Consider the following 131367-nt stretch of genomic DNA (forward strand, 5'->3'; position numbering starts at 1 on the left):
CTAATGTACTGACTTATAGCTATAGGCCAGTACATTGAAGTTTAAAAATAAAGTAAAAACAAAGTAATGTTAAATTAAAAAAATACACATTCACCTTTTTTAGAATAAACATTAAAATAAGTCTCAATACATAAAACATGCACATAATCGGTATTGGCACGGCCATAATAACCTGCACAACTATTTTTTTGCATCATTTATGATGTGTACTCTGTAAAAAAATAAAATAAAAATTGCTTTCTATCACTTAGGCCCCATTCACGCGACCGTGCCCGCAATCACGGCCTGCGATTGCGGGCACGGCCGGCCGCCGACTGCCACCCGCATTTTCGGGCCGTGCTCCCATACAAAGTATGGGAGCACGGCCCGCAAAATGCAAATGGACGGATATGTTCCATAATTTTCGGAACATTTCTACGGCACGGTCACCCATCCGTAGCGCTACGGAAATGTGTCCGCGCTCAATGAAAGTGAATGGGTCAATTTTTGCAGACCGCAATTGCGGTCCGCAAAAACGGAGGTTATCTACGGTCGTGTGCATGGGGCCTAATTGTGAGACGCGAGGTGCGATGATGAATTTAACCTCCATGTGCCTCACATTAATAGTAATTAACCCCATCATGTACCTTACACATTAACCCATTATGACTGAGAAACATGATGGGGTTCATTACTATTAATGTGAGACATTCAAAATTCATCATCGCACCTCGTGCCTAACATTAGAAAACGAAAGAACTTTTTTTTTTTTTTATTACTGTTGGCAAAGTAAACGAAGTATCGGTATCGAAGTCCAAATTTTGGTATCGGGACATCCCTACACGGGCACGTTTTCACTGCAAAATTGCACTGCACTAATCGGCAGCCCTTCTCTCTATCAGTGCAGGATAGAGAGAAGGGACAGCCCTTTCCGCAGTAAAAGAAATTCATACTTATCCGGCCGTTGTCTTGGTGACGCATACCTCTCTTGACATCCAGTCCAACCTCCCTGGATGACGCGGCAGTCCATGTGACCGATGCAGCCTGTGATTGGCTGCAGCGGTCACATGGGATGAAATGTCATCCCGGGAGACCAGACTGGAGGAAGAAGAAGAAGAAGAGTCCTGGGTATGAGAGTTACTGCCGATCAGTTAACTCTTTCAGCACCCTGGACAGTGACTATCCCCTGACGTCGCCTAGCAACGCTCCCGTAATTACGGGTGCACATACGTAGCCACCCGTAATTACGGGAGCCCCATAGACTAAGGTACCCATGGCCAATAGAAGACTATGGGCCCGTAATTACGGCTCGTAATTACGGGCGTTTTTACGTTTGTGTGCATGAGGCCTTACTGCCTTTTTTTCCACATCATGTGAATATAGACTTATAGCCCTCTTCACTCTCCCCTCACAGCGATCCATGATGGAGAGAGAAGAGTTATTATTACAGAGCTTCAACAGTGTAATATATATATATATATATATATATATATATATATATATATATATATATATATATAGATAGATAGATAGATAGATAGATAGATAGAAAACGATAAAAAAGTGTTATATATATAGATAGATAGATAGATAGATAGATAGAAAACGATAAAAAAGTGTTTACTTTCACATTTTTTGTGATTTGTCTGCGCATAATAAAAAATAAAAACATGGAATTAAACTAATCTAGAAAATAAAAGTCTTATTAACCCCTTCCCGACATCCGCCGTATATATACGGCACGGTCGGGAAGGTGTTCCCGCAAACAGCAGTACAGTTACGTCACAGTGATGGTGCAGGCTCAGAAGCAGAGCTGGCACCATCACCGCGGGGTGACAGCTGTATTATACAGCTGGCACCCTCCTGTAACTGCCAGGACCGGAGCTATTCTCCGATCCGGCTGATTAACGCCTCAGATGCTGCGCTCAATAGAGCGCAGCATTTGATGGGTTTTAACCCGACCGGCAACCCAGCGACGCAATTGCTGGGTTGCTATGGCAATCGGAGGCCAAATAATGGAGTCCGAGTCTGATTTGTACGGGAGCCGATAAGGACCCACCTGCGGCGGGTCCTCACAGGCTTGCTGTCAGTGAATAACTGACAGCGCTAATACACTGCACTACGTATGTAGTGCAGTGTATTAGAGTAGCGATCGGGGCATCAGGCCCTCAAGTGCCCTAGTGGGACAAGTTAAAAAAGTTAATAAAAATGTCGTAAAACAATAAAAACACAAGTTTCAAGTAAAAAAAAAAAGAAGCTAAACTGCCTTTTTTCCCATAGTAAGTCTTTTGGTCTTGGTATCGCCGCGTCCGTAACGACCCAAACGACAAAACTATTATGTAAATTATCCCGCACAGTGAACGCAGTAAAAAACACCCATGAAAAACAATGCCAGAATCTTTGTTTTTAGGTCACATCTGGAATTGCAATTTTCACTTTGCACCATCCACTGCGTATTAATTTCTGCAAAACACCTGTGGAGTATAAATTCTCACTACACCCCTTGATAAATGCCGTTAGGGGTGTAGTTGCTAAAACGGGGTCACTTTCGTTTGGTACATCAGGGGTTTTGCAAATGCAACATGGCGTCCGCAAACCATTCCAGCAAAATCTACGCTCCAAAGGATAAATACTGCTCCTTTTCTTCTGAATGCTCCCATATATGTAAACAGCCGATTCTAACCACATATGGGATGTTACCGTACTCGGGAGAAATTTCTTTACAAATGTTGGGGTGCTTTTTCTTCTCTATTCCTTGTAAAAATGAAAAATGTTGATCTAAAACTACATCTTAATGGGAAAAAAAATATTTTTCATTTTCATGGCTTAGTTATAATTAATTCAGCAAAAAACCTTTGGGATCAAAATTTTCACTATACCCCTAGATGATTCCTCAGGGGGTGCAGTTTCCCAAATCGAGTCACTTTTGGGGTGTTTCCACTGTACTAGTACTACAGGGGCTCAGCAAATGTAACATGGCGCCCAGAAACCATTCCAAAATCCAAATGGTGCTCCTTGAATTCTGAGCCCTACCGTATGTCCAAACAGATGTTTATGACCACATGTGGGGTATTGTTTTACGCGGGAGAAATTGCTTTACAAATGTTGCAGTGCTTTTTCTCTTTCAGTCCTTGTGGAAATGAAAAAAAAAATTTGCTAAACCTACATTTTATTTGAAAAAATTCAGATTTTCATTTTCGCAGCCTACTTCCAAAAATTTCTGCAAAAAACCTGTGGTGTCAAAATGTTCACTCTTCCCCTAGATAATTTCCTCAAGGGGTATAGTTTCCAAAATGGGGTCACTTGTTGGGGTTTCCACTGTCTTGTCCCCTCAGGGGCTTTGAGAATGCGACATGGCCACCGCAAACCATTCCTGCTAAATTTGAGCTCCAAGAGCCAAATAGCGCTCTTTCCCTTCTCAGCCTCGCTGTGTGTCCAAACAGCCGTTCATGACCACATGTGGGGTATTGTTTTACTCGGGAGAAATTGCCCTACAAATGTTGTGGTGCTTTTTCTACTTTAGTTCTTTTGGAAATGAAAAAAAATTAGCTAAACCTACATTTTATTTGAAAAAATGTAGATTTTCATTTTCATGGCCTAGTTCCAAAAATTTTTGCAAAAAAACTGGCGGGTCAAAATGCTTGCTACACCCCTAAATAAATTCCTTGAGGGGTGTAGTTTCCAAAATGGTGTCACGTGTGGGGGGTTTCCACTGTTTTAGTACCACAAGACCTCTTCAAAGCTGACATGGTGCCTAAAATATATTCTAATAAAAAGGAGGCCCAAAATCCACTAGGTGCTCCTTTAATTCTGAGGCCGGTGTTTCAATCCATTAGCACACTAGAGCCACATGTGGGATATTTCCTAAAACTGCAGAATCTGGGCAATAAATATTGAGTTGCATTTCTCTGGTAAAACCTTCTGTGGTACAAAAAAATGGATTCAAAATTAATTTCAGGAAAAAAATAATGAACTTTGTAGATTTCACCTCTACTTTGCCTTAATTCCTGCGAAATGTCTAAAGGGGTAAGAAACTTTCTAAATGCTGTTTTGAATACTTTGAGGGGTGCATTTTTTAAAATGGGGTGACTTATTGGGGGTTTCTGATATCTAAGGACCTCAAAGCCACTTCGGAACTGAACTGGCCCCCGTAAAAATAGCCTTTTGAAATTTTCTTTAAAATGTGAGGAATTTTGCTAAAGTTCTAAGCCTTGTAACTTCCTAGAAAAATAAAAGGATGTTCAAAAAACGATGCCAAACTAAAGTAGACATATGGGGGATGTTAATTAGCAACATTTTTGTGTCTTATACCTGCCTGTCTTACAAGCAGATACATTTAAATTGAGAAAAATGCAAATTTTTGCAATTTTTCGCTACATTTTGGTGTTTTTCACAATTAAATACTGAATGTATCGGGCAAATTTTGCCACTAACATAAAGTCCAATGTGTTACGAGAAAAAAATCTCAGAATCGCTTGGATAAGTACAAGCATTCCGGAGTTATTACCACATAAAGTGAAACATGTCAGATTTGAAAAATGAGGCTCTATCAGGAAGGTCAAAAGTGGCCGAAAAGGGAAGGGGTTAAAAAAAAAACCAGTAAAATAATTGTGATATTCATAGCAGTATTATCGTTTAAAGAAGTGCATGTCAAAAGTGGAAAATTTGACCTGGACACAGGGGCATCAATGACCCTTGGCCATGAAAGGGTTAATTACCCTGCAGCACCACCACAGTGGAAACAAAGCATTACACAGTTCCCCTTGAAGTCAACAGGCATCGCCCACAAGTCATGGTAAATTAGTGTCATTACCGTAACTTGAACCTCGACCTAAATGATTCCCTAAGGTAAAAAAAAGCATGAGCCACCTTATAATCATCTGAAACATATGACCATGTAGCTCCTAGCTGGCGTAGATTTCACTCTGTGGGGTGCAGCAAGGCCCAGGAACCTTGCCCCCCCCCCCCCTATCTCTTCCCTTCGGACAATTAAATAAACAATAAATAATTATTATGAGATGAATCCTTTTACCTGCTCATACATGTGCATTACATTACTATGTAATAGGCACTGCTGCACAAACCTTGTCTCACTTTAATTTTTTTGCATATCCTCCTCCATTATTTAGATATCGGTGCCGTTATATTTGGCACCCGATATGTAAATAACCCCGTCAATGGGGCATGTAAATGGCATAGGGGCGATTACTTATCGCCATGACACTGTCCAATCAGCTACGGACAGTGTCACAGCGGTTTGTGCTGTGTGATCTATCTCGCGAGTTCAAACAGTCTTTCCTTCACTGTCTGACGAGAGCTGGAGAGAGGAGAGCTTGCACAACAGAAGAGCAGAGGAAGAATGCGAATTCTTATTCTTCTGTTCCACGGCGGCAAAAGTATTGTCAGCAGCGACGTCGGAGCTCTGCGCGCACACACGCTCTCACTCTTCAGCACTCGGCAGACAAGGACGACAAGACTGTGTGATCTCGCGAGAGAGATCACACAGCACAAGCCACTGTGTCACTGTCTGTAGCTGATTGGACAGTGTCACAGCGATAATAACAGGCCCCCATGCCATTTACACGCCCCATTGACAGTTCAGGGGGTTATTTACATATCGGGTACCATATATAATGGGACTGATATCTAAATAACAGAGGAGGATAGGAAAAAAAGTTGAAGTGAGACAAGGTTTGTGCAGCATGGCTATTACATGGTGCACTCAGGTGAACATGTATGGGCTGGTGTAAAGGGAAGTGTTTTCTATGTACATGTGAGTGTAGATATTCCCCCCAAGATAGGTGTGTATCTCTGCCCTCCGGGGGAGAAGACAGTGGACAAATCCTATGCATTCCCACTGCCTGCCCCCCCCCCCCCCCCAGGTAATGAGATTCCAATGGGGAGGAGCCATGAACAGTCCCATGGCCTACTTGCACATGCATGAGCATGTGATGTCAGACAGACGTGCATGGACAAGGTATAAGAGGGGCCTCTCTTGCTCCCGCAACCCCCACCAGACACCAACTCTTGCTCCTGCCTCCCTCACCAGACACCTACAGCTCTCACTTCCTGCTCACCAGACACCAACAGACCTCTTTAACCCATGCACCGCTAAGTATCTTCCCTCTCTCTCTCTCCCCCTCCTCTCCGTAACCCTACTTTCCCTGGTAACACTTTTCCGTCCCTGGTCTACAGATTTCCCCTGGTATTTAACCCCTTTTGTGTATAGGGAAAGTTGGGGGTGGGTCACAGAAGCAAGCATGAGTGAGTGCACTGTAACTTGTATGTATGTTAGTTAAGTGGGTGGGTTTTAGTATAGTATTGTAATATATTGTATTGGTACTGTGGCACGTGTAGTTATTATATGCATTAAGGTATGCTGATGCTATATCGTGAATTATGTTAGGGAAGTGGGTGGTGGTATAGATTAGTGTTTGTAATACCTTGTTTATGCTGTACCACGTGTAGGGTCAGTGTATTCAATACATATTAAGTTATGTGTATCGGTATGCACTGATACTATACTGTGATTATTTACTGTGTTTGGTGTATTTTATATCTAAGTGTGATTACTGTTTGCATTAATAAATAAACCTTTATTTACTATGCAGTCGTATACACTTAGTATCAAAGCAATTAGATTAAAGTTAATATAAGGCCTCATGCACACGACCGTAGTGTTTTTCTGGTCCGCAAATTCCAGGACCGTGTTCCGTGAAATGTCCTCCGCAGTTCATCCGTATGTAATCCGCAGTTCATCCGTATGTAATCCGCAAAATGCGGATAAAAAAAAAAAGCCTAGGTAAAACAGGATGACGACAGAACTCATTCTCGGTCGTCGCCTAGCAACACTTCTGCAAACTGCGGTTGACACACGGAGGTGTACCCGCATTTTCCACGGGCCCATTGACTTTTATGGGCATGTCCGCATCAAATTTGCGGCCCGTAATAAGACATGTCCTGAGTTTGTGCGGCACGGATTTGCGAACATGCGGGGACCCGTGAAAACACGGATAGTGTGTATGGGCCCATAGAAATGAATGGGTCCGAAATTCTCCCGTGGATTTTCGGGGGAATTGCAGACGCAAAAACACGTTCGTGTGCATGGGGCCTAAGAGAAAGGTAGGGGACACTAGGCATAACCCTAGTGACCCTGATATAAAAGAGGTAGTAAGAGAGCGACACTAGCCAGTGAACCCGGTTATTACTACGCCCCCTTTAACTACTGGTGAAAGGTTCTCTTTAATAAATCTGTGCATCTTAGCATTGCCCGTGTGGTGCCACGACCGCGGCTCTGTCCACCCATCCCCACCAGACATACAATAAAAAATATGTACTCACCTCACCGCTTCCCTTTTACCCACCGGATCCCCTCCGCATGCTGTAGCTCATACAACGTACCGGCCGCACGGTGAGAGAAGCTGAGGGGACATGCAGGGGAGAAGAGGAGCGATAAGGTGAGTATACACATTTTTTCTTTTACATCCGGTGGGGACGGGTGTCTCACAGTTTTGGTCCTTGCACAGGCCAGTGCCTCGATAAATATGTTGCATTTTGCTTCTGCGGAGAAGATAGCTAAGACTGACGTATGAAACGGCAGTCTTAGTAAATCTGCCCCCTAGTGTTCCTGAGAATGAGAAATTGGCTGCTTTAGGCTAGAGACTTATCGCTTCTACAGAAAAAAAAAATCGCTGATACCGCTGCACATAGAAACGTATTGAATAGCTTGAAAATCTCATCAAAATCACTGCAATCATGCGAGTCACTAACGATTACATATTTTAATGGCTACATAATGGGATTTCTGAGCGATTTCAAAAAGTAGCAGCTTCTTTTTTTACTCCATAGAGTAATATAAAAATTGTTCGGAAATTTCTTAAAAATCCAGTTTTGCTTACGCTATAGAAATAAAGTTGTACTACAAAATGTCTATGTGTAGCCCAAGCCTAAGCACGTCAAGGGTTACTGTCCCATCATACGTGACATGTAAGCAATGCGGGTAGTCTTAGCTGTGGCAGGTATTTATGAGCAATCTGTGGAGGGCAGTTATTGTGGCATCCGTGATGTGAAGACATTTGTGGCCGGCATACGGTTATGGGTGAACCTCTGGGTGACCCGCTGTTACGGGGACATCAGCGACTATCATACTATTATGAGGTATCCCTAGGTGGAGCACCGTTATGGTGGCACTTCCGGGTGACATATTGTTGGGGGCATCTGTGGCTTAGTCTGTCACTTTGGAACCAGTTAGTTACAGACATGTGAGAAAACTGCTGTGGTGCTCTACCCCGGACTGCAAAGCAAACAATCTCAATTATCTAACAACACGACACCTTCCACGTGCTACTTTTCTGCTTTCTTCCGCAGCTTAGCCTTAGGAAGCCATCTTGGTACACCCACTTTCTTTACCTAACTCGCTTCCTGTACCTAGCCATGTGCTACGGAGATCCTGCCTAGACCCATCCCTCCAGGCCGGTCACATGACAGTGACGTCATACCTCCCGTAACTCGGTTCTAGCAGCGTCATAGCGGAGTAGAGCAGCCTTCAGGCAGAATGCTGGTAAGAACGATGGAGAACTATCATATGTATGTATATGTATGTATGTATGTATGTATGTATGTATGTATGTATGTATGTGTATGTATATATGTATGTATGTGTGGGGGGTGGGGTGTGTTCAGATATACGCAGGACTGGCTACCTCACTATGTGGCTGCTATACAGTGTAGTGGGATACAGTACTAATGTTGTCATGTGTGACATCACCAGCTGTAGTGCTGATATGATATAGCTGTGTTATTATCAGTCATCTAAAGGCACATTTAGATCTTGAATTTTTTTTTGATGTGAAGTCATTGTTATGACTGTAGAATATGTCAGATATTGTGGCCCCTGCTTTTTTGGGAATGGAGATTGGGCACCTCCATTCTCCTAAATGGGGGCTCCAGCAATCGGATGCCCACCGATCTGACTTTCATGGCGTAGCGAAGTCTGGTGGGAAAGTAGAGTAAAACATAGGGAGTTTATCTTTTCTTTTCTTAGACTGTGAGGAGTAGAAGTGATGATATTCTCTTATTCTGGTGTATATGTCACTATAACATGTGTCCCACCTGAATATACTGCTGTCATGTTGTCTGTAGAAGAACTCCATGGCAACAGACTACAAACTGCCCAAAGCGTGGTACTGCGGTTCAGATCCTCTCTATGAACTGTATTTTAGACACAACAGACGGTTCCACCGAACCAAAAAGTTCCATAGTGATCTACGTGTAAGTTTATTAGCACCGTGTGTGGTCCGGGTGTTTCGCCCATAAGACCAGCTACAGGTGACACTTTATTGCTGGGGAATGGAAATAATTCATTAATTATAATTGTACTCCCTGTCAGGCCCCTTCATGTCTCATTATTGCACTACGTTAAGCGTGTATGTTGGGACGCATCCATAAGGCCCCATTAGACAACGGAGGAGAGAAGAGGGTCCTTTTGGCCTTTTGTCAGGCTGTTATATGCGAGTATACTTTTTTTTTTTTTTTGAGGAATGGAATAGCATAGTAGACTACGCAATTCCATACAATGAAATCCAGAAAAAAAATGCACAGTATACGTTTTTCTAATAAGGGATCCTATGGGTAACGTATAGCTTACATCATAGGCATCCGTTTCACATATATGTAATGCGCTTTTTAATAGCTTTTTGTGATGTAAATGTTAAATGGATACCATTAGAGTCAATTTGCGGCTGACACATAAAACAAATGCCTATGGTGGTATACATCCACACAATAGGTGATCATTTTCTGATCGCTGGGGCCCCCCCCCGATCGTGAGATCCCGAATTCCCCCCCCCCCCCCCATTTCTCGACCAAGAGGAGGACATTAAATGGAGCGGCGGTCGACGCTCCATTTAAAGTCTATGGGAATGGTGGAAATGGTGAAATACAGTGCTCGGCCGTTTCGGTCTTTCTCACGGACGCATGCTTGACGCATTTACATTCAAGGTTCTCCTTACTACAGGGAGTGCAGTGAGGAGGATATGGGGGTTTGGCACCCCAATTTCAGCCGTATTTAGGAGCGTAAAACACTCGTAATGATGGGTCCACCATTCCACTACTGATCTAGTTCTCTTCTGATGGTGGCATTTACTCTTATTGAGTTCCAGCCAGTTCAGTTGAAAGTTCAAGGCATCAGAGCTTGATGCCATATGCAGCAGCTTCAGCACCATGTATTAGACCAGGGGTCTCAAACTCGGCCAGGTAAGTGTGCCACATATAGAAAAAATGGGAAGTTGACGGGCCGCATTACTTTCAAATTTGATACAATATAAAATTATTGTTAATCAATTAGTTATTTGAACTACTACAACACTATAATCATAATACTACATTACTATAATAATACCGCTAGGTTTAAAATTTGAGAGAATTCTCCACGTGCTTATTTCAACAATCCAGTTTTCCAGTTTAATTGTCACTAAATGCAGTCTGGCCGCTCAGTTGGCAGTGTTTGGCAGACACACGTCACGATTGGGCAGCCCCTTTTTAGATAGTGCCACAGTGCCCTCCGCAGACGCTGCCACAGTGCCCTCCGCAGACGCTGCCACAGTGCCCTCCACAGAAGCACTAGTATAGGCTCTGCCCCGGAACTCTGGGAAAGCCACTGACATCAGTGTCCATATATGGACAGTGATGTCAGGGTCTTGCCCAGAGCTGGAGTCCCGGAGCAGAGCCGCTTCTAGCACTCTACCTGGGATTCCAGCTCTGCTCCCGACATCACTGTCCATATATGGACATGGATGTCAAGGGCAACCCCAGAGCTGGAGTCCCGGTCAGAGCGCTAGTAGTCTCTTCCTGGGACTACAGCTGTGCTCCTGACATCACTGGGACTCCTGCTCTTGGGAAGCCCCTGACATCACTGTCGATGTATGGACAGCGATCTCCGAGACTTCCCCAGAGTCCCGGAGCAGAGCCTATACTAGCGCTCTGCCCGGGACTCCAGCTTTGGGGAAGCCCCAGACATCGCTGTCCATATGTGGACAGCGATGTTAGGGAATTCCACAGAGTCCCGGAGCAGAGCCTGTACTAGCGGCTCTGTGTCCCGCGGGCCGAGGATGACAGACCCAGGGGCCGCATGCGGGCCGCGTGCTTGAGACCCCTGTATCAGACCAAAGTCGATGGTAAACAAGTGTGCACAGAGGCAAAAGGAAGCGTTTTACCATTACTGATTGAGGTTTCCCTGTTCCATCTTCATTTGTGCCGGTGATTAGAGGTTGTGACCAGGAGCTGATGCATGAGTGATCAGTGGCGGTAAGACCAATGGGTTGATAAAATGAAGGAGTTGCAATTCTTTTCTATTTTCATTTCAGCCACGTTTGGCCTAATGTAATGGGCCAAAACTTCTCTCTCCCAAATGAAGATGTTGGTTCACAATTTTCCCAGACTGTATTTTGTGGGATCCTCAGCAGTCTGATCTCTGTTGATCCAACATGCAGCATAAGTGTATCCAGTGTACCCCTTTGGAGAGCTGCTACGTTTTCCCACCCCGTGCCGGCATTTAAAATTCTGCCGCTTGCTTCTTAGGACTGCTGCTTTATTGGTAGTATACTACATGATGATAAAATGGCAGATTGTAGTACGTAGCCAAAAAGAAGCTGACATCTAAAGGCTATAACACTCTTTGAATATTTTTTTTTTAACCCCATTGAACTCTATAGGGAAGTTCTGCAGCAAATGTGCTGCCTATTCAGAGCATAAATTCACCTGCTGCGGATTTATAGTCCGTGTCGCAGGTCAATTTATACACGTTTTCTGTGCTACATTTTTCTGCAGCGAATGAGATTTGTTCAAATCTGATCCACTTTGCTGCTACATACGCTGCGGATATCCCGCACACAACACCGATGGAAAGTCCGCTGGGTATTCGCCCTGACCTGTCATACACATACCCTGTAAGATGTTAGGTATTTCGTACACTGTGGGACACCTGAAAGCTCATGAGAATACTGTGAAATGCTCATTTATTGGAAAGAAAAACATATTTATTTACTTGAAAGGTGAAGAGGACAAATAATATTAAAGTTGTAAAAAGTCCCATTGATTTAATCCAGCTTCTTATCTTACTCCTACACGGGCATGAAACAACTGGTGATAACTATAAATGGCAGGCATCTTTCCATAGACCCTGAATGGCAAATAAATTGTCTTTGTTCTGCGGAGTAACATCAACCCCCCCCCCCCCTCCAGTTTTCCTCTTGTTCCAGTAAGAAAAAGAAGACAAGCGGCGCCCACAAGTGCAATAGCATAGGACAAAAATGGAGCAGTAGATAGAAGTATTATGCTCACCTTTGTCAGGTTGTGTACACATAGGCAACACTATTATATGCGTGGTGTGAAACCCGGCAGTGCTGCAGTCTGACCACTAATCACTGTGGTCCTTGAACCCTTAGGGCCACTTTCACACGGCAGTATTTTGGTCCATATTTGTAAGCCAAGGCCAGGAGCGGAACCTACCCAGAGAAAAAATATAATATAATGGAAAGGGTTTTACCTCTTCTATGTTTTGAACCTACTCCTTGTTTTGGCTTCCATATACTGACCAAAATACTGCCGTGGGAAAGTGTCCTTAGGCCTCATTGAGACGAGCGTGTTTAAATACGAAAGTGAAACGGAGCACTATATGGACAACCGGTACGCCACTGTGTGTCTGTATGTCCGTATTTGCCAGTGTTTAAAATTGTATCCATATTTGGTTCAGTATTTATTCAGTATTTTCATCCGTTTATTACTTTCTGGTTTATAAAACTCCTCCCTGACATTATTTTACAAAGAAATACGGCAAAAAACACGACCAAATATGCATGAAATACTGTCCAAGTCATAACTTTATATACACATAGGTAACATTCATTAGACCTCAGTTTTTCACAATTCCTGACATTTAATCCTAATCCCTCTTTTAGGTCGGTTAGGATCACTACTATAGTTCATGAATGTAAAATATCAGATTAACAATGAGACAATGATTTCAGCTTTTCTTTCATCACGTTCCCAGTGGCTCAGAAGTTTACGTACACATGGTTTAGTTTTTGGTAGTATTGCTTCTAAATTGTCTGACTTGGGTGAAACATTTTGGGTCGCCATCCAATAGCTTCTCAATAAGTTGCTGGAATGTTGGCCCTTTCTTCTTGACAGAACAAGTGTAACGGAGTCAGGTTTGTAGGCCTCCTGTTCTGCCCATAAATTTCTATGGGATTGAGGTCAGGGCTTTGTAATGATCACTGCATTACCTTCACTTTGTTGTCCTTAACTAGTTGCGGATCGCCGATAGACTATAAGGCTGGGTTCACACGACCTATTTTCAGACGTAAACGAGGCGTATTATGCCTCGTTTTACGTCTGAAAATAGGGCTACAATTCGTCGGCAAACATCTGCCCATTCATTTGAATGGGTTTGCCGACGTACTGTGCAGACGACCAGTCATTTACGCATCGTCGTTTGACAGCTGTCAAACGACGACGCGTAAATTGACTGCCTCGGCAAAGAAGTGCAGGACACTTCTTTGCAACGTAATTTGAGCCGTTCTTCATTGAAGTCGAGGAGGAGCTTTTATGTCTGAAACGACGCAACTGTTTTCTCCTGAAAACAGTCTGTCTTTTCAGACGTAAAAGACAGTTCTCGTGTGCACGTACCCTAAATGTCCGGGCGGTCCGCACCTATCTGTACAAGGTAGTTTCAGAACGTCCTGCAGATTTACATTGTTTGCTGCTCCCTGGCAGCATTTAGCTCCGGTATACAGCTGTCTCTAGAGAGCTGTATTCCGGTGCTTTACCTGAAGACCAACCAGCGTGGTCTCCGAGCATGTGATCGCTGTGACAGCCTGTATCAACGATCACAAAAAAGTTTGTAAGAAGTTTGTAAGAAAATAACAAACTTTCATATTGTTGTATATTCTTCCCTCTCTGGCAGGCTTTTAGAGAGGGAGAAGAATAACGTAAAAAAAACACGGAAATTATTATTTTTTTTCTATCCATCTATCTTTTTTTATCCATTATAGATAAAGATATCATTATTTAAAAGCTGATTTTTTTTGCCATACAAAAAAAGATTATCTCATCGCAAGTATTGAAGTCCATGTGGTCGCGTCGCTTTTATTTTCGATGTAGGCTACGGGACTAAGCGGTTTTTGACTATGCGACCTGTGGTGGCCAAAGTCGCTGTGTAGCCTTAGCCTAAAACTATACTAGATATCAATATATATATGATAGATTAGATTACAATCTTTATTTGTATGACAAAAAAATCTGCGTTTAGAGAGATAACATAAGTATATCTTTATATATCTATCTGAATACAGATTTTTTTGTGTCATACAAATAAAGATTATTATTATTTCTATCTGATATCATATATATTGAAGTATTGTACAGTTTTAGGCCTTATGCACACGACCGTAGTATTTATATTTACGGAGCCGTAATTGCGGATAAAATACTGAAGCGTTAATTTCTATCGGCCACTGCCACATTCCCGTATATTTACAGGTGAGTGTCCGGCCCGTAGAAATGAGCTGCAAAAAATAGGACATCCTATATTTCGCATTTACAGACCGTTCTCCTATTCTTATTACTGTGAGCACGGTCCGCAAATGCGGCTGACATTCTGCGACCCGTCCGTGCAGCATTTACTGTCCGTAAATACTGCACGGACGTGTGCAAGTGGCCTTAAGCTGGGGCTACACAGTGACTTTGGGCGCGACAGAGCTCAAACGCCCAAAGATCGCTATGTCCCATAGCTTACATTATAAGTAATGAAAGTCAATGTGGTCGCGTCACGAAGTGCAAGTTGCCGTGGCATGACCGTCGCAAGAAATCCAAACTGTCGTGTCACGATGACTTGCAGGTGGCAACCCGACCACATTAACTTTCATTACTTGCGATGTAGGCTATGAGACATAGCGATCTTTGTCTTTGCGACCTGTGTCGCGGCCAAAGTTGTAGCCTTAGTGTGATTTTTACATGTGGTGGATTCACTGCAGACTTTACCTGTGGATTTGTGCAGATAAAGTCTGAAGTGGATTACAGTACAAGGCAAGTAGATGAGATTTTACCAATCTCATCCACATACTGCAGATTTTATTTATGTTGTTAAGGGGGTTTCCATAGGTGATTTTGGGGGTGTACTTCACAACATCTGTAACGGTCAATGTAATTTCAGCAAACCAGCTTTGGAAAATTTGCATTCGAAAAGCCAGTTTGTGCACCTCTCTATGTAAGCTCTACTTTGCGCCAAATGTGTAAGAAATGCACACACTTGGTATAGCTGAAGTCGGCAGAAGTTGCCAAATATGTGTTCGGGTGTCACTGGCATGCACTAGATGTAAAAAATACAAAAAAAACACCTAAATTCACTAGTTCACATTTTGATTTAAATTTTTTTTTTCATTCTATACTTTTAAAAAAGTAAAATATATCACTTATTTTTTTTTTACACGTTATGGAAGCCCAATATGTTCTGAGAAAAAAATAGAGCAAATACATGTAGGTTGGAAGAGCTATAGAACAACAATTTAGCTTTAAAATTGGCATACGGCTAAAATTTGATAATGTGCCTGGTCAGGAAGTGGTAACAGGCTATGTACAACTTTGAACAAAACTAATTTTTTTTTTAAATAAATATTTTTGTGATTTCAAACAACTTTAAAATTGACTTCAATGACTTTTTCTTTAAACTTTTTAAGATACCGCGTCTATGTATCCTGTATACATAGAAGCTGTATCGTTCCATCCAAGCAGATTCCGTCAGATGCGCTGTACTGATGGCTCAGCTGAAAGCTGATCACGCAGAATCCAGCTAATAACTATCACATATAAATTGATTAACTTAGATGTGATTGTTATTAGCTGGATCCGACCAGCTTTCAGCCGAGCTGTCAGTTCAGTTGACCTGACGGAATCTGCTTTGACGGATCAATACAGCTTCTATGTATACAGAGAACATAGAAGTTGTATCTTAAAAAGTAAAAAAAAAACTCAAAGTAAATTTTAAAAGTTGTTTGAAATCACTAAAAATATTTTATTTAAAAACAAAAAAATTAGTTCAAAGGTAAACATGGCATTTTAAGCCATTTTTTCACAACTTTGGAAGTATTCTTGGGGTTGTTGTCCATTTGGAAGACCAACTAGCTCCCTAGCTTTAAAGGGGTTCTCTGGGCATTTTATATTAATGGCCTAACCTTAGAATAGGTTATCAATATCAGATCGGCAGGGTTTTGACTCCCGGCATTCCACCGATCAGCGGACTGGGCCGTGTCGAGAAAATTCCGCAGCCTCTTCAGTGTTTACCAGGCGCAGCGCCATACACATCTATAACGGCTGTGCCTGGGATTGCAGCTCGGTCCTATTCACTGGGACTAGAACTACAATCCCAGGCACAGCCGCTACGGATGTGTACGGCGCTGCGCCTGGTAAGCTATAAAGAGGCCACTGTGTCATGCTTATCACCAGGGGTGCCAGCAGTCGGTCCCACACCTATCTGATATTGATGATCTATCAGGAAATGCTATCAATATTAAATGTCCAGAGAACCCCTTAAACTTCCAGGCTGACGTCTTGAGATGCGGCTTCAATAGCTCCACATAATTTTCCTTTCTCATAATGCCATCTATTTTGTGAAGTGCACCAAGTCCCTACTACAGCAAAGCACCCCCACAACATGATACTGCCACCCCGGTGCTTAACGGTTGGCATAATGTTCATTGGCTTGCAAGCCTCCCCCTTTTTCCTCCATACATAATGAAGTCAAAATGGTAAAACGGTTCCATTTTTTTCATCAGACCAGAAGACATTTTTTTTTGTCCCCACGTGCAGTTGCAAACTGTAACCTAGCTTTTTTTATGGTGGTTTTGGAGTAGTGGCTTTCTTGCTGAGTGACCATTCAGGTCATGTCGATATAGGACACGTTTTACTTTTAATATAGATACTTTTGTACTTTTTTACTGTTCTTGGATTGATTTTGTATTTTTAGCACCAACTTATGTTCATCTCTAGGAGACAGAACGCGTCTCCTTCCTGAATGGTATGATGGCTGCGTGGTCCCATGATGTTTAAACTTCCATGTTATCGTTTGAACAGATGAACGTGGTACCTTCAGGCGTTTGGACATTTCTCTCAAGGATGTGCCGTAATTCCTTTTCTGATGTCTTGGGCTAATTTCTTTTGATTTTCCCATGATGTCAAGCAAAGAGGCAAGTAGGCTTTAAAAGGGCTGTCCACGCACGAACCACTGATTACCTATCCTGAGGATAGGTCATTAGTATATGATTGGTGGGGGTCCGACACCCGGTCGCTGCACCGATCCGCTGCTCCGGCTGCCTCCGGGCACCGGATGTCCATGCCGGAAGCAGATGGCTCCGGTCACAGAATAGCAGTTGAGCTGCAGTACTGCTCCTATTCAAGTGAATAGGAGCAGAGTTGCTGTTTCGTGTTACGGAGCCATCTGCTTCCAGCTCCGAATACTGCAAACCCTGCATAACATTCGCGCCTGGAGGCAGCTGATTGCTGCGGGGTCCAAGTGTGACCGATCATATACTGATAACCTATCCCTGTTGTCCGTGTGTGGACAACCCCTTTAAAATACTGCCACAGCTATACCTGCGATGAAATCAAACTATGTCTAAAAGCCTATAGCTTTTAAAGCCATGACATAATTTTCTGGAATTTTCCAAGCTATTTAAAAACACAGTCAACTTGGTGTATGTAAACTTCTGAGCCACTGGGAATGTGAAGAAAGAAATAAAAGCTGAAATAAATCGGTCTCTAGTATTATTCTGACATTTCACATTCTTGAAATATAGCAGTGATCCTAACTGACCTAAGAGAGATAATGTGTACTAGTATTAATTTCAGGAATTGTAAAAAATCTGGCTAAGGTGCATGTAAACGTATGACTTTACGTGCTAATTTCAATAAAATACGCGACTGGTGTATTTTACTCACATCCCATTTACTTTAATGGGGTATAAAGTTCTGTAATAAGCCATGCGATAAGGCATGTTGTGATTTTAAAAATGCAGTCACGTATGGAAAAACAAGCGTATTCCAAAAAGCTTAATGGCGCTTGCTGTTTTTACACATGGTATTATGGATTTGACTAAACGCGGTGAAAATATGGATGTTAGGCTTCGTTCACATCTGCGCTAGTGTCTCATTCCGTCTGAGCTTTCCGTTGGAACGGGACCCTGACTGACACAAATGGAAACCAAAGGTTTAGACTACGCTATTGATTTAGTCATAACGACGGAACCCTTGCACAACGGAGACAAACGGAAACCATTGGCACCGGATCAGTCACCATTGAAATTCATGGTGATGGAAACGGAAACCTTTTGGTTTCTGTTTGTGTCAGTCGGTCCCGTTCCGTCAGAACGGGACCCTAGCGCAGATGTGAACGAAGCCTAAGTTACGCTCTTCTGAATGAGGCCTTAGACCAGGGGTCTCAAACTCAGCCGGGTAAGTGGGCCACATATAGAAAAATGTTTGATGGGCTGTATTACTTGCAAATTTTATACAATACGAAATCATTATTAATCAATTATGCATTTTAACTACTCTAAGCCCCTTTTCACACTGAGTTTTTTTTGGCACTTTTCTGACGTAGATACTGCGTCGGAAAACGTGCCAAAAAACGTCTGAAAATGCCTCCCATTGATTTCAATGGGAGGCGGACACGTTTTTTTTTTACCGCGAGCGGTAAAAAGAAGGGGCATGCCCTATCTTCGGGCGTTTACGAATTTTGAGGCTGAATTTTCTGCCTGCAAAAAAACTCCATTTGCGAGTTTTCTCCACGTGCTTATTTTAACAATCCAGTTTAAGTGTCGATAAATGCAGTCCGGCGGCTCAGTTGACAGCGTTTGGCAGACACACTAATGTCAAGGTTGGGCAGCCCCTCTGTAGATAGTGCCACCGTGCGCTCTGTAGATAGTGCCACCGTGCGCTCTGTAGATAGTGCCACCGTGCGCTCTGTAGATAGTGCCACCGTGCGCTCTGTAGATAGTGCCACCGTGCGCTCTGTAGATAATGCTAGCCCCCTAGATACTGCCACACACCCACCCGTAGATACTGCCACACACACACCTTGTAGATGGTGCCACCCCCCCCCCCCTCCAGTAGATGGCTCTATTGAGGCTCCCTCTAGGAGTGGAATCCCCAGCCAGAGCGTTGCCGATGCTTTAGCCTGAGATTCCTCTGCTGGAGGAGCTCCTGACGTCACTGTCCAAAGACAGTGACATCCGGGGATCCTCCTGGACTGGAATTTGATGGCAAGGGCAACCCCAGAGCCGGTGTCATAGAGCAGAGCACTAGTATAGGCTTTGCTCCGGAACTCTGGGGAAGCCACTGACATCAGTGTTCATATATGGACAGTGATGTCAGGGGCTTGCCCAGAGCTAGAGTACCGGAGCAGAGCCACTTCTAGCGCTCTGCCTGGGATTCCAGCTCTGCTCGTGACATCACTGTCCATATATGGACAGAGATGTCAGGGGCAACCCCAGAGCCTATACTAGCGCTCTGCCCGGGACTCCGGCTTTGGGGAAGCCCCTGACATCACTGTCTATATATGGACAGTGATGTCGGGATTCCATAGGGTCCCGGAGCAAAGCCTATACTAGCGATCTGCCCGGAACTCCGGCTCTGGGGAAACCCTTGACATCACTGTCCATATTTGGACAGCGATGTCAGGGGATTCCACAAAGTCCCGTAGCAGAGCCTATACTAGCAGCTCTGTGCCTCGTGGACCTCAGATAACCGCCTCAGGGTCCGCCCGCGGGTTTGAGACCCTTGCCTTAGAGTGATATGTATCAAAGAGAAAAAATTAGGATTTTCTTTCAGCGCTGTCATCTGTTCAGGTCAATCAGTCGATCATAAATATTAGATCCAACTCCGTAGATCACATCAAATACAATAAGTTGTTTATTTGAGATCAGTCCAATGCGTTTTGACGCTGGGCCAGTATCTTTCTCAAGTACCAAATCACCTAGTGCCTAACAAAACTGTCTAAGGCCTGATTTACACGAGCGTGTGTGTTTTGCGCACGCAAAAAACGCAGCGTTTTGCGTGCGCAAAAGGCACTTAACAGCTACGTGTGTCATCAGTGTATGATATGCGGCTGCGTGATTTTCGCGCAGCCGCCATCACTATGACACTCCGTTTGGATGTTTGTAAACAGAAAAGCACGTGGTGCTTTTCTGTTTACATTCAGAGTTTGACAGCTGTTGCGCGAATCACGCAGTTCGCACGGAAGTGCTTCCGTGCGGCATGCGTGGTTTTCACGCACCCATTGACTTCAATGGGTGCGTGATGCGCGAAAAACGGCAAAATATAGAACGTCGTGAGTTTTACGCAGCGGACTCACGCTGCGCAAAACTCACGGACTGCCTGCATTGCCCCACGCTCGTGTAAATGAGGCCTAACAGTAGCATTGTCCTTGTTGCCCATAGCAACCAATCAGCTAAGCTTTAATTTTTTAAGGTGCCCTGGCAAAATGAAAGTTGTGCTGTGATTGGTTGGTATGGGCAAGAAGGAAAGTTTTACTGTTAGACAGTGTTTATAGATCTGCCCCTATATTCAACGAGGTAGATCAACTGTTCAATAGGTTGTGTCAAGGTGGAGGCTTTGCTATAACCATCTTGGGAAGGGGGGGGGGCCTTCAGTGAAATGCTATGACTACTGGAAAAAACTGGGGATCCCGTTGTGACTACTGAGGGGAGTATTCAGATAAGTCAATGCTCTCTCTACTTGTAAGAGATGGGTGACACTGCTGTGATTTACTGGGGGAGGAGGGCACTAATCTTCCTACCTGAGGGACATTGTTCTCGCTACTGGTGGAGAGGGAGTGGGCAAGGCCTAGGGAATAGGGGGGTACTGTTGTGACTACTACTGGTGGAAGGAGGAGTGCTGTGAACACTGGATGAAAATTAGACTGATGTAAAGGAGGTACTGCTGTGACTACTGGGGGTAAAGATAGAGGACGCTGCTGTGACATTTGTGAAAGGGGTCTCAATTGAATCTGCATACATTCTGTAAATGTCAGTGAATGTTTTTGTAGTTCCATTAATGTAGCAGACATTATATTCTATATGGGATTTTTTTGTGTGGAAGGGCCACAGATTTCACCCCTTGTTATTTAATAGTTGAAATATGTAGCAAAATCCATTGATCTTGCTGGGTTTCACCGCTCTTTGCCTATATCCCTCCCACTAGTATTGGGGGAGAACTGTGCATGGAAATCAAATACCCCACAGCTTCTTTACCTAGTGCTGTTGTACATAAACTAGGAGACAAATTAACCAGTCCTTGGCTTTTAAAGGACACTATGGGCCACATTTATTGAATTGTCTTCAAGAAAAATTGGCTGCAGAATAAGGCTCCATTCGCATTAGGGCTGATTCAGACGACCGTGAACTGCGTCCGTGCAGGTCGCGTGGTTTTCACGCGGCAAGCATGGACCAATAGAAGTCTATGGGCCAGTACAGACAGTCCGTGCTTTTTGCGCAGCATTTGTCCGCTGCGTAAAAAGCGCGGCACGTTCAATATCTCCGCGTATTTCGCGCATCACGCACCCATTGAAGTCAATGGGTGCGTGACAACCACGCAGGTCGCACGGAAGCACTTCCGTGCGAACTGCCTGTTTCGCGCAACAGCTGTCAAAAGGATGAATGTAAACGGAAAAGCACCACGTGCTTTTCTGTTTACAAACATCCAAATGGCGTGTCATAATGATGGCGGCTGCGCGAAAAGCACGCAGCCGCTTATCATATGATGCTGCCTCACGGAGCAGGTAAGTGGCTTTTGCGCAGGCCTTAGCGTCATGGCTTCCATTTTAATGTTGGATCCATTCTCAAACATATAGCACTGAATCCCAATGGACCCCGTTGACTTTAATGGGGTACTGGTATTTTTTTTTTTTTTTTTTACAGCAAGACTGAACTATTCTTGCTCTGAGAAATACTGGAAAGAGAGAAATCTTGAGGGAGGCTCAAAGCACCAGTGTGAACAAAGTCTTTATATGTTACTCTTTCCACGTAGTAATAACATTATTAAAAATTCATAGTTCTTGACAAATGTTTGTTAGTCCTTATCCAAAATGCTTGACTATATTTTCTTTCCAAAAAATATCTGTCCCAGAAATTAGAGTACACAAAGTAGTTGAAAATTATTCTCCATTACACGAACATACAGAAATCTTGGTCTGGTCTTAAAAACTTTCTTATGGCAAGAGGAAACTTATTACACAAGTAAAAGCAATACTCCTCTAATAGATGTGATAATGACACAGTCGCAGTATTATGGTGTGGGTTTTGTCGCCCCACGCCTGCTCTTGGATGTCCTTTATTACAATGTAAAATTAATATAAGGTAACACTATGTAAACCATGAAGTATAGCTGTGTAATATAAAATATTCTTGTCCTCATTGTAGTAACTTCATACGAATAACTGGTCGTATATAAAATGGCATGACTTGTGATGTCTAACCTCTGATGCCCCCCAAGCTGCGTTTCAACATATCACTGGCTGCAGATGGGCCTGATTCATACAAACTTGGACATGAAAAAAGGTCGACTTGTTTTCATGGATCCCTTATAGGCTTGTGTCTATTGAGGGATCCGTAAAAACTGCCAAAAACAGGACATGTCCTATTTTTTTAATACAACGGCTGTGTAAACGGACCCATTGAACTATATGCGTCCGTGTGACGGCCGTTAAAGCAACGACCATCACACAGATGAGATACACTCTTGTGTGAATCTGGCCTAAAGGATAGTGATTCTGGAGACTAAGTGTATTGCTGTGTATTATTTTATTTCAGACTTTATATATAATGTCATTTTTAAAATGTGGAATTATTATTCTCAGAGTTACAGTATAGCCCAGAGCTGCAATCGCAATTCTTCATGCCTTTTCGTCTATTCCAGTCACAGTTTTATTAAAGAAAATTTTTGGGGAAAGTGTTCCTAAAACGGTTTCTTTTGGACAACTGCATGACCGGATACTGATCACATCAAAAACTCCACTGTGTGAACGTAGCCAAAAAATGTGACTTACTTGTCATGATTAGTTCTGCAAGGTAGGTGTACGTATTTAGTAACCAACTCTTTCAGCAGGAGCTCATCAAAATATATATTTTAGACTAGTTCATTGATATACTGCACACACAGTGCTACTTTTCAGTTTATTAATCCAGGCAATCACAGTTGTTTACATAAGTCTGTGCGCCTGTTACATATTTCATCTAGTTGTATCTGACTGTCATATGTTCTAGTGGGGAGAGAACACCTCAATTCGCTTATACAAACTGATCGTGTCCATTGAATCTTAGTAATCTTAGAAAGTTAGTCTGTGTATACAGTATGCTCCCAAAGGATATATAACAATGACCATATTAGAGCAACAGGAGACAGATGAACTCTGAAAGGTGACATAAGGACTGAATAGCGCGGTCTCCATTCCTGATTCCAGTGCTGTTTGCCTTTTTCTTTTTTTCCTGAACCCCATCCCAGAGATATGGCCCAATGTTTTGTTGTCTCCTTAGGCCCCATGCACACGACCGTGTTTTTGCGTCCGCAATTCCCCCGCAAATCCACGGGAGAATTGCGGACCCATTCATTTCTATGGGCCCATACACACTATCCGTGTTTTCACGGGTCTCCGCATGTCCGCACATCCGTGCCGCAGAAACTCAGGACATGTCTTATTACGGGCCGCAAATTCGATGCGGACATGCCAATAGAAGTCAATGGGCCCGTGGAAATTGCGGATACACCTCCGTGTGTCATCCGCAGTTTTGCGGATTTGCGGAAGTGTTGCTAGGCGACGACCGGGAATGAGTTCTGTCGTCATCCTGTTTTACCTAGGCTTTTGTTTTTTCATCCGCATTTTGCGGATTACATACGGATGAACTGCGGATGACATTTCACGGAACACGGTCCTGGAATTTGCGGACCAGAAAAACACTACGGTCGTGTGCATGAGGCCTTATATGCTAGTTTGCTTCCTTGCTTTTGATGCTGACCAATCAGCGCAAGGCATCTTGAGGGTGGTTCACTCCCTGTTGGCTAACTACATCGAATTAGCTTTTAGGGAGTCAATACAACGGTGGGCAATATGTTATATAACCTAATGACAGGTCCTCTTTAAAGGGATCGTCTACTTTAGACAACCCTTTTAGGACATATAGGCGTAATAGTTGAAGTACCAAGCGAGGGACCCATTTCCACTGAGTTCGGAACTGCTACAAAGCAATCTGAAGGATCACGTACATCCATGCTTTACATGGAAGTCCCATAGATTTTAATGGGTGCCCTGTGATGCAGGGGAAATGAATGCTTAGGGGCTGCTTCTACAATAATTGCTGAGTTTCTCAGGGACCACTCCCTCATTGTTGAGGGAAGTGGACTTAAAGAGCCTCTGTCACCAGATTATCAAATCCCTTTCTCCTATTGAATGTGATCGGCGCTGCAATGTAGATAACAGCAACTTTTTTTTTTTCCAAAAACGATAATTTTTGCCCAAGTTATGAGCAATTTTATATTTATGCAAATGAGCTTTTCAATGGACAACTGGGCGTGTTTTCTCGTTTTACCAACTGGGCGTTGTGAATAGAAGTGTATGACGCTGACGAATCAGCGCCATGCACTTCTCATCGTTCCCACCCAGCTTATTTCACTGCAGACACACAGCGTGATGTCACCCACAGGTCCTTCAACCTTGGCGTCGGACAGAGCAGATACATGGGCTCCAGCCGTCCGAGAAGGTAATATGCTCTTCTCTAGTGAGTTTACTATGCTTACCTGCACACGGTGATGCTGCTGCAGATTCAACTGTACTCTCGATGTATCTTCTCTCTTCCGACGCCAAGGTTGAACGACCTGTGGGTGACGTTATCATTCCCAGCCAGCTTCTTTCACTGCAGACACACAGCGTGACGTCACCCACAGGTCCTTCAACCTTGGCGTCGGAAGAGAGAAGACACATCAAGCACCTAGCGCCAATCTGTGGGAGGGGCATAAAATCCAGATTGAAAGCAAAGATTTTTAGCCACATGAAACCTCAAAAATGGGATCAAGTGTTGTGGGATGATAGTGCGATGTCTCCTGTTCATCTACGTGGCAGTTATCGCCACTTGTCGCAAACTGAGAGGGACAGAATCCTTGAACTGAGAGACCTTGGTTTACCACTCCGGCAGATCGCTACGCACCTAGGCCAAAATGTCAGCACTGTTCAACGTTGCGTGTCGTGGACGTTGGGAGAACAACAACGAAATGACAGTAAGAGGCGTGCAGAGGGGAACCTCTGCACGGACAGATCGTCTGATTGGAAGAATGTCGCATAGTGATCCATTCTGTACTGCAAGTGAAATTGGACATCACATCCCAAGCCTAAGGCGGCAACCAGGGTCGACACAAACCATCAGAAGGCGTTTGCACCACATTGGGCTACGAGCCAGACGTCCATCAACAAGTATTCCATTGACCACACACCACCGCTCTCAAAGGCTATCATGCAGCACAGCAAGATGACATTGTAGGTTGGAATAGAGGGCTATCCTCTTCAGCTATGAGTCCCGCTTTTGTCTCGGACGCAATGATAGCCAGAGATTGGTCTGGAGACCACGTAGGCAACGCCATAAAGAGGCTTTTACAAGGGAACGTCACACCGGTCCTACTCCTGGGATTATGGTGTAATGTGTGATAATGTATGGTAGCCAGACCCGTCTAGTCTTCATTTCAGGTACACTAATAGCTGGGCGTTACATTGATTTGGACGTGGACCCAGTGGTACGGCCATTTATCCAAAGTGTCCCAGAAGCCGTTTTTCAATGGAACAACGACAGGCCGCATGTTGCTCGTGCTACTGTGAGCAGCCTGTTTGGCCTAAACGTGCTACCACGGCCAGCATAGTCTCCGGACTTGTCTCCCATCAAGCACATATGGGACGTCATTGGTCGGCAATTGCAAAGGAAGCTGCCAGCAACCAATCTTGATGATTTGTGTGCCCAAGTGCATTCAGCGTGGCATAACATTCCTCAGACAACCATTAATAACCTCATTGAGAGCATGCCAAGGTGTGTAAGCCTGTATTTCTGCTCGTGGCGCTCATACTTGATACTGATTAAATCAAGATATTTGGAATATTTTGTTTCCATTTTTTTTATTCATTTGCATATCATTAACATGTCTCGATCCCGTGATTTACACAATTCCAAAACCTTTCCTGCTCGGTGTTGCAATTTCAATGTTGAGGAGTGTATATTTGGGGAAGCCCATTGAATCGCAGCTCTGTTTTCATATGACAGTTTACATTGTTTTGGTTGCTCCTCCGCATATGCCTAATGCCCCCTTCACAACACCTTATTGCCCTCCGGTTATCGTGTACGCCGGGAAAGCTCCCATAGAGTGTTGTAGACTGTGAGAGACTGCATGGTTTGTTTTTTAAGGGGACTCAATGGCAGACATATCAGCGGCACTGTTCATACATACATACATATCGAACGTAAAGCCCAAATGTGATGTGAACAGAGCATTACTACGCACCTCTTGTTTTGATTGGCTTGTTGTGTTTTTTATTAGAAGATACATGCTTATTTGGGTGACCGATCTGTTGAATCAATAAGAGGGGTTGACTGTCAAAGGGGAATTGTTCCAAATATCCCAATCTTAGAAAACTTGCATGTCGTTTGCCGCGATTTTCGCTCGCGCCCATTGAGTGCTACGGGCGGAAAAAACTCTGTCTCCCATTGATGTCAATAGGAGGTCAGAGGCGTAAACGCGCGATGATAGGGCATGTCCCTTCTTTCTCCCGAAAGGTGGTTTTACAGCTCTGGGAGGCATTTTCGGACGGTTTTTGACGAGTTTTGCAGAGCGGTTTCCGCTACAAAAAGCTCGTCAAAATACTCTTTGTGAACAGGGCCTAATAAGTTTTGTGGGTTTTCTGTTATGGTGTCCATTTAGCACGACATACTGCACTATTTTGTTTGGCAGTTTTCACCGGATCCACGACATGAACAGAGCCTAAGGCCTTGCTTACATCTGCGTTCGAGGGGAAATTACCGAAAACAATAGTGCAGCGTGCCGCGCTATTGTTTTTGGTAAAGCCATGGACAACTTGACAGAACCCAATAAAGACTATGGGTTTCGTTGGTCGCCAGTGGTGACTGTGGTGCAACGGAGCCGGTGTGTCCGGTGTTTTCGTTGCTCTCCTATGACGGAGCAGAGCAATGGAAATACCGAGCAGAGGTTCCTACTCTGGTGGACCCTCTCTATTCATTAGAAAGGCCCCCATGTAATGCTACATTTCATTTCACCTCTTTACCAGATGGTTCACTGTTCTTATTGGACCTGTACTTTGCAGAAGTCAGTTTTTGGGGCTGCTTGCCATAGATAAAGCCTTGTACAGGGCCAGGCCAGTACGTGTTAGGTGGATAGTCCACTCACCACTGTTGATGGGGCGGCGATGGTGAGGTCAGATGCGTGCTCGATGTAGCGCTGCACGTGGGGTATGCCGGTATTGCCTGATGCTGGGTATTGTTCTGGGGAGCTGTTTGCTGCGCAGGCTCAACACAAGTAGTGTGTGCTGTTTCCATAGCGTTGAGTTGTCTGGCAAGTCTGATTGGCTTTCATATTTCTGTTCAGCCACGCCCACAACCGGACGTAATCGATGTTTTATATAGCCACGCCCCCTGTATTCCGGGTCGTTTTCATGACGTTGGTCTCTATTTTCATTCGTTCGTAACAGAGGAAAGGCGGGCACCCAGAGCGGAAGTCTAGGATTCCGTATTGTGGTTGCTGACTGGCTGGTTACAGAATAGGGAGGGACTTCCGGCTGACAGTCCGGGCAGTCCCAGGGGGTTCTCTGCGCCTGCCGCCGAAAGACAGGTGAGGGATGGGGGGGGAACATGGCGACGTACGGGGGTTAAGGGTCGGGGGTGGGATTTGATCTCTGTGTGGCGGATGTATGCGGTCTAGAGCGGTAGTAAGTACCGTAGTATGGTCACCGGCCCTGTTACGATGTATTCCTAAACCGGTGATGTCACACGATCCATTACATGACTGCTGTGGTGGTCTACGCTGTGAGCATCTCGTTGCCGTTGTTCATAATTGCGTTTTCTGTTTGTTTTCCGTGTCACTTGGATATGACAGTCCATATCACACATAGGCGCTTGTTCGCTGTCTGGAGCTGGTGCTTCCGGATTTCATCAAATATGTTGCAAAATGTGTCAATTGGACTGTCATTCTATGCCTGGTCTTACCACGTTAGTGTTCACCCTTGTTATTGACGGGTTGGTAAAGTCTAGTCCTGTTTCATTTAGATTCAGGGGCTCTCTTCATGCCAATGGGTTACCAGGTTAGATATGACACTTACCTTGGGTAATCGGCCAGACATGAGGTTTTCTGTCCGGGGTATTTCACCTGATTTATAGGGAATTTGTCACTGGACCTAACTCATTAAATGAGAGTATCTAATAACTAGTGGGTGCTTCCGCCTGCTGAATCTCGCCCCAAATTCCTGCTGCGAGGCCTGTGACCGTGGTCTTATTTAAAAGTGCAAACCTTTCAGTTGATGGGTCACATGTTTCAGCTTAGCCAATCATATAGGTGAACTCACAGCCCCCCCCCCCCATTGTGAGTTTAGGTGCTGCTCAAATATTGGGTACAGTAGTACCCCTAAGTAGGGCATCTATTATAACGATTCCCTTTAGAACATACATCTTTACCATAGTGTACAGGGTAAATAGTGATAACAGAGAAGACCCCTGTTTTAGGAATAGCGTGCTCTGTGTTTCTATATAGAGATCTGTTACTGTAATGCTGGTTCAGATAATATCCTTGTTAATCCAGAACACGTTCCCAATAATCTGACACCAGGCAGAGTTCAGGAAATTAGGGAATATGTGAGATGGCCTAGTAACCGTACATCAGCGGGGGTTCAGCACGTCCAGGGAGGCTCTAATTGGTCTGATTGGCAGCGAAATGATTTGGGGTATAAACAGAGTTTATAAGGAAAAGTTATGTCGATTTCCAGGGTGCTTCGTGTCTCCGTTTCTCACATTTTGCCAAATCTCTGCTTGATATAATTTTTTGCTGCCAGAGGATGAGACTATGTTCTGGTCGTGTGATTGTCACACGCTGTAATGTGACATATTAGAACACACAAAAACATAACTTTGTGATGGGATAAAATAGAGGTCAGTATGTTAACACACCCACGTTATTGTGTCATCTCTATAAAGCACAGCCTATAAATGCTAAGAGTACACATACCTTTGTGACATCACAACAGTCTATAACTAGAAAAGGCTTAGTACTGAAACGTAGCAATAGTATGTAGACAATATTGTGGCATCATCACAGAAAAACATAGCAAATAGGTACACACACACACACACACACACACACACACACACACACACACACACACTACATTGTTACGTTATGATAGAACACAATGCAAATAAACCTATAATATTGTGACATTACAGTAGAGGGCAAAATATAAATATACAACCCCTGTAAATAACAATATTTTGATATCACACACAGCCGATAAACACACTGTATTGTGACATCATCTGGATAGAACAGAGTATATATATATATTTTAGGGTTCTTCCAAAACCAGAATTTGGACTTCGATACCGATACTTTGTTTAGTATTGCGATTTCGATACCAAAGCGATACTTTGCCAACAGTAATAAAAAAAATATATATTTTTTATATTTTGTTATGAGGCACGAGGTGTGATGAATTTTGAATGTGCCTCACATTAATAGTAATTAACCCCATCATGTTTCTCAGTCACGCGTTAATGTGTAAGGTACATGATGGGGTTAATTACTATTAATGTGAGGAACATGGAGGGTAAATTCATCGCACCTCGTGCCTCACAATAAGTGATAGAAAGCCGTTTTTATTTTATTTTTTTACAGCGTACACATCATAAATGACGCAAAAATAGTGTTGTGCAGGTTATTACGGCCGTGCCTATACCGAATGTGTGTATATTTTATGTATTGAGACTTATTTTAATGTTTTATTGTAAAAAAAGGTGTACGTGTATTTTTTTTAAATGTAACATTACTTTGTTTTTACTTTTATTTTTAAACTTTAATGTACTGACATATATCAGATATATGCCAGTACATTAGTCTGTGCACTGATTGTACACAGGCAGTTGTTAGGACATACCTAAGTATGCCCTAACAGGAAATATGGTAGGACAGCCCTGGGGTCCTCCAATGGACCCTGAGCTGTCTGCCCATATATGGTATGTCCCTCAATCGCATCACAGGAATTCCCTGTGACGCAATCCAAAGGGCATCCCCCTTCTCATTTTCCTCTTGAATGCTGCAGTCCGCTTTGATCGCAGGATTCAGGGGAATAACTGCATTGACGAGAGGTTTCTCTGATCTTCGCCGTTATAGAGCGGGGCTGCGGCTGTGTAATACAGTCATTGCCCCGCTCCTGACAGGAAGTGCGCGCGCGGTCAGCATGAGGTGATGCGGCCGGCGCTGCACTAATGAGCGGCGGTTCAGGCATTGAAGACAGAACATGGGGGTGTTTTGCAGTTCGCCCGCCATGTTTGGTCTTCAGTGCCGCCGCTCATTAGTGTGCAAGATATAGACTAGCACTTTTGTGACATTGTCACACGATAACGCACATTGTATGGTGACATAATAATAGAGCACAATATAAATAAATCTAATATTGTAGCATTATAGTGGAAGGCAAAATAAAATAATACACACACTATTGGGACATCATTGCTACAGACAGTACAGTTATCCGAGCTCTCTCGTGAGTAGCCATTCACCAGTGTCATTGTTGCCTGACCATGGAATATTCTCATCCTCTGGAAGTAATCAATGGAGGTATCTATTCAATCGTTGCAAGCAGAGATCTCACTGGAGCATACTAAAAAATGGCATAACTTCCCCAACAACAGATTTAGCTAAGGAACATCTGGAAAGAATTCACAAGTTTACAGAAGTGAGAGACACCAGTATTTACAGGGTAGTTTTTTTATTTGTGGCAGTGGTTCACGTGGTATGCGTGGCAATAATGGACATGCTACAGATTTTAAAATGCAGTGTGTTCAATATTCCGTGCAGATACTTTCCTCAGTGTGAGAATGGGGTATAAAATACCCCATTCAAATGCATTGCCAGGGTATGTTAGTGGATTCTGACAGGATTTAGGTGCAGGGTGACTGTGTGAACCTGGGATATGTAAAAACGAAGATAGATTTTATATTCCATACTTCTGTATTATATTGGGGCATTATACTTTGTGGGGACGCACTATGGGTGTATTATACTGTGGGGGGCAGTATGGCGTGTTATACTGTGGGGGGGGGGCAGTTATGGTGGCATACTGTGTGGGTAGCACTATGGGGGCATTATACTGTGTGGGGACAGTGTAAGGGGGTATATTATATACAGTAGTATAAAGCAGACTCGGCATGTATATTTTAATGGCGTAACATGCAAATATGGGGTGTGGTATGCTAAAATGGGTGTCGCCTAAAGAGTCGTTAGTTAATCGTAATAGAGGTTACATGTTCAATTGTGATTTAGGTCACAATCGCTCAGCCCTATCCCTATTAACCTTCATAGAAAGTGAATGGAGTGGTGGCCGAGCATGCATTGTACCGCTTCATTCACATAGGGATCAGTGTGGGTCCCAGGAGTCTGATTACCACCGATCACACCTTTTATTACCGATCCTGTGAATAGGTGATAAATAATTATTATGAGAGAACCCCTCTAATACCACAGTTTGTAACTGATGCATTTTGTATCTTCTCTCCTTCAAAGAAAACGAAGGCCAAAAGTGCAGAAACTTCTAATCTTCAGGAGACTTTACTTTTATTGTTCTTTAATGGGGCCAAATAACACAATTGCCCAGTTGCACCATACCTGACGTGTGCTTTCTGTTATCGCTGGGGTTTTCAGTGGTCAGGCTGCCAACGACCACATATCCATATCCTGGGGATATGCCAGTAGTGTCAAAGGGGTTGCACAGGGTTAGAAAAACATGACCAAGAACCACGCAGGCACCATGTTCGGTGCGACTGTCAATCAGCCTGTTAGTGGCCGCACGTTAATGCGGGTAAACCGTCCCTTTATCTGCAAAATCGTTCGGCCATGAATTAATACACCCTTTATGGCTGCACGATTTTGCAAGTTACCCCCCATTCATTCTCTATGGCCGCTCCGGAAAATGCTGAACACTGCACTCTGCTACCTCCGGCGCTCCCATAGAGAATGAATGAAGCGGCAATGCGCGTGAGCATGTAACCGGAATACCCCATAACAAGTTATTTGACAGCCATGTGGCCTTACCCTTAGAGGACAGCGGTAAAATCACTGCATGTTTGTAGTGTCCCTCCAGTTATAAAAGGACTGGATAAAATCTGGTTGTCATGGTGACTATGAAATCTGACCTGGCAACCTGGATTTGCTCCCTGCCCTTCATGCATTTGGTGGCCAATTGCACAGAGCTAGATGCCATCACTGGGGTAGTGAGAGGCCTCTGGTCTATCCCCGGTTACAGTGCGTGGCAGGGACGCTGGCTAGTTCATTTTGCAATATTGTAAAACATGGAAAAGTTGAATTTGTTAAGATTACAATGTTGCTGTGAATGTAAACAATAGAGATGACTGTAGTTCAGCCCTGAGTATTTATGGCTCATTGTGTCTTGTGCACTCCCACATGGTAATATGAATCCCCCATCCAGTTAACCAAATTAGCCTTTTTTATTTTTTTTTATTTAAACAGTGTCCCTCTTATCCATGGACCGTGTCTAGTAAAGCTGCAATACCACTTACAGCCAATGGGCAAGAGTGGTACTTTTTTTTTTTTTTTTTTAATCTTGGGCAATCACTTTAAAGGGTAATTTAAAGTTTTTAGAAAACTTCTGACATGTCCGAGCATTAAGACCCCCACCGATCACTAGAATGAAGCGGCTGAGCCACTTGGTTTCTGATTGGCTTTTCTCGAAAAGCCGATGTAACGGTGTAAGGACTCAATTGAAAGCCTATGGGCCTGTATACGGTTACATCAGCTTTCGGCTGATCGGAAACCAAGCGTCTCAGCGCTCACCTGAGCGCTTCTGCTGCTTCGTTTTAGCGATTGTGGTGGTCTCCGTGCTCGGACCCCCACCGATCAAAACTTCTGACGTGTGACGGTGACATGTCAGAAGTTTTCTGAAAGTTTAGTTATCCTAAACGCTTCAGAATTTCCGTCTAGTTTTTTTCCACAGCGTTTTCACAAGGGAAATTGACATGCTGCAGATTCAGAATCCGCACCGCAGGTCAATTGCCACGCTTGTGGGTTTTTCCCTCAGCGCGATATTCACACAAATTCTGCATTGTTTAAGCTGTGTGTGAATGTGAGTAGTAAGGGATTCAACATGTGAGTAAAGTTTGTTTTTTATTTTATAACATTTTCTGCAACTAGTTTAATCTCTTGGACAATCACTTAATCTAGTCTAAATAACAGCACATTTGGTGCTGTTTGATCTCAGAAAACCTATATGTATTGTTCATGCGACGGATTCCGCATACTGAAAATTCGCAGCAATTTACAGTACCGTAAATGGGGATCGGTTTTACCCCTTCCCACAAATGGCTGTACCATTACGTCCAGTAGATGGCACGAGCACAGGAGCTGTGCCCGCACAATAACCAGTGGGTGCTGGCTGTAATATACAGCTGTGATTGGACATTACTCTTATCCCAGAAGTTTAACACCTTAGATGCCACGGTCAATGGCAACCACAGCATCTAAGTGGCCGTCCCCCAAGAAAAACTTAAAGTTAATCAATTTGTATGTACCCCAAAATGGTTCTATGGAAAAACATATGACTTGTCCCAGAAAAGATGTGGCTCTTGGAGTGCAGTGACATAAAACCATTTTTTTTTTTGCACGCTTTGGTGACGTGAGGTAGGAAAGTGGTGAATTTCAAAATACTCTGTAGGAGTGTGTAAAAAATAAATATATATATGTGTGTGTATGTATGTGTGTGTGTGTGTATATATATATATATATATATATATATATATATATATATATATACACACCTGCCCAATATTCTGTGGGTCTCCCTTGTGCAACCAAAACAGCTCTGACCTGTTGAGACACGAACTCCACAAGACCTCTGAAGGTGTCCTGTGGTGTCTGGCCCCAAGACATTTCGCAGCAGAATCTTTTAGGTCCTGTAAGTTTCGAGGTGGGGCCAATCCAGGGAATTTGGAGGCCAAGTCAATACCTTGAACTCTTTGTCATGTCCCTTTAAAGGGGTTGTCTGAGATTTAATGACTTTGTGTTAATGCTTGTAATACATTTTCCAAAGTGGCCCCGTTTCCAGATCCTGCCATGGTGTACGTGACGGGTGACGTCACTCTCTGCTCTGGCCGCTTTGTTGATCTTGAATTATACCCGGCAAAGAATTCAAGATCAGCAAAGCATTAACACAGTCATTAAATCTCGGACAACTCCTTTAAACTATTGCTAAATAAGTTTTGCAGTGTGGCAGGGTGAATTATCTTGCTGTAAGAAGCCACTGCCATTAGGGAATATCGTTGCTATGAAGGGGTGTACTTGGTCTGCAATAATGTTTAGGTAGGTGTCAAAGTAACTTCCATATGAATGGCAGAACGCAAGGTTTCTCAGCAGAACGTTGCCCAGAGCATTACACCGCCTCCGCTGGCTTGCCCTCTTCCTATAGTACATCCTGGTGCCATCTTTTGCCCAGGTGAACAATGCAGTAACAAGACTTTCGTACTGTTTTGGAGATGCTGTGACTCAGTCGCCATCACAGTTTGGCTCTTGCCAAAGTCGCTCAGATCCGTACACTTGCCCATTTTCCCTGCTCTCAGCGCATAAACTTCAAGAACTGACTGTTTACTTGATGCCTAATGTATCCCACTCCTTGACCGGTGCCATTGTTACCAGGCAATTAATGTTCTTCACTTCACATGTCAGTGGTTTTACCGTTTTATCTGAACGGTGTATATTTTTAAAACTTTTTTATTTTTTCCCTTAGGCTTTGTGCACACTATGTTTTGGCCCTACGTTTAGCATGTACGTCAGGAAAGCTCTACTCTAGAGCACAATTTTTAAGCCAGTTTCACTCAAGCATAATATGGGTACGTTTTTGTGTCTGTATTTCTGCATCAAATTCCGACCTGACCACGGTCTAATGGCACGAACTAATAGGAACTCTTAACCCCCACGAATAAGCGTCAATGAAGTGTCTGTTGTGGAAAATGTCATAAATCAGTCTTTAAAGTGTAGCTAAACGTTCGACAAACTTCTGACGTGTCATAGTGACATGTCATAAGTTTGGATTGGTGGGGGTCCGAGCACTGAGACCCCCACCAATCGCTAGAACAAAACAGCTGATCGCTCGTGTGAGCGCTCAGCCGCTTCGTGTCCGGCTTTTTCTGGAAATAAATGTATCGGTGTACGGACTCAATAGAAAGTCTATGAGCCTGTACTCCGATACATCGGTTTTCCGAAAAAAGCTGAACAGACACGAAGCGGCTGAGCGCTCACACGAGCACTTCAGCTGCTTTGTTCTAGAGATTGGTGGGGGTCTCAGTGCTTGGACCACCAGCAATCCAAACTTCTGACATCTCACTATGACATGTCAGAAGTTTGTCGAACGTTTAGCTACACTTTAGATAATTGCCGTTAGAAGACTTGGTCATCAGGGGCATAAAATATTTCTGGATGTGATCAAGTACCGTGCTCATGTTTGTTGGAGCTGCCAGTCCCGCTCCGTTTTCCCACTTTGATGTAGAAGCGTTTCACTCATTGTAGTCTTTACCTGGCATATTACGGGATTGTGCTGACTGGTTTGTATTTTATTTTTGGGACGATTATTTGACGTTTTAAGTTGCCATAGATGACATTAAAGTTGTCCTTGTATGTAATATTAGTCAGATGAAGCTGGCGGGAGGCTCATTATATAGAATAATGGATTGGTATATCACCATATGAAGGCTTGGGTATTCCATGTGGAGTGATCATGAAAGGTCTCGAGCCAAGCTGGATGCGTCTTTGATGTTTAACATGTCAGCGTGCAACCCGTTTCTATCTTCCCGACTATTAACAGGTTTACAGTGCTGGTCACCGTCCTGTTATCTGCAAAATTAAAATGTAGTGACGTTTTAAAGGGGTGTTCCGAATTCAGGTGATTTAATGTTAGTTTTTGTATCATTAAGGCTGGATTCACAGGAGCACATTACGTCTGTAAGGGACGGAATGTATTTCGGCCGCAAGTCCCTGACCGAACACAGTGCAGGGAGCCGGGCTCCTAACATCAGTTATGTACGATGCTAGGAGTCCCTGCCTCTCCGTGGAACTGCTGTCCCGTACTGAAAACATGATTACAGTACGGGACAGTTGTCCTGCAGCGAGGCAGGGACTCCTAGCGTCGTTCATAACTATGATGCTAGGAGCCCGGCTCCCTGCGTTCGGTCCGGGACTTGCGGCCGAAATACGTTCTGTCCATTATGGACGTTAATGTGGTCGTGTGAACCCAGCCTTAAAGTTATAAAATTTTCCGATATACTCTCTATATTCCTTCCTCACAGTATTCAAGATCTCGCTGTTATGTTATTCAGTAGGAAGCTTTATTGTTTACTACTAGTGGATACAATTCTGGCCATGTGATGGACACACAGGTGCTGGGATGGGGATATTTACAGTATGTGTATCAGAGCTGTGGCCATGGACAGAAGTTTATCCACTAGGAGTAAACCATGAATGTTCCTACTGAATAACAACAGAGAGATCTTAAACTGTGAGGAATCGAAGTAGAAAGTGTATTGGAAAATTGTTATAACTTTTAATGATACAAAAAGTAACATTTGCTGAAATCGGTCAACACCTTTTGAACACAGATTTTATAAAACCCGTCCCGTACCTCATAGTTGGGAGATCTCATTGCTTGGTGTTCCTCTACTGCACAGAATACATTTGTTGTGTAATAGTGTTGAAGTTGGAGCAATGTGATGCTTTTTGTCATGTTGCTCTTAGGGTATGTTCACACGGACTATTTTCGGTCTGTAAACGCCCAAAAAACAGCCGAAAAATCTGAAGCAGAACGCCTCCAAACATCTGCCCATTGATTTCAATGGGAAACCAGTGTTCTGTTTCGACGGAGCGTTTTTCGCGGCGTTTTTTTACGCGTAAAAAAAAAGCGGGCGAGAAAAAGTGCAGGACACTTCTTGGGACGTTTTTGGAGCCATTTTCCATAGACTCTATTGAAGAAAGCTCCAAAAACGGCCGTGAAAATCGCGAGTGTCACAAAAAATGACTGAAAATCAGGAGCTGTTTTCTCTTGGAAACCGCTCCGTATTTTGAGACGTTTTCGACTCTGCCTGTGAACATACCCTGAGGCCGGATTCACACGAGCGTGTGCGTTTTGCGCTCGCGGAAAACGCAACATTTTGCGCGCGCAAAAGGTACATAACAGCTCGCACAGCCGCCATCATTATGACACTCTGTTTGTAAACAGAAAAGCACGTGGTGCTTTTCTGTTTACATTTATAGTTTTTACTGCTGTTGCACGAATCGCGCGCTTCACATGGAAGTGCTTCCGTGTGGTGCGCGTGATTTTCACACACCCATTGACTTTAATGGGTGTGTGATGCGCGATATACGCACAAATATAGGACGTGTCGAGAGTTTTACGCAGCGGACACATGCTGTGTGAAAATCACGGACTGTCTGCACGGCCCCATAGACTAATATAGGTCCGTGCGAGGTGCATGAAAACCACGCGCGTTGCACGGACGTATATCACGTTCGTCTGAATAAGCCCTAACAGTGTAACGTTGATCACGGGTGACGGGTTAAATAAATAATTCCTAATTGCTCTACCACGGGGACCCCTTGCACACTTTTTATTTCCCCTACTAGGGAACCCCTACAGCTATCCCTTACCTGCTGTATAATTGACAGTTGCTCTTCTAGGACCAATTGTACTTCATCCCCCTAACTAGGTTACAAGGAAACCCGGGGATCCACAGAGCCCTGATTGTGAAACGATGGTCTAAACCTCTGAAAGCCACTTAGCGTTATATGAATTTTGTTGCTATGGTTATGTTCACGCAGCATTTTTTTTTTTCAAGTGTCATTTGGCGCGTAAAATTACATGCCAAATAGCCTCATAGAACTCGTACTATGCGTCATAATACAGTTGAAAATATACCCCTGTAAAACGCCATCCTATTGATTTAAATAGGAAAAATTCTGTGGTGTTCATACGAGGCATATTTTTTTTATTGAAAAACGAAGCATAAAAAAATGCTTTGTAAAGCCGAAGTGGCGTGTCGCTTCTTGAAGCGTTTTTAAGAGCTCATTATTCCCATTTGAATTCCTTCCAATTGAAAAAAAGTAAACGAAATGTGTCAAAATATGCTTAAAATACACTTGAAAAACGCTTTGAAAATACATTAGTATATCAGGGACTGTTTTCTTTAAATCGGCCTTGTAATTTTCAGCCTGTAACATACTCTGTGCGAACATGGTCTTCGAGGGTTTTGCACTTAGAAATCATAGTAACACTCCCATTAACAGGTTAATTTTTTTTATGTAAAAATAAGTACCTTCATGTGTTTAATCCCTTCCCGCAAATAAGCGTTACTGTACGCCTTTTTTAGCAGTGCGTTCCCGCGAATGGGTGTACAGTAATGCCCTGAGGATGAAGCAAGCACAGGAGCTGTGCGCGCTTTATCTTCAGCGGGTGTCGACTTTAATATACAGCCAACATCCCACTGCAACGGCAGCGATCAGTTCCCTCCGATCGCCGCCGTCTAACCCCTTAAATGGCGCTGTCAATAGCGACCGCTGCATTCAAGTGCTTTACACAGACGGAGGGGGCTCCCTCTGTACCCTGTTGGCCCCCCATGAAAAATTGCGAGGTGTTGATGGTTGCTACGGCAACCAGGAAGCCTAGCAATGGCTTCCTGGTTGCCAGGTACGTGAGCCTATTAGGTCCTGCCCAAGGCAGGACATAATAGGCTTAACTGTCAGTTGTAAAATGACATAAGTAAGGCAGTGGGTTGTACAGGGGATCAGTCCCCTAGTATGTGTAAAAAAAAAAAAAAATATTTTAAATAAATCGCATTCGTATCGGCCTGACCTATAAAAATATATTATTTATCCCGCACGGTGAACACCATAAAAAAATAAAAACAAAACAATGGGCAAGTTTCCTTTTTTGGTCACGTTGTTTCCAAAATTTTTTAATAAAAAGTGATCAAAAAGTCGCACGTACCCCAACATGGTACCAATAAAAACTACAGTTTGTCATGCAACTCACGCAGCTCCGTCGACAAAAAAATTAAAAAGTTATGGCTCTCGGGATATGGTGACACTAAAACATTATTTTATTTAGAAAAAAGTGTTTTTATTGTGTAAAGTAGTATAACATAAAAACGATATAAATTTGGTATTGCCGTAATCGTATCAAAACGCAGAATAAAGTAAACATGTTTATACTGCACAGAGAACGCCGTTAAAAATGTATAAAAAACAGTGAGAATTTCTGTTTTTTGTTCTCACCTCCCAAAATTTTTTATAAAAACTGATCAAAACTACAGCTCGTCCCATGAAAATCAAGCAGTTCGTCAACTGAAAAATAAAAAGTTATGACTCTCGCAAGGCAATAATGCAAAACGACGGCCCAGACTAATTTATAATTGCAGCAGTTTTTCACCTAAAACCCCACGTCATCATTTGCAGCCCCCACTGATAGACCCTGTAAATGCAGTCGAAACTAACATTTTGGGGTCTGTTCTACATATGGGCCTAGTGAAGAAGTCAAAGATTAGGCAATGCTGGAGTGCGGATATTTTGTACAATACCACAGACACCCTTTAGAAGTGTGACTCCTGCCCCCAATAATCTGGTCTGTGCATAAAGGATTGGTTCAAAACCTACGTCACTATCCATGGATAATAATTTTTGTGCATTTACCCCATTATTACATCATCCTACTATGCCGTGATGTACTCCACCTAGTTTACATTTACTCTGATGTACTCCGCACAGATTACATTTACCCTGATGTACTCCGCCCAGTTTACATATACCCTGATGTACTCCGCCCAGCTTACATATGCCCTGATGTACTCCGCCCAGCATACATATACCCTGATGTACTCCGCCCAGCATACATATACCCTGATGTACTCCGCACAGCTTACATATACCCTGATGTACTCCGCCCAGCATACATATACCCTGATGTACTCCGCACAGCTTACATATGCCCTGATGTACTCCGCCCAGCATACATATACCCTGATGTACTCCGCCCAGCATACATATACCCTGATGTACTCCGCCCAGCTTACATATGCCCTGATGTACTCCGCCCAGCATACATATGCCCTGATGTACTCTGCCCAGATTACATTTGCCCTGATGTACTCTGCCCAGATTACATTTACCCTGATGTACTCTGCACAGATTACATTTGCCCTGATGTACTCTGCACAGATTACATTTGCCCTGATGTACTCCGCCCAGCTTACATATGCCCTGATGTACTCCGCCCAGCATACATATGCCCTGATGTACTCCGCTCAGATTACATTTGCCCTGATGTACTCTGCCCAGATTACATTTACCCTGATGTACTCTGCACAGATTACATTTGCCCTGATGTACTCTGCACAGATTACATTTGCCCTGATGTACTCTGCACAGATTACATTTGCCCTGATGTACTCTGCACAGATTACATTTGCCCTGATGTACTCTGCACAGATTACATTTGCCCTGATGTACTCTGCACAGATTACATTTGCCCTGATGTACTCTGCACAGATTACATATGCCCTGATGTACTCTGCACAGATTACATATGCCCTGATGTACTCTGCACAGATTACATATGCCCTGATGTACTCTGCACAGATTACATATGCCCTGATGTACTCTGCACAGATTACATATGCCCTGATGTACTCTGCACAGATTACATATGCCCTGATGTACTCTGCACAGATTACATATGCCCTGATGTACTCTGCACAGATTACATATGCCCTGATGTACTCTGCACAGATTACATATGCCCTGATGTACTCTGCACAGATTACATATGCCCTGATGTACTCTGCACAGATTACATATGCCCTGATGTACTCTGCACAGATTACATATGCCCTGATGTACTCTGCACAGATTACATATGCCCTGATGTACTCTGCACAGATTACATATGCCCTGATGTACTCTGCACAGATTACATATGCCCTGATGTACTCTGCACAGATTACATATGCCCTGATGTACTCTGCACAGATTACATATGCCCTGATGTACTCTGCACAGATTACATATGCCCTGATGTACTCTGCACAGATTACATATGCCCTGATGTACTCTGCACAGATTACATATGCCCTGATGTACTCTGCACAGATTACATATGCCCTGATGTACTCTGCACAGATTACATATGCCCTGATGTACTCTGCACAGATTACATATGCCCTGATGTACTCTGCACAGATTACATATGCCCTGATGTACTCTGCACAGATTACATATGCCCTGATGTACTCTGCACAGATTACATATGCCCTGATGTACTCTGCACAGATTACATATGCCCTGATGTACTCTGCACAGATTACATATGCCCTGATGTACTCTGCACAGATTACATATGCCCTGATGTACTCTGCACAGATTACATATGCCCTGATGTACTCTGCACAGATTACATATGCCCTGATGTACTCTGCACAGATTACATATGCCCTGATGTACTCTGCACAGATTACATATGCCCTGATGTACTCTGCACAGATTACATATGCCCTGATGTACTCTGCACAGATTACATATGCCCTGATGTACTCTGCACAGATTACATATGCCCTGATGTACTCTGCACAGATTACATATGCCCTGATGTACTCTGCACAGATTACATATGCCCTGATGTACTCTGCACAGATTACATATGCCCTGATGTACTCTGCACAGATTACATATGCCCTGATGTACTCTGCACAGATTACATATGCCCTGATGTACTCTGCACAGATTACATATGCCCTGATGTACTCTGCACAGATTACATATGCCCTGATGTACTCTGCACAGATTACATATGCCCTGATGTACTCTGCACAGATTACATATGCCCTGATGTACTCTGCACAGATTACATATGCCCTGATGTACTCTGCACAGATTACATATGCCCTGATGTACTCTGCACAGATTACATATGCCCTGATGTACTCTGCACAGATTACATATGCCCTGATGTACTCTGCACAGATTACATATGCCCTGATGTACTCTGCACAGATTACATATGCCCTGATGTACTCTGCACAGATTACATATGCCCTGATGTACTCTGCACAGATTACATATGCCCTGATGTACTCTGCACAGATTACATATGCCCTGATGTACTCTGCACAGATTACATATGCCCTGATGTACTCTGCACAGATTACATATGCCCTGATGTACTCTGCACAGATTACATATGCCCTGATGTACTCGGCACAGATTACATATGCCCTGATGTACTCGGCACAGATTACATATGCCCTGATGTACTCGGCACAGATTACATATGCCCTGATGTACTCGGCACAGATTACATATGCCCTGATGTACTCGGCACAGATTACATATGCCCTGATGTACTCGGCACAGATTACATATGCCCTGATGTACTCGGCACAGATTACATATGCCCTGATGTACTCGGCACAGATTACATATGCCCTGATGTACTCGGCACAGATTACATATGCCCTGATGTACTCGGCACAGATTACATATGCCCTGATGTACTCGGCACAGATTACATATGCCCTGATGTACTCGGCACAGATTACATATGCCCTGATGTACTCGGCACAGATTACATATGCCCTGATGTACTCGGCACAGATTACATATGCCCTGATGTACTCGGCACAGATTACATATGCCCTGATGTACTCGGCACAGATTACATATGCCCTGATGTACTCGGCACAGATTACATATGCCCTGATGTACTCGGCACAGATTACATATGCCCTGATGTACTCGGCACAGATTACGTATGCCCTGATGTACTCTGCACAGATTACGTATGCCCTGATGTACTCTGCACAGATTACGTATGCCCTGATGTACTCTGCACAGATTACGTATGCCCTGATGTACTCTGCACAGATTACGTATGCCCTGATGTACTCTGCACAGATTACGTATGCCCTGATGTACTCTGCACAGATTACGTATGCCCTGATGTACTCTGCACAGATTACGTATGCCCTGATGTACTCTGCACAGATTACGTATGCCCTGATGTACTCTGCACAGATTACGTATGCCCTGATGTACTCTGCACAGATTACGTATGCCCTGATGTACTCTGCACAGATTACGTATGCCCTGATGTACTCTGCACAGATTACGTATGCCCTGATGTACTCTGCACAGATTACGTATGCCCTGATGTACTCTGCACAGATTACGTATGCCCTGATGTACTCTGCACAGATTACGTATGCCCTGATGTACTCTGCACAGATTACGTATGCCCTGATGTACTCTGCACAGATTACGTATGCCCTGATGTACTCTGCACAGATTACGTATGCCCTGATGTACTCTGCACAGATTACGTATGCCCTGATGTACTCTGCACAGATTACGTATGCCCTGATGTACTCTGCACAGATTACGTATGCCCTGATGTACTCTGCACAGATTACGTATGCCCTGATGTACTCTGCACAGATTACGTATGCCCTGATGTACTCTGCACAGATTACGTATGCCCTGATGTACTCTGCACAGATTACGTATGCCCTGATGTACTCTGCACAGATTACGTATGCCCTGATGTACTCTGCACAGATTACGTATGCCCTGATGTACTCTGCACAGATTACGTATGCCCTGATGTACTCTGCACAGATTACGTATGCCCTGATGTACTCTGCACAGATTACGTATGCCCTGATGTACTCTGCACAGATTACGTATGCCCTGATGTACTCTGCACAGATTACGTATGCCCTGATGTACTCTGCACAGATTACGTATGCCCTGATGTACTCTGCACAGATTACGTATGCCCTGATGTACTCTGCACAGATTACGTATGCCCTGATGTACTCTGCACAGATTACGTATGCCCTGATGTACTCTGCACAGATTACGTATGCCCTGATGTACTCTGCACAGATTACGTATGCCCTGATGTACTCTGCACAGATTACGTATGCCCTGATGTACTCTGCACAGATTACGTATGCCCTGATGTACTCTGCACAGATTACGTATGCCCTGATGTACTCTGCACAGATTACGTATGCCCTGATGTACTCTGCACAGATTACGTATGCCCTGATGTACTCTGCACAGATTACGTATGCCCTGATGTACTCTGCACAGATTACGTATGCCCTGATGTACTCTGCACAGATTACGTATGCCCTGATGTACTCTGCACAGATTACGTATGCCCTGATGTACTCTGCACAGATTACGTATGCCCTGATGTACTCTGCACAGATTACGTATGCCCTGATGTACTCTGCACAGATTACGTATGCCCTGATGTACTCTGCACAGATTACGTATGCCCTGATGTACTCTGCACAGATTACGTATGCCCTGATGTACTCTGCACAGATTACGTATGCCCTGATGTACTCTGCACAGATTACGTATGCCCTGATGTACTCTGCACAGATTACGTATGCCCTGATGTACTCTGCACAGATTACGTATGCCCTGATGTACTCTGCACAGATTACGTATGCCCTGATGTACTCTGCACAGATTACGTATGCCCTGATGTACTCTGCACAGATTACGTATGCCCTGATGTACTCTGCACAGATTACGTATGCCCTGATGTACTCTGCACAGATTACGTATGCCCTGATGTACTCTGCACAGATTACGTATGCCCTGATGTACTCTGCACAGATTACGTATGCCCTGATGTACTCTGCACAGATTACGTATGCCCTGATGTACTCTGCACAGATTACGTATGCCCTGATGTACTCTGCACAGATTACGTATGCCCTGATGTACTCCGCACAGATTACGTATGCCCTGATGTACTCTGCACAGATTACGTATGCCCTGATGTACTCTGCACAGATTACGTATGCCCTGATGTACTCTGCACAGATTACGTATGCCCTGATGTACTCCGCACAGATTACGTATGCCCTGATGTACTCCGCACAGATTACGTATGCCCTGATGTACTCCGCACAGATTACGTATGCCCTGATGTACTCCGCACAGATTACGTATGCCCTGATGTACTCCGCACAGATTACGTATGCCCTGATGTACTCCGCACAGATTACGTATGCCCTGATGTACTCCGCACAGATTACGTATGCCCTGATGTACTCCGCACAGATTACGTATGCCCTGATGTACTCCGCACAGATTACGTATGCCCTGATGTACTCCGCACAGATTACGTATGCCCTGATGTACTCCGCACAGATTACGTATGCCCTGATGTACTCCGCACAGATTACATATATATATATAGGCAGCATTTCTCTTCCTCCAAACACGGCGAGTTGAGTTAATGCCAAAGAGCTCAATTTTAGTCTCATCTGACCACAGCACCTTCTCCCAATCACTCTCAGAATCATCCAGATGTTCATTTGCAAACTTCAGACGGGCCTGTACATGTGCCTTCTTGAGCAGGGGGACCTTGCGGGCACTGCAGGATTTTAATCCATTACGGCGTAATGTGTTACCAATGGTTTTCTTGGTGACTGTGGTCCCAGCTGCCTTGAGATCATTAACAAGTTCCCCCCGTGTAGTTTTCGGCTGAGCTCTCACCTTCCTCAGGATCAAGGATACCCCACGAGGTGAGATTTTGCATGGAGCCCCAGATCGATGTCGATTGACAGTCATTTTGTATGTCTTCCATTTTCTTACTATTGCACCAACAGTTGTCTCCTTCTCACCCAGCGTCTTACTTATGGTTTTGTAGCCCATTCCAGCCTTGTGCAGGTCTATGATCTTGTCCCTGACATCCTTAGAAAGCTCTTTGGTCTTGCCCATGTTGTAGAGGTTAGACTCAGACTGATTAATTGAGTCTGTGGACAGGAGTCTTTTATACAGGTGACCATGTAAGACAGCTGTCTTTAATGCAGGCACCAAGTTGATTTGGAGCGTGTAACTGGTCTGGAGGAGGCTGAACTCTTAATGGTTGGTAGGGGATCAAATACTTATTTCTCTGTGCACAATGCAAATATATATAATTTTGACAATGTGATTTTCTGTTTTTTTTTATATAATCTATCTCTCACTGGTAAAATTAACCTATCCTAAAAATTCTAGACTGTTCATGTCTATGACAGTGGGCAAACTTACAAAATCAGCAAGGGATCAAATACTTATTTCCTTCACTGTACCCTGATGTACTCCTCACAGCTTACATATACCCTGATGTACTCCTCACAGATTACATATACCCTGAAGTGCTGCGCACCGCTTGCATATACCCTGAAGTGCTGCGCACCGCTTGCATATGTCCCCACATTATAAACAAACGCCAGTAAAACACTAAACAATACTACTACCGAGCAAAATCTGCGCTCCAAAAGCCAAATGGCGATCCTTATGGGCCTGGGAGTCTGCCTAAACAGCAGTTTATGACCACATATGTGGTATTACTGTACTCTAGAGAACCGCTTAACAATTTATGGGGTGTCTCCCCAGTGGTACAAGCTGGGCACAACACATTGAGCACCGAAATAGCATATCTGGATAATGGCAATTTTCAATCGGCAACATCTACGGTGTACTAATTTCTGCAAATGGTTTGTGGTCAAAATGCTCACTACACTTCTACATAAATTCCTTGATGGGTGTAGTTTCCTAAATGGGGGTCACTTCTCAGAGGTTTTCACTGTACTGGTACCTCAATGCAATGCAACATGGCACTAAAAATCAATTTTGTAAAATCTCCACTCCAAAAACTAAATTCCGCTTTTTCCCTTTTAGACCGTTGCCGTGTGCCCAAATAGCAGTTTACAACCACATATGGGGCACTTCCCTACTCAGGAGAAATTGTGTAACATTTTGGGGGTGCCTTTTCTCCTGTATTCCTTGTGGAAATGAAAATTTAGGAGCTAAATCTAGATGTTGTTGTAAAAAAAAATTTTTTTTTTTTCATTTTGACGGCCCAATTCTAATAAAATCTATAAAACACCTGAGGGATCAAAATGCTCACTACACCTCTAATTTAATTCTTTGAGGGGTATAGTCTTCAAATGCAATATGGCCCCCAGAAACCAATTCAGCAAAATCTGAGCTGCAAAATCCAAATGGCACTCCTTCCCTTCTGAGCCCGGCCGTGTGCCCAAACAGCAGTTTATTACCACATATGGGGTATTGCCATAATCAGGAGAAATTGCTTTACAAATGTTGAGGTCCTTTTTCACCTCTATTCCTTAAAAAAATTAGAAAATTCTATGTTTTGGTTGTTTTTATAAAATAAAGTAGATTTTAATCTTCACAGACTAACTCCAATAAGTTCACCAAAAAACCTGTGCGGTCAAAATGCTACTTTCTCAGGTAAAACCTTCTGTGTTACAGAAAAAAATGTATTACAAACGAATTTTGGCAAAAAAAATTAAATTTGTACATTTACTCTCTACTTTGCTTCAATTCCTGTAAAACGCCTAAAGGGTTAAAATGCTTTCTGAATGCTGTTTTGAATACTTTGAGGTGTGCAGTTTTCAAAATGGGGTGTTTTTTTTTTTTTTTTTAAACATTTTATTGGTTTTCAAAATAAAAGGAAATTTAAGTGAAGCAATACATTCCGTCAGTAAAATGAAACACATAAATGGCAGTATAAAATCTCGTATATCATACAGAAGATGTTATGAGTCCATCGGCCAAATTAGCCGATGCGTTGTATCAAATTTAACAGAGTTAACAAAGTGTAACAGTTCTAAGCCTTGTAACGTCCTAGAAAAATAAAAGGATGTTCAAAAAACAATACAAACATAAAGTAGACATATGGTAAATGTTAACTAGTAACTATTTTGTGTGGTATTACTATCTGTTTTGCAAGCAGATACATTTAAAATTAGAAAAATCATAATTTCTTCACATTTTCTCTACATTTTGGTGTTGTTCACAAATAAGCAATGAATTTATCGACCATTTTTCCACCAACAAAGTACAATATGTCACAAGAAAACAATCATAATCGCTTGGGTAGGTAAAAGCATTCCAAAGTTATTACCACCTAAAGTGACACGTCAGATTTGAAAAAATGAGCTTGGTCCTGAAGGGGTTAAGGGTTCAGCTGTCTTTTCACCTCCAGTGCTTTTTAAAGTGTTCATCTTATACAAAGGCACAAGGTAGTTTTTTTTTTTTTTTTGGGGGGGGGGTTTTTTTCTGGTAGATGTTCATTTATAAGGACCCCTCAAACTTTGTTAGAGGATCTGTCACTAGTTTATTAATTCCCCATCTCCTAACTAATCTAATGTACACTAAGATGCTGATAACTACAGTGTGATTTATTTTCAAAAATGTTTATTTCCAACGTTGAGCATTTTCTAAATATGCTAATGTGGCTCTAATAGCCTAATAGGAGGTGACACTTTCTTTTCACTCTGGACGGTGTAATATTTTCTGTATGACATTGTCCAATCAGCTTCTCCCCCTTCCCTGCCCAGCAACACATCCCGATCATATAGTGCACTGCTTCCATTCCCGACTGTGTATTCAACTGGCGGTATTTCCGGTTGTGTCATAGCTAGCGATCCTTGTGTCATATGAAAGATTAGATTCTCATCCCATCGTTCTAGGTGGTCCACAGCCCGAGATATGGCTGTTTGAAGTGATCCCCCTTCCCTCCAGTCTCTCATACTGTGTGAAGCAGCTTGATGCTGATAGGACAGGTCAGAGGCTGTGACACCCACTTGTCTAACAAAGGTTTATTGACATATTTAGAATAAAGCTTATAACTTTTAAAATAAACGTTTTTGACCCAGTTTTCACTAGCATTATTAATGGGACATCGCCTATTAGATTAGCTAGGAGATGGGGCATTACTAAACTAGTGACAGCACCTCTTTAGGCTATGTTCACACGGGGTCTTTTGCCGAGTTTTTTGACGCGGAAACCGCGTCGCAAAACTCGGCAGAAACGGCCCGAGAACGCCTCCCATTGATTTCAATGGGAGGCGTCGGCGTCTTTTTCCCGCGAGCAGTAAAACTGCCTCGCGGAAAAAGAAGCGACATGCCCTATCTTCGGGCGCTTCCGCCTCTGACCTCCCATTGACTTCAATGGGAGGCAGGAGAAAGCGTATATCTCGCTGTTTTATGCCCGCGGCGCTCAATGGCCGCGGGCGAAAAACGGCGCGATAATTGCTGCGAAAATCGGCGTGCAGGGAGAGGAATATCTGCCTCAAAGTTCCAAACGGAATTTTGAGGCAGATATTCCTCCCCCAAAATACTCCGTGTGAACATAGCCTTATACTGGGTTCACACTGAGTTTTTTGCAGGTGGAAAATCTGCCTCAAAATCCTGTTTGGAATTTTGAGGCAGACTTTCCTTTTGCCTGCACGCCGATTTTCGCGGCGTTTTTCGCCTGCGACCATTGAGCGCCGCGGGCATTATACGCAGCGAAATACGCTTTCTCTGCCTCCATTGATGTCAATGGGAGGTCAGAGGCCTAAATGCCCAAAGATAGGACATGTCCCTTTTTCCTGCGAGCCGGTTTTTCCGCTCGCGTGAAAAAAAACTCCTCCGCCTCCCATTGAAATCAATGGGAGGCATTTTCGGCCATTTTTTTACACGGGGTTTCAGCGTCAAAAAACTTGTAAAAAAACTCAGTGTGAACTCCCCCTTAAAGTTAAAGAGGACCTGTCTGCTTCTGATTCTGTTTTAGTAAATACTTGTATTTCTTATGAAGTTACCATGCCGGAGCATCCTCTCATTACTTTGTTACTCTTTCTGGAAATGTATGTATATTTCAAAAACTCTGTTAGCATTCCCTGACACAATTTGACACTCCTATGGCTGATGATCCGGTTGTGGTGTGCACATGTATCGCTCCGATGAAAGATTCGCCATCATTTTCTCAATTGTGTCAAAATGCGGCATTAAAACTGCAATGTCTGGTCCCTCCTCTATTATTCTAGAAAGGACACACCTTATTGACATGAGGAATGGTAACACCCAGTTATCAATATATTCATACATTTCCAGGAGTAATAACAGAGGAACAGCATGTACTAAGAAGGTTATTTGGTTGACAGAAGATAAATATCAATTGAGTTGTATTAAGTTAATTTAGTCGTATTCAAGAGGACCTCTCATAGGTTTTTTTTTTTTTTTAAACCACATTCCTCCTCTTATTCCCCACCTCCTCTCGATTCCAGCGCTGTAAAAAAAAGTTTTATATTTTTTTTTTTATAGTTTGGCACCAAATATGATAATTTTGAGTAAAGTGACAGCAGGAGACCTCACCTCTACTCAGTAGGCGTTGCATCCTGCATCGATGTGACGCTGTCCAATCAGACTGGGTTTCCTGCGTCGCTGTGAGGTTGTCTGCTCTGATTGGACAGCGTTACAGCACTGCAAAAAATTATTATTAGGTGCCAAATGGAGCGGGGGCTGTAGCGGGATATGGGGGGGGGGTGGGTGTTGGAGATAAAAATATATATTTTTTTACAGTGCTGGAATCGTGAGGAGGCTCCCCATGGAAGAATGTATGGGAAAGAATTCCCCAACTTCAGTCTTGTTGTTCGTGTGTTCTGACGTCATACAATATAGGTTTTTGACAAACATCGCTGCAACCACAAATGTCTAATCTTTCCTCTTTGTGTCGTTTTCAGGTTTTCTGACAGAGACCATTTGTAACCCCAAGGTATCTTCTAATAGTTTGGAATGTGCCATCATTTTGACATCTTATGGAGGATTAATTAGTTCACATTAAGACGTTTTTGCACTAAAGGACTTTAAACTGGGCACGACACAAAAAAACAAAAGGTGAAAATGTCATCCAACAGAAGTCAAAATCCTCATGGACTTAAACAGATTGGCTTGGACCAGATCTGGGATGACCTGCGGGCCGGCATCCAACAAGTTTACACTCGACAGAGTATGGCAAAATCCAGATACATGGAACTCTACACGTATCCTTACACCGATCCTAATGTTTAACCTGAATGTATTGTCCTGTATCTCAAGAGATGGACGGAACGCCAAACTTTCCAGCTTTATGAAGGCTTGTAATTTATGGAGCATACAGTCGTCTGGGTAAACTTCTTTTCAGTGTTTTCACAGGAGTTATAAAGAGGATATTCATACTTAAACCATATGGTAAGGCAACGTTGCTGGAAAATTCTTGCTGCATCATTATACAGCAGAACAGGAGTTGATACAATCTGAGGCAATGTCCATGGATATTAAAGAAAACCTTTCACCTGCCCATACATATGCAGCTGAGCGCACCATGTGATAGGCAGGGCTGAACCAATCCTGGGGCACTTTACATTTTTTTCCTATCCTCCTCCGTTATTTAGATATCGGTGCCGTTTTATATTTGGTGCCTGATATTTAAATCATGAACTGTCAATGGGCTGTGTAATTAGCAAGTGGGCGTGTAGCATTGCTGTGACACTGTCCAATCCGCTACGGACAGTGTCACAGCAAGAGCTGGAGAGAGGAGAGCGTGTGCGCACGCGCGCAGCTCCACCGCCACCACGGAACAGAAGAGAAGAAGATTGTGAATTCTTCTGTACCGTGGCGGCAGGAGTATAGTCAGCAGTGGCGTCGGGGCCATGCGCGCGCGCGCTCTCGCTTTTCAGCTCTCAGCAGACAATGTCGACAAGACCGTGTGAGCTCTTGCGAGAGATCAGTCTTGCCGTCCTTGTCTTCCGAGAGCTGGTGAGTGAGAGTGCGTGCCTGCATGCGGCGCGCACAGGTCAGACGCCGCTGCTGACGATACGCCCGCCACCATGGAACAGAAGAATTCACCTTCTCCTCTTCTGGTGGTGACGGAGTTGCGCGCGCTCTCCTCTATTCATCCCGCCAAATATAACGGCACCGATATCTAAAGAACGGGGGAGGGTAGAAAAAAAGTAAAGTGACCCAAGGTTTGTGCAGCCCTGCCTATCACATGGTGCACTCAGCTGCACATGTATGGGCAGGTGAAAGGTTCTCTTTAAAGATGTGTGCGCCAATTCTCATGTTCTCTGAGTTTCACATGTGCATATATGCTTTGTTTTGGCCTTGCATTATATTGGTGAAGGAGTGTTGTACATGTAGGAAATATTTGTTATTTTATGCTATGGGGTTATGAAAGGTGGTCTAAAATGACTAAGGCTTTGTTCACATCTTGGTCGGTGGCTCAATTCAGAGCGTTTGTCACAGATTCCATCATATTTGATGAGGATAATAGCGCTGCATAAGTAAATGAGGTTTATTGGGTGCGGGTGATATCAGTCATGCGATGGATCCTGCTCTGCGTCCTGGTTTTTATTATAAACTGAAACACAGAGCCTAAGGGTATGTTGACACGACAGCGCAAAATACGTCTGAAATTACGGAGCTGTTTTCAGGCGAAAACAACTCCTGAATTTCAGACGTAATTGCTCGTACTCGTGTTTTTAGCGGCGTCCATTACGGACGTAATTGGAGCTGTTTTTTCAATGGCGTCAATGAAAAACTGCTCTAATTACGTCCCAAGAAGTGTCCTGCACTTCTTTTGGCGAGCCGTCTTTTTTACGTGCAGTCTTTTGACAGCGACGCATAAAATGACAGGTCGTTGACACAGTAATCATAAAACCCATTGAAAGTAATGGGCAGATGTTTGTCGGCGTAATGGAGCTGTTTTTTCAGACAGAATTCGGGGCGTAAAATTACATAATTACGTCTGAAACTTGGTCTTGTGAACATACCCTAAGAGTTGTTTTGTAAAATTACATAATGTGTACTATTGTTTTATCAAATTATTGTTTTATCTATTGTTTGCGAAGTTGCCTTGTTTTGTTACATACGTTTTAAGCTTGGTTTCCAGACGTTTTACAAATCTGTTCATATTATGGCAATCATCTCTGCTTGTTATTTAGCCGGTACATTCATTGTTTCCGAACGCTGCATAAAATTCTGTCCATGGTCATGTGATGGACAGCACAGGTGAGCACAGTCCATTACAAGACAGCTCTAATACATATACTGTAAGGCTCTGTTCACATCTGCGTTGGACGATACGGCGGAGATTACAAGAAACAATAGCGCAGCATGCTGCGCTATTTGTTTCCAGTAAAACCACGCACATACTGATATCAAATGGGTTCCGTCGGCCGCCAGTGGTTTCTGTGGTGCAAAGGAATCTTTGCTTCTGGTTTTCTCCTTTTCTGCTCCTCTGATGGAACAGAAAGCCCCAACCCAGGTGTGAACATAGCCTAACTATAACAATCCGTGCATCTGTGTGTCCATCATATGAACATGGACAGAATTGTATCCACTAAGACGGATTGTCGAATTTGAAATCGCGGTTTTATTTATTTTTTATACAATGGGGGTCTAATGCAGACAGTGTTAGTTGCCCATTTAAGAATCCGGTTCCAGTTCTCACTTGTGTAGTACACGTTTGAAAATGAAACAACTGGTCTAGTTGGTTACTTAGGCGACTCTTAACTCCTTAACGCCGAAGGACGGATATATCCGCCTATGATCGCGCGGGTACTGCCAGTGTACCCACGCGATCAGCGGCAGGAGCACGGCTGTTATACACAGCCTGGCTCCTGCTGCAACTGCCGGAATCGAAGCGCGCTCCGATTCCGGCAGTTTAACCCATTAAATGCCGCTGTCAATAGTGACAGCGGCATTTAATGTGTTTGACAGAGGGGGGAGCTCCCTCTGTCACCCGATCGGCGCCCCCGCAAACAAATCGCGGGTCGCCGTCGGGTTTCCATGACAGCTGGGGGTCTAACAAAGACCCCCAGGTCTGTCTTCAGCATCTGCCTGTTAGGCGATGCCAGAGGCATGACCTAATAGGTTGCCTGTCAGTTTTACACTGACAGGCAATAATGCTTCGGTATACTAAGTATACCAAAGCATTATATATGCGGATGGGACTTTAAAGTTCGTGAAAAAAAAAAAAAAATATTAGTCGAAGTCAAATAAAACTACTTTTTTGACCCAAAAAGTGGTTTTATTTAGTAAAACTGTCAAAACAAATCACACATACACATATATGGTATCCCAGCGATCGTAACAACTTGACCAATAAAATGAACACAATTAAACCGCCGGATGAACGGCGTCCAAAGAAAACGCAAAAAACAACGGCAAAATTCTCTCTCCTCCCATTCCCCCCATAAAAAATAAAATAAAAGTTAATCTAGAAGTCCTATGTACCCCAAAATAGTACTAATGAAAACTACACATTGTCCCGCAAATATCAAGCCCACGTACGGCCACATCGACGGAAAAATAAAAACGTTACGGCTCTTGGAACGCGGCGATGCGAAAACAAGTAATTTCTTTCTAAAAGGGTTTTTATTGTGCAAACGTAGAAAAAACATATAAAACCTCTACATATTTGGTATCCCCATAATCGTACCAACCCATAGAATAAAGTTAACATGTTATTTACGCTGCATAGTAAACGGCGTAAATTTATAACGTGAAAATTAATGCTGGAATAGCTGCTTATTTTCAATACTCTCCTAAAATAAAGTTAATAAAAGTTAATCAATATGTTATAAGCATCTAAAAATTGTACAATTACAAAATACAACTCGTCCCACAAAAAACAATCCCTTATACGGCTATGTCGACGGGATAAAAAAAGAGTTCAGACTCTTGGAATGCGAGTGTGAAAAAACAAAAAATAATCCTTGGTCATTAACGCGCAAAATGGCCCGGTCATTAAGGGGTTAAGCTAGGGCTACACGACACCTTGTGGCCACGCGACCTAAGATCGCAATGTTGTGCTGCTAAAATCGCAACTAATGAAAGTGAACGTGGTCGTGCTAAAATCCAGCACGGTCGTGTAAAAATACAAAGTTGCACAGAACACTAATATAGTTTAGTAAAAAAAAAAAATCTTCAAAGGTGTTCATATCATTTTTTTCTTTTGCAGATTAAATGTGTGTTCGTTAAAAGAAAGGTAGAAAGGGTCTTCTAAGGTTATCTTGGTACAATTGTAAGCACTTATGAACACTATTGGTTTTTCCAGCTAAGTCACCATTCCAATGCAGATTTTCCAGTTTTTTTACTTTGAAATGCATAAAATAAGTTTGTCACTTCACTTCTTACACTTGCATATTGAAGATTGATCCCCATACTCTGCCAGAGCACATATTTCTAATGTCCCCATTCACACATGGAGAGATGGGCATTCGTGTTCGGACAGGTTTCCATGAAATTCCGTGCTGAGATTTTCCCATTCTTATCGTGTGGATTCTGGTCATAGAACTTTATTACAAAATAATAATGGGATATTTAGGTTATATGTGAAGATGTAAGAATTTCAACATATTGCATAATCTAGAATACCGAAGAGCATTTAATCCAGAAAACGTCCATACATTTTCCCAATTTAAAACAAGGCTGGATCAATTTTAAGAAGCCTGGTAGTCGGGGTATCTCAAAATGTGTTGTTGGTGACTTTAATGGGGGTGTCTAATGACAACCACTGTCCATAGTATTAGGGCATATGGCCGTCATAGAGGGAGGGGTTAAAAATCGGAACCTTGGCGATCAGCTGATTGCCAGGTTGGATTTTATTTATAGGGGATGTCTACATGTTTTTTATTCAGGTCTATGAAAGTTCATATTGTTGGGTCACTAACGGTCAAATGGTCTCATGGCGTAGAATACATGGCTCTTGATTATCTAAAATATTTAGTTTCCTTGAGTTAGGCAATGTTCACAGATTTTCGGTGTGGCTTCACGCACATGGGAAAATATCTGCATGGATTTCAGAGTCGAGGATGTGTTTTGGATTTGCCCCAGATTTCACCTACTCTATTGTGAGTTGACACTGGTGTATTACGGCTGTGTACAACCTCTGAATTTTATGGATAATATGTAATATGTCACCCATAGCAGTCTATGGTACTCTACTATACCTCTCTGTGTGTAAAATAACTCCCGCAAAAAAGAAGTGCATGTCACTTCTTGAGCCGTTTTTGGAGCAGTTTTTCATTGACTCTTTAGAAAAAACGCTGCGAAAACTGCGAGCTGCTAAAAAAAAGTCTGAAAACAGGAGCTGTTGTGTGTGTCTGAATCAGTTAAAAGCTGCCTCTCCCTCTCCTATTGTATGTTCAGCTCTCCCTGATATGTTGGTACCAGACTTCGTGGCACAATGTTCATGCAGCCTCATTTCTAGTATGGTAATTGTAGTACCAGTCTTAGGCCTCATACACACGACCATAGCCTTGTGCACAGCCGTGATTTTCAGGTCGGACAGCCACGGAGTGTCGCCCGCAAATCGCGGGCCGTGCACATGGCCGCATGCATTCATTTCTTATTTTTTTCCAAAAACGTTTAGAAAAATGCACATAACTTTGCAAATAATAAATATGCTAATTTGGCTATACTTGCCAAATGGGAGGTGACCCTTTTCTTCTTACTCTGGGCGGTGTAATGTTTTTTGTATGACATTGTCCAATCAGCCTCATACAGTTCTCCTCTTCCCAGCCCAGCAACACAGTGTGATCATATAGTATACAGCTTCCATCCCTGACTGTGTTTTCAAGTGGGGATCCCGCTGGTTGTTTCACAGCTAGAACTGCGATCCTGGTGCAATATGAAAGATGAGAATCTCATCTTTCATATGCTGCTAGGTGGTCCACAGCCCGAGATATGGCTGTTTTGAAGTGATCCCCTTCTCTCCAGCCATGGTCTCACATTGTGTGTGAAGCAGCTTCATTCTGATAGGACAGGTCAGAGGCTGTGAGGTCGCTCCACCTTAGCAGAATCGCTGGTGTTGACACCCACTTGTCTAGTATAGATTCATTTGCATATTTAGAAAATATCTCATAACTTTTCAAATAAAATTTTCACTGGCATTATTAGTGTGACAGCGCCTATTACATTAGCTAGGAGATAGGGCATTACTAAACTAGTGACAGATCCTCTTTAAAGAGGCTCTGTCACCAGATTTTGCAACCCCTATCTGCTATTGCAGCAGATCGGCGCTGCAATGTAGATAAGAGTAACGTTTTTATTTTTTGTTTTTTTTTAAATGAGCATTTTTGGTCAAGTTATGACCATTTTTATATTTATGTAAATGAGGCTTTCTGAAGTACAACTGGGCGTGTTTAAAGTTAAAGTACAAGTGGGCGTGTATTGTGTTAGTTACATCTGGGCGTTTTTACTTCTTTTACTAGCTGGGCGTTGTGTATAGAAGTATCATCCACTTCTCTTCAGAACGCCCAGCTTCTGGCAGTGCAGACACACAGCGTGTTCTCGAGAGATCACGCTGTGACGTCACTCACTTCCTGCCCCAGGTCCTGCATCGTGTCGGACGAGCGAGGACGCATCGGCACCAGAGGCTACATTTGATTCTGCAGCAGCATCGACGTTTGCAGGTAAGTCGATGTAGCTACTTACCTGCAAACGCTGATGCTGCTGCAGAATCAAATGTAGCCTCTGGTGCCGATGTGTCCTCGCTCGTACGACACGGTGCAGGACCTGGGGCAGGAAGTGACGTCACAGCGTGATCTCTCGAGAACACGCTGTGTGTCTGTGCACTGCCAGAAGCTGGGTGTTAACGAAGAGAAGTGGATGATACTTCTATACACAACGCCCAGCTAGTAAAAGAAGTAAAAACGCCCAGATGTACATACACAATACATGCCCAGTTGTACTTTTACTTTAAACACGCCCAGTTGTACTTTAGAAAGCCTCATTTCCATAAATATAAAAATGTTCATAACTTGGCCAAAAATGCTCGTTTTAAAAAAAAAACAAAAAAAAAAACGTTACTCTTATCTCCATTGCAGCGCCGATCTGCTGCAATAGGAGATAGGGGTTGCAAAATCTGGTGACAGAGCCTCTTTAAGACCTTCCCCACCAAAAGTCATCATTGATTATTATGTAGTTTATATAAATGAAGCTCTCATAATGGCACTTCAAGAGCACCAACATCCTGAACCACTAAGTTTGACAGAAAAGAGCCTCTAAATGTTCCAGTTTGATTACATTGGTTTCCTAATGTGTTGAATTTCACTACGTCTGTAGTGTTCCCTTTTATTATTGTCAGCTTGTTCCCTGTTTCTAGTGCAAGGTTCTTATATATGTGACAAGGTTTTAAAAAAAGATACGGTTCCATCGGGTCCAATTTATAATCCTACTGTGTTGATCCAGAGGAAGGTGAAGCCCCCATGTGGGTGATGCCAATTGCCTCAAAAGGGGAAAAATTCCTCCCTGACTCAAATATGGCAATCAGAATAAATCCCTGGATCAACATCCCATCTCCAGAATTCTTAATTTATAATTTGTTTTTCTTTATATTATATTTATTCCTTGTTCAGAGAATCAACCATCACGACAGCCTGTGGCAGAACCTTACATATTCTGACTGCTCTCACAGTAAAGAATCTCCGTCTGTGATGGTGGTGAAATGTTTTTTTTCCTCTAGACGTAGAGCATGCCCACTTGTCCCTAACACCTCTGCTGTGTCGCTTCAGTTTTACATAAGGCTTCACAGATGGGCTGTTTGACTTGACGTAGACTTCCACATCATACAGTTGTTAAAATGTTTACACGCTTGTTTTATGTTAGTGCAAGTTTACTCACATATCTTTAGGCCCCATTCAGACGACGGGGATAATCGGCCTGCATTAAAATCAATGCACGTCTGTGGGGCTGTTTACATGGCCGTTTTTTTTTTTTTTAACAAACTGTGTGAACGTACAGGGAAAAATAAGACGTCCTATTTTTGCCTGTTTTCCAAGATCCCTCAATAGACTGAAATCTATGAGGGACCCATGAAAACGGGTCCTGCACGGGTGCAGATCGACCGTGGAAAACTGCAAATTTGACACCCGGTCGTCTAAATAAAGGCGAACGCCTCATGCACACGACCGTGTGCGCTGTCAGAGTCCTGTCAGTGATCTGAGGAAAGATAGAACATGAAACAAGGGGAGGAAACGTCCAGCTCACCGGTCCAACACCTGGCACTCAAGCTTCGCTCGGATCCCCGCAACGGTCCACGGTAGATAGTGAATGGAAGTGAAAGTTGTATTGCAGAATTAAAGTATAAAAATTATTATTTTTTTTTTAATCCGCTGAATTTTTCCACCTTTAAGGTCACCTATAATCTGTACAAATGTATTGAAAAACAAACTGAAATCTTTTAGGCCTCATGCACACCATAGTGGTGTGCATGGCCCGTGATTTGCGGCTCGGACAGTCGCGGACCGTGTACGTTTTTTTTCAATGAGCCCGGACTGCAAAATGCAGCCCATATAAGACATGTCCTATCTTTTTGCGGTCCAGGCTCCCGAGCAGTGCACGGAGCGTGGAAACCACGGTCGTGTGCGTGGTGCCATAGAAATGAATGGGACCGCAATTCACCCGCAGATTTGGTGCATGAGGCCTTAGGGTGGAAAAATAAAGCACAAAAATAATGTGGTTGCATAAAGATGCACACCCTTAACCCCTATCCGCACGAGGACGTAACTGTGCGTCGTTGCGGGAGGTTACTTCCCGCACGAGGACGTATAGTTACTGAGTTTTTCCCGGTGCACACTGTCGGAACCGGGAGGTCAGCTGTCGCCGACAGCTGATACTCGCCTCTTGCCGTCCAGCGTTCCTTTGCCGCTGATTTCGGCAAATTAACTCCTTAAATCCTGCGATTGGTTGCAATCGCCGAATTTTAGGGGTTTCTAGCATATCGGCAGACCCCCGTCCGAAATCGCGCGGTCTGCCGATAGTATGGCAAACGGAAGCCAAACAATGGCTTCCGGGTCTGCCATGGACGGAACCCATCAGGACCAACCATCGGCTGGTCCCGATAGGCTTCCTGTCAGAGTGACAGGAAGTCACTGTCGTTCCCGATGCACACTGTCGGCGACAGGGAGTGCATCGGGAACTTGGAGATCAGCTGTCCCCGACAGCTGACACTCCAGTGTTGCCGATCAGCGGCTCATCGCCGCTGATTTCGGCAATTAACCCGTTACATGCGGGGCTCGATTGCGATCTCCGCATGTAGCGGGTTTGTAGCGCATCAGCAGCCCCCATGCAATCGTGGGGGCTTGTGAAGGCACCCGGAGGCCAGACAACGGCCCCCGGGTCTGCCATGTATGTCAGCCTATGAGGATCAGCCTCTGCTGATCCTCGTAGACCAACTGTCAGAGTGACTGTTACGTCACACTGACAGTTGGAATACATTACACTACCTAGGTAGTGTAATGTATTCTAGCAGCGATCAGAGCTGCAGGTCAAAAAAAAAAAAAGTGTAAAAAGTTAATAAAAATGTTTTATAAAAGTGTAAATACGTGTTTTTTTTTCCTATAATAAGGCATTTATTATAGGGAAAAAATGAAACCGTTAAAAAAAAAAAAAAGTACACATTTGGTACCACCGTGTTCAGAATGACCCAAACTATGAAACTATAATGTTCATTTTTCCGCACGGTGAACGCCGCAAACAAAATAAACGGAAAGCTGTCAGCATTTGCTATTTTTGGGTCACCACCCCTCCCAAGATATAGAATAAAAAGTGATCAAAAAGTCACATTTACTCCTAAATGGTACCAATAAAAACTACAACCCGTCCCGCAAAAAACAAGGCCTCCCACAGCTTTTTTGACGAAAAAATAAAGTTACGTCTCAGAATAGCGTGTCTCAGAAAATAAATTATTTTATAGAAACTTAATTTTATTGTGCAAACGCTGCAAAACGTAAAAAAAACTATACAGATATGGTATCGGCGTAATCGTACCGACCGGCAGAATAAATTAAAACGTAATTTATTGCGCACGGTGAACGCTGTAATAAAGAATTTAAAGCGCCAAAATCGCTGTTTTTTTGGTCACCTTAGCTCTAAAAAAGATCCTGAGGGGCCAAAATCCTCACTATACCCCTAGAAAAATTCCTTGAGGGGTGTAGCTTCCAAAATAGGGTGACTTTTGGGGGGTTTCCACTGTTTTGGTCCCTCCGGGGCGTTGCAAACCTGACATGGAACTGAAAACCAATCCAGCAAAATCTGCGCTCCAAAAGGCGCTCCTTCCCTCCTGAGCCTTGTTGTGGGTCCAAACATCAGTTTACGACCACATATGGGTATTGCTGTAATCGGGAGAAATTGCTTTACAAATGTTGGGTGGCTTTTTCTCCTTTTATTCCTTGTAAAAATGAAAAAATTCTATGTTACCACAGAAAAATAGGTGATTTTCATCTTCACAGACTAATTCCACTAAATTCTGCAAAAAAACTCTGGGGTCAAAATTTTATTACAAATGAATTTCGGCAAAAAAAATGAAATTTGTGAATTTCACCTCTACTTTGCCTTAATTCCTGTGAAACGCCTAAAGGGTTAAAATACTTTCTGAATGTGGTTTTGAATACCTTGAGGGGTGCAGTTTTCAAAATGGTGTGATTTATGGGGACTTTCTAATATATAAGGCCCTCAAAGCCACTTCAGAACTGAACTGGTCCGTGAACAAATGGCCTATTGAAATTTTATTGAAAATATGAGAAATTGCTGCTAAAGTTCTAAGCCTCGTAACGTCATAGAAAAATAAAAGTACGTGAAAAAAAATGATGCAAACATAAAGTAGACCTATGGGGGATGTTAACTAGTAACTATTTTGTGTGGTATTCCTATCTGTTTTACAAGCAAATACATTTAAATTTAGAAAAATGCTAATTTTTGCTAAAATTTGAAGTTTTTCACAAATAAATATTGAATTTATCTACCAAATTTTTTCACTAACCTAAAGTACAACATGTCACGAGAAAACAATCTCGGAATCGCTTGGATAGGTAAAAGCATTCTGGAGTTATTACCACATAAAGTGACACATGTCAGATTTGAAAAAAATCATCTGTGTCCACAAGGCCAAAACAGGCTGTGTCCTAAAGGGGTTAAGCTAATAATTTGTTGAATTACCCTTCGACAGCATTCAGTCTTTTTGGGTAGAAGTCTATCAGCATGGCACATCTTGACTTGGCAGTTGTTGCCCACTCTTCACTGCAAAAGCACTAAAAATCTGTCAGATTGCGAGTGAATCTCCTGTGTAAAGCCCTTTTCATGTCACCCGACAGATTTTCAATGGGATTCCAGTCTGGGCTCTGGCTGGGCCATTCCAAAACTCTGATCTTCTTCTGGTGAAGCCATTCTTTTGTTAATTTGGAGGTATTCTTTGGGTCGTTGTCATGCTGAAAGGTGAAATTCCTCTTCATCTTCAGCTTTTTAGCAGTAGCCTACAGGTCTTGTGCCAATATTTCCTGATATTTGGAACTGTTCATCATTCCCTCCACCTTGAATTAAGCCCCAGTTCCAGCTGCAGAAAAACCACCCAAAGCATAATGCTGCCTCCACCACGTTTCACTGTGGGTATGGTGTTCTTTTGGTTAACCTATACCTGCCAGAAAGTCCTGCAGCTCCTTTAATGTTGCTTTAGGCCTCTTGGTAGCTTCCCAGACCAATTTTCATCAAGTTGAGGGACGTCCCGTTCGTAATGTCCTATGCCCTCTAGCTGCCGTATTCCATCTGTGTATGTGTTAAGGCTTCGTTTTCATCTGCGTTGGGGTCCCGTTCTGACGTTCTGTCTGAGATTTCCGTCAGAACGGGACCCTGAACAGACACAAACGGACAGGAACAGAAACCAGAGGTCTCCGTTTCCATCACCATTGATTTCACTGGTGACGGATCCGGTGCCCGTGGTTTGTTTGTCTCGTTCACCGGACCCGTCGTTTTGCCGGAAGCAATAGCGTAGTCGACTTTTCCCCCTCTAAATGATTTATTTGGTTTTCAATGGAATTGCACAGATTATGGGTCACATTAATGGGAAAAGTTCTGAAATGATTAATCTTGTACTGATTTTGACATGACAAAAACCTGGCAGTTTAACAGGGGTGTGTAGACTTTTTGTGTGTGTGTGTGTGTGTGTGTGTGTGTGTGTGTGTGTGTGTGTGTGTATTATGGAGATATCAGACACAAACTGTTACAATGTAGAAACTTCCGTATGGACTACACAGTGACTGAATACGCGGGCACATGATGCCTTCACAAAGTGCTGACAAGATGCAACCTCTATGTGATGGCCAATTGTTCATTTTTTTTTTTTGACTGGTGTTTTCCCTTAAACAGAAGCTGTCTCCACGTTTCCCCTATGAAATATAGTTGGATATACTGGTTCTTTAGACAATGCTATGGCTTTGAAGGGAAGGGGAAGATCAGAGCCCCAAAATCTTTCCTTATTTCAATCTAAGTTAGGGTCAGTTCCCACATTCTTTTCGTGCTAATTTTCACTAAAAAACCCCCATTAAATTCAATAGGAGGCCTAAGCGTGTTTATTTATTTTTTTTTATTTTTTTTCCCAGACTGCATTTGCCTGCTGCCGGGAAAATATTTTTGTTTTGCCCGCAGTCCTTACATTCTATTTGATGCCCGTGGGCAAGAACGTTGGAAAGAAGCGTTAAATTAATGCAAACGGTTCAAAATTTGCTTCAAAATTCCTGAAGGAACTAGGCCTTTGAATAAACATTTGCCACCTTCCCAGTTTTCATTCTTTCATGTTTATTTTTCTAAACAAATGATCATTTTCTTTATTGAAGGTGAAATTTATTTATTTTTTTTAAATTTTTTAATATACGGATGACCTATTCACAGGATAGATCATCAGTATATGATCGGTGGGAGTCCAACACCCAGACCCTACACCAATCAGCTGCTCCAACCACTGTATAGTGGCCATGCTGGGTTACTGCGGTGCTACTCCTATTCACTTGAATAGAAGCCAAGCTCCAGTACTGCAGCACGGCCGCTATACAGTGGTTGGAGCCTTCTGCTTCTGGAATGGACCCATGCATAGCTTCCTGTGCCTGGAGGCAGCTGGTCATTGCTGGGTCTGGGTTCACTTGAACAGGAGCAGTGCTGCAGCACGGCTGCTATACAGTGGTTGGAGCCTTCTGCTTCTGACACGGACCCATGCATAGCTTCCTGTGCCTGGAGGCAGCTGGTCATTGCTGGGTCTGGGTTCACTTGAATAGGAGCAGTGCTGCAGCACGGCTGCTATACAGTGGTTGGAGCCTTCTGCTTCCGTCACCAACCCCGAAATAGCTTCTGAGTGATGGAACGGCTGACTGGTGCGGGGTCCTGGTGGCGGACCCCCACCGATCATATACTGATGTCCTATCCTGTGGATAGTTTAGAAGTATAAAAAACAGCCCCAAATCTGGACAACCACTTTAATTTAACAGTAACAACCGCAGCCAAATACTTCATATAACTAGAGACCACTCTTTCGAATTATAGTGAAGAAAATTTGTCCCAAGGCATAGAGAAAGTGGCAGTATTGGTCATACGATCCTTTTTATTCGACAAATCCCTCGACAAAGAAGTATAACATTGGCTAAATATAATTTCATAACAAGTCCGGACATTTCCTTTATTCCTATCCCACTATAATGCTCCCTCTTCTGCAGCAGGAGCTATTTCCGGGCTCACATCTCTCCTATGGAGCATTTTCTGACATATGTTAGTAACCCCTAGCACGTATATGCTGAACTGGTTTTTCTATGGTTACATCAGTCTTTGGTTTAGTAACATTACGGACTCCTTTTGTGCTTATTCTAATGTTCTTCTGGATTCGGGAGGCAAATGTTAAGAGAAATATAGTTACTTTTTTGAACTTTTGGCATGGGCTATGACCAATGATGAGGCCCAGACCTCACCATGTTCTGGCTGGTGATGTCCAAGTAGAAAAGGTTGCGATACTGTGGTCTAAAGCAGTGTTTCTAAGCCAAGTACACCCTACATGACCATATAGTTTGCTGTATGTTAAAAGCACAGCATTAGGGCAATACAAGTATCCCCTAGAAACATGGCATGTACCCCCTTGGGTACACATACCATTGGTGGAGAACCTAGGGTTTAGAAAACCTGTACAAACTACTATGATTATTTTATAGGGGAAATATAGACACTTTTTTTTTTTTTTTTAAGTAATTGAAATCATCCAATTTGAGCTGAACAATTTGATTTCCTCTGATATATTGTTCGTGATGTTGGAGTGTGACTGAAGACGCAGATTAAAAGGGTAGGCCCCAGATTGAAACTAATCACCCATCCAATGGATAGATAAGTGTCCGATGGGTGGGGGTCTGACAATTGGGACCCTCCCACCGTTTAGGAAAACCGAGGTTGTGTCCCCCCGTCGTCCCCCGTTTGAATGGACCGGAGACTGATGAAGAAATCTGCCGCTCTGTTCAACATTATAGGACTGACCAATATCTCCAAATATCTATATCTCCAGCTGTCCTATGGATTCGAATGGAGCGTCAGCGCGCATGACTTCACCTTCCACCCCACTCAAACGGGGGACATAGGGGAGCCCCTTTCTCGTAATTGGAAGGGACCCCAGCTGTCGCCTCCCCCTCGCAATCAGACACTTATCACCTATCCTGGATAGGTGATCAGTTTCAATCCTGGGCCAACCCTTTTAATACTGGTCATATATACTCTGCTTCTTTGTAAATTTACCAACTAAACCAGGCAGAGCCTTTACCCATGGTTACTGTATCTCGCCACGATGCAGACAAGAAATGTAATATACCCTTTGGACACATCCAACGCAATATTGTCTGATTTTTGTGTGTTTTGTCATTTCTTTTTTTCTTGTAATGTATTTGACCTCATCTGTTCCTTAACCTCTGCTGTCAGTCATGTTTATAACTACTGTACTAGTGTACACCAGTCTAACCAGGCACGGGGTGCTGGAGTACCACAATCAAAATCCAAAAAAGGCCAGACCCCTGGAGGGGCCCAATTTGTGGGACTTGAACTGTACAAAAGGCTAAAAGAATTTTTGAAAAGTTATTTGACAAACCTCCTGAAGGTAAGTTTTTTTTAATTTTAACGTCTAAATAATAAGTAGGTTAAAATATTTCTGCTCTTAAAAAGTGGTCAAATAATTATTTTTTTTTCGAATTTTGAATAGTTCAAGTTAATATTGAATGTGTGTTGACCTGTAAATACCTAATTCTCTATTTAGGATGGTGAAGATTTAATGGACGAGAGTGTTCTTAAGTTTTACACACAGCAGTGGGAAGATTATCGGTTTTCTAGCAAAGTTTTGAATGGGATCTGTGCATATCTCAACCGACATTGGGTTCGACGTGAATGTGATGAAGGACGTAAAGGAATATATGAAATTTACTCAGTAAGGGTCTCGATTTTGTAAAAATTAGTTTTACATAATGTCAATTGTTGGGCTAGTTGTTCTCTGTTCTGACACTTGCTTATTATCCTAAATGTATTTCTTGTTTGTCATTACAGCATATGCTGTTCATTGTCTCATTGTAGTAGTAAGGCGCCATGCACCTGACCGGGCCCGTGATTACGGGCACGGACAGTAGCATGCATTTATGGCCTGTGCTCCCATATAAAGTATGTGAGTACAGTCCGTAAAAAGCTTTTGCGGAGCCTTCCTACAGCACGGGCACCTTCCCGTAAATATACGCGGAGTTGTCTGTGGGCAATAGAAGTGAATGGGTCTGTGATTACGGATGAATTCTACAGTCGTGATCATGGGGTATAACTGATTTTCTTTTGTCTTTCCAGCTTGCCTTAGTTACCTGGAGGGATTGCCTCTTCCGTCCTTTGAACAAACAGGTAATGACCGCAGACTTTCATTCTGGCTAATGTTTTGCTGAGAGATCAACTTTGATTTGTGCCATGCGCCCTTTTAAAATGATAGAAAAATAAGGTTAATTTCACCATTGAGCATAAATTGTTTTACACAAACGTTTCTTTTTAAAATGAAACAGTCCGTATTCAATCACCGTGCAAGACCAGCAAATGTTAGAGCGACATTTTTTTTTAATTCAAGAGTTGGGGTCAGTTTACACAGTATTTGATGCTTATTTTGACGCAGATGCCGCGTCGGAATAAGTGAAAAAAACCAGCCCAATTCACGCCCAACAAAAAAAATTAACGCCTTTGCCTCCCATTGCAATCAATGGGGGAGGCAGAGGCGTTTTTTATTTATTTTTTCTTCCCAGAGGCTTTTGGCTGCGAAAAAAATAAAATCTGAATGCTCTATCTTCGAGCGGTTTCTGCCTCTAATCTCCCATGGAAATCAATGGGAGGCAGAAAGAACCTGCGGCGCTTGTTTGGAGTTTTTTGGGGTTTTTTTGTGGCGGTTTGTGCCTGCCACTTTTTTATATTCGCCTTTAAAGGCTTAAAAAAAACAAAAAAAGAAACTGCAGTGAAAATTTTTTATCTGACAATGCTGTTTTTTTTTTCTTCGGCCTGCCCACTTTATTGGCGCACAAACGAGGAGTAATCAGTGACCTTTCCAGACAGATAAATACATATTTAAATCTCCCACCAGGGTTCCCGAGGGGCAGAGGCTAATCAAATGGCACTACCTGGCTGTTGTGTTACATAAAACATACCTTTTACTGTTTGTTTTTTTTTCTTGCATACATGTGAGTGATATGCAAGATTAAAGTGATTTTATTTTTCCGCATAATGAGTAGGAGCAGCAGCAGGGGGGCGGAGGGGGAGAGACCTCTGATTGGCTTAGGGCACACAGCACTTCTCTTACATCTCACCAGAAAGAGCATACCCGCCCAGCAAGCATGGCCAGAGAAAATGTGCTCTAACCAGCAGAGGATGGGAAAAGCCCCAAAATATGCAGGTTGTATCTGTGGCTACACTACATTAGAAACACAAAACTGCAGCTACATAAGGAGTGACACTGATCTTTTAGTATACTTTATAAATTCTGAATACTACAGCTGTAGTAGAGTAATGAAACGCTGATATGGTAATTACGTATTTCTGCCTACGATGATTCAGCCACTTAGATTGTTTTACTAGAAAGCTATGTGCGAAGGCAGCAATTAAGTAATCGCATCAGTCCATTCCCTTCAATGTGTAACCAGGATACGGACCTCTGAATCACTGCTGGAGAATGTCATCCCGAATTGAGGATCTTCATTTCAGAGTCGTTAGGAAATGGACAAATCTGCTTTATTTCATACATCAACTTTATTTTTCTAATAAAATGGTCAGATATGTGTCCTGACAATGTAATGTTTGTTTGACTATTTAGGTGACAAATGCAGTACTGAAATTAATTGAAAAGGAGCGGAATGGAGAAACTATCAATACCAGGCTCATAAGCGGAGTTGTACAGTCTTATGGTAAGGATGTTTATGCGCTCTTGTTGGTCTACTTGTCAGTTGCGATTTAGCAACAAACTACAAAGTGTCACTTTTATAGTAACAGTACATGCTAATATCCTAAGGCTTACTTCACACGGTGTTCAGGAATTCCACTGCCTCCTTGAAAAAACAACTAGGGAGCATGGAACTTCTTAACTATTCCCTTAACCCCTAGCCGAACCACTCAGTAACTATACATCGTCGCGGGAGGTTACTTCCCGCACGAGGACCGAGGACTTATAGTTACGGAGTCGTTCCCGGTGCACAGTATCGGCGACAGTGTGCAGCGGGAACCAGGAGGCCAGCTGTCTCAGACAGCTGACTCTCCACTCTTGCCGGACAGCGGTCCTTTGCCGCTGATTTTGGCAATTAACCCCTTAAATGCGGCGATTGATTGTGATCGCCACATTTAGGGGGTTTCTCGCACATCGGCAGCCCCCATCCAATTGGCTGGTCCTTATAGGCTTCCTGTCAGTGACACTGACGCCACACTGACAGTTGGAATACATTCCAATGTAATGTATTCTAGCAGCGATCAGTGCTGCAAGTCAAAAAAAGTGTAAAAAGTTAATAATGTTTTATGAAAGTGTAATAAGTCTCTTATTAATGGAAAACAAATGAAACCGTTCGTAACGACCCAAACGGTTACTTTTCTCGCACGGTAAACACCGCAAAAAAAAGACATGAAAAACTATGCCAGGATCGCTATTTATTTGGTCACTAGCTCTCCAAAGATATAGACTAAAAAGTGATAAATCATGTACCCCAAAATAGTACCAATAAAAACGAACACCCTCACTGCAAGAAACAAGCCCTTACACAGCTTTTTTGACTGAAATATAAAGATATGGCTCTCAGAATGTGCTGATACAAATATTTTTTTTTTTTTTTAACAAAGTCTTTTCTTTGTAAAAGTAGTAAAAAATATAAAAACCTATATAAATTTGGTATCACCGTAACGCAGAATAAAGTTAAGTTGCCGTTTTTACCGCACGGGTTAAAAACAAAACCCCAAAAACAATAGAGGAATTTCAGCCTGCAAATATTTTTGTTTGTTTCCCAGTACATTATATGGTACTTTAAGTGGTGTCAATAGAAACTACAATTCCTCCTGCAAAAAATAAGCCCTCACACTGCTAAATCGCCAAAAAATGAAAAAGTTATGGCTCTTGGAAGGCAGGGAGTGAAAAATGAAAAAGCAAAAAAGTATCAGTCCTGGAAGGGTTAATTAATTTCTGATAAAAAAAAACCCATTTATGACCACATATGGGGGGGGGGGGGGGGTATTGCCATCCTTGGGAGAAATTACTTTACAAATGTTGGGGTGCTTTTTCTCCTTCCTTTTAAAAATGAAAAAATTCAATGTTTTAGCAGAAAAAAAAGTTGATTTTCATCTTCACAGACTAATTCCACTAAATTCTGCAAAACATCTATGGGGTAAAAATGCTAACTATACCACTAGAAAAACGACTTGAAGGGTGTAGTTTCCAAAATGGGGACACTTTTGGGGGATTTCGACTGTTTAGGCACCACAAGACATCTTCGAACCTGACATGGTGCCTAAAATATATTCCTAAAAAAAGGAGGCCCCAAAATCCACTAGGTGGACCTTTGCTTCTGAGACCTGTGCTTCATTACATTACCACACTAGGGCCACAAGTGGGATATTTCTAAAAACTGAAAAAAAAAGTATTAGAAATTAATTTCGGCAAAAATAAAGTAATTTGTACATTTCACCTCTACTTTGCTTTCATTCCTGTGAAACGCTTAAAGAGTTAAAGAGACTGTCACCACATTAGTGGCCTATATTGTACATGATGTGATTGGCGCTGTAATGTAGATTACAGCAGTGTTTTTTTATTTAGAAATAGTTTCTCAATGGCCAACTGGGTATTTTTTACTATATGACCAAGTGGGCGTTGTACAGAGGAGTGTATGACGCTGACCAATCAGCGTCATACACTTCTCTCCATTCATTTACTCTGCACATAGCGATATAGTTATATCGCTATGTGCAGCCACATACACTAACATTACTGCAGTGTCCTGACCATGAATATACATTACCTCCAGCCAGAACGTGATGTGTATTCAGAATCCTGACACTTCTGTATCGATTGTGTGACTTACAGCACAGCGCGATCTCGCTGTGAATGACAATTTACGGAGTAATCTCACACGAGACTACGCCTGCTATGCTGTAAATCACAGACGCTACAGAAGTGGTCAGGATTCTGAAAACACCTCACGTGTATCGCTATCTGCAGAGTAAATGAATGGGGAGAAGTGTATGACGCTGATTGGTCAGCGTCATACACTTCTCTCCACAACGCCCACTTGGCCATATAGTAAAACACGCCAAGTTGTCCATTGAGAAAGTCATTAGCATAAAGCTAATATAGGTCATAACTCCGTAAAAAATGATCGTTTTTCTAAATAAAAACCACTGCTGTTACCTACATTACAGCGCCGATCACATCATGTACAGGATAAGCCACTTATAATGTGGTGACAGCCTCTTTAAAATACTTTCTGAGTGCTGTTTTGAATACTTTGAGTGCAGTTTTTTTTAAATTGGGTAATTTATGGGGACTTTCTAATATATAAGGCCCTCAAAGCCACCTCACAACTGAACTGGTCCTTGAAAATATAGCCTTTTGAAATTTTCTTGAAAATGTGAGACATTGTTGCTAAAGTTCTAAGCCCTATAAAAATAAAAGGAAGTGAAAAAAAACGATGCAAGCATAAAGTAGACCTATGGGAAATTTTAACTAGTAACTATTTTGTGCGGTATTACTATCTGTTTTACAAGTAGATCGCTTACATTTAAATTTAGAAAAATGCTAATTTAAGTTTTTCACAAATATTGAATTTATCGAGCACATATTTTTTACTAACATAAAGTACAATATGTCACGAGAAAACCATCTCAGAATCGCTTGGATAGGTAAAAGCATTCCAAAGTTATTACCACATAAAGCGACACGTCAGATCTGAAAAAAATCATCTGTATCCACAATGTCAAAACATGCTGCGTCCTAAAGGCTTTATAAACCTTAAAAGCTAATTTTTCTATGTTTTTATTTCATGTGTGGTTTTATTTATTTTAAACATGCCTTTAATATACATTTATTAAAAAATCGTATTTCGTTTTTGCATGGCAGCTCCCCCCCCCCCCCCCAAGCTGGACTGACCGCTCGGCTGAAAGATTCCTGTGTGCCACTACCACACAACCTAGGGCTAGATTCACATGAACGTGGGGAGACTCTGATGTGAAAAAGTGAAATTTTCACTGAACAGCGTAGATTTGAGCCTATGGAGAGAATTGTGAAACGGAAGATAATAGGACTGGTTCTAGTTTTCAAAGGAGCGTTCACATTGTATGTTGAAACAACGGCCGTGTGACTGGCCCCATTGAAAAAGATGCGGCTTTTGTTTTAACGGATATCACCCGGACGTATTCAACGCTCGTGTGACTAAGGCCACATGGAGCGCGGCACTGACCCGTCCTTGTTGTGGCCAACAACTGAATCGGGACCATGTTCGGCGCAGCTGTCAAATAGTCTGTAAATGGCCGCTTGTTGTTGCAGGTAAAACGGCCCTTTACTTGCAAATATCGTGCGCCTATTAACCCCTTTAGGACACAGCCTGTTTTGGCCTTGTGGACACAGCCTATTTTTTCAAATCTGACATGTGTCACTTTATGTGGTAATAACTCCGGAATGCTTTTACCTATCCAAGCGATTCTGAGATTGTTTTCTCGTGACATATTGTACTTTATGTTAGTGAAAAAATTTGGTCGATAAATTCAATATTTATTTGTGAAAAACTTCAAATTTTAGCAAAAATTTGCAAAAATTAGCATTTTTCTAAATTTAAATGTATTTGCTGGTGAAACAGATAGTAATACCACACAAAATAGTTACTAGTTAACATCCCCCATATGTCTACTTTATGTTTGCATCATTTTTTTTCAAGTACTTTTATTTTTCTAGGACGTTACGAGGCTTAGAACTTTAGCAGCAATTTCTCATATTTTCAATAAAATTTCAAAAGGCTATTTTTTCAGGGACCAGTTCAGTTCTGAAGTGGCTTTGAGGGCCTTCTATATTAGAAAGTCCCCATAAATCACCCCATTTTGAAAACTGCGCCCCTCAAGGTATTCAAAACCACATTCAGAAAATATTTTAACCCTTTAGGCGTTTCACAGGAATTAAGGCAAAGTAGAGGTGAAATTTACAAATGTCATTTTTTTTGCCGAAATTCATTTGTAATAAAAAAAAAATCTGTAACACTGAAGGTTTTACCAGAGAAACGCAACTCAATATTTATTGCCCAGATTCTGCAGATTTTAGAAATATCCAACATGTGGCCCTAGTGTCCTAATGGACTGAAACACAGGCCTCAGAAGCAAAGGAGCAGCTAGTGGATTTCGGGGCCTCCTTTTTTTAGGAATATATTTTAGGCACCATGTCAGGTTTGAGGCGGTCTTGTGGTACCTAAACAGCCGAAACCCCTCCAAAGTGACCCCATTTTGGAAACTACACCCCTCAAGGCATTTTTCTAGGGGTATAGATAGCATATTGACCCCACAGTTTTTTTTGCAGAATTTAGTGGAATTAGTCTGTGAAGATGAAAATCACCTATTTTTCTGTGGAAACATAGAATTTTTTCATTTTTACAAGGAATAAAGGAGAAAAAGCACCCCAAAATTTGTAAACCAATTTCTCCCGATTACGGCAATACCCCATATGTGGTCGTAAACTGATGTTTGGACCCACAGCAGGGCTCAGAAGGAAGGGAGCGCCTTTTGGATTTTGGAGTGCAGATTTTGCTGGATTGGTTTTCAGTGCCATGTCGGGTTTGCAACGCCCCGGAGGGACCAAAACAGTGGAAACCCGCCAAAAGTGACCCCATTTTTGAATCTACACCCCTTAAGGAATTTTTCTAGTGGTATAGTGAGCATTTTGGCCCCTCAGGATCTTTTTTTAGAGCTAGGGTGACCAAAAAACAGCGATTTTGGCGCTTTAAATTCTTTATTTATTACAGCGTTCACCGTGCGAAATAAATTACGTTTTAATTTATTCTGCCGGTCGGTACCATTACGCCGATACCATATGTGTATAGTTTTGCAGCGTTTGCACAATAAAATTAAGTTTCTATAAAATAATATATTTTCTGGGACACGCTATTCTGAGCCGTAACTTTTTTATTTTTTCGTCAGGGAGGTCTTGTTTTTTGCGGGACGGGTTGTAGTTTTTATTGGTACCATTTTGGGGTAAATGCGACTTTTTGATCACTTTTTATTCTATATCTTGGGAGGGGTGGTGACCAAAAAATAGCGATGCTGACAGTTTTCCGTTTATTTTGTTTGCGGCGTTCACCGTGCGGAAAAATTAACATTATAGTTTCATAGATTGGGTCGTTACGAACGCGGCGATACAAAATATGTGTACTTTTTTTTTTAACGGTTTCATTTTTTCCCTATAATAAATGACTTATTATAGGAAAACAAAACCTTTTATTTTTACACTTTTATAAAACATTTTTATTAACTTTTTTTTACTATTTACACTTTCTTTTTTTGACCTGCAGCTCTGATCGCTGCTAGAATACATTATGCTACCTAGGTAGTGTAACGTATTCCAACTGTCAGTGTGACGTCACAGTCACTCTGACAGTTGGTCTACGAGGATCAGCAGAGGCTGATCCTCATAGGCTGACATACATGGCAGACCTGGGGGCCGTTGTCTGGCCCCCGGGTGCCATCACAAGCATCAGAAGCCCCCACGATTGCATGGGGGCTGCTGATGCGCTACAAACCCGCTACATGCGGAGATCGCAATCGAGCCCCGCATGTAACGGGTTAATTGCCGAAATCAGCGGCGATGAGCCGCTGATCGGCAACACTGGAGAGGACAGCTGATCTCCAAGTTCCCGATGCACACTGTCGCCGACAGTGTGCATCGGGAACGGCACAGTGACTTTCTGTCACTCTGACAGGAAGCCTATCAGGACCAGCCGAAGGTTGGTCCTGATGGGCTTCTGTCCATGGCAGACCCGGAAGCCATTGTTTGGCTTCCGTTTGCCATACTAACTATCGGCAGACCCCGCGATTTCGGACGGGGTCTGCCGATATGTTAGAAACCCCTAAAATTCGGCGATTGCACCCGATCGCCGAATTTAAGGGGTTAATGCGCCGAAATCAGCGGCAAAGGACCGCTGGCCGGCAAGAGGGGAGTGTCAGCTGTCGGCGACAGCTGACCTCCTGGTTCCCGGTGCACACTGTCGCCGACAGTGTGCACCGGGATTAACTCAGTAACTGTACGTCCTCGTGCGGGAAGTAACTTCCCGCAACGACGGACAGTTACGTCCTGGTGCGGGTAGGGGTTAATTAATACACCCTTTATGGTCGCATGATTTTGCAGGTAAAGGGACGCTTTACTCACAACAACGTGCTGCCTTTAGCAGGCTATTTGACAGCAGTGACTGTGCCAGAGCGGTAGTTGGCCGCATTGCCACTACGTGTGTTCTTATCCTAATACCAGTCAAATCTATGTTAAAGGGAAGGTGTCACGAAATGTATATTTTTTTATATAATATTGCTTTTTATTTTGATATTAAAATACATTTTATTTATTTGTGTTATTGTGTTGTACTTTTTACTTTATTCTTACTTTTACTTTACTATGGGGGCTGCCATTTTTTTTTTCATCTCTGTATGTGTCGATTAACGACACATACAGAGATGGAATACGGCACATACAACCCCATAGAGAATGCGAACGGGAGCCGTTCCATTCACTGCAGCGTACGCCGTCTGTGTGGGAACGGCGCATGCGCTGCTTCCACACAGACCAAAAGGAAGGTCTTCGGCAGAGCGAAATCCGGCGCCATTTTCATGTGGACTGGAAGCTGCGGCCGGACAGTAGATGACAACTTCCGGTCGCGCCTTCCGGCCATATGTTCAAGGCAGCGAACACGCAAGGAATAGGAGCGGAGGCCGCGGCAGGAGCAGGTAAGTTATGTTTGTGTATGTGATGTGTGTATTATGTTTGTGTATGTTCGTGTTATACGGTCTGATTACCACTGTATCTAATCCTCCTACACTGTGCATTCGCTCAGAAAATGGCGGCACACAGTGTAGGAGGTTTGAAGATTCAACCCCCGCCTTCTCCTGGCAATAGCCAGGATAAGGGAGGGGGCATTGTGTGAGGACACTAGAGCGAGTATGTCTACCCCAAATTTGCAGCATAAAGCAATGAGGTTGCTTTATCACATTGCCAATGCTGCAATTTTGGAAATTGCTCCCTCTAGTGACCAGCACATGGAAATGTTATAAATTAGAATCTAATTTATAATATTTCCTGACTTGTGAAAAAATTAGAACAATGTGTAATCACTTATATACTAACTGTTTAACTGAAAAAAATAAACGAAATAAATTCTAGCGACACATTCCCTTTAATCAACTTGGATTTGATCGTTAGTCTGGATTTACACGGGATGGAAATGATGGGGATTTCCTGCAGCGTTTCTGCAGCCAAATACGCACACCACACTTGTGGATTTTGCTGCGGATTTCTCCCCTACTAAATTGAAATGGGTGAAATCCAGGACAAAATGAGCATGCGGCAACTTTGAAAAGCCGCAGCATCCTCTGATTTCCGCCCGGAAAATGTTCAGCAGCATGTGGATAAGTTTTGTTAAAATCTCATCCACATGGCAGGAGCTATAATCCGCTGTGGATTTTAATCACAGAAAATCTGCAGCATTTCTGTCCTATGTGCATCTGTGTCAGAGGCAAACAGGAGCCGCTGTCAGCCGATGCATCAGTCTAGCTGATTAACGGACTCAAGCTTACAGCGGTGGTGCGCGCGCATATATGTGGATTCATAGAAGCTGAAGTGGAAAAACTAAATTACATTTTTAATGTATAGTAAAAATACGTTCAAAATTACTAAACACACAAACTAAATAATTATAAAAAAAAAAAAAGGCTTCAATTGTTTACATAGCCTTTAACAAATGTTTCCCTTCTCCCTGAGGTGCTGAGATACATTCTCATTTTAATGAAACAATAACCGACATGAGAATGTTCTACAGCATAAATTGGCAATCTTGCTAAGGAGCAACTTAACTGGAAGAATATTTAATAAGCATGCAGCAAATTTCAGGGAAACTGAATAATCATTGTAAGACCCTGTTCACATAATGCTTGCCCATCCTCCCTTTGTGTCTGGATCATTAGATTTCAGTACAGTTATCAGGGCTGTCTTATGATAGACTATTTATTACATGACCAGGACACATTTTTATCCACAGAACGTAAACAATGCAGGTTCCTCTTGAGTGACTGCAAGCAGAGATCTTAAAACGTATACCGAAAATAAATTGGGAAATTGGATCACTTCATTACTCCAAGAATAACCTTTATTTGCTGAAACGGTCATTGCCCTTTTGTCTCTTAATTATTCTATAATTACTTATGGGGTAACCGCTTACAAAATCACTTTGATTTTTGCTTCTTGATAATATGTGGATTTGAGACATTAATTATTAGTTACGATTTAGGAAAACTTTAGTCTGATCGGTTATAGAATTGTCAGATGTAATCTGATGAGAATAACTTGCACTATTGTTTCAATAAAACTAGATTTTAGAAATCTCCCCATCAATCTCTAGATTACATTGGGACAGATGTATTTAAACTAACCTACATAGTTTGTAAGGCCGAAAAAATACATACGTCCAACTAGTTCAGCCTATTACTCTGCAATGTTGATCCAGAGGAAAGCCAAATCCAATTTTGCTCATGTTAGGGAAAAATTCCTTACGACAATCAGAGTAAATAACTGGATCAACGACCCATCTACAGTAATCTAGTAACCGTACAAAGAAAAAGTGTAGTGGTTTGCGAATTGCAACCAATCGGGTTGCCGCTTTCATTTTCCAAAGGGCCTCTGAAAAAGGAGAGGTGTAATCTGATTGGTTGCCATGGGCCACTGCTCCAATTTTCCTTTGTACCAGTCTTGATACATCTCCCCATTGGGTTTTCTAAACCATATCAACTACTCATACTGCAGCTTATATTTTTCCAGAGCAAATTAAGGGCTGAAAGCTGAGCATGGATTGGTTGCTATGGGCAACAAAGCCTGGTTTTCCTCTTCGTTATGATAAATGAATAGTCCCTGGCAAATTCTCCTGCAATAAATTACAATAATCTCCCTTTTTGGGAATATGTAAAGAATATCATATTTGGTAATGGCATAGATAGTAACCAGCAGGATTCAGTCTGTATATTTTCCATGTATTGCAGACACATGCTGTAGCACTATATGCAGTGGATGAGTGTATTTAGTAGAGGGTGTGTTGACAAATGAAAAAAATAAATTCTTGTGTTTTAGGGTACCCACACTTGTGGTGGATTTGCATATTTCACACTTTCTGTATTGAAAAGGATTGAAATCTGCTGTGAACATGCGTAACGGAGCATATTGCGGATCTGAAAATATGCTGCGTTCTCTGATATCCGTGTCGAGGATGGTCCACAGCATGTGGAAGAGATTTGTTCAAATCTCATCCACGTGGCCAGTACTGTAATCCACTGGTTATCCCAGAATCGTTCATTTTTACTGAAAGCCCAGAACCCACCTAATTACTAAATACATATTGTTACCTGCCCTAAGGCGCTTACTTTGTATTTTTGGCCTCTGGTACCCCTGTTCGGTATACTCTCTGTAGCCTAGGCGGTCCATTTAGAGTGGCATACGTGACCACCGCTTTAGAGTTAGAAAGTACAATGCCCGCAATCCGCTTCCTTCCAAGTACTTTCTTTTGCGTCCTTGATGTAGACTGGCATGCTCGGCCTGTGCGGTAAAACTTTGCATGCGCAGTCACAGAGCACAGAGAGAGCGGGAGCACTGCTCAAGTAAATAGTGGTGCTGTACTGTGCATGCTCAACCTGCTAAGAAAAGCACTACCGTGGACGTAACTAAGGGCAACCAGGTAGTTTCAAACAAGACATCTGGTATTTTAGGGGGTAATTAAATGGGAACCGTTGCTTTTTGATTGGCTAAAACTTCTAATATTTATTATTTTACAACGAGGCTTGAGTATGATTATAGGAAAACCCTTCTAATCCAGAAGATTAAAATTAAGGATCAAAACCGGTGTCATTTTGTTGTAAGGAACACTGGTGCTTGATGTCAAAGTGATATGTGCACATGATACTTGGTGTTACCTGCGTAGAAAGTGATGATCAAAGTTTACACCCTGCTTAATAGTTATGGGTGAATGTGTACATTGTGTCTGAGGTTTACTTGGTACAGAACTTACTTGGAACCATGGACTGACCGTGCACTTTATAATTTGCAGTTGAGCTGGGCTTGAATGAAGATGATGCGTTTGCCAAAGGCCCAACGTTGACCGTGTACAAAGAATCTTTTGAGTCTCAGTTTTTGGCTGACACAGAGCGGTTCTACACAAGAGAGAGCACAGAATTTTTACAGCAGAACCCAGTCACAGAATACATGAAGAAGGTGAGTTCAGTGTTTGGGCGGCTGCTTTTCTCATGTTCAGGATGGAGCACTCTCAAGCAGACCATGTCCATTCTTCCCTTTCTAGACCTCTAGGAATTTCTGATTGATATTGTCTAATTTGCAATTTTTATCTCTGTTAGAATGAGTATTTATAGAGTAGCCAATTAAAAAAAGAAAAGTTTTTACGTGTTTTGCTTCTGAAATCGAAGATTGAAGCGGCAATAATGTGGGAGCTTTTACTTATTCCGCCCTACATTCAACCGCTAAGTAAACGGCAGCTACTAAACCTAAAGTAGAAAGCTCATACGATCTTCTAATGTCTTTCACTGCAATGTATATGGCACTTTCTGGAGGTTACCAGTTCTTTAGATAGATGAGGTAAACAAGTGATTATGGCGGCCGTACATTTTCTAAGCTTCTTATTTGTAATCAACAGAAAAGAGACAGTATAGCCCAAATCGGCTCCTTTAAGGGAAAAATAGAATGCTTTTAATCTGAAGAGGAGATAAACTTTGGTTTAGTGTCGCTTTAACATAACCTGTTAACACTACTCACTTTGAACGTGCCACAATGTTAGCATTCGGCTTGTGTCTGTGTGGTTTTGACACCGATATCGAAAAGGGTTAATTATTTACTTTGTGTAATTGATGGTTATACAGCAAAATTATCTGTTTGAAAAAGTTGGGGTTATCCCGGAGTCTGGACATTTTTAACTGGTTGCGGACTCAAACTGCGTCACTCAAAGGGAAAATAAGAAGGGAGGACCCCCCCTTCGATCGTGTCACAGGGAATCCCTGTGATGTGTTTGTGGGACATACCTTATATGGGCCCCCAGGGCTGTCTGACCATATTTCCTGTCAGGGCATACTTGGGTACTGCCTGTGTACTATAAGTACTGCTTTTTTTTCCCAGAATTTTTGCCAAAATAAAAATTTATATAAATTAAACACTTATGTAAATGTACCAAAAATGGTGCCTACATAAAGTACAACTCATCCCGCATAAAACAGTCTCATATAGCTACGATGAACAAAGAATAAAAAAAGTTGAGTGCCAAGATGCATAGAGGAAAAGCATAAAAAAAAAAAATGTTCGGTCCTCAAGGAAAATTTGTCAGTGTTCTTAATTAAACTAGAAAGTACTCCTAGCTTTTAATTAAAAACACGGTTCCCCTATCCACCCTGTCTGTATTTAAACTGTACATCTGTGGCGACATGTTGTCCATGGTCATACGTTTGGTCAGGTTGTCAGCCCTAAGGGTATGTGCACACGATAACTGCAATTACGTCTGAAATTACGGAGCTGTTTTCAGGAGAAAACCGATCCTGAATTTCAGACGTAAATGCATGTACTGGCATTTTTGCCGCGTCTTTTACGGACGTAATTTGTAGCTGTTCATTGAAGTCAATGAAAAACGGCTCCAAAAACGTCCCAAGGAGTGTCCTGCACTTCTTTTGACGAGGCTGTAATTTTACGCGCCGTCTTTTGACAGCGACGCGTAAAAGGACAGGTCGTCGGCACAGTACATCATAAGACCCATTGAAAGTAATGGGCAGATGTTTGCCGACCTATTGGAGGCGTTTTTTCAGACGTAATTCGAGGCGTAAAACGCCTCCAATACGTCTGAAAATAGGTCGTGTGAACCCAGCCTAGTATGTCTGGAATCCCAAATAAACGGTTTAACTACATGTTGTTTGTAAGGTATGTGCTTGTTAACTAAACTAGGCATCTAAAACACTATTGCAATGTAATAATTGACTGTAATTGTCCTGTTGCTTGGCTAGATGACTTTGACAATGGAATTTGCCCATACTTATCGGTGTCACTTAGTTTGAAATCCCCACTTATCAATGTTGGTCTGTTTTACAATCCCTACTTTTTTACTGACTCCATAGGCCGAAGCCCGGCTTCTGGAGGAGCAGAGACGGGTACAGGTGTATCTTCATGAGAGCACACAGGATGAGCTAGCACGGAAATGTGAACAAGTTCTGATTGAAAAACACCTGGAGATTTTCCATACAGAATTTCAGAATTTGCTAGATGCGGATAAAAATGAAGGTAATTTTCAATGTAAGGCTGGTGATTACGGGCACAGGCGCGGACAGCCACCCGCATTTGCGGCCCCTTCTCCCATTATAAAGTAGAAGAGCACGGTCCTATCTTTTGCGGAGCCTTTCTACGGCACGGACACCTTCCCGTAAATATAAGGTGTCCGTGGGCAATAGAAATGAATGGGTTCGTAATTACGGACGAACTCTATGGTCGTGTGCATGGGGCCTAAGGTGTTTATTCACCAGGATATTTGCCACCTTTCAACCTACATTAGGTCTTTATCGAGCTTGATAAAGATCTCATGGAAGTTGAAATGTTGACCTGATCAATAAGTATTGGGCTAAGGGGATGCCAGGAGCACACATGAGCCGCTGTCAGCCGAACTGAGACCAGCTCACTGGCAGATTCCGGCTAACAGTGGCGTTCTGCAGCTTCTATGTACAGTGATACATTGTAGTGAAATGGAGCAACATTTTTGATAAGTATCACGCAAGTAATTTTTATGCTAAAACACATATATTTTTTTTTAATAATATAAATAAAAGCCACCATAGGTTTTAGTAGGTTTAATTGCTGAATAAATTGAGAATTTTGGCGAACAGTTACAAATGGCTAATCTGAGCAAGAAAATGTACAGGTGGTAAATTCAAATGTAAAACAATTACAGTAAAAACAAAACGTCTGTATTAAAGAGGCTCTGTCACCAGATTATAAGTGCCCTATCTCCTACATAATCTGATCGGCGCTGTAATGTAGATAACAGTGGTTTTTATTTTGAAAACCGATCATTTTTGAGCAAGTTATGAGCAATTTTAGATTTATGCTAATGAGTTCCAGATATACCCTCGTCTGTCACATTAACTATTTTTGTCCCCTGATACTTTTATAAGATGGAGCTCTTAGACCATTTGTTTACCCCCTATTCTGAATCTGGCGCATATTGCTTATGAAGCCTTTGTATTTCAGATTTGGGGCGAATGTACAATCTTGTATCAAGAATTCAAGATGGCTTGGGAGAGCTGAAAAAGCTTTTAGAAACACATATTCACAATCAGGGACTTGCTGCCATTGAGAAATGTGGCGAAGCAGCACAAAATGCAAGTATTCCACTGTCATCTATTATTTTATTGGAGTTTAACCCCGCCCTGCGCCATAATAGTGCGTCTGTCACGGGTTGTTCCCGTGAATAGTCATACTATAACTTTTATGCTAACAAGAAGAGACACACATCCAGAGAAATGCACACACCCTATCTTTTTGAATAGTATTATAATTTTTATTGCACAGATGCATAATTCCACAGACAATTAAAATCATTTCAATATAATCTCTATAACAAATCGGAATGGAGCGTTGCAGTATAAATCCATAATAATAGGGTACACAATGTATAGGGGTCAAAAGATCGCAAAAATATGCTTCCTATAGTCAATAAGCAATATACGAACTATGCCCAATTGTATATAGTGAGAATATAGCATATGTGCAATCAATGCGATGACAAAATATTCTACCAAAGTGTGGACAAGACACACCAGGCTATTATATCTTTGAGAAAACTGGCACGCTCCATGTCTGCTACTTTGTACATTCGACGAGCTTTGTGGTTGTAAACCTGGTCGGTTAATAAAGCTTATAAGTGATTCCTCTCGGCTTTCCTTGCTGGCTCCTGCCTTTCCTTGCTATCTGTCTGGTCTAGACAAGGTCTTTTCAGCAGCTTTTGGGGGGAAGATTTTCATTTTCCTCAGATTAGGCCTCGACACACTGCTTCTCCCAAGTAGTCTGGTCCACGCTATCATATAGTGGCCAGCCTCTGTTTTTCGAGGAAGCAAGTTAACCAATGGATGAAGAGGAATCCATGCTTCTAGTCCAATTCTGACATCCCTGAACAGAAGCCTCTAAAAAGGACTATTTCCTGAAAGTCCGCCCCAATCGGACCTGCTGGCGGGCTGGATTTCTCCTGTTTTAGGTATTCTGGCTCAAGAATATCCCCGATGCTTGGTTTTTGAGGGGGTCCTGCAGCGTGTTCCTCCACCTCTCCCATAGAACAATTCCAGGAAAGGATGGGACTGTTTGGCCTACCCTGGATCTCAAGCGCCTTAACCACTAGTTCAGCTTTTTTCGGATACAATCTGAGGGTAGTGATTATTGCATGCCACATAGCGAGTTTCTCTCTTCTGTGGAAATAAAGGATGCACATTTCAACATTCCTGTCCTGCCAACGTTATCTCAGGTTTGCCGTCCAGTCCCATCACTATAAATCGTAGCTCTTGTCCTGGTGGCCATACCTCGTGATTTCATACAAACTACTAGCCATGGTCATGACCATTCGCTGGGCCAGCGGGTGTTTTTGGTAATTCTCTACATGAACGTCCTCTTGGGTCAATGTTCCTTCCAGGGCAGACAACTTTGAACAGCTCTTTGCTTTTACAGGCGGATGCTCCATTAACCTCTATCCTGTGGATAGGTGATATATGCCCTTAGTGTGAAAACCCCTTTAAAGCGGACTAATAGAAAAATAATACACCCTAGATATGTGTCCAATTTGAATTCTGCATCTACTTCTTGTGGAGGTTGAGTCTCTTGTCACTTGGTTGTCTGATCCTGCCCAGAAATGAGGATGTGCTAGAGGTGACAACCTTTATTGCACACTAGAGACATTCCTTTTTTTTTGTTTTCTCAAAGTCTCCTCTTTTTTCCCCATCCAATCATATGAGAAGTGCTGTAAAGAGTGGCTCTCACTCTGGCAGAATCGTTGTGACCACGTATTACCTGGGCGCTGTGTACGGTAACATTGCCCATTCAGTAAAATGTGGTTAACCTCTGATAGTGGCAGTAGATTCTGATAGCTGAAACTTTCAAGCAAGTGGTCTTAAGAAATGGGGTTGACTTAGACGATACCTTTTAATGTTAGTTATATTAAATTGCATAACAACTTGCACAATAACTTCTACAAAGTGTGATAATTTTATTTTTTTCCCCCCCTTTGTTCAGGATCCCAAAATGTATGTACAGACAGTTTTGGATGTCCATAAGAAATATAATGCACTAGTTATGTCTGCTTTTAACAATGATGCTGGATTTGTGGCTGCACTAGATAAGGTAAGTATAATATACACTAGATGTATCTGTATGGTTGAAGGGTTATTCCCATCTTATGTAGTAATGTCAAGGACCCCCACCGATCCTCAGAAATAAAGTGGTGGCATATCCCTAGGATATGGGATTTAGGTCCCTCCTAAGATGGGAATAACCCCTGAAGCTTGCCTAGAGTGTGGATAGTTTCTCATATGCAGTTATTCATATTTCATTTCAGGCTTGTGGCCGATTTATAAATAACAACGCAGTAACAAAAATGGCCCAGTCTTCCAGCAAATCTCCAGAGCTGCTTGCCCGTTATTGTGATTCACTACTGAAGAAGAGGCGAGTATAGAGATTGTAGAGTGATGTCATGGAAATATTAGTGCTGACTAGATGGACCATGTGGTCTGTTTCTATGTTCTCATATGCAAGGGTGTTCTCTTGCCAACTTGTGTGACTGTATATTCATACAGTATTTCTTTCTTTTATCATAGCTCTAAGAACCCAGAGGAGGCAGAATTGGAAGATACACTCAATCAAGTTGTAAGAATCTGTTTTCTCATTGTGCTATGTTTACAAGGCCATTAAATATAAAGTTTAGATTTTGGATATGTGTATTATGATCTTTCAATGATGCAAGTTCACTTTTACGTGTCTCTTCCCACAAATTCCATTTATCATCTGTCCACTGAATCTGGGTACCCCACCGATCACTAGCTTTTGGTTTTCTCTGTCCGTACCATAGACTTTACATGGAGCGCCACTCCATTCAAACTCCTCACCACGGTCGGAATCAGACTTTGCACCAGCGGTGGGGCGCTCAGCGGTTATACACATATCACCTATCCGGTGGATGGGTAATAAATGTCATTTGTGGAATGAACCATTAATTTAGTGATTGTATTGAATGTGCAAGAAAGATTTTCCATATAAAATCAGCAGTGCTGTCATTATTCTGCACAGATTCTTTCCTGGACCATGTGGATCGGGCACTAATGTGTGTGTGTGTGTGTGTGTGTATGTGTATGTATGTGTATATATATATATATATATATATATATATATATATATATATATATATATATATATATATATATATATGAGTGCCTGTTGCCGCATATCAGTGGGATAAATGTCTGATCTGTGGGAATATCCTGTGTTCTTAGTGCCCGCGGCCCTCCTAGGTTTACAAAATCTTATACCCTTTCACAATTAACCCATTGCAGAGCAAGTTTTTGTATCTTTCTCTTCTAAAAGTTGAAGATGCATGAAAATGAAAATCTTTTTCTTCAGATGGTGGTTTTTAAATATATTGAAGATAAGGACGTATTTCAGAAGTTCTATGCAAAGATGCTAGCGAAGCGACTTGTTCATCAAAACAGTGCGAGCGATGATGCAGAAGCGAGCATGATATCTAAACTTAAGGTAAGAGACCAAGTTCAGTTTAAGGCTTCGTTCACCTCTGCGCCAGGGTCCCGGTCCAACGTTCCGTCTGAACTTTTCGTCGGAACGGGACCCTGACTGACCCATTTTTCCATCACAATTGTTTTGAATGGTGACGGATCCGGTGCTAACGGTTTCCTTTGTCTCAGTTGTGCATGGGTTCCGTCGTTTTGACTGAATCAATAGCGTAGTATTACTCTATTGATTCCCTAAAAACGACAGATACCTTGCACAACTGAGACAAACGGAAACCATTAGCACTGGATCCGTCACCATTGAAAACAATGGGGATGGAAACGGAAACTTAAAGTTTCTGTTTGTGTCAGTGAAAGCTCTATTTAGACGCAAAGCTCCGACGTTCCAACGGAACGGAGCCCTGGCGCAGATCTGAAAGAGAGCCTTAATCTGACTAGTGGCTCCAGCTCAAACTTTTAATGTAAAAATGTCAACTAAAGTGTGCTGACCTATAACTCCTCATTCTGAAGCAGGAAGCCTGACATAACATTAAAGGGGATATAAGTACATTATTTATGGTACATCTCATGGTCAGAAATTTATAATACCCTTTTTTTTAAAATGATTTAATACAAGAAAAATGTATGGAAGTCAGTTGCTTTTCCTCCCTTGGCAACGGACTGGATACACTCTGTGCACACAGTGAATGCTGACAAAGTGACCGTTTGTAGTCTGTTGCCAAGGACACAGTGAAGAGCAATTGACATTATTGTAAACGGCATGCATAAAATATAATTAAAATAATGAGTACTTAAAGGGAACCTGTCACCAGCATTTCACCTATTGAACTTTACTTATCCCTCATTGGCCGCTGCTATCAAAAGTTCATTACCGTTATCCCCTCTCCTAAACTCCTCCACCGACTGTAAATAACGGTCTGCAAACATTTTGCGCCTTTTATCGTAATAATCTGGTGTCCCTTTGTGCGCTCACACAAGAGGAGGACACCAATGCACAAGTGTGGGATTTAGTGTTCTGGGTAAAGACTAGGAGCTGTCAATCAAAAGTAAGGAGGCGGGGTAAACTCAAAGACCTAAACGATGAAGACATGACAAAGATGTGACTTTTTTCAAATGAAGATTTGACTCCATTATGCTCATTAGCATACAGTGCAGGAACACTAAAAAACTGAGGACAAGCTACAGAGCCGACTAAGAAGACAATTATAGGTTATATAGAAATGATTTTTCACCCACTACCACCAGGTATTACCGGTTTAATAGGTGAAATGCTGGTGACAGGTTCCCTTTAAGGATGATCATGTTTTCATCTGGTTATATTTAACTTTACATCCCTTTATGTTCTATCTTTGCAGCAAGCATGTGGCTTTGAATATACCTCAAAACTGCAGAGAATGTTTCAAGACATCGGTGTCAGCAAAGACTTAAATGAACAGTTTAAAAAGCATCTGACTAATTCGGAACCCCTCGACTGTAAGTACGCCCAAGTTACTGATGTATGCAGCCAGTTATCATTTTTGCTATTATATATATATATATATATAGATATATATATATATATATAGATATGTTTGGGCTAATGTGATCAGTAGAAAGATATAGGCACTGAATATGCACATGGGGTGGTGATAGTGTGCCAGATTTTTGGTCATAAACTAAAAGAAAGACATCACACTTCTTAATCTCCGTATTGTATTTTGACTTTATTGACCTTATTGGGAAGTAAGAAAACCCTTACAGAGCAGCATATAAACCTATCTGAGGCTTCACATTGCCTTTGTCCATAGGTCGATGGAAACCAAATGAGGTTTTTTTGGCCTCTGTAGGGCTGGTATACGTTGGTAAAGCTTTTTTTTTTAACTTTAAAAAAAATAATAATTGAGAATGGTATGATATGTTAAAGGGGATTTGCAGGTTTGAGATCTCAAAATTGCTGACGAGCAATATAGGGGAGGGCGTTGTAAACCTACCTTTTGTCTCGGTCATGCAAGTTGCAAGACCAAGAAACAGACGTGCCACTCTCTGCTCTGAGTGACGGCTCTAGCATCCAATAAGGTGACCGCTAGAGTGGTCACTTCAGGGGGACTGGGGCTGGCAATGTGCAATGCGTAGTGTCTAGAAGCACTTCCACATCAAATACCCGCCTTAGTTGGCACTTGTAACTGCGGTGCCGGGGGAATTAAACATCTATATCTTGGCCATGCAACTTGCATAACCGAGACAAAAGGTCTATTTACACAAACCTCCCCTATATAGCGTTGTCCGCAGTCAAAACTGCTGAGAGATTCTCTTTAAACATCTATGTCGGGAAACTCAAGTGACAGAACGGTCCATATATGGACAGTTATGTCGCTGGAGCTTCCTGAACAGCTGGTCTGCACGGGGACTCTGGCTTTGTGGACCCCCTTAATTCACCGTCCATATATGGACAGTGACTTTTGGAGCTTCACCAGGCCCTGAGTGTCGGGCGACTTATCCCACTGTTTGCCATTCAGTGGGATAAGTTGCAGCCTTCTATTCGAGGTACATGTCGGGAGTCCTCATGGATACCTGCAACAGATGGCCAAAACGCAAGGTGAAGAGGGCCTGAATGTAGCACATTTTTTTTAGCTAATGTGTACATGGCGTATTGAAATCCCCATGCACACGTGATTGCATTGTGAACCCTGCCTTTTGGTTCCTCACAATCTAGTGGACCATGTACACCTACCCTTGCAGGTTAGAACAAGCACCATAGCAAAGGAAGGGGCTTTTGAGAACTAGTAGAGGTCTTGAAACCAATTTTGTTTTCTAATAGGCATGTGCAGTATATAATGTTTTGTCCTCCAGTGCATGACTGATCTGAAAGAACTAATGAGCCGGCTTTAAGACCTGTTTGTTTCTCTTCCTTCACAGTGGATTTCAGCATACAGGTTCTCAGCTCCGGATCGTGGCCTTTTCAGCAATTCTGCACATTTGCTTTACCTTCTGAGGTATAGTAATTCTCTAAACATTCTGCTTTATGATGGTAATCTTCTGTGGCTGGTAATATCATTTGTAACTGGCTCCTTTATGTTTAACCAGGTCTGTTCAGGCAACAATGTTTTATTTTCACATAAAGAATTGTATGAACTTGTTTCTTGCAGAAACGTATAGTCATTTCAGGACAAGAATTGGCACGATATATTTATATAACTGCATAATTTACAAGTTTCTTTGCTTCGCTGTAAGCTGAAAGCCAGGCTTAATATTTTATGGCTTGAGCCTTTCTTTAGTTTGTCAAACTTTTTTCTATTTTTTAAACTATAGTCTGTGTGAAGATTTTCTGGCAATACACACGACATTAAACATCTAACTTTTGCTTCCCTCTCTTCAGATGTCCATATCTAAAGTGAACATGTTATTTAATGTGAATATAAATGATAGACAGATCCAGACTTAGGAATCCAGATTTTTTTTTTTCACATTTTTAGATCATGGAACTTTGGATAGCCCTTTTTGTGTGATCAGATCTGAGCACATGGGGACCTCTCTGCGGAGGACTGACTGGCAAAACACACCACCCATTGAAAGTCAGTGTGCTGTCCATGTAATGCATGTACTTACCAGGTGCTCCAAAGCGAGAGACTTTGTGGTAGATCTTCTCTGTTACCTCCATATGTAACGGGGATCTAAGGACAATCTCGAGTCTTTGCCAGGTAGGGACTATTGTAGATTCCTTTCTCTAGACAGTCTTTGGTTCATGTTCTTAATCCAATAATTCCCCAGAGCATATGGATGGGCCAGACTGTCTGCTGATCAATGTTGTCTCTGGACTCTAACTAGAGGATAACTCATAGACTTGTATTTCAAGGTCACTTTATACAGAAGTGTAAATGCTCTTGTAGACAAAGCTTAAGGGTCCGATGAAACGGCCCGACATGGGCTCATTGATCGGCACTCGCTTGCTCCTTTCACACGTAGCAATTATTGCTTATGTATAGGGAGGAACGATCATTACTCCGGTCGCTCATCCCCATACATTTTACACAGGGAGATGTGCTGCCGACAACGATTATTTTTAATGCTGCATAAAAGAGCAGATCAGCCGATGAACGAGCGTTTGCTTTTTCATCGGCGCATCGTTGCCCTGATTTCACAGGCCAATGATCAGGAACAAGCTTTCATATAAACGCTCGTTTGCCCAATCATTGGCCCATGTAATAGGGCCTTAAGTCTCCTTTTACAAAGCTAAATTGCTAAAACAGGCCTTGGTCCCCAATATTAACAAGTTGTTAAAGGTTCCCAAAACTTGCATTTATATGTTAAGACAATCGGGTGTTTTTTTTTGTTCGTTTTTTTTTTTTGTATCTTCGATCGTTTGTGTGAACGCTTGTCTTTCCTCCTCTTATGCTGTTTCCATTACAAATGACCGGCAGATGCCGGTGTACATAAGTGGATGTACTGTCGACAAACTAGAGTTTTTAAGTCCGCATAATAAATGTAATGAATGACAAGCCACTGAATTATCGCTGATCGTTTGTTCGTTGCACATGTTTACACCGGACAATCATTGGGAACATTTGTTCATTCTGAGGATCATTCTGGCAACTAGTGTAAAAGGCCCTTACATAATGACGTTTTCCTCAGTATTTAATGAAGGGCTATGGTATGTGTATAGGTAGAACTACAAATATAAAATAGGTTGCTGACTTCTGCTCCCTTTATGATAACATTTTTCTCAAAATTATTGTATGTTTTTCTTACAGCTGGAAAGAAGTTATCAGAGGTTTACAGCTTTTTATGCCAGTCGGCACAGTGGGAGAAAACTGACTTGGTTATATCAATTATCCAAAGGAGAGTTGGTTACCAACTGTTTTAAAAATAGATACACCTTGCAGGTAGATATACACGCCTTGTGGCTTTTCAGTGACTGCTCTGTTTTTTATTTGTGGAAGTTTTACATTTCCTCTATTTGGGTTCTAGGCCTCCACGTTCCAGATGGCCATCCTCCTTCAGTATAATACAGAAGATGCCTACACCGTACAGCAGCTGACCGACAGCACGCAGATAAAAATGGTAGAAGTGACACTTAGTCATATCTTTTTCTATGTAGAGCGCTCATGTGATCTGTACTCATAACCTCTTTATTCCGTGCATGGAAACCCTACTCACCTGTCTCAGGGTATATGCAGCCTGAGGGGTTAATGCATATGGCAAATCCCTGTGCACATAGCATGTACGGCAGAGCATGAAGGCTGCACGGCTCCGTCAGACTATGCATATACGGAGATATTGCCCCCCAGATGCCGTGGTTTCAGGGTAGCATACTTTGATACATACAGAGTCCAATGGAGCACGACATGTTTTTTTTCTGTCAGATTCATATGGAGTCAGACAAAAAAACAAAAAACCTGAAAAACTGTCTATGAAATGGACCTCCGTGGCTCTGTACAAAACGGAACTGTAAGAGTAATTGCATGCAGGAAAACTGGCGCACGGACAATCTGCAGCGGAATACAGCAGTAAACAAGTGGGGGACATTATTTTAGGTCCAATCTACACACGGCTACATTTTTCTGCGCAGAAATACACCTGGGGTGCAGATTTTTAAATCCGCAGGATGTAAATTTTTGGGCGATTTTTCAGTAAAGTTTAATGTGGGTGTATGTGACAGCACAGCGTGATCTCGCGAGATCACGCTGTGCTGAGTACAAATGGACATGAATGGAGAGAAGTGTATGACGCGGATTAGTCAGCGTCATACACTTCTCTGTAGATAGCCCACTTGGTCAAAAGTAAAAAAACGCCCAGTTGTGTATTAAGAAACTAATTGGCATAAATCTAAAATTGCTCATAACTTAACAATGATAGTTTTTCAGAATAAAAACCACTGTTCTCTTCATTACAGCGCCGATCACATTATGTAGGGAATTTATAATCTGGTGACAGAGCCTCTTTAATACAGATTATGTGCAATCTGATCACTACTTGTCCCCATTGAAGCTCCTAATCATAATCTCATAATTTTCTTCATATGAGTCCCATGTGGATTCCTACTGTACTTGTTATGCCATAGTAGATAATCACATGAAGAAGTAAACCACAGGGAGACCTGTGATCACAATTTATGTGATCTAGGAGTAATCGATGCCCGAGAATCTTCTAGTGTCACCAGAACCTAATAGAAGTGCAGCCTCGGACATTCTTCATATTTTTTGTGTATTCTACAATTGCTTCGGGAGGATTTTTATTAGAGAGAGAAATAATGCTAATAAAACTAATTGTGTTGCTCCTAGTGTCCAATCTGATCTTGGCATTCATTTTGCTTGGGCTGTTTATTTGCTTTTTCCTTTGCACCAGTCTTTATAAATCTGTGTCTGTAAAGTCCATGCCCATCATTCAAAGAGGACCTGTCACCTTTCCTGACATGTCTATTACTAAATACGTGTGTTCCCTGTGAAATAACAATTTTGGAGCATCTTTTCTTAGATCTTTGCATTGTGCTGTTGTGTTATTCCTTCTAGAACTTTAGGAACAAATTGACAACTGGGTGTTGCTATTCCCCTTGTCAAAGTCTCTGTCTGTCAGCACTGATTGGACAGTCTCAGTCTATGTAGGGACACACCCCCAACTAGTAACACCCAGTTGACCATTTATTCATAAATTTGTCTACGGAATAATAAAGGAACGGTACGACGCAGAGTTCTAAGAAAAGATGCGCCAGAATTGATATTTCATGGGGAATACAATAGTTTACTAAAACAGACCTGTCAGGGTAGTCGACAGGCTCTTTTTTTTTTTTTATTGTTTTTTAAGGTTCAACTTTCTGTGCTTATTCATTTCTTAATACATCTGTATATCTCTATAGCTTCATTTTTCTGATACAACTGCAAATAGATATGGATTTAAAAGATATCGTTTTGGCTGACTGTGACAACCACTAGAGGGAGCTTAGGAGCTAACTGTATACCGTTACTTTGAACTCCATGATAAGACCGTATACAGTAAACTCCCACTAGTGGCTGCATATAGCCAGAGCGTTCTCTGTGTCTATGCAGAGGATTTTGAGCTCTGTATCAGAAAAAACAGATCAAGATAAAAGAATAAACCTAAAAATTTGATAAAGTTGACAATTCCATTTAAAGTACATGAATAAAGAGATTTAATGTTCTTTATGTAATCACTGCAAAAGTGTCTGTACATTTTCTGTGTTCATGACATGGTGGTAGTTTAGTGCAATAAGTTTGGATGACTACACATATATATCACTTAATAAATATCCCTTTCACAGGACATTTTGGTGCAAGTTCTACAGATATTATTGAAGTCCAAATTATTGGTGAGTCATTTAGTTGTTTGTGTTAAAACAGTTGAATTGAAAATTTGTTTTTTAATAGTTTTTTATTACAATAAAAAAAATTCTACAGTGACGAAATTTTAAAATTTCGCATCTTTGTAACTTCAGTTTTTCGTTTTTGTTTTTTTATCCTGTTTTACTAAATTTTCAACTGCTTTGCTCAGTACGGTGTGGAATAAAAATCTGATGCTTTTACGGAAAAATTTCAAGAAGCATTAGAATAGCCCATCAGTCAACAGCAGTTTTTTTTTTTATGGTTTCCGTGTAGCAAAAGGGGAAAATATTTCTATGGCAATATAGGAAACAAGTTAAAGTGTATCAAGGATTAGGGGGAAAAAAAAGGCTCTGACACCCCTCCCAACATCCATTGCTTGTGTCGGGCATTTCAGTACAGCCTGATTCACGTGAATGGGAACGAACTGTAATACCAGATACAATTCATGGAAAGACGTGGCAACTGGTTTTTCTATTTATTGCAAATCATTGATAGCTCTTTTAACCCCTTCCCCTTCTTGTATAGTTTTTCCATCGTTACATTCGAAGAGCTATAACTTTTTTATTTTCACGTTGACATGGCTGTATGAGGACTTGTTTTTTGCGAGATGAGTTGTATTTTTCAATTGCACCGTTTTGGGGTATGTAAAAAATTCTTTAACTTTTTTATTAACTTTTTTTTGGGGGGTTATATAAAAAAAACAGCAATTTAGCCATTGTTCTATGCGTTTTACATTTATGCCGATTACTGTGCAGCGTAAATAACATGCTACCTTCATTCTATGGGTCGGTACGATTACGACGATACCAAATATGTAGAGGTTTTTTATGTTTTACTACTTCTGCAGAATAAAAACACTTTTGAACTAAAATAATGTTATTTTGCATCGTCGCTTTCCAAGAGTCCTAACTTTTTTTTTTTTTTTCTGTCCATGTCGCCATATGAGGGCTTGTTTTTTGCGGGACTTCATTACTACCACTTTGGGGTACATGGGACTTATTGATTGAGCTTTTATTATTATTTTGGGGGAAAATGGGAAAAAGTAGCAATTATGGCGTTTGTTTTTTTGGGGTTTTTTTTTTTTTTTTTTACGTGGTTCTTCTTGCGGTTTAAATATAACTTTATTTTTCGGGGATACCATAAATGTGTAGTTTTTTATTTTATTTTTACACTTTTACTAAATAAAACCATTATTTTTTTAATGGCAAAAATGTTTTAATTTTTTTTAATGTGTACCGTATTAATTTTTATTTAACATTATTATTTTTTTCAGTATCACTAGGAGACTATTATAGCAGCGATCTGAAGATCGCATAGTGAACTTTGGTATACTTCGTACACCAGAGCATTACTGCCTGTCCGTAAAGAACGGACAGGCATCTATTAGGACATGCCTCTGGCATGTTCCAATAGGCGTATAGCCAGGGCAGACCTGGGGGCCTTTGCAAGGCCCCCGGCTGCCATGGCACCCCATCGGTTTCCCGCAATTGCATTTGCTGGTCGCCGAAGGGTGACAGAGGGAGTTCACTCCCTCTGTAAACAACTCAAATGCAGCGGTCGCAAATGACTGCGGCATTTTAAGGGTTAAACGGCCGTGCTCTAAGTAAATTTTGGATTGCTACCGTTGGAGCAGGAGCCCGGCTGACATCAACGTCCTGCACGGGTCTCCCGTGCAGGCTGGAGCCGGGGCTCGGCTGTCTGATTAGGATTAGGCCGCTGTGAAAAGGCCGCGGCCTAGAATAAAGCTTATTAATGACCGCTGTGAAGAATCGTATCGGCGGTCATTAAGGGGTTAAACTGTTCCTTTGACTATAAACAATTTTCCATTAATCAATAGCACAAACAAAGATAATACACGTTGTATTAGATCTTATTACAAAGAAATGCCTTTCTCCACTTGTCAGATTCCTTTCCTCTTGCCCCCATAATAATAATTTTTATGCCAACATATTTCGCAGGACTTTACAACTTCGAGGGAACATGTACAGACCATATCAGACATTACATAGAGACCAAACTAATTTACAATTCAAACATGAGTGAGAACCCTTCTCGCAAGAGCTTACAATCTATGAGGAAAAACTGGTGACACAAAATGTAAAAAGTGCTTAAGCAGAATGGTCCAGTCATCTTTTATAAAAAAAATAAGTAGGGTCGTATACTTAAAGCTACATGAGCCGGTCACCAGCCAGTATCGGCGTGAGACGGATATGAAGTTCATTAGCGTGCACGGTGTGTGGGGGATACTGCTGATTGGAAGGGTAAAGTTCTGAGTACCTATGTAATAGGGGATGAGGGGTTAAGGATTGGAGCCAGATCAGGGACTGTTATAGGACTGTCTAAAAAGATGTGTTTTCGGGGCACGCTTAAAGTTGTGGATGTTGGGAACTAATCTGATTTATCTGGGGTAGCGCGTTCCAGAAGACTGGTGCAACACGAGAAAAGTCTTTGAGACGGGAGTGAGAGATTCGGATTATGGAGGATGTTAATCTTAGATCATTGGCAGAACATAGAGCAGGGTTAGGGTGGTAGACAGAGATGAGGGAGGAGATGTAAGGAGGTGCAGCACTGTGGAGAGCTTTGTGAGTGAGAGTAATACGTTTGAATTGTCTTCTAGAGTGAACGGGCAGCCAGTGCAGTGACTGGCAGAGGGTAGAGGCATTGGTGTAGTGGTTGGTCAGAAAGATGAGCCTGGTTGCTGCATTCAGGATAGATTGGAGAGGAGAGTTAGTAATGAGTTACAGTGGTCAAAATGAGAATGAATCCGACAATAAGAGATTTAGCTGTTTCCACAATAATAAAAAGGCGGATTCTGGAGATGTTTGAGGTGCAGGTGACCTGAGCAAGCCCAAGACATCGGGCGTGCTGCCCTGGAATCATGGTAGTACCACACTGAAATGGAGACATCAGGTTTAGATAGGTTAGTATATGGTGGAAACACAAGGAGGAGCCCAGTTTTTGAAATATTTAGTGTCAGATAGAGAGAGAACATAATGATGGGGAGAGCTGACGGGCACTCACTGGTGTTTTTGTATTAGAGCAGGGATGTCACAAAATGAGGTATGTAATTGGGTGTCATCAGCATAGAGATGGTACTGAAAGCCAAATCTGATTGTTTTTCCAAAAAAGGCTGTATATAGAGAAAAGTGGAGAGGTCCTAGGGCCGATCCCTTAGGTACTCAAAAAGCAAGGAGAAAAGATGTAGTAGTGGAGCCAGTAAATGACACTGAACGTGCAGTCAGAGGTAGAAAAAAAAAAAGGAAGAGGAGGAGGAGGTGTTGGAGGGAAGGGAATCAATGCTACTAGGGGACTTGGAGAGGATTTCTCAATTTTAACTATAAATTAAGTGGCCAGGTCTTTATTACTGAGATATGTGATAGGCATATTTAGGACTAACAAGGAAGTGAAAAGTATCAGTCGTTTTGGATTATTAGGGAGTGTGGAGATAAGTGGTGGAAGTAGAACAGATCAAGTGAATTCCTGTCTTCATGTGTAGGAGAATTAGTAAGTTGTGAAAGCCTTGGGAGGAGATAGAAACTGAAAGGCAGATGAGGACATACCCATAATGTGTGGGCATTTCAGTGGCTAGGAAATGTGAAAGCCATGCAGCAATGTGATTCAGGAACGGATGGTGTGAGTCAGTTAACTCACCCATAGAGGTTTATGTAGAGGGGATGGGGAGGAGGAAGCAGGAGACTAGCTTCTATGATGCTAGTACACCGCATACAGAGGATATCCTGCTTTCCTCCTCTCTCTCGGATGCCTATACACAGAGAAACAGCAGCATAGAAGACCTAATACAGCAGTAAGGAGCAGTGTAACTGTGAATTCAGCACTGGAGTGAGAATGTAAAACATTTACTATAAGTAGCAGTTGTTCACTCTCCTACATTACACAAACTGCCTATTGATTTGAATGGGCTCTGTGTAGTACTTAATTTCCCGTGTCGGAGCGCTGCAGGAAAATGGTCCCAGTAGAGGGTCATTTTTAATCAACTTATCATCAAGGCACCTTTCTAATAAGTAGAAACTGTCCAAAGCAGAGAACCCTTTAACAACTGACGACTATGATACACACTCAGCATATTTTTGTCATTGTGATTATTTGACAACAGGTGTTAGAAGATGAAAACGCAAATGTGGATGAAGTGGAACTGAGGCCGGACATATTAATAAAGCTGTACCTGGGCTATAAAAAGTATGTTCATATAAGTTACCGTTTTCACATATTTTGGGAGGTTCCTGAATTTCTGGTAGGCGTTAATTAAATATCAATTACTATTACCACATAAGTTCTGTTGCGGTTTTGCAAAAAGCTGAATCTACTTTATAAGTGTTGTCTTCTGCTGTAAATTAGAATATGCAATCCTACTACCAGCATCAAGTTTGTGAAACATGCTTGATCTTTCTTTTTGGATCATATTATTTATTTCTTTAACCTTTTGTGTTTTTGCAGTAAAAAACTTAGAGTCAACATTAATGTCCCCATGAAGACCGAGCAGAAACAGGAGCAGGAAACCACGCACAAAAACATTGAGGAAGATCGCAAACTGCTCATCCAGGTAATACCCGGCATCTGGTCAATTCTAATCTACGTATTGACCTGGCTGAGTTTTTTTACAAACCTTTTATTTATGAATGATAAAACAGATTCCTGGGAAAACACAAACCAGTATTGTTGTTATCTGGTGACTGATTAGTTTTAAAATTGTTGCTACTGCTTCTTCTATTCTGACATAAACTCCTGTCCACCTCCGTGAAGACTTCTTACAGGATTACTAATATCTGTCATCATACCTTAGATATTAGCCTTTTTTTTTTTTTTTTTATACAATGGTGTGTATGAATGTTTAGCTAGATTTATACTTATCATCCAACAATATGTACAGTTCTGTGTGTTGGGGCATTTTCTTTGCCCATTTTATTCTGTGCCCGTACATCTAGATAAAAAAAATATACAGTCGTTTTTTTTTTGTTCTTGAAAATGTCTGGCTTCTCTAGATTTAGTACATTGATAAACATTATTACGGGGCTGTTCCAACATTGCTGCAAGCTGAAATTAGGTGCCCCTTCAGAGTAATGAAAACTAGAAGTTCCTCGGTCAATATCTTGATATAAATAAACCAACTAGATCCTAAAAGCAAGTCCAGAAACTTTGAAACGATTTCATATTTCCCATGGATATCTCATCCTCCAATAGAGGAATTGGAAAGAGATTTTCTGACCGGATTCATATCCGAAGTCATTCCAGGCCAGGTAACAGAATACATATATAAAGTTACTGTTTTGGGTAAATCATATGGAATCTTTTCATTTCTGTATTGCTGTTAGTTATAGAGTAACCGCCATGTGCAGCACGGACAGCAGCTAGATGGTCTGGTAGTGACTCAATAAGGTGCTGGTAGGTGGTCTCAGGTATCTGGAGCTGTGCTGACTGCTGTACATCCCAGATTTGCTGGATGGAGTGTGGGGGAGGAACGAGACGATCAATGTGGTCCCAGAGATGCTCAATTGGGTTCAAGTCTGGCGAATTAGGGGGCCAGAGAAGTACTTGGAAGTCTTGGTCGTGTTCTTCCAACCACGGTCGGACATTTCTAGCCCTGTGACATGTCGCAATGTCTTGCTGTAAGATTCCATCTGCCCCAGGGAAGACAAAACCGCAAGTATGGGTGGACGTGATCTGCAACGATGGATTCATACCCAAATCGGTTCAGAGTGCCTTCCACATGGATAAATGGGCCCAGAAAATGCCATGAAAAAAATTCCCCAGACCATAACGCTGCCACCACCAGCTTGTGTTCTAGCAATGGTTTGTTCTCTGTTTCTCGCCTGATACGCCAAAGTCTATCCGTTCGATGAAGCAGAAAACGTGACTCCTAGGAGAAGGCAACCCCGTGCCAATAATCGGTGGTCCAATTCCGATACTGCCGTGCAAATTGAAGCCTTTTTTCTAAGAACCTTTGTTAGCATAGGAGCAGTGACCATCCGTCTGTTTCAGAGCCCCATACGCAGTAGGGTTCGCTGAACTGTTTTAGATACACATCTGGTAGCCCCCTGGTTGATTTTCACGGTGAGCTGCACCACTATAGCTTGTAGTTCGGTCCTCTCGCACCTTTCTAGCAGACGTTCACCTCTCACATAAATGGCACGTGGTGCTCTGCAGTTTCCACATCGGTTATTTCCAATGGTGCCATTGGTCCAATCATGATACACTTTCACCACAGCAGCACGCGAACAGTTCACAAACTGCGCTGTTTGAGAAATACTGCCACCCTTGGCCCGAAAGCCAATAATCATCCCTTTTTGCAAGTCTGATCGCCCCTTTTACCCATGGCAACATCGAGTGATGTATTCAGCCTATCACACACCTTATATACCCACGACGCATCACTGCCTTCGTAGGCTACGTGCTGCCGACGTCAAAAGTAGGATGTGGTCATATTAGGTTATATAACCCAATAGATACTGTTTAACCCAAATATGCGCTGTAAAATATAACCTTTATGCAAGTGCTATTAAAGTAGAAGTCAGAATTTTTTTTATTTGGTAGATCTCCATGAAGGAGAATGTGTTATCACTACAAATAACCCCTTTCTGCCCTCCCCACGTAAATGAACGGGCTGATGGCATGGTCCCTGTGCCTTTAGTCCGTTAATTTATGTGCTGCCTTTGATGGACATTAATGTTCCTGCAAGCAGTGCCATCTGCATAAGACATTCAAAAAGGACAAATGTGCTGGAGCACACAAAACACCCAGCTTTCCCAGCTATCAAATAAATGTGTGAAAATACGCTAAGATATAACTTTTATTTGTCTAGCTAAAAATGATTTCAATTGGGACATACAACATATAAGTCTAAAAGTAACCAATGTAGGGGAGTGTAACTGCAATAAACAGAATGCCATATCAGTGCATAGTTGCACTCAAACAGCGGCAGTAGTATGCTGTGCCAATGACCGTTCACTGAACGATTTCAATACAATTGCTAGCCTAACAAAGAGATATTAAAAGCACTGAAGCCCCCCCCCCGCGACATGTTTTGCTACACACATGGTGTCCTCAGGGGTACAATGGGGCTAATGGCGGCTTGCATGAGGTTTCCTTCTCTTAAGACCTCGGAAATGACGTGTATGGAGGTGTGGTTCAAAATAGAACCCATAGAAATGCCTAGGATGCCTCTTCAAATGAGTTTAAACGTATGTTTAATCCCAGTCCCACTCTCTCTACCTTCTATGCACTGCCTGAAATACATAAGCGCTCTCGCACTATACCAGGTAGACCTATCGTGTCTGGTAATGATAATCTCACTCAACGGTAATATTAGTATGTATGTGGATGAAGTTCTTTCATCCTTTGTTACAGCCCTGCCCTCTTATTAACGTGATCACAAAGGACACTCTCACCAGGATCCAGGAGATCAATGTTACTGCTACCACCATGATAGCAGGCATTGATGAGTCTATACCAATATCCAGCATAATTTAGGCCTTGATGCCACACAACACTTTTTGAGCACTAAGGACACTCCGTTTCAGACACACAATAAATTATCCTATCACTTAATTTAACTTCCTTTATAGCATAATTATTTTCTTTTTGATAAGTTCTACCATCAACTTAAAGGCACGGCCATGGGCACTGTTTGTGCACCCACTTATGCCAATTTATTTCTAGGGTGGTGGGGAGACACTTTCGTTTTCACTGATTTGCTTTTTTTCACCTCACATTCTTTTTTTGGGGGAGATATATCGACGATATTACTATCTTTTGGGATGGTGACAAGAACCTTTTTTTTTTTCAATTTTATGGATATTCCCAATACTAACAATATTGGGATGAAATTCACCTCTGAAATACATGACCAGGAAATTAAATTTCCTTGATTTAAAATTCTCCCTGGATCCTGGTGGCAGTGTCCATACAAATATATTCACTGCTACCAACAGCGTCTTACACTGGGAGAGCTTTCATCCACCTGCTCTCAAAAAAGGCATTCCCATTGGACAATATCTTTGAGCAGTTACTTCTAGCTCTGATGATTACACCTTCCGAAGGGAATGCGACACTCTGTACCTTAAATTTCTAGCACGGGGATACCCCAAAAAGGTCTTACATAGGGCATATGCAAGAGCTAGGGCTACCACGAGAGGGGACCCTCCTATATGGTGCGAGCAGGAAATCCATAAAATCACCATCTACTGTCATCTACCCCATCAATGCTTGAAAAAGGTCCCATAGTAGGACGGAAACATTGCGGCTGTGTGTTGACTGTATAAACCACTTTTGTTTATTACATCGGAGTGCTGTGGGATGTCTTCTATATTTACCTACAGTCCTTGGATCTGGATTACCCGCTTGCACCCATTTTCACTGTGGATTATCGACGTTGGGTGCTGCTTATTTTTGCTTGTGTGTGTGTGTGTGTGTGTGTGTGTATATATATATATATATATATATATATATATATATATATATATATGGTCCCAGAGATGCTCAATTGGGTTCAAGTCTGGCGAGTAAGGGTGCCAGAGTAGTACTTGGAAGTCTTGTTCGTGCTCTTCCAACCATTGTCGGACATTTCTAGCCGTGTGACATGTCGCAATGTCTGGCCCCAGGGAAGACCAACCGCGCCAGGGAAGACAAAACCGCATGTATGGGTGGATGTGATCTGCAATGATTAGATTCATACCCAAATCGGTTCAGAGTGCCTTCCACATGGATGAGTGGGCCCAGAGAATGCCATGAAAAAAATTCCCCAGACCAGAACGCTGCCACCACCAGCGTTCAGTTTTGTTTTTGTTTTTTTTAACATAGGATTATATAGGTGAGACATGCCACTGTATGGCATACATCACAGGTATACGTTTAACGTATTCATCATGGTCTTTTCAATAGCCTTTAATGACTTCTACGTTAAACAGAAACCATAATGGTCCATAGGCGACGTATTTATTAAATGGATGCCTAACTGTGGCATCTGTCACCAATAGACTATAATGGTATCTGTTTAACGTATACGTCTTAAACAGGGTCACGAGTTCAGGACTCTATTCTATGGTGACAGATGCCTCTGTTAACGCATCCGTTACAGCCCACGTTTAAGATGACGTGTGCGTATCATGGCCACATTTTGCGAGTGTCAGGTGCTCAGGCATTAATACGTTCACATCTCGCACCATTACCCAAAACATACAATAATAACCCCAGCCTTCAATTTTTGCCTGTTCTAATATTATACTACGGGTTGTTACGGACATAGTTATACCAATTTATATATATTTTTTTATTGGTTTTCTTATAATAAAGCACTACACGCAAATCTGGCAGGGATGACCGGAAACAATAGTGCAGCATGCTCCGCTATAGTTTCCTGTAAAATCACGGACACCCCGATGACAAGCCAACTGAACCGAATGGATTCCGTCTGACGCCGGCTTCCACTGTTGCTTCTGATATTACCTTGTTCTGCTCCTTTTGAAGGAGCAAAACAACGGATTACCCCAACGATGTGAACAGCCCCTTACATAATACATGTGTATTATGCCTGTCGTAATTATTCCTCATAGGCTTGCCTTCATGGCAGACATGGGGGCTTTACTTAGGCATCTAAGGGATTAAACCCCTAAGAGCGCGCGCCGATCCCAGCCGGTGCACCAAGGTGTCAGCTGTATGTTACTGCGGAGAGCACGGGCTTAGCTGTGTGTTAAGTCCCTTCCCGCTGTGCCGCAAACAAAGGGCGCGGTGTGGGAAGTAGTTAAACTCCATTTACATAAAGCTGAACTAACCCATCTTTGCTGTATTGTTAACGTGCACTGTTTGATTCAGCTCCTGTGTGTGGCCGTAAGGTAGTGAGAACTTTTCAGCAATGTTGATTGCTTCTGAGGGGCATTGGTGGCAATTCTAAATGCACTGAAAGGAGTATTTACAAGATAAAAGATATAGATGTCTTTCTAAATGGTCAACAGCTAACTTTTCAGCACACTTTTTCATAAAGCAATAGTTCAAACGCATATAAGAAACTTTGTAATCTATCTTCTTAGAGAGAAATGCCTCTTTCTCAACGTCTCATCCCCCCCTCCTTCTCAGTCACTATGAATTTACTGCATTTTCTGACTCCAGACAAGATGGACTCTCAGTTCACTAACGGATCAGGTTACAGCTGCCCATCTTTAGACAGCACTGTTTTGGAGTTGTTGCTCATCATACCTTCATTTTAGAAGGTACTCATTCACCCTGCATTGCCCTTAAAGGGGTTGTCCCACAACCGCCTTTACTCTTAATTCTCCCATACTGCTAGAAATGGTCACAGGAAGGGTTAAGAGGGAAGATTGTGTAGGGGTACCTTTTTTCTTTCTTTCTTGGTTCATTTTTCCACTGGCTGTGGCACACCGAGGTAGAGAGATTGTAAGAGGGATCAAGGGGATACACACGTGATGGCACTAGAGGCTGTTTACTACAAGCCCCATAATGCCTTCCATCCGCCTATTCCTAACTGGTCCTTCCCCAGCTGCCTCATCGCTAAGTGCAGTCTCATTGGGTAGTGGTGGCGCTAGTTTTTTTTTGTGGTCTTTATTTAACGCGAAAATACAAATCGCTTTCAAACAAATTTTTGATTCATATTGTTTTTTTTCTAATATATTTAACCATCTGCCTTTTTTTATCTCTTGTATTGATGTAGGCTGCCATTGTAAGAATTATGAAGATGAGGAAGGTCCTAAAACACCAGCAGCTTCTCGGAGAAGTTTTGACCCAGCTGTCTTCAAGGTTCAAACCACGTGTTCCAGTTATCAAAGTGAGTTGGGTTTAGTGACAGGTTTTCCCTGGGAATGGTCCTTGATGATATATGGTGGGGGGGATGGATCAGTAAATCCACATTGAGCAAATAATTTTCCTGCGATCTGTCACCTTGTCCCTGCCAGCCTTCCTCTGCTATCAACCAGAACAAAGTTTAGATAGTCAGTGTCACAGTGCTGTGTTACTAGTATATTTGTGTACTTTATTTTTGTGTATAGGGCATAAATATAGCATTGGGGCTTCTGCATACATTTTATTGATGTGCCCTGGCCCAAACGGTGGTCCCCGAACTGTCATATTATGTATCATACTAACAGTTGATAACTGCAGGCACAAATATCTTGGGTTTAATGTGATTAAAAAATAAATTTAAACTTGAAAAAAAAGTTAATACTGTGTCTAACAACGAAAAAAAGGATCAAAAATCATTTTGATTACCTAAAAAAGGAACAAGTTCTAGTCTAGTCTATTCCCAAAATACATGCGATCTTAACTATAATATAGTGAATAACTCAAGACAATGCATTGTAAACAGATTGCCTTGATGGGTGTCCATGGCACATATTTTTATACCTGCGTAGGCCCCCAAAAGTGTGTAGCCCAGGCCTTTGGGTCTTGGTTATGGGAGTATTGGTTGGTGGTAGAATGTCCAGCGTTACATTCTAGTTCCTGACAAGTTTTGTAAAACATAATAAAGAACATACTCGTTGCCACCAAAGGAAAATATCAGTGTGTCCTAAATGTATCGAAGAGGCATCTACTGGTATTATGTGTAATCTACACCATTTGGAGACTGCCACCTTGGGGAGATTCACCCACACTGCAATGTATTTATCCACAGAATACTGTATTTTTCATCTGTACCTTTAGCCTATTTACCTTTGTTTTGTTTGTTTCTAGAAATGTATTGACATCCTAATAGAAAAAGAGTATCTAGAGCGTGTGGATGGAGAAAAGGACACATACAGTTATCTGGCTTGAATGAAAAGAAAATTTTATACGTATATTTAGAAATTGCCTGATTGGTTAAATGTCATTGTGTGACACTCAGCAGATAGTAAGTTATGTGATGGAAAGAATGGTGACACAGGAACTTCATAGGAGCTGATATGCTGCCACCTGGTCCAACACTTTTTAACCACACCGGAAACAAAAAGGACGCCCAAATGCCAACCTGGGGACTGACACCGTTTCAAGCATGTAAATATGAATATATGGACACCAGTGCGCTTTAATTTAAGAACTGAGGGTAGCCTGTACCCAAACAAAACAGATGTTTGCATGCTACCACCTCTTTCCTTTTAAATCAGTACATTTTGGCTGTACGGGCAACAGATGTCAATGAAGCTAGTCCCTAGTTATATTGGCAGCACAATGAGTATGAATGGACCTAATGTAATCTGCTATGAAATACCATTTGTATAGTGTGTTTAATTTTTTTTTATGTGTGTATGAATAAAACCGATGAATTACACAAAGCGTTTGTATATGGTTGTCTTGTACGTTAACAGAAAACTCCAGTCAAAAGCATACATTGTGAAAAGCTCTGCTTTCTGTATTCACTCACGGTACGGATTGTCCGTTGTAACAGTTTTTCGTTTTTTCATGACTGGGGGTGTTTTGGTATTTGATGTCAAGAGCAAAATTTCACCTTTTGGAATTCGGTGCTGTTATGGTGATTTTTGTCGTTGCTTATTCAGCACAATTCTATTCTACAGCGCTGACATAGATCGCCGTTCATCTTTCACAGGCTCACGTTCTAATTTTCCTATCTCGGGCACATACACGAAGGTTCATTGGCTTATGAAATGATCCCATCGGTTTGTTTTTGGAGCATGGGAGGATACCGGAGTACCTGGAGGAAACCCACCCAAACACTAGGAAAACATACGAATTCCATGTTGTCCTCTGATTCGAATCCAACACCCCAGTGCTGGAAGAAAACTATGCTAACCACAAAAACCACGCTGTCTCTTCTAATTGGGAGCTGATTTATTTCTACTTTTGTAGTGCAAAAAGAGAAAGTCAGTTGCCGGAAAAAAAAAATTCTTTACATGTTCTAGAAGTCACATTGGTTTTACTCCATGCCATAGTGACTTAAGGCTTCATTTAGGGACAAATTATTTGAATTATTATTTTTTAAGCCAGTTAACATTTTCATTTTTGCATTTTCTTACAAAACATTAATACCAGTGTACTTTTTTTTTTTTTTGCGTGCGTGCATGCAAACTTAGTGACTAGAAGACGGACCTGAGGGAAACACAAGGTGAGTAAAGCAGTTTTGCTTTTATTTTTTCCACCCCTTGCTTAGTAACCAATAAATGAAAATCTGTTTCCTGTGATTTGTTGTTTTGTTTTGTTTTTGGTATCCGGGGTCTCCGCACATTGAGAGGTGTGTTATCATATGCCTTCCATCTTTATAGCGTGCATGTGTTTTCAATGGGGAAAAGCCACTGCCAGACTACTCTAGGTAGAATAAAGACCTCCGCTAAAAAATACCATGATTTAACAGATGAACAAAATAACAACTGCACATTGTTAAATGCATAATGATATGAATGAAACACTTTGTTCATTTAAACATCTGTAAAACTGAATGTATTATGCTATACGGTGTGTTATTCCCCCATCCTCTTGTACAATTTTAAATGTGAAATACAATACACTTCTCCCCATTCATTTACACGGCACATAGTAATCTTACTAGATCACTATGTGCAGCCACATACACACACATTAACGTTACTCAAGTGTCCTGACAGTGAATTTACATTACCTCCAGCCAGGACGTGATGTCTATTCAGAATCCTGACACTTCGCTAATGTTTGTGTGAGATTTACAGCAAGGCAGGCGGAATCTCGTTTTAAAAGACAGTCTACATAATCTTGCGAGATTACACTTGCTGTGCTGTAAATCTCACACTGTGTAAATGAATGGGGTGAAGTGTATGACGCTGATTGGTCACTGATTGGTCAGCGTCATACACTTCTCCAACGCCCACTTGGTCAAAAAGTAAAACACGCCCAGTTCTCCATTAAGAAACTCATTAGCATAAATCTAAAATAGGTCATAACTCCGTCAAAAATGATAGTTTTTCTAAATAAAAAACACTGCTGTAATCTACATTACAGAGCCGATCACATCATGTACAATATAGGCCACTTATAATGTGGTGACAGTCTCTTTAATTGTATTTGTATTTTGTCATTGTTACATAGAACACAAGCCGTAGGCCAGCTGTCTTGTCCGGCTCTATTTTTTTTAAATAAAGCACTGAGATCCTTTGGAAAGCAGTGAGTGGCATGCAATTCTTTTTCTACAAGTTGTTTATCTTCTTACATCGATCTACTACAAGTACTGAGCACCACTGACTATTGGTGATGATACCACAAGTCCCAACAAGCATGTGATCTTGGAGCGCCACAGTGGGACGGTAGTGCCAATCATTTACGCTCTAACTTTTTAAATATTCTCTTTAAAACCTAAGTCCATGCAGAAGATTTTGTGCTCTAGATCAAGGAATACTGAGCTCGGACCACTATAATGAATATATTAAAGCGAAACGCTAAGCAAAACGAAAGTTTACAATGCGTTCCATTCAGGAATCTCATGTCACTCAACTGTTCTTTTTCCTGCTACTTCTATTACACTTGGGCCGTTGCATAGGAAAAGTCTGATTCATACTTCAGTGAGACGCTTTTTCTACTTGTCAATGGGAATTAGCCTGTGTCTCGAATACAGGTACCAGAACTACCTGTATGATGAAATGACATGGACTGTTCCACACAAGCTCTCCACAGGGGTAACAAATTCCTATCACCGTTACTGATGATTAGACAGGCTCCTGTCACGTAGTTAGAATATAGAAGATCACAGCGCAGCCTTCCTGGATCTATATTTATAATCTATTATATAGAATACTATTGAGAGTAGGATAAGCAATTTCTTCCCAAGAGGTAGAGAGGATTCTGGCTCTAGTTGCTCATGTGATGCTGTGCCTGAGGCATCATTGGATTGATGGCGTTGCATGGAGGAAGAGAAAGCCGGGTGAAACCTAAAATTCAAGATGACTTCTGCAAAACCCAGAAGTCTAGAGTGTGATCGACAGTTAGGAGGGGGTGCGTGGATGGAAAGTTGGGGTCCCCTGGAGGTCTTTATGAAATTAGTAGGCGCAGAATTTTGGACTTCTGTACAATGTGATGATAAAAGGTGAAGATTCACTCCAACTCCAAATATTTTTTTTGTTTGTTTTTGCCTCTTCCATTTTAGCAGCCATCACTTAATTTTTTTCAATGACGTGGTTATATGAGGCCTTGTCTTATGCATAAAAAACCTATAAATATTCCTGCGCAGTTTGGGGGTATAAAAAAAATTTACATTGTAAGTTATGTAATTTGTTTTTGCGGCATGAATATAGGAAGAAGCTATATTCGGCTTTGTTTTGTTATACTGTTCACGTTTCACGTTAAGTAACCTGTTAAAATAATTCTTCAGGTTATTATGGTAATGTAGATACCTAATATGTGTACGTTTTTGTTTTTTATGTAATGTATGGGCAATAAAATATATTATGCTAAATATTGACTTTTTTGGACTTTTTTTTTTTTTTTTTCGTTTTCTACAAAAAATATCAAAGTTTTAACTTTTTAACAACTTTATTTTTTACTTGCAATGTACTGGGATGCTCTTGTATGCTGATACGTTACACTGTTTCACTATGACACAGGCAGCTGTTAGGGCAACACAGTGTGCCCTAACAGCAGACTTAGGACCCCAGGGCTGTCTGTTCTATATGTCCCCAGGGCTCACTGCAGAGTCCCCCAGTTGCTGATCACTTCACCAGGTTTCTGCTAACACGATCGAAGAGGGGAGTCTCCTTTTGATCATTCTGCAGTGAAGCACTGTGGTTATCAAAGGGTTAAACAGCTGGGGTTGGTGTTTCTTCTGATTCCCAGCTGTATTGAGGAGGCTGCTATAAGTACAGGAGTTGTTAGTAACAACCGTTTCTGCTTAAAGAGACTCTGTCACCACATTATAAGTGCCTACATAAGGAGATGGGCGCTATAATGTAGGTGACAGCAGTGCTTTTTATTTAGAAAAACTATTTTTACCACGTTAGGAGCGATTTTAGCTTTATGCTAATTAGTTTCTTAATGCCCAAGTGGGCGTGTTTTTACTTTGGTCCGCGTCATACACTCCTCTGTACAACACCCACTTGGTCTAATCAGTGACCAATCAGCGTCATGCACTTCTCTCCATTCATTTGGTCCGCGCATAGTGACACTGCGTTGTTCACTATATGCTGTCTTAGGCTGGGATCACACAACCTATTTTCAGACGTAAACGAGGCGTTTTATGCCTTGATTTACGTCTGAAAATACGGCTCCAATACGTCTGCAAACATCTGCCTATTCATTTGAATGGGTTTGCCGACGTACTGTGCCGACCTGTCATTTTACGCGTCGCTGTCAAACGACGACGCGTAAAAAAGACGGCTCGTCAAAAGAACTGCAGGACACTTCTTGAGACGTAATTTGAGCCGTTTTTCATTGATTCCAATGAAGAACAGCTCCAAATTACGGCCGTAATTGACGCCTCGCAAAACGCGAGTACATGCAATTACGTCTGAAATTACGGAGCTGTTTTCTCCTGAAAATAGCTCCGTAATTTCAGACGTAAATGCAGTTATCGTGTGCACATACCCTTATACTGACACATTAACGTTACTGAAGTGTTTAGACAGTGACTAGACATTCCTTACAGCCAGGACGGGATGTCTATTCACAAACCCGACACTTCGTTAACGTTTGTTTGGTACTTACAGCAGAGCAAAGCGTAATCTCGCTGTAACCTGTCATTTACAGCGAGATTACGCTTCCTCTGCTGTAGTACCAAACAAACGTTGATCTCGCTGTAAATGACAGGTTACAGCGAGATTACGCTTTGCTCTGCTGTAAGTACCAAACAGACGTTAACGAAGTGCAGGGATTGTGAATAGACATCCCGTCCTGGCTGGAAGGAATGTCTAGTCAGTCTAAACACTTCAGTAACGTTAATGTGTCAGTATAAGACAGCACATAGCGAACAACCCAGTGTCACTATGCGCTGAGTAAATGAATGGAGAGAAGTGCATGACGCTGATTGGTCAGCGTCATACACTCTCTGTACAACGCCCACTTGGTCTAAAGTGAAAACACGCCCACTTGGGCATTAAGAAACTAATTAGCATAAAGCTAAAATTGCTCCTAACGTGGTAAAAATAGATCGTTTTTCTAAATAAAAAAACTTCTGTCCCCTACATTATAGCGCCGATCCCCTTCTGTAGGAGATAGGGCACTTATAATGTGGTGACAGAGCCTCTTTAAAGAATGAACGCTCACAAACTTTTTCTAAGGCTTTCGACAACCAAAGATGCCGCTGAAGATTCTGGACCTGCATTGCCTACGGTCAAAGGACAGAGGGCAATTATGAGAGGTGAGGACTTCTGAGAAACTATGAGCTATTTATGATATGTAGTAACTATGAGGTAAAAAAAAAACACTAAGGGGTAAAATTCATTTTTCAACTTCTACGGCCCTTTCTGGTGCAGTAAAGTTGGGACTTTTTATGCATTTCCACTGCCAACAGCACACGTCTGAAAAGTAGGTGGGGCTTAACAAAAGGCACGGTTACTAATTTATAGTGGAAATTGATGCAGCTGGAAGCTGGTGTAGATTTACCTTTTCAGGTGCATGGACAGCCAGAGATGCGCCTAACTAAATAGATGTGTGCATCTTACTCCCGTCACCTATACATTAAGAGTGGCATATGAAATAATAATAATTTCAACGCTAGTATGGTGACTTTGGGACGGTCGCAGAAATTGATCGCTGCATGTGAATTTTACCTTTTGGCCGGGTTCCCACGTATGGTAAACACAGCAGACTTTCCGCAACTGAATTCTGTGCGGAAACTCCGCAGCAAAGTGGATGAGATTAAGAAAATCTCATGCCCATGTTGCGGAAAAAAAACCTGCAGTGTAAACGCTAATTGACCTGCGGGGTGGAATTCAAATCCGCAGCATTTCCATTTATGCTGCGTTTTCGTTTCTTTTCTTTTGCAGGTTTTGCATTGAATTCAATGGGGAAAACTCACAACAGAAAGCCATGTGATTGGACTTTTGCGGCGGAATCGTAGCTATTCTGCCGCAAAAATCGCAACTCGGAAAAGAAAATTCAGTTTGAAAGACCGCATCAATGTAGTGCGTTTTTTGGTTTTTTGGACTGGAGGTGATGCTGGTTCCAGGTCGGAAAGGCTGCACAATTCTTACGCAGCGTATGACCCGTGGGAACCTGGCCTTAGGACTGGAAAACCCCTTTAACCTTAAAATGTAACCTGCATTTCTAAGAAATTGATGGCCTATGCTCGGATAGGCCATTAATACATGATCGGTGGGGGTTTGACTCCCGGCACCCCTGCAGAACAACTGTTTTGAAGGGACCGAATCGCCAACACAATTGTAGCGGAGGTTCAAAGTTTTTCAGCTTTCTCCCATTCACTTGAGGATAGGCCAAAACCAAAATTGTGTGGCCGGAATAGGTGTTTACCCGCAAAACTCTTGCAGCCATTATTGTAAACAGCCATATTACCCGTAACAACGTGCGGTTATTACTGAGCCATTTGACAGCCGCGCCAAATGGAGTGCCGGCACGGCTTTCTGTCACGTCAATGCCACCTTGTCAGGACATTTCACTCAAATTTCGAGTCAAAAACATATGCCTGACATTGGCTAAAGGGTCCAGGATTAAAAAAAAAAACATGTTCCTTTGTTACAAAAAAAGTCAAACGTCTGGCCACAGGTTCTGTGTGGTATTGCAGCTTTGCTCCTTTGACGTCAATAGTGCTGAGCTGCAATACCAGACACAAATTATGTACAGAAACTTACAATTGACCATTAATGAATGCAAATGCCCAAGAGAATATTTGCAAAAATATTATATCAAATAAATTACCGGTTTGGCAGTTTTGTTTCTGGAAGACTGCAGTTATGTTTTTGACAACCTCTTTAACCCCTTACTGCATTTGGACGTAACTCTACGTCCATTTTAGCAGTGCATTCCCGTAGATAGAAGCACAATTAGGCCTCATTTACACGAGCGTAATATACGCGCGTGCTTTTCACGCTTGTCGTACGCACCTATATTACTCTATGGGGCAGTTTAGACGATGCGTGAATTTTGCGCAGCGTGAGTGCGTTGCGTAAAACTCATGACATGTTCTATAATAGTGCGTTTTTCACGCATCACGCACCCATTGAAGTCAATGGGTGCGTGAAAACCACGCATGCCGCACGGAAGCACTTCCGTGCGAACTGCGTGATTCGCGCAAGAGCTGTCAAAAGGATGAATGTAAACAGAAAAGCACCACGTGCTTTTCTGTTTACAAACATCCAAACGGAGTGTCAAATTAGAGATGAGCGCACCGAACTTCACCGGGTTCGGCCGAACTCGTTTTGACCGAACCAGGCAAAAAATGTTCGGGTACGCGACGGCAGGAGACAGTCACTGTCCACGGTGCTGAAAGAGTTAAACTGGTTCAGCACCATGGACAGTGACTTCCGATCACAATATACATGAACGTGTAAAAAAAAAAAAAGAAGTTCTGACTTACCGAGAACTCCCGGCTTCTTCCTCCAGTCTGACCTCCCGGGATGACAATTCTGTCCAAGTGACAGCTGCAGCCAATCACAGGCCAAGCACAGCCTGCAGCCAATCACAGGCTGCAGCGGTCTCATGGACTGCCGCGTCATCCTGGGAGGTGGGGCCGGATGACAAGAGAGGGACACGTCACCAAGGCAACGGCCGGGAGACCGGACTGGAGGAAGCAGGAAGTTCATGGTAAGTATGAACGTCTTTTTTTGATTCACAGGTTGGTGTATATTGTGATCGGAACTCACTGTCGCGGGTGCTGAAAGAGTTTACTGCCGATCAGTTAGCTCTTTCAGCACCTTGGACAGTGACGGGCGTCGACTAGCCTCATCTCTATGATGGCGGCTGCGCGAAAATCACGCAGCCGCGCATCATACACGGATGACACACGGAGCTGTCAAATGCCGTTTGCGCACGCAAAACGCACACGCTCGTGTAAATCAGGCCTTACTATACAAGTAATAAACCGCTGACATCTGGCTGCACCAGCTGGGGTCCGGGTCACCTCAGTAGCAGCCACAGCATTTTTTTTTATTTTTTTTAAATGATATATTTTTTTATTTGTATTGATATAAAGAAAGCAGTAACAAATACAGCAGTGTAAAGACAAAGTGGGAGGAATAGAAAAATTGTACATTACAATGATCTTCCATACCAAGTACAATACAGTATAACAACAATAGCAAATCAGGACACATTGAACGGAGTTACCGAGGATGGCCTTTGTGTTATACAAACATTGACTGTCCGCTCGGAATGTACAGTATTAAAGGACCAGTGTCACGAAAAAAAAATTTTTTATATCAATTTGCTTTTAGTGTTTTATTTAAAAAAAATTATTTGTGTTTTACTTTTTTATTCTTTCACTTTTTCTTGTCCATGGGGGCTGCCATTTTTTTTTCCATCTCTGTATGTGTTGATTTACGACACATACAGACATGGAATACGGCGCATACAGTCCCATAGTGAATGCAAACGGGGCCCGTTCCATCCACTATGCTGTACGCCGTCTGTGTGGGAACGGCGCATGCGCCGCTCCCACACATTCCTAATTGAACTGTGCGACGTCCGGCGCCATTTTCTTGTTTACCGGAAGTCGCGGCCGGACAGTAAGATTACTACTTCCGGTCGCGGCTTCCGGACTTGTGCACTTGGAGCGGAGGGAGCGGACGGACCGGAGGGAGCGGCGGCGGCAGGAGCAGGTAAGTTAGGTTTGTGTATGTACGTGTTTTACTGTGTGTTTACTACTGTATGTTAACCTACTACACTGTGTGTTCGCTCAAAAAATGGCGACACACAGTGTAGGAGGTTTGACCGTTCAATCCCCTCGTTTCTCCCGGCATTAGCCAGGATAAAGGAGGGGGGATTCTGAGAGCTCAGTAGAGCGAGTGAGTTTTCACAAATTTTACAGCATAAAGCAATGTGGTTGCTTTACCACATGCAATGCTGCAATTTTGGGAATTGCTCCATCTAGTGACCAGCGCTGGGAAATGTTATAAATTAGAATCTAATTTATAATATTTCCTGACTCGTGAAAAAATTAAACAAATTAGAACAATGTTTAATCACCTATACACTAACTGTTTAACTAAAAAAAAAAAAATATTTTTCTAGCGACACATTCCCTTTAAAGAGGCTCTGTCACCAGATTTTGCAACCCCTATCTGCTATTGCAGCAGATCGGCGCTGCAATGTAGATTACAGTAACGTTTTTATTTTTAAAAAACGAGCATTTTTGGCCAAGTTATGACCATTTTTGTAGTTATGCAAATGAGGCTTGCAAAAGTCCAAGTGGGTGTGTTTAAAAGTAAAAGTCCAAGTGGGCGTGTATTATGTGCGTACATCGGGGAGTTTTTAATACTTTTACTAGCTGGGCGCTCTGAAGAGAAGTATCATCCACTTCTCTTCAGAACGCCCAGCTTCTGACAGTGCAGATCTGTGACGTCACTCACAGGTCCTGCATCGTGTCGGCCACATCGGCACCAGAGGCTACAGTTGATTCTGCAGCAGCATCAGCATTTGCAGGTAAGATCGACTTACCTGCAAACGCTGATGCTGCTGCAGAATCAACTGTAGCCTCTGGTGCCGATGTGGCCGACACGATGCAGGACCTGTGAGTGACGTCACAGATCTGCACTGTCAGAAGCTGGGCGTTCTGAAGAGAAGTGGATGATACTTCTCTTCAGAGCGCCCAGCTAGTAAAAGTATTAAAAACGCCCCGATGTACGCACATAATACACGCCCACTTGGACTTTTACTTTTAAACACACCCACTTGGACTTTTGCAAGCCTCATTTGCATAACTACAAAAATGGTCATAACTTGGCCAAAAATGCTCGTTTTTTAAAAATAAAAACGTTACTGTAATCTACATTGCAGCGCCTATCTGCTGCAATAGCAGATAGGGGTTGCAAAATCTGGTGACAGAGCCTCTTTAAATAAGAAGCTTCACTTTATGCTACTTCACATCAGTATCTTCTGCTTGCATAAATTAAGATAAGGTTTAAACTGTTAAACAGTTTTAACATGAGAATAGACAGATACACAAGGGTAAAAGGAAGGTAAGGGAAAGAGGAACCTAGGAGATATCATATATTACCAATTGTATCTAAGAAGTGTACAGTGAGAGCATTGAACTATATCATGGTGGTCTAGAGGAATCATACATGTCCCACGGCAACCACACACTGGTAAAGCATTCCATGCGATTGTTCAGTGAGGCTGTCAGTGATTCCATTCTCCTAACTTCTCTAATTCTATTATGAAGGGCATTCAGCGTAGGAGGAGTAATGCGTTTCCAATGAGCTGCAATAAGACATTTTGCGGCAGTGAGTATATGAAGAAGCAACTGGGACTGGACTTTCCTCCAACCCCTGGGTGTCACATTGAGAAGATAGGTCAGAGCTTGCAATGGAGGTCTAACCTCCAGAACATTATGGATAAGGTCTCCAACCTCCCTCCAAAAAGGACACGGCAATCGACAGTCCCAAAAGATGTGAGGAAGTGTCCCCATGTCGCTGCGGCATCTCCAACATCTATCCGATACCAAAGGAAAAATTAGATGGAGGAATTCCGGAGTGTGATACCAATGCATCAAAATCTTATATTGGTTCTCTTTATAGGCTGCACAAAGGGATGACTTTGCTGCTTGGGACCAGATGATTTGCCACAGCGACATGGTGAGCTCCCTACCCAGATAAGTCTCCCACCTAACTATGTATCTATGCTTGTCAACCACAGGAAGAGACGAGCTGGAGAGGATATCCTATATCGCAGATATTAAACCCCTAGTTGAGACTATCGTTTTACAGAGCATTTCAAAGGGGGTGGGTTTAGAAAAACAAGTGTCCGCTCGCAGAGAATTGGCAAAGTGGGTAATCTGCATATAACTAAAGTATGAATTATCCGGTAAGCTGTATTTAGATTGCAACGTTGGGAATGCTAAAATGCTGACAGGGGTCTACAATGTCGGCAAAGTAAAATAGACCAGCTCTTGACCAAGGGTGGGTCATTCTTGCAGTAAGGCTCTTGGGTAAGGCAGGGTTAAATAAGAAGTGTGTCATTAGGGATTTTAAGGAGGACAATGCATACTTTGCGTTAGACAATTTCCAAATATTCTTAGTAAACGTCATTGAGTTAAGGAGGGGCAACGACCGAGTATCTGCAGCTCCAGACCACAAAAAAGCATTCGGGTGTGTAGGTGCGATCCATAGTTTCTCCATCTCAGTCCATTTGTTATATGCTCGTAATGAGGTCCAGCCTAGGATCCCGCGTAAATGTACCGCTAGGTAATATCGATAAACATCTGGGACAGCTAAGCCACTCGTTGCAACAGACTAAAGCATGACTGAGCTTGGGATTCTATGCCGTTTAACCGCCCAAATGTATTTCAAGAGTCGTTTGAAATTTGCACATATCCTTTCGTGGTATAGATACCGGTAGAGTTTCCAAAAGGTACAGATATTTTGGCATAATAGTCATTTTAACCGCAGACACTCTGCCGAAGGACAGGGGTAGGACAGACCACCTAGATAAGTTTTTTATTTCTTGGAAAAAAGGGGCATAGTTACAGTGAAGGAAATAAGTATTTGATCCCTTGCTGATTTTGTAAGTTTGCCCACTGTCAAAGACATGAACAGTCTAGAATTTTTAGGCTAGGTTAATTTTGCCAGTGAGAGAGAGATTATATTATAAAAAAGACAGTAGATCACATAGTCAAAATTATATATATTTATTTGCATTGTGCACAGAGAAATAAGTATTTGATCCCCCTACCAACCATTAAGAGTTCAGCCTCCTCCAGACCAGTTACACGCTCCAAATCAACTTGGTGCCTGCATTAAAGACAGCTGTCTTAAATGGTCACCTGTATAAAAGACTCCTGTCTACAGACTCAATTAATCAGTCTGACTCTAACCTCTACAACATGGGCAAGACCAAAGAGCTTTCTAAGGATGTCAGGGACAAGATCATAGACCTGTAGATGGCTTGAATGGGCTACAAAACCATAAGTAAGATGCTGGGTGAGAAACGAGACAATCATGTTGGTGCAATAGTAAGAAAATGGAAGACATACAAAATGACTGTCAATCGACATCAATCTGGGGCTCCATGCAAAATCTCACCTCGTGGGGTATCCTTGATCCTGAGGAAGGTGAGAGCTCAGCCGAAAACTACACGGGGGGAACTTGTTAATGATCTCAAGGCAGCTGGGACCACAGTCACCAAGAAAACCATTGGTAACACATTACGCCGTAATGGATTAAAATCCTGCAGTGCCCGCAAGGTCCCCCTGCTCAAGAAGGCACATGTACAGGCCCGTCTGAAGTTTGCAAATGAACATCTGGATGATTCTGAGAGTGATTGGGAGAAGGTGCTGTGGCCAGATGAGACTAGAATTGAGCTCTTTGGCATTAACTCAACTCGCCGTGTTTGGAGGAAGAGAAATGCTGCCTATGACCCAAAGAACACCGTCCCCACTGTCAAGCATGGAGGTGGAAACATTATGTTTTGGGGGTGTTTCTCTGCTAAGGGCACAGGACTACTTCACCGCATCAATGGGAGAATGGATGGAGCCATGTACCATCAAATCCTGAGTGGCAACCTCCTTCCCTCCACCAGGACATTAAAAATAGCTTGTGGCTGGGTCTTCCAGCACGACAATGACCCGAAAACATACAGCCAAGGCAACAAAGGAGTGGCTCAAAAAGAAGCACATTAAGGTCATGGAGTAGCCTAGCCAGTCTCCAAACCTTAATCCCATCGAATACTTATGGAAGGAGCTGAAGATCCGAGTTGCCAAGCGACCGCCTCGAAATCTTAATGATTTACAGATGATCTGCAAAGAGGAGTGGCCCAAAATTCCATCTAACATGTGTGCAAACCTCATCATCAACTACAAAAAGCGTCTGACTGCTGTGCTTGCCAACAAGGGTTTTGCCACCAAGTATTAAGTCTTGTTTTCCAAAGGGATCAAATACTTATTTCTCTGTGCACAATGCAAATAAATATATATAATTTTGACAATGTGATTTTCTATTTTTTTTTTAAATATAACCTATCTCTCACTGGTAAAATTAACCTAGCCTAAAAATTCTAGACTGTTCATGTCTTTGACAGTGGGCAAACGTACAAAATCAGTAAGGGATCAAATACTTATTTCCTTCACTGTATGTTTATGCAGGGAGGAATAGGAACTAGAAATCGGAGTACCTAAATATTTTATTGTGTCCGTTTTCCATGTATACTTAGAGGACTGTAGGGTCGATATGAGTGACGGGGTAATATTAATCGGCAAAGCTTCCGTTTTAGAATTATTAATCTTATATCCCGAATGGAGACTATATTCATTTAGGACCGAATGTAGGTTGGGCAAGGAAATTTGTGGGTTGCGCAGAGTCAGGAGGACATCATCGGCAAATAGGGATATCTTGAATTCCCTATCTCTTACCATAATTCCCTGAATATCCGGATTTCTCCTGATACAGGAAGCCAATGGCTCTACGCATAGCACAAAAAGGAGGGGGGTACCATTGAAGAGAGAAAGGCGTTGAGAGGTGGCATGTGGCAATTTGACCATTGCATTCGGGGAGGAGTATAAGGCATGTATCGCAGTAAGAAAAGGGCCAGAGATACCTAACGTTGCTAAGGTAGCGAAGCGGAAGGACCAGTCTAACCGATCAAAGGCTTTCTTGGCATCCAGACTTAAGAGTAGGCCCGATGATTCTGATTTATTGAGAACGTCTATCAGGTCTATAGTACGTCTAGTGTTATCTCCCGCTTGTCTATGTATAACAAATCCCACCTGATCCTTGTGGATCAACCCGGGTCGAAGGGAACCCAGCCTATTGGCCAGAATCTTGGTAAATATTTTTAGGTCCGCATTCAGCAGAGATATCGGCCTGTAGTTAGAACAGTCAGAGTGGTCCTTCCCCGGCTTGGGAATAACCGTGATAAAGGAATGAAGCATAGTGGGGGGGATCTTCTCACCCGACAGGAAAGAGTTAGAGATCTAACGTGTGGAAATAGAGTCCCCTGAAAGACTTTGTAATAAAGATAGGAGAAGCCATCAGGACCTGGGGATTTACCATTAGGGAGCTCTTTGACAGTATCCTGTAATTCGTCTAATGAAATAGGTGCATTGAGCATGGCGGCATCCGATGCTTTAAGGGTAGGGAGAGAGCAGGATTTTAAATATTCCGAGAGACGCTGGGTTCGGGTAGCGGGATTTGTAGGGAGTTGAGACGGGAGAGAATACAACTTTGTATAATATTGGTAGAATATATTGGCCTGCTGGGTAGGGTCGAAGAGCAATTGACCTTGCGAGTCTTTAAGCGCTGACGGGGCCGAGTGTGATTGTTTATTACGCAATTGCGCTGCAAACAACGAGTGTGCCTTGTTCCCCTGTTCACAATACCGTTGTTTAGTATATAATAGTAATCGTTCCACCATGGCTACAGAGAGGTCCTTCAATTTACTCCGTGTCTCTATAATACGACGGAGAGTGGATGTAGAAGGAGACAGGGACATTTTGCGCTCTAAGGTAGCAAGAGTCGCCGTCAGGTCTACCTGCTGTTGTTTCGTGTCCCGTTTGAGGCAAGAGGAAAGGGAGATACAATGCCCTTGGAGAACTGCTTTATGGGCTTCCCATATCGTAGATAACGTAGGAACTGAGTTTTTGTTGAGGGTAAAATATGAGTCAATGTGAGTTTTAAGAGCCTCCCTATGTATCGGGTATTTAAGTAGCCTTTCGTTTTAGTCTCCAGTGGCATTGTCTAAGAGTCCGTAAATCTGAACGGAGGTCAAGCACAATTGGTACGTGATCCGACCATGTGGTAAGGCCAATGTCCGCCAAGGATGTTGAGCGTAGGCCCAGTATGTTCCCCAAAAATAAATCTATCGGAGTATGAGTATTATGCGGGTGGGAGTAGAAGGTGTATTGTTTAGCCGAAGGGTTAGTGACTCTCCATAGGTCATATAGGTTATATTTACGGATCAATCGGCGAAATGCTGATGTATGACGGCGTAAGTCCGATGGTGGTATGGGCGTAGTGAGGGACTGCCTGTCCATCACCTCGGAGAGGGGAGATTAAAGTCTCCACCTATGAGAGTGCTGGACGGGAGGCGTGAGAGTTTGGCGAATACTTTCTCTAAAAAAGGGACCTGTAAGGTGTTCTGGGCATATACATTACATCGCGTAAGAGGAACTCCTCTCAGTGTCCCCACAAGGATAATATACCTTCCCAGTGGGTCCACAATGGACTTACTAACTTGCAAGGAGCAATCTCTAGAGACCAAAATTGCAACACCTGCCTTTTTCTTGTTTTGCGTAGCCGTATATACCAATGGAAAATGGGGCATGGCAAATTTAAAAGAGCCAGATCAGTCATGGTGCGTTTCCTGGAGGAAGGCAATATCCGCCTTCAAATATTTCAGTACTCGGAGTGCTAATCTCCTCTTCACATTAGAGTTTAGGCCTTTAACATTCAAGGAAACTATACGCGCCATGACAGATCCAAAAGCAGTAAATCAAACAATGTAAACCCCCAAGAAGGGGCCAACCTGCATCTATAGCGGGATGGTAGGAGGCTGCAGCTCATCTCCAGCAATCCAGTTCCTTGCTCCCGAAGACATCTCATAGTATAAAACCAGATTCCAAGGAAAGAAGGGGAGGGATAGGGGGGACACAGACAGAAAAATAAAAAAAAATAATAGCAATAAACACATGTAGTGACATTGTGCTATCAAGTCAATCAAATGACTATGAATGGAAGTTACCTTCCATATGGAGACTAAGAAATTCAAGAAATTCTTATGCAAAACTAACAGTGAGAACACTAGATGCACGAGATGTACTAGGAAAATGTCTCGTCTCCATAGGGGATAAGAACCCTTAGAAGTCGATGTAGTCGGAGCCAAACCTAGCAACCCTTGTGCCATGAGAAGCCAAATCTGATATGACTTGGTCTGATGGCCCTCCACAACAACCTATATGAGTAGAATACAAATCAAAAGAAAATAACACTTAACATAGAAATAAAGAAAATGTTCAATGCGGTCTGTGCACTGGACAGTGCTATTAAGAGTAATAGCCTCCAGGAACAAGATCATTATCTCCGGGATGGAGACTTGCGTCCGTAGTCGGAAGCAGAGTTCCTTGGTATGGTGGATTTCTTCCTCGGTGGTACTTTGTGCCAGACGGGAGGGGGAGGCGGCGGGGGTAGGGTAAGATCCCAGCTAGGTAGCGTCGGTTCTGGAATATCCAGAATGGCACAGAAGGCTTGTACATCCATAGGTGACCTAAGAACGGCAGAGTGTCCATCTCGTCTGGCTGTGAGACTGAATGGGAATCCCCAGCGATATAGGATGTTAGTATTTCTCAGGATGGAGAGCAGCGGGCGTAGTTGTCTTCGCTTGTGTAATGTAATCCAAGATAGATCAGGTAACAGTTGGATAGTAGTCTCTCCATATGCAATGTCACGTTGATTTCTGGCTTTAGCCATAATGGTTTCCTTCAGCTTAAAGTCCGTAACGCAACAGATGATATCTCGAGGTAGGGTGGAAGTCCCTTTTGGCCGCAGGGCTCTATGAGCTCTGTCTAGCTTGATATGATCAGCAGGTGCTCCTATAACAGTATTAAAAATGGTCGTCAGAACATGTTTCACATTTTCGTCTTGTTTAGCTTCAGGTACACCTCGGGGCCTGATGTTATGGCGCTGATCCCTATTGTCGAGATCCTCGAGATGATTATGATCAGAGAGAGACGTATTTTGGGCCACAACCGTAGACTGTAGTTGTGAAATATATTGGCGAGTGGAGTCATGATCTTCCTCTAGCGTCTCCATTCTATGTGTGACTTGTATGTCCTGACTCACGGCTGCAATGGCAGCATTACAGGCGGCTTTCACCTCTGCTATAAGGGACTTGAAATCCTCTCTAGTAGGAAGCTGGCAGAGGAGGGAATGCCAGTCTTGTCGTTTAGAAGTGGGGTACTCAGAATCTGAGGAAGCGAGCCATGCCTGAGAATCTGAGCCCTGGTCACACGGTGGTGGCAGGGTCAAGATGGAGGGAGCTTCCAGCTCCGAGTCACGTGCCGCTCTCCTCCGGTCCTTAGAGCGTTTAGAGGAAGGAGGGATCTCGTCTCTTTGAGGGCTCGGATGTTTAGGTAAGAGCGTGAAATTCTCTAGGGTGAACGATAAGTCACTAACCTGAGAGTCTCTGTTCTGTGAAAAGGTGCCTGCCAGGAAAGCATGCGGCTCCTCTGAGTGTGTTAAGGGGACATCCAAAGATGGCTGCCGGTCGACCACGTGGTCGTCTCCAAGTCCCAGGATGGGAAGCCGCTCAGCGGCCGGAGAACGAGTGAGCTCCGGTGATAGGGACCGTGCCGGATCTGCAACGGGATCTCCCTCCAGAGGGTCCGACGGACACCAGGAAGCCTGTGAGGCCGTGTCCAGAGGAGGCGCTAGTAATGGCGTCTGCTCCGCCTGTGGTTCTGAGCGGAGGAATGTGTCCAGAGTCCCGGTATGTAGCACGCCTGAGGGTGCCAACTTACTCTCTGGCTTCTTGGATGTGCGTTTCACCATCTTGCGGGTGTTTTGGGAGGCTAAATCCAAAATAAACCGCAGTTGTGAGGTTGATTAGTGGAGGAGCTCTGAACCGTGCTTCCTACCTACTCCATCGACATCCGGGCACGCCCCAGCCACAGCATATTGATATGTGAGAGGAAGCCCCTCCCTCTGTCCAACCATCGGCTCCCAACAGTGCAGTCGGGGGCCTAACCAAGAGCTGCCATAGCTGTAGGCCTATTAGGTTGCCTGTCAGTTTGTTACCGTATACCAAGGCATTATTGCCTGAGTTTACCATAGCATTAAAGCCGCATTGTGAAGTCCCCTAGTGGGACTAAAAAAGTAAATGTACTCCGTGTAATCACAAAAGTACAAAAAACAAACAAACACATGATGGTGGTATTACCAGAATCCCAACATCCCCTTTAATAAAGTGAACATATTAAAAAAACAAAAACAAATGTTACAAGAAAACAACCCGGGAATTGCATTTTTTTTTGTCTCCCTCCCCCCTCAAAAAAAATATTTTTTTAAATCAATAATTGATATGTATTCTAAAATGGTTGTGATAGAATATATGACTTGTCTGGCAAAATACAAGCTCTTCTACTGCTACATCGATTGAAAAATAAAAAAAGTTATGGCTCTTGGAATGCGGAGACAAAAACTATACATGTTTGGTCTCTCCGTAATCATACAGACCCATAGAATAAAGGTGATATGCAGTAGCATGGTGAATGGCACTTAATTTATAACGCACAAAAAAGTGGCAGAATTGTAGTTTTTTAATTATATTCCTTCCAGAAAGAGTTAATAAAAGTTAAACAATAAGATATAGGCACCCTCAAAATTGTGCCGATGGAAAATGCAACTTATCTTGCAACAAACACGTCCTCTTACAGCTACAAAAGAAAAAAAATAATAAATAGGTATTGGAATGCTGTGACACAAAGGAAAAGGTTGGGAACGGTTTCTGGAAGAAAGTAGCACTTTTTTTATAATCCTAAACAACCCCTATTCTAAACAATACTAGAAACAACCCAAGGAGAGGGGTGGCGCTGCTACTGGACAAAGCAGCCATGTTATTTTTAATCCTTTTATTTATTTATCATATTCCTTTAGAATCCACATGTAGTGCTTGAAGTCTTTGGGCGACATTTACGGAGATAAAATTGTTAAATTCCAAAAATTGTGTAAATAGTAAATGTTAATTAATGTATAGTCCTGCCTAGAAAAACGTTAAAAGTAGTTTTATTCGTATAGTATTAAAAATAGGGCACTAAATGCCAAAAGTACTGAGTGTAGGCGTAGGCACACAGATCTACGGTCCCTGATACATGTCAGGAAACAGGTGATATTGAAAAACCTTTCAATCCATATGACACAAGACAGGGGTAGCAGTAGTGCTCCTTAATCACTTGCCATAGCGATGCAAAGGTAAACAAGCCTCCTTGAAATGTCCTGTATGCACATAGAAACAGACGTGCCACACTGTGGACATGCACAGGGGACCTAAGCAAATATAAATGTGGTCTGGTTACCACAGTAAAGCAATGTCCCAACGTGTTTCTGCAGCCCTGTAACTACAGGGCAGCATCCTCAGGGGTTAAATTCGCTTATTGTTAATGAACTGCCGAACAGCACATTTTCTGCTGTTTGTTTTTTTTATTCTCCGGCGTGTACTGAGACACTGATAGATGGTCTAACACGAGCTGGAGAAACTCGAGTGCCTTATACGGATAGCACCACCTCCTTCAGAGGCGTGATGGAAAGCCAGGACCAATCGGTGTGTCACAACGCCGGAATGACGCCCACCGACATAGACCGGCCTCCTAATGACATCACAGCCAATCACCATGATGCAGAACGCATCACTATTTGCTAGGGGAATTTCAGGCGATCTCATATATACATTGCTGCAGCAACAGAGTAAGTGTCACAGTGTGACAAAGGAAAGTTACAGCTCATGTATAGGCAAGGGAACTCGCTTGGAACCTGTAGGAGAAAACACTACCAGGTATCCATAAAGAAGTTCCCCACAGCCCAACACTTGCAAGAGAGAATGCCCCCTAATCACAACCAATCACAGCGATGAAGAATGCATCACCAGTTGCTAAGGGAAAGTGTGGCAGAGGAAAGTAACAGCTCATGTATAGACAAGGGAACTAAATTGGAACCTGTAGGAGATACTACCAGGTATCCATAATGAAGTTCCCCACAGCCCCACACTTGCAAGAGAGAATGCATAATGATGGATAGGAGAGACTGAAAGTCAGACTGCATCCTAGATACATCCATGTCACGCCTAAAAAGAGATAAATTGTTAGTGCTAAGGAGTATCTAGATATTCCTATTAGGATATATAGTCAGTCAGGGTAAAAGGTAGTAGAACACAGGGTATACAGGAGACTCCACTGCATATCGTTGAATAAAAATTTATAAATTACTAATTTAGTTCAGGTACATATTCAGATGAAAGAATGGACCAATGCAATTCCATTAGGATATGCAGCATGCGGGACTACAGAAACGGAAGAAAGGATAGATGCTCATTAAGTCCTAGTGGACTTCATCCTAAAAATCCACTGTGCTTCCTTCTGTAAAATTCTCTTGTCCCAATCACCCCCTCGTACCGGTGGCTCAATGTGTTCCATCCCCTGAAATTTAAAGGGAATGTGTTGCCAGCAAAACATGTTTTTTTTTTCTTTTTAGTTAAACAATTAGTGTGTAGGTGATTAAACATTGTTCTAATTTTTTTAATTTTTTTCACGAGTCAGGAAATATTATAAATTGGATTCAATTTATAATATTTCCCATTGCTGGTCACTAGATGGAGCAATTCCCAAAATTGCAGCATTGCATGTGGTAAAGCAACCACATTGCTTTATGCTGCAAAATTGGGAAAAAATCCCTCGCTCTAGTGAGCTCTCAGAATCCCCCCCCTCCTTTATCCTGGCTAGTGCCGGGAGAAACGAGGGGTTTGAACGGTCTAACCTCCTACACTGTGTGTCGCTATTTTTTGAGCTAACACACAGTGTAGAAGGTTTACATACACTAGTAAACACACACTGAAACACGAACATACATAGAAATCACTTACCTGCTCCAGTCGCCGCCGCTCCCTCCGGTCCGTCCGCTCTGTCTGCTGCCGCTGCTCCATGTGCACAAGTCCGGAAGCCGCGACCGACAGTAGTAATCTTACTGTCCGGCCGCGACTTCCGGTCCACAGGAAAATGGCGCCGGACGGCGCGGATTTCAAATTGGACTGTGTGGTAGCGGTGCATGCGCCGTTCCCACACACACGGCGTACACCATAGTGGATGGAACGGGCCCCGTTCGCAGTCCCTATGGGACTGGAGCTGCCGTATTCCATGTCTGTATGTGTCGTTAATCGACACATACAGAAATGGAAAAAAAAATGGCAGCCCCCATAGGGAAGAAAAAGTGTAAAAATAGAAAAAAAAAGTAACACACAAACACATTAATCCAAACGTTTTTAATAAAACCCTAACATAAAACTCATATAAAAAAAAATAAATTTGGTGACACTGTTCCTTTAAGGACCCTAGGGTCACCCGCATGACATTCCCACTCATGTCTAGAGACTGATGTGTCTTCTTTTCTATTTATATCTCAGATGTGATCTCGGATCCTTCGTCTGAACTCTCGTCTGGTTTTGCCAACATACTGTATATCACAGGTACAGGTTATCAGATAAACAACTCCCTTTGTTAAACAGTTGATAAACGATCTAGTGTCAAACACTTCACCTGTGGTTGAACTCTTAAAGGTTCGGATGTTCAAAATGGAACTGCATGCTTTGCATCTCCCACATCTGAAAGTGCCTTTCAGGCTTGATGATAACCAGGTACTGGTTTTTGTCTCAAGATGACTATGCACCAATCTGTCCTTGATATTACGACCCCGTTTAAAAGTAATAAGCGGTCTGTCACCAACCAGGCTCCCCACATCTGGATCAGATTTAAGGATATCCCAATAGAGTGAGAATCCTCCTGACATCCTGATGGGCAGCATCATAGGTCCCTATCACTCTCATAGTGTCCTCTTGTGCAGTGTGTATTTTAGGGTTCAATAGAGAGTCCCTATTTGCACCCAGCGCATGTTGATATGCTGTCCTCAGTACATGACTAGGGTATCTTCTCCGTTCGAATCTATTCCTCAGTCCACTCGACGAGGTCTTAAAATCAGAGATTGTGGTGCAATTGTATCTAGCCCTAATGTACTGCCCTTTTGGTATACCAGTTTTGAGAGGGACAGGATGCCAGCTATCCCATCTCAAAAGGTTGTTGGTTGCAGTATCCTTTCTGAACATTTCAGTACGTATGTTACCCAAGTCTGTTTTCACAATCCTAACATCAAGAAAGGTAATATTCTTCTCCCGAATTTCTGACGTGAAAAACAAACCCACCTCTCAGTTATTGTTCCAGACCACAGGATCAGCACGTCATCAATAAATCTCAGCCATAGCTCAATGTGGTAACCAGACCACATTTATATTTGCTTAGGTCCCCTGTGCATGTCCAGAGTGTGGCACGTCTGTTTCTATGTGCATACAGGACATTTCAAGGAGTCATATCGATTGAAAGGTTTTTCAATATCACCTGTTTCCTGACACTTATCAGGGACCGTGGATCTGTGTGCCTACGCCTACACTCAGTACTTTTGGCATTTAGTTTCCTATTTTTAATACTATACGAATAAAACTACTTTTAAAGTTTTTCTAGGCAGGACTAGACATTTACGGAGACTGGCGTTTCATACACCAGGCTTACTCCAACGGAGTAGATAGCTGAGGCGCATCAAATTTAATAAGAGATGCAAGCCTCTTATTAACTCTGTCACATCTTCCTGCTGCCTTCCATTACCACCCCATCCGACATAAAAACAAACAAACCCCACCGCTCCTTTTTCCTCCACAGGCCCCCAAAGCACGCAGCAGCTCATACAAAGTCCTGACGCGGAGCACCACCAGGGCCTTAGTTGCGACGCAGCAATAGACATAATCCGTGCTGCCTGGCATTAGGATCTTGTATCGTGAGCTGCAACATTCTGAGAAAGCCTGAAGGGAGAAGAGGTGCAGCGATCAGTATTATTTTTTTTATATAACACACAGCCTCCGGGTCTTTTTCACAATGGCCGGCCACTCCTAAAAGCAGACAGTCCTAGGTGTAATAGACACTGCCCTCCTCCAAAGCATCTATGATAGCAGGTCTGCAGGGTCCTGACAGTTGGCGGTCCCAGTCTGGATTTGGAACAGTGTCTGGCGGATGAGCACCGCCACTTTATCGTATACAGTTATTTTACCAATATTGTCTTTTTGTACATATTAGCATAACAGACATTCACACTATAGAGCTTTATGCCATGTGTAAATAAGAAAGTACGAAGACTTCTGCATCGTTTATAAACCGGTTTAACATGAAAACACTTAAATATAAACTAACTAAACATCCAAGTAACTTCCAACTATAGATGGTAAACGCGGTGCAAATGGTTTCCGTTTGTCTCCATTGTGCAAGGGTTTTGTCGTTTTGATGGAAGCAATACTGTAGGCTACTACGCTATTGCTTCAGTCACATGACTGTACCCTTGCACAACTGAGGAACAAACCATTTGTACCGGATCTGTCACCATTGAAAATCAATGGTGATGCAAACGGAAACCTATACCTAAACGGAGTCCAGACACAGATGTGAACGAAGATTAAGGCCCCATGCACACGACCATGTTCGGTCCGTGATATACGGTCCGCATGTCCCGGACCGAACACAGTGCAGAGAGCAGGCTCCTAGCATGATACTTATCTATGACGCTAGGTGTCACTGCCTGTCCACGGAACTACTGTCCCGTACTGAAAACATGATTATAGTACGGGACAGTTGTCCCGCAGCGAGGCAGTGACACCTAGTGTCATAGATAAGTATGACGCTGGGAACCCGACTCCCTGCACTGTGTTCGGTACGGGACATGCGGCCGACATGCGCACCATATATCACAGACAAAACACGGTCGTGTGCATGGGGCCTTCGTTGTATGTAAGGGAATCCTAAAACTCCTGGTGTTGCTTTACATTCTCACCTAAGAGAACTTTGCTCCGTTATTTCAAAACTATTTTTATTTAACATTCTAACTTTCTAAAGCCAGGACAAGTCATACACAGCAGTCTGCTTTGGGAAAATGAGAACAAAAATATTTATTTAACCCCTTAAGAAAGCAGCCTAGTTTTGACCTTAAGGCTCAGAGCCCATTTTACAAATCTGATGTCACTTTATGTGGTAATAACTATGGAATGCTTATACCTATCCAAGTGATTCTGAGATTTTCTCGTGACACATTGGGCTTTATGTTCATGGTAAAATGTGTCGATATATTCAGTGTTTATTTGTGAAAAATATCGAAAATTTGGGAAAAAGTCAAATGTATCTGCTTGTAAGAGATACAAAATAGTAACTAGTTCACATTTCCAAAATGTTGTCATCATTTTTTTTTTCTTTTTCTAGGATGTTACAAGGCTTAGAACATAAGCAGCATATTTGAAAGAAAATTTCAAAAGCCTTTTTTTTTTTTTTTGTATTTTTTTTTTAGGTACCAGATCAGTTCTGAATTAGCTTTGAGTGCCTTCTATATTCGAAACCCCCCATTTTAAAAACTAGACCCCTTAAGGTATTCAAAACAGCATTTAGAAAGTCTCTTAACCCTTGAGGCGTTTCACAGGAATTTAAAGCAAGTAGAGGTGAAATTTACAAAACATTTTTTTTGTCAGAAAATCCTTTTTATTCCATTTTTTTTCTGTAAAACAGTTTTTTACCAGAGAAATGCAACTCAATACTTATTGCCCAGATTCTGCAGTTTTTAGAAATATCCCACGTGGCTCTAGTGCGGTAATGGACTGAAACACCGGCCTCAGAAGCAAAGGATCACCTAGAGGATTTTGAGGCCTTCTTTTGTCTTGTGGTGCCAAAACAGTGGAAACCCCCCAAATATGACCCTTTTTGGCAAGCTACACCCCTCACTGAATTTATCAAGGGGTATAATGAGAATTTAGACCCCACAGGGGTTTTTTTGCTACATTTTGTGGAATTAGGCTGTGCAATTGAAAATCAAATTTTTCCGATAAAAGGTACACATTTATTTTTTTTACAAGTAATAAAGGAGAAAAAGCACCCCAACATTTGTGAAGCAATTTCTCCTGATTACAGAAATACCCCATATGTGGTCATAAACTGCTGGTTGGACAAATGGCAGGGTTCAGAAGGGAAGGAGCGCTATTTGGCATGTGGATTTTGCTGGATTGGTTTCTGGGTGCCATGTTGCATTTGCAGAGCTTCTGAGGTACCAGTACAGGGGAAACCCCTTAAAAGTGACCCCATTTTGAAAACTACAATGAATTCCTCAAGGGGTCTAGTTTCCATGGGGTGCATGCAACTTTTTGATCAGTTTTCATTCTATTTTTTTTTTTGAGGCGTGGTGAATAAACAGCAATTCTACTATTTTTATTTTTTTTTACAGTGTTCACCGTGCGCTATAAATGACACTCTTTATTCTGCAGGTCGATACGATTACGGCGATACTATATGTTTAGTTTTTGTTAGGTCTTATGGAGTTTGCACAATAAAATACTTTTTATAAAAAAGAATTTACTTTGTGTTGCCATATACTAATAGACATATTTTTTTTATTTTTCCATCAAGAAAGCTGTGTGGTGGCTTATTTTTTGCGTAACGAACTGTAGTTTCGATCATTACCATTTTTGGGTACATGTGACTTTTTATTCCATTTTTTGTGAGGTTAAGTGACCAAAAAATTTAGATTATTTTCTTTTATGGCGTTCACCGTGCAGGATAAATAACAAAATACTTTTGTAGTTCAGGCCGTTCTGGACGTTGCGATACCAATTATGTATAGCTTATTTCATTTTTTAATAATAAAAGGACTGATAAAGTTTTAAAGTAATACAAATAAAATCCCCCTTTTTTTCATTTTACACACTTTTTCTTTTTTTACTCTTACTTTGTCCCACTAGGGGACTTGAGGGTGGGAGGCCTTGATCGCAATACTAATACACTGCACAACATGCGTAGCGCAGTGTATTAGAGCTGTCACCTACTCACTGACACCAAGCATAGTTGGTCCGGACTTTGTAGGTGGTATAGCCGGAGGCCATTGTTAGACATCCGTTTGCCATAGCAACCATCGCCGCCCACCATCATGTAGCGGGACGTCCATGGTGGTTTAACCCCTAAGAAGCTGTGATCGCTATTGAACGTGGCTTCTAAGGGGTTAATTACTGGGGACACTACGATCGGTCCCTGCTGAAGGAGCAGCGGCAACTGCTGTACGAGACAGCAGTTGTCACAGCTCCTGTATGTGCTGGGAGTACGGCTGATCCTCCCGTGACGTACTATTAGGTCATGGAGCGTGAAAAATGCACTTACCATGACCTAATAGTATGTCAAGGAGCGGGAAGGGTTTAAATAGCTTTACCATCTCAATATCACCTTTGACTAAAATACCTTTTATATAAGCTATAGGAGAGACCAATTTGGCAGTTTGCTTTCCTTCTTTGGTTATGTCAAATCCAGACTAGGAGGTAAGGAATGAATGGTTTGTGTCTGGTATTGCAGATCAGCTCCATTGACGTGAATGAAGGTGAATCCATCTCTGCTCCTAAGTCATCCAGCAGAAAAGTTGCTTTTTATTACTTTATGAAAAACACTTCTCTCTGAATCAGGAGGGGGCCAGATTTTTGCTAAATTAGGCTAAGTTCACACAAAGTTTTTTGACGAGGAAACAGCGCCAAAAAGCTTGTAAAAACGGCCCGAAAATGCCTCCCGTCTATTTCAATGGGAGGCGGGGGCGGTTTTCTCCCGCGAGCAGTAAAACCGGCTCGTGGAAGAAGCGACATGCCCTATCTTCGGGCGTTTACGCCTCTGACCTCCCATTGAC

The 131367-nt window shown here is 42.3% G+C and overlaps 1 protein-coding gene across 2 annotated transcripts; it reads left to right on the forward strand.

Annotated features, from left to right (window-relative positions):
• The first annotated feature begins 8436 nt into the window (after positions 1–8436).
• On the forward strand, positions 8437–105126 carry CUL1 (cullin 1). 2 transcript variants are annotated; one of them, XM_075827071.1, is made up of 22 exons: positions 8437–8539; positions 50924–51223; positions 65940–66114; positions 66271–66438; positions 66840–66890; positions 68338–68428; positions 78827–78990; positions 80886–81048; positions 82009–82139; positions 84037–84144; positions 84359–84465; positions 84618–84666; positions 85417–85548; positions 86897–87014; positions 88437–88513; positions 90269–90400; positions 90486–90578; positions 92794–92841; positions 96969–97051; positions 97310–97415; positions 103533–103646; positions 104549–105126. In XM_075827071.1, the coding sequence occupies exons 2-22, from the start codon at positions 51084–51086 to the stop codon at positions 104627–104629; spliced, it is 2331 nt and encodes a 776-aa protein (XP_075683186.1). In that variant the 5' UTR covers positions 8437–8539; positions 50924–51083; the 3' UTR covers positions 104630–105126. The 2 variants fall into 2 exon arrangements, with proteins under 2 accessions (XP_075683186.1, XP_075683185.1); XM_075827070.1 differs by lacking the exon at positions 8437–8539 and adding an exon at positions 27757–27903.
• The last annotated feature ends 26241 nt before the right edge of the window (positions 105127–131367 follow it).

Source organism: Rhinoderma darwinii, chromosome 5 (genome assembly GCF_050947455.1).
Source record: "Rhinoderma darwinii isolate aRhiDar2 chromosome 5, aRhiDar2.hap1, whole genome shotgun sequence".
Classification (NCBI taxonomy): domain Eukaryota; kingdom Metazoa; phylum Chordata; class Amphibia; order Anura; family Rhinodermatidae; genus Rhinoderma; species Rhinoderma darwinii.

Excerpts from the sequence above, each read along its gene's own strand:
- CUL1 (XM_075827071.1), top strand. The coding sequence starts at position 51,084 with ATGTCATCCAACAGAAGTCAAAATCCTCATGGACTTAAACAGATTGGC. Across the intron at positions 66,115-66,270 it reads ATTTGACAAACCTCCTGAAG|GATGGTGAAGATTTAATGGA; the intron begins GTAAGTTTTTTT and ends TTCTCTATTTAG. Across the intron at positions 68,429-78,826 it reads CGGAGTTGTACAGTCTTATG|TTGAGCTGGGCTTGAATGAA; the intron begins GTAAGGATGTTT and ends TATAATTTGCAG.